Source organism: Uloborus diversus, chromosome 8 (assembly GCF_026930045.1).
Source record: "Uloborus diversus isolate 005 chromosome 8, Udiv.v.3.1, whole genome shotgun sequence".
In the NCBI taxonomy this organism is placed as follows: Eukaryota; Metazoa; Arthropoda; class Arachnida; order Araneae; family Uloboridae; genus Uloborus; species Uloborus diversus.
Genome location: NC_072738.1, coordinates 87,776,494 through 87,920,672, shown reverse-complemented (window position 1 = coordinate 87,920,672; position 144,179 = coordinate 87,776,494). Strand labels below are relative to the sequence as shown.

Genomic DNA, 144,179 nt, shown 5'->3' with positions numbered 1-144,179 from the left:
ACATGAGGTGAAATGATTTTGAAAATAGTAAGATATTAATAGACAATGGACATGAACATTATGATTGTATTACACTACTGCTTTAATGATGACTGTGTTGATACTTATGGATCTGTTTAATGTTTCAATTAGAGACGTACCGAGTAGCACTTTGGCCGAGTACCGAGTTCCAATTATGTTTTAAGAAGAACCACCGACACACAAGTGACAAATTTTGAACTCATTGGAATAGTAGTATAGACCTCCATATCCAAATAATGGTTTTTAAAACAAAAATCCAGCTGAAATTTAATTACGTATTATTGAAAAGATTTTGTTTGTGTCAATAATTTTACAAATAAGTTATTTTTTAAATTAAAAATAAACAAATGCATAAAAGGTAGGATTAATCAAGTTGGAATTATAACAAATTTTATCAATCTATACTTCTAGTCCACCAAACGTAAATAATTTTTAAAAGCAAATGGAACAATTTTAATAGCACAAATGTGCAGGAGAACCGCAGACACGTGTTTCTTTTTCAGTGCATAAAATGTAAGCTAATGAATGTAAAAAAAAATCCAACTTTTGTCGGATATCTTTAAAGCTATAAGCTCACGTTTTGTGCGCTGAAAAAAAAAACATTCCTTGTAATGCCAAAACACGTGTCTGCAGTGTTCCTGCACATTTATGCTTTAATGTTGTTTTATATTTCAAGAAAAGGTATTTTTATGCTTCAAAAATCCATTTAATATAAAAATTTCATATTTTCTGTACTTACCTTTTTTGCCCCATTTTTAATAAATAAGTTGTATTAACTTAGGGGCATTAAAATATAAGATTTACTCTATTGAAGCATAATAAACATCATTATTCTAAATATTTGAGTTTGACTTTTAATTTGAATTGTAAATTATTGCAGTATATTATATGCTTGCACTTTTTTATTAATTGTAAAATCTGCTTTGAACAATTTTCAGTTTTTTACAACTACTCGGTATTGGCCGAGTACCTGATCAAAATTTGGCCGAGTACCAAGTAGTTACCGAATACTCGGTACGTCTCTAGTTTCAATTATTGACAACTGTGTTCAACATCATTTTAAAAATCCTGCATGAAAGTTTTAATTTAATCATACGCACCTTTTTGCCAATTATTTTCGTTCTTAAAACAAATCTTTTGGAAAAGGTTTTTTTTTTTTTCATTACGTAAAAAAAAAAGTCTTTAAATGTTTTGAATCCTTGTACATTTAACCCTAGAGAAGTCGCGTTTCCTTTTGTTATGCTAGTGCTCGCGCTTCGGTCTTTTCCCTGCCGTAGCGATCCGTGAGACGAAAGCAGAAGAAAGGAAGTGGGGGGGAGAAAATGACACCTGACTAGGATGGTGGGCTATTGGTCTAAATAACCAACATACATTTCCAAAAGCTATGCAACCTTGAAATACCGAAGAAAATTCTCAGAACTAAGTGTGTGGGCTGGGGAGAGTCTGATCTTCAGCTACACAGATGGACCCTATTATTAGAATAGGGGTGGTCGGATAGAGCAAAATATCTGACAACGGGCGGGGAATCGACCAAAGTGGGACTTGTGAGATGTACTAAATCACAGAATTTTGACCAATACTAGCCTTCTTTTGAATGTCTTGTCCAAAAATAGTACGTCCATTACCATTCACAAAAATGTATGATTCTCAGATTTATTTTATGTATGAGAATGAAAACTTGTACAAGGTGAAAGGAAATGTTAGGCTATATCTGAACATGACAAAATTTTAACCAGCAAATCGAGAAATGAGCTATAAAGTGTTATGAATCATTGTATTTTCCTTCCAAATGGTACGTCCGTTATTTTGATTTTGCCCTACACTAAGTTAGCTTGCACACATGTTTTTAAAAATTAGGTTTCATTGACTTAAAAATGCTTCTAATTTCTATTTTAATTAATTTAGAAGTTTTGATATAGTTCACAAACTTCAACTGGGGCTATATAGACGAAATAGAAGTTATTTTTTGCATAGAAACGGCAACTTTTTGGCTCTATAATAAAATTCTAATTGTTTGGAAGTTTTTTTTTTTGCAAAACAAAACACGATCCTCTCTGGATACCAAAATACCTGAGCACAAATCCGATATAACTAATGGATTTGCTTGAGAAACATAAATATATGCAATTTAATTTTCCTGAATTTTCTTTTTCAAACACGTTTTAGTTACTAGAAGCAAGCTGAAATACCAGAATAATATAATAATACACCAATATAATCTCACCAGAAACAACATGAACTAGTTTAGTAGGAACTTTGTGCAGTTTATTCAAAACGAAAAATAAAGAATGTGCTTTCGAAGATATAGGTATTTGACTTGACTACCCGAAAATTAAACTACAATACTCGAAACAAAAATGTTTTACACCACACAATATACCTTGATTTAAACAAGTAAATAGGTATACCTACTTTTTTACTCCACTATCTGTTTTTAATTTCAATCGCGATTTGGTTACAGCCTCATATTCAGACATTTTTAGAACAAAAGAACTAAAACAAGATTTTATCAAAATGTAAAGTTTCACAAAGTTGAATTTTTCGATGATAGTAATCCTTTAAACTCTATATTATTAATTTTTTTAGCGCTGACAGATGACGAAACAAATTAAGTCCTACTAAATCCTTAGATTTCACTAGTCAATGCGCATGCGCTTTAGCGCGTGCTTGGCGAACAAAGCAGCGATAAACATACGAAATGTCACCGTAATTAAACACATTAAACGACGTTATAGATCACAATACTGCAAAACAGATATCTGTTGTATTGCCGTAGCCTACGAGGATGCAACGTTTCTCTGAGGAGCCTGTCATTTTCGACCGATTTCCGAAGCTGAAAGGGACATGACACATAGTTCAGTTTGAGCCGACAGATGGAGCTTTTAGCGTTGCCAACAAACCGCACGATTGCATATGTTTGCGTGCTAAAAAGCGGTTTTGCTTTCGCTTTGAATAGCAAATTCAGGGGCGGATTGGCCATGTGGAAGATGTGGAAAATTCCACATGGGCCGCATCTAACTCGGGCCGTTTTCTTTTTTCAAAGTCAGTTTTTTTTTTGGAAAAAAAAAATTAGCTAGGCCGGCCGTTCTCGTGTTTGTCTTAGACCATTGAAAGAACTGCAGAAGATGATGATTTTCCTCTTTCAGTGGTCACTTTTTTCTTGTCGAACTATTGCCGTGTCTTGTTACAAAGTGAGAACACAATGACTTCGTGGGGTAGTCCTTCGCCCAAAGTGAAGCCTTAAGGGCAGGTGGTGTCTCTTGCTATCTCTGTTGGGAATTGATGTTTCCTGGAATTTTGGTATAAGGAGCGGTATATTGGGGGTGGGGATGTTTTTTATGGCCATATAAAGCTGTCTGGGAAAGATTACATTGATCCCTTTCCTTCATAAGAAAAAGACTCCATCCGAAGAATAGGATGTATACCGGTTCTGGTTAACATGCAAACGCCTGCTAAGAAAGCTTTTTTTTTTCCTCTCTCTCTTTTCCCTTCGTGTTTACTATTAATTTTCCCGCCACTTTCTATATAATTGACGGAGCGTGTTTTTTTCACTCAATTAGATAATATCTCTCTTCGAAATTTCGTCTCAGAGAAAAATAACGAGTCATTTGTTACACAGCGTGGAATTACATCTGTTTTGAACCAACACACACAATGACAACAACTGTTTATATATTTACAGAACAGTTTAATATCTTTAATCATCATGTGTTTGCTAAAATTTTGCTGTTAATACAAACTACAATACTTTAAATAAAAGAATATGAATTTAAAATAACGATTACTTTAAATTAATTTGTTTTCGTTTATTAAAGTTCTAATCTAGAGTCCTTGAAAATAACTAGATTAGTCTTTGAAACTCCTAAGCAAAGTGTGCTTCATTTTATTTCTTACTAGCAGTACCCTCACAGCGATGCCTGTGCTAAAAGTTTAAAGAAAATCCGTTGAATTAAAGAAAAACAAATTACATCAAAATTACATTTGCAGTAGCTTTCTAATGTAAAAAACTCCATAATTCATCGCCAAATTCACCAAGCGACTCTCTAATTAAAAAGAAAATCAATTAACATACGCACAATGAATTTAAAATGAAGTAATAATAGTAAAATATTCATAAGCAACAAAGGCAACTTCCTTCAAAATGTTTAAAAAGAAAATAATTGAAAAAAATTTCGTGAAAATGGACCTAATGTTATAGTTGAAAATTGTCTGGAAAGTGGATCTAGTGTTATAGCAATTTCTCGAAAGAGAAGCCTTGAAAATTGGTTCAATTAGAATCGCTTATACCTCATATTCTAATTATTTAAGAAAAATGGAACAAACATCATCTTGTTTGGGAAGGAAAACCCTTTCCAACGAAATATAATGTTTGGGTTATTTTTTACCCCCTAATTAGCCGAAATTTAGCTTAATTAGTTTATTAGAAAAAATAATTAGAAATTTTGAATTTCGGCTTCGAGGTGCAGACTCCCGGGGTACGTTCGAATTTTGTGCCAAGTTTCAGAGCCGTAGGTGCTATGGAGGCTTCTTGCCATTGGGTACAAACAAGAAAAAAAGAAACACCGTCACCTTTGTTTCACACTCCTGTTTGTGAAAAGTGCAACACCACTAAGGACTTACGCGAGTGAGCTGAAAATTGCAGGAAATGTAAAGTAGGACATGATATGCAAATGATTAGAATTGCAGACCGGTAGCGCATGCGTATGCTGAGTAGCGCCTTCTGAACGGCGAATCGAACAGAATATAAATACACGGCTGTAGACCTTGAAAATATGTATGATTATCGGTGGTTATATGCTAGAGTACACGTTAACTGAATCTTTTTACTGGCTTCTTTTCTTACATGGCGGATTATTTTACATTTTAACTGCTTATATTAATTATTTGGCGAATTATTTTTCATTTTAATGGAACTTTTTATCTTGTTTAATACCTTGTTTTGGGGATATTTCGATAATTGGGAATCTGGCGATCTTTCTTCATTGATGTCAATTTTTGGCTCCAGCACCTACGCGAGAGGTTTTTTTGTTGCAAAGCTAAACAAAAAGAACGGAAACATCTATTTACATAGGGTTACTATAAATCAGCAGGGTTACCAAACTAAAGTAGCCAAAATAGACGCCAAAAATGAGACTGAAAAACGCCAATTATCGAAATGTCCGCCTTCTTTTGTTTAAAAGTTCATTAAAAAGACGAAATAATGTATGGTATCGCCAAAAAAAAAATCCCTAAGCCATTAAATATATTAAACTTAGATGCGTCACAAGATATTCGCAACTCCAGAGCTCAAATACGCTCCCTTGTGGTGATTAACAATACTAAAGAAAGAGGTAAAACATTCCATTTCACGTGTTTTCTTTGAACTAAATTATAGGCTTCAGACAGTTTGTGATGTAATGTAATTCCAAAAGAATAGAAACGAAAGCTTCCCACAAACACAATGAAAAATTACTGTCATTCACTAAGCGTCAAAGCAAGTTATAAGTTACAGCATTTGTTTGTTTTACGACCTTTTTCATCTGCCATTAGACAGTGGCTGCAGCTCCCCCTACAGTTTATTGGAGTTGCGAATTGCAACTGTTGGATCTCTTTCAGTCTTGATTGTCCATTTTCTAAGACAACTTTTGAATAACTGTTAGATATATTTCAGCCTTGCAATTTCAGTCGGAGATGAACAAACCCTACGAGCTGTAAGTAAGTAAAAAGAATTTAGGGGAAATTAGTGATTTTCAAATTTTAATTACTCCGGCCCATGATGCCCCCGGGGATTGAATTTTTGTATATGGTCTCAATGACCCCTCAAGAATACTTATACAAAAAATCATTAACAAGTATCCCCGGGGGCTGCTACAGACCCCCGGGAAGGTATGATTTGGGGGATGGAAACGAGGGGGAAGGGGGTCAAATGGCACAAAAGACACATCAGTAGGGCACAAGAAATTATGTGTGCGAAATTTAAGCTTGATCCTTTTTTTTTCGTCTGGGCTGTAGCGTTGTCAAAGAACACGAAAAGGTTTTTGAATAGCGATTTTCTAACTTAAATTAATCCCCCAGGACCATTTAACCCTGATGGTCCTGGGGATTGTATTTTGAAATACTTCGTCAGGGCCACAAGAGATGGACTATACCAAAAATCAACTCCGGAAGTATTCATGGGGCTAAGATGTAGGACTCGACCGATGCATCGGCCTGGCCGATGCATCGGCGCCGATGGTTCAACAATTTAGCCATCGGCATCGGCATCGGCGGCCGATGCTAACTTGCAGGAAACATCGGCCCATCGGCCTTAAGCGCTTATCACACGATCCAACATGAGACAAGTCCAAGCAACGCTGAAGTTCGAGCTATCCTCTATACCAGCCAACACTGGCAGAGCTCAGACTTGTTTCTAAACCATGACGTCATCGTTACTATTGTGGGTTGCCGTAGAAGTTCGGATCGTCTGCTCTCAAAACAAATACTTGGTTTGCTAAAATAAGTTTTTATCTCTTCATGCGGGCTTTTTTTTACTTGTTTCATCGCCGATAGTTTTAGTAAATAATGTTTGAAAAAAGGACTTTATTTTGATACATTTTTTTTTGTTCCGTATGCTATTTTTTTACTTCCTTCCTTTTTTCAATAAAAATCTTTTTATTGTTCACTTTCAAGTAAAAAAAGGTGCTAAATTTTAACTGCATAAAAATTGTCTTTTTTGTCTTCATTTGTTTGGTTATTAATTTTTCCCTATGCAGATTCAAAATAATGCCTTATGAAAAATGGCTTTTATAATTTAGTTCCATGATTTTTTTTCATCTCGTTTGTGCGCAGAAATGCAGAAGAAATTTATTGAATTTAAAATTTTCCTAAAAAAGTGCTATTAATGTAGGTTTAACTAACTAAAGACTAACAGCTGAAGTAAATTAATTTTATATCAATTTTATAATAACAAAAAGGCTTTTTTTCCCACAGAATAAATTTAGAAATCTGCTGCCCCCCCTCCCCCCCCCACACACATAACTTTTGAGTGAATAGTCAGATTTGAACAAACTTTCTGTTTGAAAAATTTCAGCGAGCACACCTCATTTCCAAATTTTACTTTTTGATTTGAAATATATTTTGTTCCATTTTTTAAGCATCAAAGGAATGTAACATTAGCCTCTAAGGGAAAATTTAAGGCAAAGATAAATCCCTAACTTAAAGGTGAATTTGCTTCAAACAAACAGTTGGAAAAAATTCTTGGTGGTGAACATGTATATAGAAAAGGTATTTGTCAATTTAACTATTTTAAAAGTATTTTTTGAACAACTGAAAATTTTTTAACATTCAGAATGACAGAAAACATTATTTTTTATCACCTAAAAAAAAATTAAGGGGGGGGGGGATTTGTGCAGATTTTGAATACATTCTCAATTTTTGGTATCAAGGAATAGATAAAAAAGCTATCACTAAAATTGAAATGCTACATCTCGTAGACCTGAATATTGACCTAAGAGATAAACATGACTGAACCAAAATGAAAGGAATATGAAATGCAAATGGTTTTACTAATGCTGCGGAATTGAAGGGAAATTCCTACCTACCAATTCTGACTCCTGTACCATACAATTAGTCGTAATCCGACTCCCCAGCTGTGGCAGAAATTCATTACTTCCATCTTTTTTTTTTTTTTGTTTCGTTTTACTTCATAAGTTAATTTATTATATTTTCCCTATTCAGATTAAAAATGTACATTATGAAAAATTGTTTGAATAATTTAGTTTTATGATTTTCTTTCTCCATGCATGTACAAAGAAATGCTAGAGAAAATTTTAGGGCCTCCAACTCCGACTCCTGCACCCCCAAAATTAGTCGTACTTCCATTCTGCAGCTTCGGCAGAAATTCCTTATTTTCATCCCTTTTGTCTTACTTTATTGAGCACCGGTACTGGCACGGCTTTGTCAGTAGTAGAAAAATAAAAGGTGGTTTGGTTTCCTGTATATTTACAAATAATATGTGATGAATTTCTTGCCAATTTGATGTGTTCATTTGCTCTCAAATGTTACGGTTCCATGTTATGATAAATTGGAAATTTATTTGTCCAGGTTATGATAATTTCCTAGGTAAAATATTCTTAACATTGGAATAGTAAAAGAACAAAATGGAATTTTCGAAAAATTTCTTCGAGGTGCTCACCCCTATGCTACAAACTGCGCCAAATTTCATAAAAATCAGCCGAGCGGTCTAGGCGCTATGCGCGTAACAGACGTACAGAGATCCAGAGACAGACTTTCATCTTTATTATTAGTAAAAGATTATTTTTTCCCTATTCAGGTCAAAAATTTTACAAAATGAAAAAGTTTAAATTACTAATTCAATGATTTTCTTTCTCCATGCTTGTACACAGAATTTTTTGAAAACATTTTTGGTCCTCTGACTCCTGTATCCCAAAACTAGTTGTACTCCGACACACACCAGTACGTAGTGTTTTCAATTCTAATACTACCCTAATATTAATATCTGTACCTCAGGTCAGAACAACGTAAGTCATATAATTGTAACTTTAGAGGCGAGAGGAAAAACTTTTGTCTGCCGCATGCAAAAGATTGAACATGCGCTCAACACAGACACAAATGCCTACATACATACACACGAACTCCTACACACACAGCACTGCATACACAACACGCACACACATGCATACATACACATATACACGGACCCACATACATGTGCCTACACAAACACACACGCGCATTCATACACACACACGCTCGTGATTGCGAAAAACATAATTTGAATTCAAGATGCCAAAAATTCAAATTAATATAATTTTTTTTTAGAATTGCATTCACATGGCTCAATGCGGAATGAATAGGATTCTACGTACAATATAATAATGAACGAATCGAAAATCACAATTTTTGGACTTACATCAGTCTGGCTCTGAGGTACAGGTATTATGGAAGAGGTATGGAAAGTGTTCACATATGCAGGAAGATGTTATATTCACAAGTAACCCCATCTTATCTACCTTACAGCTGACTTTCAAAAGAAGTTGATTCAATTTAAAAAGTTATGTCATAAATTCACTTGCATGTTCATATAATGGTTTGCAACAGCTAAGTTTAGCTCCATAATTAGTTTAAAATATGTTTTTACAAGGAAAGGACATATTGGTAAAATTATATACAACAACCGCTAAAACAAAGATTATGTCACCAAGAGGTAGGACTGGTACTGTCATATTTTGAGAATTTTAAATATTTTTTGCTTGAGGTTATCTTACTAAAACATGCCATGTACACATGTGACCCATGTTCAAATATGCCCCTTTTTTCCCCTACATAGTCATAAAAAATGCAAATTAACATCTAAAATACATCATTAAGAGTTGTGCTAAAAATGTTTATTTTTTAAAAAAGAAATTAATAAACTCATAATTAAAAAATCAACTTTAAGAAATCTTACTGTGTTCAAAAAATTCAGGTAGAGTCTTAAAAAATGCAAATTATTATCTTAACTACTAAAGGCAAAACTTGATGAAGGAAACATGAAAAGTTATTACATCATCCCATTTAATTGAAAATTTTCCATCAAACCCCAATTCATACCGGATAATCCCCACATATATACCGGATAACCCCCATATCAATATCAGATTAACTACTGGATAGCCTGCAAAAATCTGTCAGATATCCCGTACGGTGTGGGCTGGCTGGATCAGATACCGGATTGTTAAAAAAAAATAGCCGGAAACCGAATAGTTCCCAAATAATTGGTGCAACATTGTTAACATATTCGCAAAGTAATGACATGAACAGCAAGTACACCAAATTGAATAACAATGTTTATTTTAAATATAAAAACTATAGCAAATGTTCTAATCATGCTTTACTCAGGTAAAGATCTATTCGTTAAAAAAATAGCATAAACTATAATAAAAGAACAGAATAAAAAAAATACTATGAAATCGTAATAAAAATTGGTAGAGGGAATACATTTCTAGGTTTTTCAAAGTAATGATGCTTGGGTTCAAATCTTCATTTCTTCTTGGTTAAATGCAATGAATTCTCTTCAAATGGGAAAAACTTGGTTTTTTTTTCTTGAATTAAAACATAGCCATCACCAACTGAACTATTACAATTGTAAATGCCTCAGTGACTTGTGGTTTTCTTCAATTACTTTGGCACCGGAACTCAAAGGATGAAAAGATTAACCAGCAAGTTAACCAATATGACAGATAATTTAATTTATTTAACCTGTCAATATCGACAAACCAGCTAGCGTTTAATAGTAAGATTTCACTAAACGGTCTTTCTCATATCCTTCTTCATTCATTTGCACAAATGAATGGCTGAAAGGGATCCTTGTAACTGAGAAGCAAAAATTATGTACAGCTCTCTTACAAAATGATTCAGAAACTCACTTTTAAATCATGATAAAGCAATAACATAGATTAATTTTAATTTTTTTTAACACTAAAAGCAAGACAAAATGATAATTATTTGCAAGCAGGATTAATACTGATTTATTAGCACTGCAAAATGAAAAGTTGTTTTTGAATCTTATGAAATTAAGAATTTCTCACTATTCTAGAACACCTCAAAAACTATTTTACAAAGATTTAATATAAAAATTATGTATCAAGCATCAGCCTACTTTTTATATGATACTGTTTTATGTAAACAGTTTTACATTTCGCACATACACACTATGAGAAATAATACGGCAAATAATCAAATTAAGATTGTTATTTTTTCCAGTAATTTGACAAGGATTCAGTAAAATGTAAACAATCATTTGGCGTCGATATGTACCGGTACTGTCGCCAATGTACCTTTAACCAAAACTACGAATTAATATAAGAATTAGCCAAATTTACAGGCGAAATTTCAGCACGAACAACAATAAAATTAAAGGTATCACAGCATTTAAGATTTTTCTTTCACGCACTATATCAAGCAAATAAATAAACATCGAAAAGGATATCTTTACCGTATGTAAGGAGTATGCATGCTTTCGGTAATCGCTGATTAATCAATTCCTTGAAAATACTCCCTCATTAACCATATCCTATAAATCTTCATGCAGTACAAGGGACTTTTAACATCTCATAGACATTTTTTCTCGCTAATAAAGTCCATTATTTAATAAATTTCTTAGTCTTCTACTTCGGATTCAAGCAGTCAGCCATGTTGGATTTGCCCGTGCACTCAGATGCTTTCCTATTGGTCGAAAGGCCAACTCTACCCAACTTTATTGCTCGGAAGCTATAATCTTGGACTAAACTCGCGTACGGGGGAACAATAGAAATGATGACGTCGATCTTGGCCGAAGCACCTGAGGTATATTGGACTAGTCCGGTATTGGATGGAATAGGGTGAAAAGTTGCATCGTGTGATAAGCGCTTTAAAAACATCGAAAAGCCGATGGAATTGGCCGATGTTTTTTAAAAAAAAGGACCTTTGTTGTTTTACTTTTTAATACAAAGTAAAAGGAGTTATTGTTTTCATACAAAATTGTTTACTTAAATTTCAGTATCAATTTCTATTTTAGTCACCACTAAAAGAGATTTTAATACTGCATTCAGGTGCCAAACAAGTTAATTATTGCGTTGTTTCTTGCGGCTGGATGTACGTATCTCTCATAAGTCATAACTCAAAAATAGTAAGCTGTAGAAGGCTAAATTTTTGCATGTTGGATGTGCGCACGCTCCACTTGTGCATTTTCCTTTTTGTTTTCAGTCGGGTGTTCTAAAAAGCCTATTAACTGATTTTTTGTGGCTATTAATTACTTATTTCAATGCAAAACTAACATAGCGTCTCAGACTGACGATCATTTGGTGATGTATTGCAGAAATGGAGACTATGGAAACATATGAGATGGCGAAACTGGTTTTATTTCATTTTGTTAGATTCCCGTTGAACCGATGATAATTTTTAACATTTCGATATTTGTAATATGAACCACAGTAATGCAGTCTTTTCTGTATCGCTTCGGCGGAGTTACAAGTTTGGGGCCCATCGAAATACATTTTGGGGCCCTATTTCTCTATCACAGAAGTTGTAAGCATTTACCATAAGCATTTATTTGTAACTCCCGCGGTGCTCCTATGGTTATGGGGCCTCTCGCGCAATTGCAACTTATGCTATATTTTAAATCCGCCACTGCACGTCAAAACAAACTCGGGTGCAAGTTTTAAAAGGGTTTTTCTGCTGAATGTTTATGATTATTTTGAACTCTTTTTTTTACGACTATTTTTTGTATTTCCGAGAACACTTGCGTGCCCCTCCTCCCACTCCCTCAATTTCTGAAATTAAACTCTAGTTGTACTTCTGAGTTGTTTAAAACTAACGCCATTCATAAAATTAGAGTTTTTTTTTCAAACTTTGTCTATTGTTTAGGAAGAATTTAGAGCATTAATGTAAGAAATTGATTAAAGACGTTTTGAATGGTGGCATAATTCGGAAAACAAAGGGAGTTTTGAATTTTTTTCTTCGGAAGTGCTGAAGTAGATTCGGAAACTCTTTCGAGGCGTTGGTGGTAGCGGTTCTGTACTAAAAAAATTAAGCCGAAGTTGGGGCCGAAGTTTAACGTTGTGAATTACTCCAAAATCAGAGGTTGGCCCCCCTAACCCACCCTCGTCGTTTCAAGCATTTCTTAAATATTTAGCGATTCTTTAGTTTGGTCAAGAAATGTCATTTTGCGTATTTTTTATACTTGTTTCACCTATATTTTGTAATGCGTTATCTTTTTTGCATCATTAATAGCGATTGATTTTTTTTTCTGTTGTAAGTAACTATTTTTATGTATTTATTTAAAATCAATGAATAAGTTATTTTCGTTTTCATCATATGTTTAATAATATGTTATAGAAAAGTTTCAAGGATTTTCTATTATGCAATTTTTTAAATTTCAGAAAATTATTGTTAAATTGAAAGACTTAATTTGAACTTGTTTGTAGTGCTTCATAAAGGATTAAACAATCAAATTGTTCAATATTACGTGTGCAAACATCAGATCAAGTAGTATATGTATTCAGTTATTAACTTGGTGGTGTAAATATTGAGTTTGTTTATTGTAGCTGCGTTTTAAGAATCTCGCTGTTTTCATGGCTATTTCTTTTTCCGCAAAATTTATGTCACTGTTATACATTTTATGAAAAATGCAAACTTTTCTACTCATAAATTTTAAATAAGTATAAAAATATTCCTATTATGATTTAATATTGTACTTTATCTGTTACCTTTTTTGTTTAATAACTATGTTTAGTTTATCTAAATCCATACATTATTACAATATTACTGAAATCTTAGTTATATGTTCAATTAAAAAAATCAATTGTTTATTAAGCAGTCTCTTTGTTTTTCTTCCTTTTTTTTGGCTGTTGTTCTTTGTCTTCCATCATACAGCAGTCAAAAAAGGAGAATGATAACTACACCGTGCAGTGGCGTAGCTAAGGGGGGCGGAGGGGCGGTTCGCCCCGGGCGGCACTTTTCTAGGGGCGGCAAATTGGCCCTTTTGATGTGGAGAAATTAAATGTATTTTACAAATAAGGAAATTATGGTTTTAATCTATTACTGCAGGCAAGAAAATCTCTTCTTAAAGCACTCAAAAGGACAAAATAACTTTTCTGGGGCATAATGGACAGTTTAAGTATTCCTGTAGTTTTCAATTATTCCAAGAAAGTGACACCACAAACGATGAAAAGAGCGGCTCAAGTCATTTCAAACCAAGAACTTTCCCGGAAAATTATGCGTGTTTCAACACTCAAATTTGTGATTGGAAGCTCGATAATAATAAGAAATTCTATACCTAACTTGAGCCGCTGTTTTCTTTGTTTGCGGTGTCATTTTATTGGAATAATCGAAAACTAAAGTAATACTTAAATCTTCCATTCTGATCCAGAAAAGTTATTTTCTCTTTTTTAGTGCATTATGAAAAGTTTTTTTTTTTTTTTTAATCTGTTATTTAGACTGTGTAGAGGTTAACTTTCGGAAGACGAAAACAATGAACTTTTCCAATTTTTTTTTTAAGAAAAAGCTAATACAGAATTTTAGTTTAGAGTTTCTTGAAAGCCTACTCGTGAAACAAAAATTTCCTTTTGATTTCCCACTCTTTACAAGAGTTCTCTTCTTTAAACGAAGTTTAAGGGATTTCCGTTTCCTCGCTTTTGAGAGTAGATAATCTATCCGACAATTTTAGATCACATGTTAATCTGTTCCTTATGGAAGGTAAGCGAATTTCATTTTTCAACATTTGGGTTGGACCCTCAACTTATCCAAACATAGTCTAAAATGCGTTTTAAAGTATTCAGTTTCAAATAATTCCGCTTGGGAACATCTCCCACCCCCAATCTGTAGTCGAACAGTGCGAAAATGTTTTTAGGTAGGGGAGCGCTTTAATATCTTATCCCTTTTCTTGATATCACCAAAGGTAGTTTAGAAATACGTTTTTAGACTTCAATGTTCAAAAATTTCTAGGCAGAGTGCCTAACCCTACCGTTTTCTCTAACGTAGCAAACACAACCAAAAAGTACATATTTAAGCATTTAATTCTGAAAGCTTTCCAGGAGAAAACTCCCACCTTCTCTTCTAAAGTCTCAACATCTAGCTTAAAATTACGTTTTTAAAGCTTGGATACTTCAATATCAATTTGTGAAAACAGGATTTGAACCCTGACTGTCCTTGATCTCCCAAAGTGATCAAATATAGCCTATAATAAGTTTTTAGGACTTCAATTTTGGAATTTTTCCAAGACAGATATCTTAGTCGCCCTCCCCTCTCACCTAACGTCTCCAAAGATTAAAACTGTGTTTTTAAAACTTCAATTTTGAAAAATTTCCGAGGAAAGAATACTTCACCCTTTTTCCTTACGTCCCTAAGATAGCCCAAAAAAATTTTCTTAGAAATTTGCGTGAGTAGGAGAGCTTGCTAACCCTTCCTTCTGACTGATAGTGTAAAATATTATTCAGCTTTAAGAATGATTTTTAGAGGGAAACCTCTCTCTGTCCCCTCTTCCTCCTAACATTATAAAACAAAGCCCAAAGTCGGACGTCATTTTACAGGAGAGAACTGCTTGGCTTCGCAACATTTTTTAAGCCATTAGGGAACTTTTCAACGTCACCAAAGACAGCCTAGAATTCTGTTTTTGAGACTTCGGTGCCGAAAAATTTCCAAAGAAAGAACCCGAACCTTCCCCTTTCAACCAAACCACCAAAGATACCCTTAAAATTGATTTCAATTTAAAAAACATTTCAGTAAGAAATCTCAGCTCTACTCTCCCCCCTTAACGCCTACAATTGCGTAAGTATACGCATGCAATTGCGTTGTCGAAGATAGCCTAAAATTGCATATTGCAGAGCTTAAATTTTTCGCATTGAGTATTCGACCATTCCCGATTTCCTTGACTTCTTCTACGTAGCCTAAGCTGCATTTTAGAATGTCGTAAAATTTCCTTTCGTTGCCCACCGATCCCCTAACGTCAACAAAGAAACACTAAAAGAGACTAATTTTGAAAAAAATCGGGAGCAAACTCAATGCGCTCTTTCTAATAACTTTACTAAAATTTCGGCTTTTGACTTAAATTTAGCAATTTTCTCCAAGTTTTCTCCCTTTAAAAGAATAATAAGGTCTTATTTTTTCTTCAATTAAATTTCTAGTTTAAATTTAAACATGTTTGACAATTTTGTGTATTAGCTACTTCACAACGAAAGGGCGGCAAATTGAAGATCAAATTGAAGTTTAAATTGGGTGATAGTAAAATAAAAATTTAGGTCGAAATCTGATTTTTTTTTGGGGGGGGGGGGGGGGGGGATTACAATTCCTTATTCGTTGAAAGGAAGTAAAGTGAAATTAATCAATAATCCTTTAAATCCCTGAAAATCTTATCAATTTTTTTCTGTTAGATTTTTTTTTTTTGCCATCGGCCAACAGCATCGGCCATCGGCCATCGGCAATCGGCCATTTGGAGGAAAACAATCGGCCATCGGCCATCGGCCACCTTTGAACAATCGGCCAACAATCGGCATCGGCCCATCGGCCAAAAAATGCCATCGGTCGAGCCCTACTAAGATGCAGAGGGGTGAAAACGCCAACTTGTTATGTCGTGTAAACTGTCCTTAGCCGCATGTTTAATTTCTTTATCTTTCTTGGCGGTAGGCATTTGGTTTTCTTGGCGGCCGGGACACTACCGTGTCTTGTGATGAAGCTTAATTCAAGTAAGAAAGAAATCCCAACTTGAATTGAGGCAGTGAAAAGTAAAGAGATGTAAGTGGACATTTTCAAGTTTTGAGTAAAATGCGTTTAAAGATGACGTTCTAGGTAGGCTTTCATTGATTTTTTTTTTTATTAATCCCACTGTACAACATTACCTACCAGGACTACTAGTTTTATCTCTTGCCCCAAAACAGATGAGAGGTTCCCCTTCTATTTGTACTAGTTATCTCCAAATTTTTAATTTTGCCACTTTCATCCCTTTGCTTCTCACTACCTCAATTAGTTTTATGAAAAGAAACTTAATGAGGTCACAGGTATCTGTAAAGATACAAACGTCTACATTAAGTATTTTATGAGATAAAAGATGACAGCGCAAACGTTCAGTTCAAGTTGTTATATTTGGTAATATAAAATGTTTTTCGACAAAAAAGCGATAAATGGCTATCTAACTATTTTTAGCTATAAAACCAATAAATTTATAAATCACTGAGTTATTATTAATGTAAAAACCTACTAGTGGAATGTTATAGGTCCTCCCTTGGACCGATTTTTCCTTACATCCAAATGCAGAACAATGAAAGACCATTTTGTTTTAAAACAACAGCTCTCCCTTGTAGAAACACATGCTACGCTACTCCGCGGTGGGTGCTTATCACGGAGTGAAAACCACTTTCGTGAAGGCGTGAGAAAGGGTTGCCACATACTCTCTCTACCCATCTTCACTCTGATTGCTGGACCCATTGGCTCCCTGATATAGAGGTATCCCCATTATTGAAGCTCTGCGCATCTTTATGTTTTGCAGACATTAGTGATACGCCAGAGTGTTAAAACTGTACATCTGATGCATATACGAATCATTATCTAGTGCCTAAATCCGCGAAAATAGATACAGACTTCAACTTTTTCACCCAATTCAATTCCCATTTAGCAAAAACATTCTCGAGAATGATTGATTCTGAAAAAAATCCCCACTAAGATTAGGGGAGTCGGGGGGGGGGGGGAATGAGACAGCCCTTCATTAATGCTGAAATAAAATGCGAAATTTTTCCTAAAATCTTGTTCAGTAGATAAAGTAGCAAGAGTCGAAAGCTGCTACATCTCAGGACAAGGTAGAAATTATTTTTTCACATTTTATTTTGGCATACAAGCAGCGCCATCCCATTTCTCCTGACTCTCCCCTACTGTTGAAATTACACATCTCAGAACATTTTTATATAAAGAAAACAGAGAATTTCGACAAAAATTTTTGAAAAATGCTAAAAAAGGTTGTAATAAAGAACAATACAAACTTCAATAGTGTTTACTAGACTTTTGAAAAATTCCTTGAAGGAGTACTCCCCAACATTAAAGCTCATCTAAAACTTTTTTGTTTTTTGCAATTTCTGAAAATTTTCCCGGGGAGACTCTTAGAACCCAAGCAAAGTTTCCCGAGTTTTATACATAAATCCCCATAACTTTCTTCACTCAATGTTCCCAACTATGAAACACAAACAAAGCACTTATTTTCTGTCCAGTCTAATAACATCATGATTAGAGCTCTTCTTTTAGGTTTCTTAAATCATATGAGGCAATGAGATCGAGAAGCAAAGGGATGTAAATGGAATTTTTAAAGTTTTGAGTAAAATGCATTTAAAGTTCCAGTCCTAGGTAGACTCTCATTGAAAATATTTTCATTTTTCAAAATTATGCTATATAGCAGCACCTAGCAAGACCACTAGAACTATCTCTTCCCAATGTAAAGGACAGGTGCTGGTTATCTCCAAATTTTTAATTTTGTCACTTACAGCCCTTTGCTTCTCACTGCCTCAAATGATTTGCATGCTTTACACTTGATCTCTGGAGATCCTTGTAACAAATGGCCAACAATATACAATAAATTTTACTAAAAGTAACACAAAAAAAACGGGACTAGAGAATGAAATGTTAAAAGGAAAAAAAAATTAAGCCTATTTAATAAAAGCTGATAAGAGTGCATATCATAATAACTGTTCAATTGAACTATAGTATTGTTCGCACCATACTAAACTAACGAATGTGAAAATTTTCATTGTTTTCAGGAGAGCCATAAAACACTGAATATAATTTTTGTCCACCTGATGCATTTAATTATTTTCAGCGTTTTAATTTTCATCGATAACTTTAAGAGTAAAAAAAACTATTGCTTTCAGCAGTTATAACCAGTAGCCCTTTTTGAGTAAAACGGCAAACATCAAATTTGAAAAACGTGACTTTTCACATTTGTTAGTTTAGCATGGTGACCAGGGGTCTTCACAAGCTTCAAGAAGTGACACATGTTAGCCCAGGCCTAAAGAGGACCCAAAAAATTTTTAATGAGGGGTGAAATATATGGGGGCCCGTAGAAATCATTTTTAATGGGCCCCAAATTTTCTGTGCACGTCCCTGATGGTGACGATGATATGAGCAAATACAGGCAGTTTTTCTTCACAATTTAAAATTTATGATCAGTTTTGAAAAGGAAAATTGACAAACTGGGGAGGAGGGAATACTTTTCTTTAAATATATTTAATAAATATCAACTTAAAAAAATCATTTCAAAATGTATCATTACCCTGTAATGACATGTGCAGCAGTGAGAAGCAAAGGGATGTAAGTGCCAAAATTAAAAAAAATGGAGGTAACCATTACAAAAGGTAGGTGAACCTCTCCTCTGTCTTGGGGCAAGTGATAGTACTAGTAGCCCTGGTAGATTCTGTTATACAGTATGATTTAGAAAAAAAATCAATGAAAGCCTACCTAGGACCTTATCTTTGAACGTGTTTTACTAAAAACTCGAAAATATCCACTTACATCCCTTTGCTTCTCACTGCCTCATATGACTATGCATACATTCGTAACAAATTTTATATCAATATATTTTACCCCTATCCACACTATAAGAAATTCTTGGTCAAATCTGATCAAATTTTACACAAAAGAGAGACATTGTAGAATAAAAATTGTGTGAGTAATGAGCAAAATATGAAAAATTAGGAGTTCAAAATCATTGTTTCAGATAAAGGTTTGCTGCATCCTGCAACAGCCAGTTTATCCGCCTCGTCATTTCCAGGGTTATTGTCATGGCCTTTAACATACCGCCAGTCTACATTTAAACCTTCGCGAGCTTTATCCAAGGCTATAAAATCGTCTTTATTGATGACAGTCTTCCCACTTGCATTTTTCCAATCCTTTGCTTTCCATGTAACGATCCAGGAAGTTATGCCTTTGATGACAAACTGACTGTCAGTATAAAGCCTGACATTTTTAATTCCTAGTCTTTTTGCCTGATTGAGAGCATGAACTGCAGCATATATTTCTGCACGATTATTTGTCTGTCTCCCAGGAAGTCTCATGCTGGTATTCAGGGCATTCCCAGGTCCCCAATAGACTCCTATACCTGCAGTGCAACCTTCTTTCCCGTTTGACGAAGCAGCACCATCAGTAAATACAGTGACATATTCATCGTCAGCAATTTCTGGAATTTTAAGTTCTTTTTTAGGAATCTTTCCAGTCTTGACGAATTCCTCCGCTTCTTCTTTGGTATCGAATTTTCGAAATGATGGGTTCCGAAAGTCTTTAATTTGTTTCTCACATTCAACCCAGGTTGAGTAAACACCTGTTTTTTCTCCCCTATGCACAGCATAAAATGGTCTCTTTTCTGCAGTATCATCAGGAAGGACTAGAGGCAAAATCTCTTGGGTTGAGTTCAAGGCATTTACGACTAAGAAAGGATCATCTGTATCCCAGTCATCCCAATCATCAGCCATATCATCAGGAACCAATGCTTGAAAATTGCAACTTGTTGTGGGGTCAAGCATTTTCCTAGCTCCAGCCACAGCCAATTTATCGGCTTCCTCGTTCCCATGATTTCTTGCATGTGCCTTGACATAAACCCAATCCACTTTGAGGTCTTTGCAAGCAGAGTTAAGCGCTATGAAATCATCCTTATTTACAACCTTTTCCCCTGTAGTTAAAGTCCAACCATTAGCCATCCACTTTTTTATCCAGTCAGTGATAGCATGAATGAGAAATTGACTATCGGTATAAAGTTTTACCTTCTTTGCACCAATCTGCTTGGCTTGGCGCAATGCATGGATTGCAGCCCAAATTTCAGCTCGATTGTTAGTTTGTCGCCCTGATATACGCATACTAGTGTTTAGTGGATGATTGGGACCCCAATATACTCCAATTCCAGCACGAGAGCGCTTTTTGCCATTCTCTGTACTCGCTCCATCTGTAAACACAACCACTTCCTCATCAGGATCAGCAAGAACATACTTGTCTTCTTCACTGTCATTGAATTTCCTTTTTTTAACAACACGATTTTCATAATTCAAATTTCTAATTTCTCTTTTACTAGCTTTGACTATGCCTCCCGTATTCATATATTCAACAGCATCTGCCTCATTATCAAATTTACGATATGAAACATTTTTCAGATCTTTAATTTGAGCCTCACACTCAGTCCAAGTTCTGTACACTCCAGGTGTTCTTCCTTTGTGTACAGCATAATAGCTCGCTTTCGAGTGGTTTACGCTGTACGTTATTTTTGGATTCTCTGCTATTATATCAGAAGTAGAAGTTATAACTGAAGTACAAGCTGCATAAGAACCCCGATTAGTTCTAATTAGCAAGGAATGAATGTTTCTGTCCTGAGCAGAATCGACAGTCTGCTTTCGTGTTCCACTGGGATTTAGGGTAATAAATTCCTTTGCTAATTCGGGTGTTAAAAATTTTTTATAGGAAGCATTAGGAAATCCTTTAACTTGAGCTTCACATTCAGCCCATGTAGTATAAACACCAGGCTTTCTCCCTACTTTAACGGCGTAAAACCCAGGTTTTGGCATTTCTATTCTTACGTACGTCCTAATGAAAATGTTTTGAAATTTAAAGCTAGTTTTCAAAAAAATATAGTGTCGATGCCAGAGGTATGGGTGAAAATTGGCTAGCATGAAATGCGTCAGTTTTTTTTTTTTTTTCAAATTATAATCCACATCAATAACTACAAGAAAAAGAAATTTTAGTAACCCATCCACAAACGACATGTGCAATTTTGGACACTTCGACAAAAAAGCAAAATGTAAATATTTTGAAAACGGTCTGTTACGCTACGGTTACAATCGCATTAGAGAACTCAGCTGAAGAAAAAAGGGTATGTTCGAATGGAGTAATTGGTTAACCAGTGACTAACCAGGCGCTTTGCCGTGTGCAGATCAGCCTCCCTGGTGCAGATAAAGGGCAGTAACTGCAAATTTTTAATTTTTTTTTGCATTTTTGTCATCGGTGGCACCAAAAATCAGTTGATTGCGTTTCCGAACGCTTGCATGGCACCGGTGCGACCACTCCTGCGAGTTTCCGAGCTTACCCCATTCGAATACGATACCTTGCGGTGATTTACAAAACTGCAAATGAAACTAAAACATTGCCACGTTGCGTTCCACGTGTGTCTGTTGACGTAAACACAGGCAGTTTGTTCTGAGTATTTATTAACGCAATCGATGTATCTTAGTTTGCTTTGAGCTACAGAAATTAATTCGTCCCTTAGTAGTATTCTCGAGCTTCTCAAAATAATGTTAGTTTTCATTATTTCCTTAATAATTGGTGAAAGCGAAAATACTGCATTAACAAACTTGGATAACGTTATACAAGGTAAAAAATTTTATTGTTTTGTATGAATTTGTAAGAATATGGGGTTTTTTTTAATCTTAAATTAATTAAACTTACCATATTTTACAGCCGCATTTAGTTGGAATGGACAGTATGCGAAATATTTTCTTGAATACATTATCGTAGAACAAAATAAATAACCGAGAAAGAATTTACTTTATTCCTTTTATTCTCAGCTGAAAGGTTTCGCCAAATTTGTTTAGGGTTATAGTTTTAGTATAGTGCGAGCAAAGTAGCCTTGGCGAGATTTCGCGTTTTTAGTTTAACCATTTTTAATTTTTATCATGAGTGGAATAAAATGGTAGTAAGATTACAGAATTCGATAAGTGAAAAGGAATTCGCAACTCCAACGAACTGTAGGGGGCACTAAAGTCACTGTCTAATGGCGGAATTGAAAACTAAAACAAACGCACATGGTAACGAAGAAAATGCTAAAAGTGTTGTGATTTTTGTTCGTACGTATGATTTTTTCGCTTTATTCTTTTTAAATTAATTTTCAAAGTCTTGTGGATATTCTGGCCCACGTAGAAAGAAATGAGAATTCAAGAAGCATTACTAAACGTCAAAGATTAATGCAAACTACGTAGTTCGTAGTTCTAAGCAGCTATTTCCATGATGTTTAATTCGATATTTATCAATTCTTGATAAAACTAAATAATAATTGTGGCCTGAGGAGAACAACAATTAATGCTAGAAAATTCAATATGACATTACAAATTATTATCGAAAGAAGATGATACTTCTTTGCCTTGCTTGGCTAGCGCTTATTTTTTTTCCATTTGTAGCTGAGTTATTTCTCTCGAATTCCCGAATCGGTTCATTTAAAAATTTTCTGTTTCGATTTTTCTAATTTCTGAGTTACGATTTAATTGTGTCATGTTATGCAAATCATCAACAAAATTCTCACGGATATATGGTGGTAGTTTTCTTTTCAGTTGATTGACCATTATTTCTTTTCACTTATCGAATTCTGTAATCTTACTACCATTTTATTCCACTCATGATAAAAATTAAAAATGGTTTAACTAAAAACGCGAAATCTCGCCAAGGCTACTTTGCTCGCACAGTACCAAAATTATAACCCTAAACAAATTTGGCGAAACCTTTCAGCTGAGAATAAAAGGAATAAAGTAAATTCTTTCTAGGTTAAACATTTTTCATTTTGTTCTACGATAATAAATCCAAGAAAATATTTTGCATACTGTCCATTCCAACTAAATGCTGCTGTAAAATATGATTAGTTAAATTAATTTAAGATTAAAAAAAACTCATATTCTTACAAATTCATACAATAAAAAATTTTACCTGGTATAACGTTATCCAATTTTGTTAATCCAGAGTTTTCTTGTTTACGCGTCCACCATTTAATACTTTTTTGAAAGAAATAAGGAAAACTAACATTATTTTGAGAAGCTCGAGAATACTCTTAGGGGACGAATTAATTTTTGTAGCTGAAAGCAAACTAAGACACATCGATTGCGTTAATAAATACTCAGAACAAACTGCCTGTGTTTACGTCAACAGACACACATGGAACTAAAACGTGGCAATGTTTTAGTTCCATCGGCAGTTTTGTAAATCACCGCAAGGTAGCGTATTCGAGCGCTGGAGTTCCGAATAATGGTCAATCAACTGAAAAGAAAACTACCACCATATATCCGTGAGAATTTTGTTGATGTTTGCATAACATGATACAATTAAATCGTAACTCAGAAATGAGAAAAATCGAAACAGAAAATTTTTAAATGAACCGATTCGGGAATTCGAGAGAAATAACTATAGAAAACAATAAGCGCTAGCCAAGCAAGGCAAAAAAGTATCATCTTCTTTCGATAACAATTTGTAATGTCATATTGAATTTTCTAGCATTAATTGTTATTCTTGTCAGGCCACAATTATTTTTTAGTTTTATCAAGACTTGATAAATATCGAATTCAACATCGTGGAAATAGCTGCTTAGAACTACGAACTACGTAGTTTGCATTAATCTTTGACGTTTAGTAATGCTTCTTGAATTCTCATTTCTTTCTACGTGGGCCAGAATATCCACAAGACTTTGAAAATTAATTTAAAAAGAATAAAGCGAAAAAGTCATACGTATGAACAAAAATCACAACACTTTTAGCATTTTCTTCGTTACCATGTGCGTTTGTTTTAGTTTTCAAGTCCGCCATTAGACAGTGACTTCAGTGCCCCCTATAGTTCGTTGGAGTTGCGAATTGGTACTGAATCCATCACACATTTATTCAAATATCTCAAAAAAGAAAAAAAAAGCTTTTTGTTTTATTGTCCCGCTTTGTCGAAAAAGTGCCGCTTTTTTGTTTAAATTCCGTCACACAATATAACATACAACAATCTAGATTTTTTAAACGCTTTTTAGATTTTTTGCTGTCAGTAATCGTAAGAATGCCATGTAAAATATTATTCTTTAATGTTTAATACGCTACCATGATTTGGATTGAAGAGGAGGAGCTGTTAAGCGTCAGGTGTTGGCCGCGAAAGGGGGAAAATAAATTATTTTCATTCATTGTGATAAACGTTGTATGATTATCATAATTTTACGAGATGGGTAAACGTAAATGCGTTTTGAATGACAACTTGAAAAATAAATTGACTCGCACTCGGGCGATTGAAGTCAACTGTTTGACAAAGATTGTTAAATTTGGTTTCAGTTTGCCAGGCACAACAGCAGTTGTTGAAAGAACCTTTTCCTTGGTGAATAAAATTTGGACATCTGAAAAAACGCAATTATCAGTCGCCACTTTAAAAAGTCTTTTTTTAACTAAAATTAAATTTTCTTATTCATGCAAGGAGTTCCTGGATTTTCTGAAAGGCAACAAGAATTTGCTTCTTAAAATTGCTTCTAACAGCAAGCCCCCCCCCCCCCCCGTCATGTGTCCTGATTTTTAGCTTAAAAAATCTGGTCACATTACCCTAATAGCAGTTGCTAAAAATGTCTAATGGCGGATGAAAAAGGTAAAACAAACGAATGCTATATCTCATAACTTGCTTTGAAGCGTAATGAATGACATTGCACCACAAACTGTCTGAAGCCTGTAAATTACCCCAAAGAAAACACGGAATGGATGGAACGGAATGTTTTACCTTTTTCAGTAGTATTGTTAATAACCGCAAGGTAGCGCATTCGAACTCTGGAGTTGTGAATATAGCGACTCTAATGAAACTCGCTCCACCGCATGATAATTTGATAATTGACATGCAGGGAAATGCTTTATTTTGACAGGGCTTTCAAAAAGGAAAAAAAAATTAAAGTAATAAGCTCAATAAAATAAATACATCATATCAAGAAAAAAAATCGTTTGTGTTTCCCTTGTTGCCTAAAAATAATTTTTAAAATGAATTAATGTAATTTCAAAAATAAAAAACACAATAAAATGTCAACTGAAGAAATAATTTTCATTGTCGAAAAAAAAATTGTGTGTGCATTCTTTCCAGTAGAATCATAAAGGACTCCGAATTTCTCCTCCAAAAACTGAATACATAAATTAAAACTTTAGAGTGAAAATAAAAACAAATCATAAACTATTATTTCACAGTAAATACCATGGTTGCGGAGTCGGAGTCAATCTCATTTTGGGAAAAAAAAGAGTCGGATTCGGGAGCCGAAAGTATTGAATTCTAAGACTTGAAGTTGAAATCAGTCATTTACCTTAGAGTTCACAACTCTGCCAATGTTTGCGGAGTCGGAGTTGGACTTATTTTAGGATAAAGGAGTCGGAGTCAAATATCCAAGAGTCAGAGTCCGTCATTTTTCCTCCGTGTATAAATTTTTGCCAAAGTTACAAAGTCAGAGTCGAAGTCACAGGTGCCCCCAAAGTCTCGGATTCTGAGTCGGAAGTTTGTCGCTAAAAGCTATTTCCAACAAAGTTTGTTTGAAGCATGGGTGCAAGACCTTCCGTCTCAGGACGGATTTCCGTCTTGACAAAATTTCCGAGACGGAGGTCGGGATGGAAAGAAATTCAGTGACTTTCTTTTAATTTTTAATGAAAAAAGAAAAATTGAGTGTTTGAAAAATATGCTTTAATATTACTGGACCGTTCCATAACCACGAATTTACATCAACATTCTCTCGGTTTTCCGCCATGTGCTTGTTTTGTTTGCAACGTGCTTTTGGAGGAGTGGCTTTTCGGCTCGCGCCGTTTGACTTTTTTTAGGTATAGCTTTGTTATTTCCAACTCACTGCATTGCAAACCGAGGAGTTGCTTGCTATTCTCCCTGATTTTTCGAAGCAATCGGCTCTAATTGAAAATTTAGCCTTTTCTCATGCTACTTTCGATCATCCTTTCGTTTTTTTCCCCCCATTTGTGTTTTTTTTTTTTTTTTTTGCAAACTTTACACGCATAAATGAAAATTATGCACGCTCTTAAAATGTCTTAAAAGTTGAATCTGCATCACCGATTGAAAGTGATTGCTGACAAGATGAAATATTTTCGCCACAGCAAAGGAGTCCACATACCAGGTAAAACAGAAACTATCAAGGATTTTGAAGATTTTAATGAAAATGGGAATTTTGGAAATAATCGGGGGGGGGGGGGGGGATTTCAAGCTGGTTGGAAACACCGATGGGCAAACCGTTCCTGCATTTTTGACAGACTTGAGGAATCACTAAATTCTAATGTCATTGAATCGAACACTCGTTAGAATGGAAATACGGGTGGGGGAAGGGGGGGGGGGGAGAAAGGAAAGGAGAAAAATAACGGCAGCACGAGTTTGCGAAAAAAACGCTGCTCTTGCAAAGAGGGTAATCTGTCCGCAAATTAACCCACCATACTGAGGTCTTAAAACGTCGATATCTTGGACTAAGGGTGGGGGGGGTACTCACGGGTTACAGTATAAAATATCGAAAAACTGAATTTAAAATATTTTTGAAGCTAGGAGTGGTTCGATATTTCTCCACTGCAAACTCTTAAAAATTTAAAAGTCAAAAAGTTTTAGGCTGTCTCTGATGATGTAAAAGTGGGTTTTAAAAAAGAATCGAAGATTGGAGTTTTAAAAACATTAATTTAGGCAATCTTTGGTGAATTTATGAGAGATGGTTTTGGTGTTTTAACATGAAAATGTTTTGTAGCTGATGTATTAAAAACTATTTGAGGCTATACTTAAATGACTTAAGTTAAAGGGCATTTGCGACCCTCTCCCGAAAAGTTTGTAATTGAAGTCTTAAATCTTTTAGGCTGTCTTTGGCAATGTCAAGAGGGAGGCCTCTCTTTAGGCGAAATTCCGAAACTGGAGTCTTAAAAGCGCAACTCTGGACCGTCTTGGGGTTCGGAGTTCTCCTTTCCCAAAAAATATTGAAAGCTGAAGTATTCAGAACTCGGCTTTAGGTAATCTTTGGAAGACTTAAGAAGAGGGAATTCGAAGGTTTTCTCTCAATACGTTTTAGAATTTAAATTCTAAAATCTTCGGTGATGAAAAGGAAAAACCGCAAATTTAAGTAAAATTTAGTGAACTTAGAGGAAAGAGTTCGGGGGGGGGATCTCTCCCCCCGAAGTATTGAAATGCTATTTTGGCTATTTTTGAGCGAGTTAAGAGTTAGAGAATTCTGGGGTCTTTCTCGAAACATTTTCGAAATTGAAGTGTTAAAACTTTGGGTTGTCTTTGGCGATGTGTGGAAGGGAGTTACTCTCTCAATAGAAAAATAAATCTTAAACAAAAATTTACACTGCGTTTAGTAAACACAATGAGAGGGGGGGGGGTATTCCACACCCCTAGCCCGAAATATTTTAGTTTCTGAAATTTTAAGAGCTTTGGTTTGGGCTATCTTTGGATGACTTAAGGGGGAAGGGTGTAGGAAGATTTTTTCAAAAAGTTTCCAAAATTAAAGTATTAAAATTTTTAGGCCATAAATCATGTTTATAGGTAAGAGGGGTACTATTCCTACAAAACAATTTAGAAACTGAAGCCTTAAAAATTGAAATTTAGGACATTTGTGGTGAACTCAGAGGAAGGGGTTCGGGAGTTCTCTTCCGAAAAATCTTTGATGCTGAAATATTTAAAGCGCCACTTTAGGCTATATTTGAGTGCCTTAAGAGGGATGTGATTCGGGAACCCTGCCTGGAGTTAGGATTCAGTTCCCCTATTTCTTTTTTTAATTAATGAATGTTGGAAAGGGTACCTTGTTTAAAAAATTCATCTACTTCACTGAAGTGATTTTTTATTGCTAATTTCACCACCTGTTATCCTATAAAACAATTCTTTTTCAAATGAAGACTGTGGGGGAATGATGACAGTTTATTATCATTAGTCGGTCTTACCCTTCCCCCACCTTTCCTTCTTTTCTAGTTTGTTGGCGCTACCTTGGGTAGACTTTCGAATCAGAACTGATTTATGATGCAAAAGTGAAAATCTTATGTCCTAAGCGATTTTATTGTTACAAAAAAAATGTTTAAGATCGGCAAAAAACTAATGGTGGAGTGCTGAAAACGCTTTTATCCCTTACATTATCCAACATCGTCTAAAATTGCGTTTTTGAAACTTCAATTTCGAAATATTGCCGAAGGAGGGTTGCTGAACTACATCCCTTCAATAGTGCATTCAAAGGGTATAAACGTTATGAAATTTAAATTACAATTTTGTTTTTAAATCTTCGATTTCGGGAAAGCCCATAGCGTCTCCCCCCCCCTCTTTCTTTAATATTTTTTGAAGGTTGCCCAATATTGTGATTTTGGGACTATCAGTTTGAAATAATTGATGTAAGAGTCCCTGAATCCCTTCTTTCCCTGAACTTTACCAAAATGGCCTACCACAGCGTTTTTTGGACTTCAATTTGAAAAAATTTCTGGGGGAGAGCCCCCCAGACCCCCCCCCCCCTTTATTGCCGGATTTTAGATTTTTTAGAATTATGATGTCAAAACACTTAAATATTACAATTTTAAGGCTTAAAATTTAAATCAAAACAGATTCCAAAACTGGCATTGTTAAGATCTGCAACATTTATACATACAAATTTTTCCTTAAGCCCGCATGCGGGCGGGGGGGGGGGGGGGGGGCTGAAAATATTTTCCGTCTTGAATACATCACCAAACTTGCACCCATGGTTTGAAGTAAATCCGCCTTAAAGTGCGGAATCTACATTGACTTTCAGTTTCCCGTAGGCGCTAATGTCAAGAGATTTGAACTGTGCGAAATTGAACGGAAAATTGTTCAAATCAAAAAAGATATTTTACATACATGTTTTTCATAAAAAGCTTCTTCCTACAAAGTTTGTTTGAAGCAAATTCGCCTCTAAAAGTTCGGAATTGCCTTGAATTTCCCCGTAGGCACTAATGTTAAGTTTTTTTGAACTGTTCAAAACTGAACGAAAAATAGTTCAAATTAAGTGAAATATAGGAATGATGTGTCCTCGCCAAGATCTTTCGAACGAAAAAAATTGTTTGAATTGACTATTTACTCATAAGTTATCAGAAGGTGGCAGACACACAGACATTTTCTCCCATTTCAATACCCCTACTTTCCAATTTTTAAATATTAATTTTTTTTTTTTTTAACTTTTTTTTTGCGATATTTTAGAGATTCATTTTTAAGCCTTCTTTCATGTTTTTTTTTTCCTTTCTCCGACTTCTGTCAATACTATCAGTTTTCGATCTATCATAATTTTGAGCATAGAAATGTGGAGGAGCAATGAATGCCCCTTTACTTTTGAAAGAATGAAGTGGGGGCTAGTACGGGGCTGGGGGAGGACTCCATACGAGCCGCGAAATAAATTTATTTGTTATCTTATAGAACTTTTTTGTCTTTTCAAAGGACTGGGTCACTGGGTTCGAAGAATGTTGGTCATTAGATGGTTGGAAAAATGGTAAAATCCTGTTACACCGAACTTCAAGGGAAGGCAAATTTTGTTATTTGAAACCGTAATTTCGATGTTATAATTGAGTTCAAGTTATGTGATGGCAATGAAATTGGGACTGAAAATGTATTTTGTTGCATCGATATTTGCTGTAACGGAATTTCACATTAATTCATAAAGCAGCTAAACGTTTGTAAGAAAAATTAAAAACATGCTTCAAAAATTGAATGCCTTTTGAAAACAAGGTGTGGCTTGGAATGACAGTAAGAATAATTTTTGTCTTATTAATGCTAATTTTATGTAGGGTATAATTTAGTAATAGGTGTAATTACTGATTTTTGTCGTAGTTTATGTTAGAATTAGTTTTAAATTGTTATAAGTATTTTTAATCGGAAAATTTCATGACACGTTCTCAAATTACCTTGGGATTTACCTTAAACAAGTAAGGCCTTTTTAAATTAGATAACGGAATGTCAGGGTAGCAATTTGCTTAAGAATTTTTTTTTTTTTTTTGGGGGGGGGGGGGGAAGGGTGGTAAAAGGAATGTGTAAGATGAAATTAAAAACTTACCTGCAGTTAGTCTGCGAGACACAGAACTTTAAAATCAAAAATATGAAAAAACCTTGTAGACCAGTGCCAATAGCTTTGAAAATGGTAAAAAGTCGAAAAAAATTTAGAACAGGATAAAAACAGTTAGAAAGGTAAGAAAATCTAATAACATTAATAGGAAAAATAAATTACGGGCGAGCTGAGTTCGGGGAAGGGGGGTTTTAGGGGGGGGGGAAACGGTTTATCACGATTTCCGGAAAAACTAAGAGTCCTATCGAAAAAAACTAAATTGCAAAGTTGTTGGTAATAAAAAGATCTACAACTTTTGCAGTTGCACTTTTTTTTCCATAACCTCAAAATATTTGCGAAAAATTAAAAAAAACCGACTTTTTGGTTTTTTATTTTTATCTCCCACAAAAAAAAAATTTTTTTTTCACTAAATTTATGAAAAGTTACCTTATTATGTCCCAAATACACTGTAATTTTTTGGATTTAAAGTATTTATTTTTTCTCCTTATTTTGATTCAGTAGTAAAAAATCATCAGAATTTTCAATCAAAAAATCTCACGCAAAGTATCTGATTTTTTTAAAAAATCGGAGCAAGTTTTTTTCGTTGGAATCTCTACTTTTTGATGGTATAAAAAACAATATACAATACTATAGAAATTTTTCGCAAAAAATGAAGAAAATAAAAAAAAAACTCGAATTTGAAAAAAAAAAAAAAAAAAAGTCATAACTATGTAAAAATTTTAAGCTCCTTATTAAAATGTACACTTTATTTACTCGAAAAATGAAATTTTCCATGTTACATTGTCACAAGCTAAAAATATATTAAAATAATTAAAAATCAAGCTACCGCATGCATTTGTTTTATACCCTTCTCATCCACCATTAGATGGTGACTGCAGTGCCCCCTATAGTTTTTTGGAGTTACGAATAGCAAGCTACACTGTAGGATGGGATAAATGAGTAATTTCCGCAATTTCGAACTGTGTAACCTTGAATATTATGAAAAATAATCAGTTTTCCAATTGTGTTTGCTGTTAATTTAATAAATAGCTTAAAATTTTACATAGTGATGATTTTTTTTTTCAAATTCGAGTTTTTTTTTATTTTCTTCATTTTTTTGCAAAAAGTTTCCATAGTATTGTATACTGCTTTTTATACAATCAAAAAGTAGAGATTTCAACGAAAAAAACTTGCTCCGATTTTTAAAAAAAAAAACAGATATTTTGACGTGAGAATTTTTGATTGAAAATTCTGATGCTTTTTTACTACTGAACCAAAATAAGGAAAAAAATAAATATTTTAAATCCAAAAAAATTACAGTGTATTTGGGACATAATAAAGTAACTTTTCATTTAATTTAGTGAAAAAAAATTTTTTTTGTGGGAGATAAAAATAAAAAACCAAAAAGTCGGTTTTTTTTAATTTTTCGCATATATTTTGAGGTTATAGAAAAAAAGTGCAAATGCAAAAGTTGTAGATCTTTTTATTACCAACAACTTTGCAATTTAGTTTTTTTTCGATAGGACTCTTAGTTTTTCCGGAAATCGTGATAAACCGTTTCCCCCCCCCCTTAAACCCCCCTTCCCGAACTCAGCTCGCCCGTAATTTATTTTTCCTATTAATGTTCTTAGATTTTCTTACCTTTCGAACTGGTTTTATCCTGTTCTAAATTTTTTTGGTCTTAAACATTATTGGCACTGGCCTATTGATGGAGGATGAGAATTTTAAATCATTTCAATGAAGATAAGTTAGACCATTTCACGTAGTCTGCTGTGTGATTTATAAGTTTTTTGAACAAAAGCATGTTCTTCGCAGACAGTTGACCCAGATTATTTCCTAGATTTAAAAATTTTTACAGACAATAAAACAAATGCTACAACTTAAAACCCATGCATTTTATACCAAGGACAACAGAAGGGTCTGCTCAACGTTCTTTTTGACAGGTTTAGAACAATTATTTCTTTTATTTTAACTGATACAAAAAATGCATTTAAGAACTTTATTTGGGCCAATTGTACTGAAAATTTTACGTGGCAGTCATTTTGAAGATTAGAAATGTAGTCTTAAGTACAGTTTTCATGAGTGATTTCTATTAAATGTTCATGTCAAGACCCCCCCCCCCCCCCAAATTTCCCCAGACACCATACTGCCCAAAAGTAACATTTATGATCCCCCCCCCCCTGCAAAATCAGAAGATGGATCTGCCATTGTAACAAGTTGATTATTAACTCACTGAATGACATCAATTTAAGTTCATTAGCATGAGAGTGAATTGCGTACAGTTGAAGCAAATTTAACCTAGCAGTATGGCGAAGGCTCCGCTAATCCTAATCGCAGCATTATGACGCTTGTCAGGTTAGGTTTACCTGAACTTTAGTTGGGAATGTCGTAAAAATGGAGGGATGCTTACTCTTCTAATGGTTAGTTTTCAGCGAATGCCTCAAAAAATTTAAAAGAAACTAATGATTGAGTAATAAACCACACATTAAGACATAGTGTTTGGGAACAAGATTTTATTCTTCAATCATGCATGCAACATCATCGAACCTCGCCAAGAGGTGGCAGTAAAAGCACACTTCTGCTGTTACAGTATTGAAAGTCAATATTTGAAATCTGAGACAACTAAATGACAGATGTATTTTACAACAATACGCGATGATGATACCTTATCAATTGATAGAAAATTAATTTTAAGAAATGATAGATTAAGTAAATCACTGAATTCTTTTCATCGACTTGAGTCTAAAACTGAAATGCAATACACTGAAATACTAAATTTGATGATTCTTCTTCCTCCATAAAAAATGAGAGCTTGGTTCTCAAACTTCATTTTGAAACACCATTCATAAAATTTCTTGCACAGAATAAACATTTACACAGAAATATATATATATATATTTCTCAAAATAGTAAAAATCACAAATGAAAATTGAACAAGACAATTAACAAGGATGAAAAATAATGTACATACAATGCATATATGTATACATACACAACCTCGATATAATGACACATGGATGACCAATATAAAAAAAGCACTTGCAGTCCCAAGTGATAGCAAAATAAGTTAAGCCACTATGCATTTATTCTTTAATTATGTAATACGTTTAAATTAAGGGCAAAAGGTTAAATACTGTACACAAAATAATCAAGTGGGAGACCATTTCTTTTATTATTTTCATTTGTCTCTACCATTTTGATATTTTTACTTCATTCTCTACATCATTTACTGTAAAAAATTACTCTCATCATTTTGCAACATTTGCATAATCAAAAAACCTATAGAATATTGCTCAAACGTCTATGGAATATCAACATGTCTGAAAAACTTTTAATGGACAACATGACTGCCTGAAGAAAGGTTATATCGAGATTGGAATGCCAAAATGAATAAGCATAAAATCCCCATTGGAAGTTTGTCAAATAACAGTTTCAGATTAAATAATGCAATAATGGTGAAAGCTTCAAATATTTATGTTAAAATATAGTAAAAGAAAATTAATAATCCCTAGACACTTATATTTTGTTGAGAAATATATCCGAGGTTAAACTAGTTAGTAAAGTCTAGTTACTCAAAAATGTTTTGTAAGAGATTAAAAATCTTTATAAAATCACCTAAAAATATATTTCATTGCGACTTCAATGGCACTTTCGTGGCTGAGGCATTTAACATTAGTGCATTGAAAACTATTCTAAGCAAAATTTAAAAATACTTTAGCTTTACCTCAAAAGTAAATTGTCTTTTATTATGATGAACATTTATTTAAGCTAATTCAAGCAAAACATTTATTGTGATGAAATCCAAAGCGGTGGGCTTTAAAGCCATGGATTACCTAATCATCTCTTATTCCTAATCGCAACAAATCTTACTACTCATAAGCGTTTGTGGTCAAACACACTAACAACCGAATTGATTTTGTAATCAAAATGAAAAAATATGCAATGATGGATGATGATTGTAATAAAAAAATAAATTCAGTTTTACTCACTAAATGTTTTCGTGAATTTAAATTTGTCAGAATTTAAAATTAATAACTAATCGTTCTTCCACAATAGGGATTTTATGAGTATATTCATACACACACACATACATAATGAAATAAAATGCAGAACAAGAGGGGGGAACAGATCAATGGAATGACTCGTCAAACACTGAGAGAGGAATGGTATAATCTCGAATGTTACTTTCAAACCATGAAAGCACAATGTTGGAAATGTCGTTGTTTTGCTCTGATGATTTCCAAAGATCTCTTGGAATGCAGAAAAAAAGCAGATGGACACAGACACACACATACACACGAGGGAGAAACGATACACTGCAGAATCAGTCTTTTAATAAGAGAGAAAGTTCAGTCTGTTCCTAATGAGATTGCTTGCCTCCATAAGCATAGAAAATCAGATCACAGGGCACATTTGAGAAATCTTCAAGGCATTTCTTCAGCACGTCGTTGGAAGATTCAACAATACATTGTCTCTTGCCATTTTGGAGGATAAAAACAATTTAATGCATTTTCATTTTTTTTTTCAATTTTAAGCATAAATTTGCATTTTCGAATCATTTTCAAAGAGCTGATAATAAATGAGTTTTTTAATACAATGGAATACTAATACATTTAATATTTAATACACACACTTGAAATTTTTTTATAAATTAACACTGCTCAAACCGAGTTTATTTTGGAAATGTTAAATAAACTTACTTTCAGCTCTGAGCTTACTTCTCTTTCCCATCTTTCCACTTTAATATTTTTTTGGAATATAGGTGAGCCTTTCAATTGTCAGTTAAGGAACCAAGTAAGCACAAAACTACTTAATTAATCTTAAGCACCAAGGAACACATATTGAAATTTAACGAAATTTTATAACTGTATTTGTGAACTCGCAGCCTAGAAGATTTATCGAATATATCCATTAGTGGGTTACTAAAGTCTTATTTTTTTTTCTTTCTGAGACTTATAGTATATTTTATACGCTGTGTTTATCATATCTTGATCATTTAACCAAAAAACAATTTTTTGTCAATAAAATTATTTGGTAGAAATTTAAAACTACCAATAATAACCAGCTGTGCATGCTCATTAAAAAAGGCATAGTTTATTATTCAGAGCACTTTTTTCAATCACAATGTGCGTTTGCAGTTTCTTTACAATGTATATTTTTCAGAAGAATTTTTAAAAAATATTATGTGGTCAAATAAACAAGATGCTGTTGCATAAATACTTACACAGTGAAAGAGTAACTTGAATTTTTTTTCAATGATAAAACTAAATGAATGCAAATTATTCTTCTTATTTTTTTTTTTTTTTTTTTTTCAGAAAAGGGAATGTATATTTGAAACAAAAGAAGTGATCCATCTTAAATATTCAAGAAAATACATTTTTAAAAGGTATAAAATTGTGTTAACAATGATTTTGTTTTTCCTGAGAAGCATAATAAAGTAGTTTTGCTTGCATATAAATAAAAAACCTATAATTAAAATGTGCCTTTAACAATTTTATAATTTAGTTAAACTAACTAACATATTTTTTAGATTCAGATCAACAAGAAGTTTTCAATAGCATACAATTGAAAAATTTCAGAACGTATTTTCTCCTCTTTTTATTTTTTTTAAGCTCCATTAAGAACTAAAAATATGTGCTTCACTTTTGACAAAAAGCAAACATGTTGCAATAGAAATGTATCACACATAAAATCAAAAGATTACCTGTAAAATACCTGTAAAAGAGATTTGACATTAAAGAGAATGGAAGGAATGCAAAATCAGAGTTTCACTGCATAAGTATACACACAAATTTGATCGCTCATTTGAAGCGTCATGTCAAGTTGACACTTTATTACTTTTATACAGACATACTGCAAGGGAAAAGAAAAAACCAATTTTCATGCTGCAAGTGGAACTGCATAAATAGCTGCCAGATAGCACTAGTGTAACTTTGAATGGTATAGCAAATATCATTAGGTTTGCTTAATTCAAGTGCTTCTCTTTGAAAATATTTCTGAAAGCAGTCTTTTGTGCCAAGTTACTTTTTTCCAAATGAGTAATAAATGTACATGTAATTTGTACATCCAGTGGTACCTCTTTCTAAGGGACCACGGACCGAGAGCGGTCATCTCGAATTTCGTGATAGCTCGAGAAAAATAATTTGCTGTAATGGAGAGATCCATCAAAAGAGGTCCCACTGTGTGCTTACGTAAATACAGCTGCAGTCATTGTATGTATATACAAACAGTACACAGGCAAATGAGACAAAACTGCGAAAATCAGTCTCTTGAACACTTCAGTTTTCCCCAAATAAGATTTCTCCTCCCTCATGATGGTGTCCACCCCAAAGTGGGGCAGACGGATGTGACGGTAAACCGTCCTGATATCCTTTGTCTGGTGTGACTACACCAGGCTGTCTTTGGCAACGCTTGATTGAGAACCTTTCAAATCTTTAGTGTCATCGATAGTGCCTTTCCCATCTTTGGCACTAGATTGAGGGAAGAAAAAAAGTTTATGAGTACATCTTCTTTATTATGAGTAGTGAACTCTCATTCACATGAACACTTGTAGGGAGAAAAGCAAAACATATCTATCTGTAAATGAAGAATTTACGAACTGGTGATAAGTTTCGTTTAAAAATATTTAGCAGACATTTCCATTTCACTTTATTATTATTGTTGTTCTATAATTACGTATATCGTTAAGTACTACAATTATGTCTAAAAATAAATTGTTGCTTTATTTAAGATGCATGCACATATGGATATAATTTAGTATTCATAAGTTTAAAATTTATTTTTAAAAAAAGGAGCAACATTTTCAAAAAGCATTTTTCTACTAGCTTGTTCAAGTCAATGAGATTCCACTGTTAATTAATTTTTATCTGAAATTTAAAATACATGCATTACATTTAACATGCTGTACTTGCAACATTTACATTTTAACTTCATTTTCAAGGTAAAAAATTATGGTTTTAATACATGTTCATTCAAACTGAATCAAATGAAAATGAGTCAGCATATGTATGTATTGTATTAAGATTTTTTAGACTAATGAATGGAATTAATTTTATTGAGGGTTCATGTTTGTAATTGGGACTCACGTGATGGCATCCGATTGTGTTTGCTATTCAAGATTCTTCGAACCCTCTTCACTAAGTTATTCTTTTTTATTTCACTTCCGACATATAACTGATACAAAATACATTGACAAATATATTTTTTTCAAGTATAATTAAGATTAAAGTTTTGAATAAACCTGTGTTGTTGAGAAAGAAAGAGTTTTAAATTGTGTAATGCTGGGAGAAAAATCAATATGAGAACTTTTATATGAAAAAGAACACAAAAGCTTTAATGTTTGTGCATGTGAATTGGTTTAACATCATGTTTATATTAGTTTGTGTATTGTGCATTTGAAGTTAGTAAAATATTTTCATACTTCTGGAACATAAAATATGTAATAGAAAAACACAAGAAAATTGCACTACTAAAGACCATCTACTTCCCGCATTCAAAAGCTAAAAGAAAATTTAAAAAAAAAAAAAAAAAAAATCACCACCTCCATTTCGGGGGAAAAAATATTATTGGGAAAAAAAAACATTTTTGAATGAGTAAATAGCAGCAGAACACCTTGTAACTGCGTAACAAAAAACCTGTGTACATTGCAGCAAGCATCTCAACAACCCTGTTAGTAGAAAAATCTATTCATACTCATTTCTATCTTGTATTCTATATCACTTCAATGAGACTTTTGAAGTAAAGAAAGTGTAACATGACACAAGGTTTCAATCCTTAGAGAGTGGACAGAAAGGTTTTAGTTGGCATCTAAAATTGATGCTCAGTTCCACAGCTTTGAATGAATTTTTAAAAGATTTATGAATTAGAGAAGCATTTGAATTTGAAAATTATATATTTGTTGATGCCAATGTTATCACTTTTAAGCTATACTTCTGAGGATATTGTAACTCAAAATAAAGCTAATACAGATGGAATTATGAAAGCATCCACAATAAAAGCAAATGCGAAGCTTAATGATCCTCAACATACTCGATGACTAATAATTGCGAAAAACTTGTTTTCAAAACCAGGAAATTAGGGTGTTTTTTGAACTACAAGTATTCCTCAAAACAGTAACACAAGAGATAAACAATAAGGCACTTCAAAACAAATTAACCAACTTCTTTAGTTCTGTATAGAAATTTAAAAATAATAATAATAAATAAAAATCAAGTACATATGTATGACTTTTTATGATTTTTTGAGCTAACTAATTTTTTACAAGCACTCAGTTTATAATGTGTAAATATTGCGGGCCCTTCAGATTCCACTTGTTTCAAGAGAGTTTGATCGTAGTAGTGATAAATAAGTAGCTGAATTCAAACATAGGAAATAATAAACTCCTATATTTTTAATGAAGTAATTAATATAGTATACATGCCACATAATGTTAAATTGAAACTAGTGGCACAATGTAAGGGATCATTTAATCTTTCAATCATAAAATTCATTTTTTTAATTTATAAAGCTGCATGTATCGAAACAAGATTTAAATCTTTTACATAATGGAGGTGGTTATGTAAAATTAAATTTCCAATATAAAAACCATATTTAAAAAATAATAATAAAATTTAAAAAAATAATAAAAAAAAAAACATTTATATGCTGGTAAAACAAACAAAAAAAAAAATCTACTAAAACTTCCCCAAAACCATGTTACAAGTACATTTCACACATCACAAATTACTATATTTTAATGTTATGTAACAAATAACTAATGAGTCAGTTGTTAGTCATATGAGCAAGCATTTAGTGCAGTGCAATATAGTGTTAGTATAAAGCAAAAAGATATATTAAGGACAAACAATGTTAGTAACAATTAGTCAAGTGCACATAAATAAAATAGTCACACACTGAACACTTTTAAAACAGAATCAAACAAAAGAAAGAACATTTCATTATTGCATGTGGTTTAGCGTGTGATTTTCAACCATGTAAGATTTACATTAATACTTTGAGCCAATATAGCTTGAGAAACATAATGAGAAATTTTCATTTACTAATAATAAAACATACATGTTCTACTGTTCATAAAATTAATTTTCCTCTGCAATATATCAAAAGGAAACACTCATTGCATAATTAATCAAAACTGTCAAAAATGGCTAGATTTCTTCCAAAAACGTAAATGGCCGATTATAATGACTTTTGATTCTAGTGTGTAGAAATAACATCAATATTGTACTCTGATCTTAATGCCACATAGGCGCATAGGCAGTTATGCATACAAGAGGACGACATATTCCTGTCAGAAATGATAATTAAATATCAAAATCAAGAAATAAAATAAATTATCCCTTCTTGATTATTTTAAGCAATGTTGATTCTTTAAATAATTAAATTTAAAAATTTCAATGCATAGGATAATGAAATGTTCTTTAAAATAATAACTTCAAAAAAATCTAGCATTTCTGCTAGCAAAGTGTAGAGAAACTTAAGTGACCACATGAGATATCGACTACATCATTCACTTGGCAAAAACATAGCATTCACTTATGAATATTTAGAAGGCTTCACTGAAGAAAAAGTGCATTCAAGAATGGGAAAATCAAAGCCAAAACTGAACAAAGGGAATTTGGGGTAGAAGAGAATGTAAGCGAGCAATTTTCCGAGCAAGGTCTTTTTTGTTTGTTTGTTTGCGTATGTGGGAGCTCACCAGATCATGGGAGTGTCTTCGCTCACCACTTCTTCAGCATCTGTTCTCGCCTTCAGTGGTTCCTTCTCTTGGCTAGAATGGGGGAGGGTGATATGCCTCAGATTATAATGAACATGGATGTGGCAAAGCACTGTCAGAGAGACTCCTTCAAACCATACCAACTTAAGATTTACAGGATTGAAAATGGCCATAGGATTGTATATTGGAAACAGTAAACTAACTTACTTTGGAGCATACATAATATAATGTCACCAAAATAAAAATTTTAATACCCATGCCGTAGGATAACTATCTACTTATTTTGCCCTTCACTTTAGGAGAGGGAGGGGTTAAGAAAAATTATAAAAGAAATAAAACTAGAACCCCTTAAATTTCTCACATACACTACCTTTTTCTGTATAGCCCTTCATTTCTCTCCCTCTAAAAAAATACAGCATCAGTTAAAAAAAAAGTAAAGGCAGATAATCCATTTTTTTTTTACTTAAAAAAATGAAAACAAATCAGAACTGTTCTAAATTCTTGATGAACTTAACACTGCATACTCTCTCTTACATACATAGTAATTTAACTAATTACAAAACCAAAAATATTATGAATCATGTTTGCTGAATTTTGTAATTGATTTTTTAACATGAATGAGCTTGTTCTAACATTAAATATCAAAATGTATCTTTTTTTTTTTTTTTTTTTTTGCCTCTTACCTCATTGCATGTTAAAATTTGTGCTTTTTGACATTGTTATTTCTTATTTTACTTTCAGTTATTTTCCATCTTTTGTTTTCCTAAGCTTAGTGAGAACAGTTGCAGGCATTGTTCATTAGATGTGAGCAGAAATATATTTACTAAGGTAACCAAACTAGTCCAATTTCAAGTTAAGTTGTTTCACCATGCCATTCTTAATCAGTTTTGAAAGGGAAATAGAGAAAGTAAGTAAATTTTTTTTCTCAAAAACATTTCAACACTTCCTATCAAGAAAAGAAAAAGTAATAAATGCTTAGTGGCATTTATTTAGACAAAAAGGAAAGAAAAAGCAATAAATCCCCATCTCCTCTCCTTCTTTTCCCACCCAAAAAAACTGATAATTTAGTATTTGTGGCATAGAAAATAACTGTATTACAAAATCTCTTTTTATGAGTAACACAATATAAATTAAGAATTATTCTACATCATAGAGAGAATGAATAAATTGACTAATTTAAAAAGAATGGTTTGCATAAAAATGTTCATATGACGTTCTTAGAAAATCAACTTTTAGTTTAAATCAAAAACTAAAAACTATCTTTTAATGTACATAAAAAATAGCATTTTTTATGCACATAAATGTGAATAAAATCTAATTAATTATATTAATGGTGTATAGTGCTTGTACACACACATACAGTACATACATAAAAATATCTAAAAGAAAACTACCAATTTCAGCAATTAGCTCTGTGACATTCCCTAAATCATGGTACAAATGTCAACTAATTTTAACCTAATGGGAGCACACCAAACCCCATCAAAAATAACTGGAATCTTGAAGTCCAAGCATACTATTAAAGCACAAATTATCTTTTTAAAAACTTTTGAAGCAAACTGAGGAAAATTTTAACAAATTAAATGTTAATACAGGGGTAGTACATGCCAAGGATAAAAATTTCATGACAAAAACTATTTTTAACATAAGTTATTTTTGGACTGTTTCATGATGGTCACTGTGAATGCTTGGAATTAATATTGGGAACAGTTAAAATAAAAATAAAATAATAACAGAGATAACACTAATAATATTCAGTTTTTAAATAAGAATATCTAACATAAGTTCACCGAACAATTTCTTGAAATGTACTTTGTTAAATGCTTGTATAAATAATTGTTAAATAAGAATACAATTTTGAATCTTAAAACCTGCTACCACAGGAGAAATAAAACCATAAAATTTATCTGCAGCTATCCATTTTTTTAAAAATCTAATCAGTTGTTTTACAACTTAATCAATTTAACAGCAGGTAAATGAAAACTATCAAATTAATTTTGACAGTTATATAATAAGACAAAATGCATTTCATAGACATTTGAGTCACTTCGTTTCTATTGAATTTTATATAGCATTTATCATCATAGTCAACTGCCGATAACTATCTCCAGGATAAAAGTGAATCTGAAGCTCTAGAGAAAAGTGTTTCACTCACAAATATTAAATATTTAAAAACAGTAAAAACTGCATATTCTATTAAAAAAAAAAAAAAAATAAGATGAAATATAGAATAGAAATAAGGGGGAATTTTTTAAATTTCAAGTTTTTTTTTTTTTAATTTATTTCTTTATTTTTTTTAACAATGGGAAATATTATAATATCATATGCAAAATGCAAAGCTTAATAAACTGAGAGAAAAAATATAAGTAAAAAAAAGGATTCATCATTTATTTTTATGCCATTTGAAGGTTTGCACTTTTAAACATTTCTACAATTTTTTTTTTAGAAATTTTTCAAATGAATATTCAAATAAAAAAATATTAAAGAAAAATAATAATAATAACAATAATTTTCCTTACAACAAAGCGTAATTAACACTTAAAAGAAAAGTAGATGCATGGATAGTAGAACTCTACAGCATATGCAAAAAAAAAAAAAAAATGTATCACTTATCAGGCATTAAATATATTTTAAAAAACTAATTAAAATAATTTCAAGATATGCCTTTTAAAAAGACTACAAAGAACAGTATTGCAGTTGTTATAGTGTAATGTTTATATAGTGCTTATACTTTAAATTAAGCTTAAAACAATGAAAGAGCTTTTCTTTTAGGGGGAGGAGGGGTGTTTAATTTCCAGATTTTTCCAACACTTGAGCTCTCTGACTATTCCATAATTTTCCAGCTCAGCTGTCACTCCATAAATGCTAAAATCTAAAGATAAATTTAAAAAAAAAAAAAGAAAAACCGTACACACACACACACACACACACACACACACAACTCCTGAAATAAGAAATTTAAGGAAAAATTACCGTATCTCAAGATATTTCAGAACATGTACAACCCCTGTTAAATAAAATGACTTCAAATGATTCATGTACAATTATATAATTGGAAACAAAATCCTCCTAGATCCCTGGGGCAACTATTAGATTAGGATTCTCTTAATATTTTTCAACTTACAGCACAAGTTATAATTCAAAAGGGAAAAAAACAATCAAATCAAAGCAATTGGACCCCCCTGACCCATTTGTCAATGGCATAGCTATGAGTACATGGAAATCATAACAAACCACTTCAAAGCGATGTATTTTCCCTCACTTCATTCCACAGTAGCATGACTATGGATCCTCCATTGAAATGAAATATTACAAAACTACTATAGCTTAAATAAATAAAGGCAGTGTTTTTTATCTTTGAATTTTTAAACAGAAAAAAAAATTCCACCCTTTCCTCAGAAATCAAAAATTTCCTCGACTTTTCCAGGTTTTCCAACTGAGTAGACACACTATAATATCTAAGTGCAAAAAGAAAGGAGTAAAATGTTCACTTTTATGGAAAATGAATTATAAATCTAGTTAGGTCTATATATTTACTAAAATAAAAAGTAATGTAACACATGCATGACAATTACGGAATTCCTTATCACACAACAAATCACAAGCAAGCAATATTTCATTAATAAACTAAAAATAACATAAATAAATAAAATCATAAAAATAACAAAATAAATAAAATACAGCTTCAACTTTATTGTCTACATTTTAAGTGTGTGCATGCAATATATTTTTTAAGAAGGTATGTCTGTGTCATAAAATATTTGTAATGGGTTTCTTTGAATAATATGATTTTCAGAATTGTTTCACAAAATGAACTAATAAGTTCAAAAACCTTATGATATTTTGAAAAAATTGATTATAATGTTTTCAAAGAAATTGTTGGACTTTATAGCTATATTTTCAGAACATGCGTAATAGAAAGCAATGCTCCATAAATATATGAAGCTTGCCCTAATTCCAAGCAAAAGAAGTCTGAATGCACTATATCTTTCAGTGAAATGTATGATTATAGTAGACAAAATATTTGCCCTAGTGTAGGTTTTAAAAGGCACTCACTCGAAAGCAGGGTTGTCGACTTCTGTTCGAGTCTTCTTTTCAAAGTTGTCTACTTTCCTGTGAGAGAACGGAAGTGAGGAAAGGCACAAAACCAAATTGAAAGCAAAAAAAAATCTCACACAGCAAACGGGACGTCTAAGAGCATTTGAACGGAGTAACATGCATTATGATTGAAAAGTCAAAGAATAAACTATTAAAACTAAGTTTATCTTCAATACATAAATGAAAAAATTAAAATCATAATCACAATTGCATTTCTCAACTTGAAAAATGCATTTAGCATTGCATAAAAGAAAAGAACTATCTACAAAAAATTCATGCAGGTATGCATGTATGTGTGTGTCACTTATACATTTAAAAAAATAAACATTTTTATGCACTCAAAAGACTGGAATTTAAAGAACACACCTTGCAAATTGATTTCGAATAAGACTCAAGGACAATATGAAGTAAAATATATTCCATTCAGCAGAATATTCATTTGAAAAGGACATCATACATTTGATATATTGTAGCAAATAATTCAATGAATAAGGATAAAGAGTCACACAATAAGAGTTTTTAAAACTTCAAGTATAAGCAGCTAGTGAAGATCAGTGAATGAACTATCAAGTACAACACTGAAAATCTTTTTTAACCATTAAAGCAAAATTAGGTTCAAAAAATGAGTAATTAAAGAAATAATTTAAAAAAACTTCGTAAATATATTAATGCAATCGGTAATGTTTCTTGAAGGACAAACATAACCGAATGGCTATGGGTGACCAAAATTGCATTCACTCAATGTTTCGCAAAAACACTCATTCAATTAGCAAAAACCCCAAACAGCACAATTAATTTCTTTTAATGGAAAAATAAATATCTCTAATATCAGACTAAAAGTTAGCTTAGTAGCAGTTAAAAATTAGGCAACTACATGTTTTTCTGTGATTGAACCAAAATAATAATAATAATAATTACTGCTGTTTCAAGCAGAACAATTTTAATGTTTTATTACAAGCTGTAAAAAAATTTTTTTATAATAAGGGAAAAGTAAATAACAAGGGCACCTACATGCAAAGTTTTAAGGGGGGGGGCTCAGACATTTTCCCCATGGTTTAGCAGGATATTTCCCCCCATAGAAACCAATTTCAGTACAGATTAGAGTTATTAAAATATGACATTTTAAACAACCTATTCATTAATTGCTGGAGAAGAAATGTTTTACATTTTTGCAAAGAAAAAAGTACTAAAATCAAGGAAGTTCTAATTTCAAAAGGGAGGGGGGCCTCCCTCCAATATGGGTGCCCTTGGTAAATAAATCAGTTTCTTGAAGGATAAATGATATTGAAATAGCTATGAGCGACCAAAAGTGCATTTATTTAATACTTTACAAAAACAATCATTCTTTCAGCTAAAAAAATCTGATTCCCACAATTAACTTCCAACAATTGAACATGGCCAAATAAGAGAAAATATTTAAAACATCAGAAATTTTTTTAGTGGTGTTTAAGATTTTTTACTTTTATTACAAGCTGAAGACTCTTCTATACAGGGTTAAATGAAAACATTAATCAAACTGGTAAATCCCTTAACCTGGAAATTTTCAAAAAAAAAAAAAACAAAATCTGCACTTATCTTTTTATGGAAATTATAAATAAAGAAGCTCTTCAGTTGTGGCAAAATTTTTGAATACAGCTCAACAAATCAGATAAGGCAAGACTAACTATGCCAATGAGTTATAGACACACACATTCTGTAACAGGAGATAAAACCAAAAACCTTAGGATGAGTTGAAAATTTCTGAACTCAAATTTTCAATTAAGTGTTGGTTTTCTTTTTTTCTTTTTTGAAAATTAATTCTGAACTGAGAGACATTCCTCACAGAAAATGCATTCAGAAATGAACCTTTTAATACAAGGGAAGAATTGTTACAAACATGTTGCACTCATGCATAAAAATTTGCCTGATAAGATTTATATTGAAACAATTAGGTATTTATAATGATCAGGTATAAGAATGCAATAAGTACAAAAAGTAAAAATACACATCAAACTTAAAACATTGAAGAAAAAAAGGGCATGAAAAAGGGGTTTGCGCAAAAAAATCTATTTAAATATAATTCTTTAAAAAAATAAAACAAAGGATGCAGGTTATTTTGGAAGGCGTACACAAACATTTATTAAAATAGCTTTATTACAACAAATTCTTGATCGCCTTTCATCAATGCAACTAAGCAGTAGCACACTGAAGATTCTTTTTAAAAAAACGACAACACAAGACTAATAAAAATTAGAATACAAAGTTGGCTAAGCTTACTGTACTTGGTGTGGTTCCAGTTTAAAAAAAAGAAAATGGGCAATAGTCGGAATTTTTTAAATGATAAAAAATCTAAGATTTGCTCAAAAAAAAAAAGTTTGAAGAATCTCATCCCAGAATAATTAAAGGTTACCCAAATCTAAATTCCAATAAGAATCCATTACTTACCCTTTCGATGCATCTTCAAATGCAGCTTCTTTTGCTTTTTCATCAGAGGCTCCAGTTGGTTTTGCACAGACTCTGCTTCTGAGGAAATGAACAACACCCCACTCCCATCGCACGTAACAGACAACATCAATGACAATGAGAATGACAAGGAGAATTGCAACAACTATAGCCAGAACTGCGCCGGTAGAGAGGGATGAACCACCATCCGCTGCATATCCATGATGACTGCCACTTGAAGGATCTAAATCTGAGCCTGCATTGATCAAATATTTAAAACTTGTAGCAAAAAAAAAATAACTTTTCAATGTGTTGGAGACAAAATTATGCAATTAACAACAAAATAGCATGAGGGAAAAGATCCTGAAATAGGTTGTAGCTGTATTTATATACTTTGAAATTAAAATTCTAGTTCATTTCTTTCTTTTTTTAATTACTACAAATGATAGCTTAAAATCAAAATTTTTAAAAGTCACACAATGTTTTCAAATTTCCAATATCAGTTTCAGATGCTGGATGACAATTTCTAATTTAAGATCTAGGTAGAGGAACATGGGGCAAAGTGAAATGGTGAAATATTTACTCTGCTTTTAGTTTAGCTCCACCTGTATTATTTTAACTATGTAGTACCATATGTACTATATTCCAGACAGAAAAAAAATACCGCCGAAGATTAAGGCATAAGATGAAGGCATTCGGTAATACAGGCATTTTTTAAAAAATGATACTCATATTGTAATATTTTGTTGTAACCCTAAAATTATTTTTGTTGGGGCATTCCAAGGTATTTTTGACATTTATGTAGAGTCCGTAACGTAACCTTTTTTGCCATAACTTTTTAGTTTACTGTTTGATTAGCATATTATTTTATTTTGATCTTTTCCTACCAACACACCAGCTCAAATTAAAATTATTTGCAAATCAAACGGTAAATAAAAAGTTATGGCAAAAAAAGGTCACGTTACGGACTCTACATAATTTTAAAAATACCTTGGAATGTCCCTGTTACTATAAAATGAGAGTTCTTGTTCTTAACATTTTAAATATTAATTGAGATCTCCTAATGTTTAATGCAGTAAAAATTTAGATGATATTGAGCTTATTTGTATTTTAAATAACTTGTACAATTAGCCAAGTACATATGGGGCAAAGCAAAATAGTTTGTTTCATTTACTCACTCAATCATTTAATATAAATCACTTACGTTTTCATTTATTACCTAATTCATTTACATTCCTACAGTTAATAATTCACTTATTTATTCATTCATTCACTTATTATCTAATAAATTCATTCTTTTACTTGTTCATTTATTTTTCTTATATTAATTGATTTATTCATTTAATTATTCATTTATATATTGTTTCATTATCTTTTATTTATTCAGCATTTTATTTACTGATTCTTTTGATCAAAAATATGTTTTACAATTGAATAGAAAGTATTTCATTGGGAAAATATTTTATTTTTCACTTTGCCCTGTGAAAAAAACTGAAAAGTTTCTACTTTTTTTTTTTTTTTGAAGACTCAAATTTACTGCCAAAAATAAAAAACACTGTTTCAACGCAAGTTTTATTATAAAATATGTTCTTTCCTTATGTACTGTAATTTTCAAAACAAATTTCCGATTTGTTCATTTTGAAAAAACTCAGTCATCTTAACCATTTCACTTTGCCACACTTTCCCCTATATCAGGGCTTCGCAACCGGTGTGCCGCGGCACACTGGTGCGTCGCAACAAGGAACCCGGTGTGCTGCAGTATTTTCGTAGTTATATAAAAAGAAAGAGCCTTGAAGCATTTTATTTTAAAGTTACAACCGAATAGCGTTTCTATCATTCTGTAACTTCTCAATTCACCCTGTCGATCATCTGCAATAAGACATACCCAATAAGAGGAGAGGCGTAATTTGCTGCCCCACCTCTTTTAAACTTTTTGTGATCCCATTACTTTCACTTTTTGAAAACAGATTCTAATTTCCATGAAATAAACTCATTGTACAGATTTTTTTCTAAATCTTTCGCAAACGGGAGTATCGCCCCCTCCCCCAGGCACGGATCGTACTCTCCTGCCCAGAATTTTAGCCCCAGCTTTCTTTAACTTTTGTTTTCCTCTTTTCCAGTTCCGATACTAATTTCCTTTTATCGTAGTTTCTCAAAGCTCAGTTCTGAGACTTAGCAAACTAGAAATTAAAACCATACACTGTTTCCTCCACCATGAAGTTCTCATGGCAAAGAACTTACCAGATGAGTTGAAGTCATGAATTTCATAAAATGCTCGCCTTTTCTCCATATAATTTATGAAGAACTGGGGACAGATCACCACTCCTTACTTCTTCATATAGATGTTCGCTGGCTTTCATGTGGTAAGGTACTATGAATAATTTTCGAATTGAGGGACGAAGTACGACAGTTTTTGATTTTAAAAAACAAAATGCAGTACGCCAGTTTGTTGCAAGACAAATATTGTCTTGCAAAACTAGCTTACATGGCTGACATTTTTGAACACCTTAACGAACTGGATCAGAAAATGCAAGGACATGAAGAGAATTTGGGTTACGTGTACGGACAAACTAAGCTGGTTCAAATAAAAAATTCAGCTGTTGAGAGAAGAAATAGAGCATGGCTCATTGGACATGTTCAAACGGACCGTCAACATGGTATATGTAAAGGAAATGGCATGGAAGAAAAACTGCTGAATGTGGTGGCAGAACATTTAATTATACTTCAGGACAAGTTTAAGCACTTTTTAAGAATGTTAACATGGAACAGTATGACTGGATTCGCGTTCCATTCTCTTCATCTGCGGATGTATCAGTTAAAAACCTTTCTTTGAAGGCTCGTGAAGAATTTATGGACCTCAAGAGCGACCGTACTTCTTGAGGTGCTTCTGGACGAATTTTGGTTGCTGGTTAAAATGAGCATCCTACCATCTCTTGTCTTGCTATTGATGTTCTGCTACAATTTTCAACTACATATCTTTGCGAACTCAACTTCTGAATCCTCACACTTATAAAAAACAGCAAGAGATCATCTCTAAAGAGCCTGATCAAGAACTTCGTGTCCAGCATAGAGCCAAATATCAAACGGCTTTGATCCTCAAAGCAGGCTCAAGTGTCTCATTAGTGTCAAACGGAAGTTAGGTTTAATTTCTTGCTAACTTTCTTGCTTGGTTTTGATTTCTTGCTAACTTCTGTCTTGAAACATTTTTGGATAAATCGTTTAACTGCACTGTGCACTTTAAAAACATTGACAGGAATGCTTTGAAACATATCAAGTAAAATTTTCTGTAAAGTCTGATATAGGTAGTTTTGTTGTTAATTATCAACTTCAATACATTCCAAATATTTCTACTTTCTAAATAAATTCAAACACACCACGTTAGTTACATTGTCATGAAAAAGCCCCCCCCCCCCTCCCGTCTTTTTACCAGTGAATGATAAAAACATTTCTATATTACCATTGCGAAATTAAGTTTAGTGTGCCCTGTTGATCTAGAAATTTCTTAAGTGTGCTGCAAAATAAAAAAGGTTGAGAAGCACTGCCCTATATCACAGCTGAATCATGCAAAAAATTATAAAACTTATGCATTTTTTAAAAACAAAAAGAAATTCATTAACATATTCTTAAATATTTAAATTCATGTCATTCTTTCATGTTTAATTACAATATCTTCTTGCAATGAAAGGGGATTTCTGATGACCAAGAAACATGTGTGATTTTTTTTTCTGCAAATTTGCTTTTTTAAGGTTGTTATTAACATTTCCATTGCTGGATTAACTTCTTTCCATTGACACAGACCTTTCTTTGCAACATTCAAATATTAGTAGCTTTTATTTATGATTCCTTTACACTGCATAATTTGCTCAACACAACATGATTACATTTAGTTTTACTAAACAGAAATCAAATATTATGACGACAAAAAAAAAAAAAAAAAAGTGCAATATTTTAAATTTTATGTGCATTGTTTTCTAATTTTTGATTTGAAAGTGTGTTTTGTTTGAATTTATTTACACATTTATGTTCCCAATCGAAAAAATTGTTTATATTGAGTAGCTATACTAAACACAATATTAAATTTAATTTTTTTAAATTAAAATTTTAAATTGATAAATTGAGAGCAAGGAATAGCTTTGAAACAGGAACAGAAAAAAGGTACAAGAAAAATTTTACATCAAAACTTTGAACTTGGGTACTAGTTCTCATTGTTGTAAGAAAGAAAACATTTTGCTCATTAGAAGAAAAAAAATCTTCTTAGCAAGAACAGAGTTTTAGAAATGGTTTTCATTTGATATGCACTGGTTAGCGAATATTGTGTGTGTGTGTGTGATTCACACAAGCTTTATGTATAATATTTTAAATTAATTTGGTTATTCCACATAACTAAATAAAGTTTTTGTTAAAATAGTTCATATTTTAAGTGTTTTTATTTTTATTATTTTTTATTTTATACCACTCCTCATCTTGAGAGTTATTCAATTCATTCACATTATAATAATCAAACCTTTTAAAACATTAAAAGGTCTTTGATAATTTGTAGTACTGAATTATCATTCATTTCTAATTCTGTGTTCAAATTTAATCAGTTACATTTTCACAGAACTGCTGTAACTTATTGCATGAAGAACAACTCCTAATTGTCAGGGGTGACCCCCCCCCCCCAAAAAAAAACAAGCAAACTCCTTCAAAAAAAAAGAGAAAAATACCCCTTAAATCCGTTCCCCCCGAAAAATTTCAATGGTGCACCCTAGGTGGGCAGCCCTGTAACTGCACAAGGTCCTGTTAGAAAAATTATTTAAAAAAATGCACACGCTCGCACGCACACACACATACATATATAAAACACACAGTTATTGAAAAGGACAAGTAAGCTTTAGTGAGAAAATGGTTGTTCAAATTATAAATATATGGTAAGAGGTAGTTGATATGGTACTTTACATTATTATACCTTAGCTCCTTAAAATTTTATGAAATAGAAACTTTAGGGGATGACATCTTGCATAAGTCTTAACAATAATATAAAACGTTACTGTCTTATCACGCAACAAAAAGCGATAAATATAACTACATAAAATATGTTTGCTTAAGAAAATAGTATTTATAAAGTGCAGAAAAATACATGCATGAGGACTGTTAATCTATTTAATTATACATTTTATATTACACATTATTTATGGCAAGAATACTGCAAAAAACATTGCCTTGGCATAGCAATATGGTTTCTTTTGCGCTCTAGTTAAAATACATTATTATGATCACATTCTATTAATTTTCAAGGAAATATTGATGTTAAAAATTAGGAAATACCAGAGAATCTTACTTTGTGATAGTTTGGCTGATAAGAATGCAAATGCATTATTCACCTTTTTCCCCTTAAATACTTTTCCTATGTTCCATATGAACCATATGTGACAAACTTAATGCAACTACTCTCGGATGTTGAGCTATAAAAGCTAATACATTCATTTTATTTAAGTATTTGAATATTTTAAAAACAAACCTAAAATAAGTTGGCAGTCAATTTTTTTTTATATTCTGCAAAAAAAGTTGGCTAGACAAATGAATGATTTTCAAAGAATGTACTTAAAGAAATTACTCAAAGTGATACACAACTATAACTATATTTATAAATTGGAGTATTTGTATATGGATGCCTCACTTGCCAAATCGATTAACTCCATATAACAAAAAGTCTAGAAAAGTTATGAATAAGATAGTGTTATCCCTAGGAGTGAATAGGCCCTCGTATTACATTTTCTGCCATCACATGGTCAGAAATGTACTGAACTAAAACTTTAATATAAATTCATATGCTAATCATTGATAAAACACTATTAAAGCAGAAACAAGGATTTTTTTTTTAAGTGGAGTAAATGGATTTGGCACTTGAGGCATCCATATGTATCTATCTAAAAAAAATCTACTACTCAGCAGAATATACAGATGACATTTGTAGCAGGGGCGATAGTGAACTCAAGTAAAATTTTCTGAAAGCAGTAATATTTTCAAAAACTATGAGAAAGATCGACAATCCCCACCCCCCAAATATGCGTACAAAAATCACTGATTTAAAAAAAAAGCATTTAATTAATTTTTTTCCCATAACTTTTTAGTTTTAGAATATGTGGTCAGCCCAAAATTTTAGGATCACAAACACCCTTGGTTTGTTGTTTACATATAAATTCGTTATGTTTAGATAGGAAATATAGTGGTACGTTTTTATTTATTGCAGCAAGTAACTTAAATAACACATAAACCTAAAATAAAAAAGGTAAAGTGCAAACCTAATGTGATCAATCTTAGGGCACAATTATAAATGCAAACAGGGTAGAAGCAGATCATCTTATTATGCCTATGGTTCAACTTAGGTTGAAATTTTACTTTTAGCCCCCTAAGATCCTAGTTACTACTATGTCCTAGAATAGCCCCCCCCCCCCATCTTTTAAACTTCACAATTTCCTGAACAGGAAAAGAATATCATTGGTGTAGAAAAAGTCGTATTTAGGCCTGACCTTTTCTTTTCTACTTTTGACCAAATACTTGAGGATAAAGAGTGAAAAATTAATTTACATCACAATGGAACATGTAAAAACATTGTCATGAGTAAAATCAAAATTAATACAGAGGTTCCCAAAAGTGTTCGTACACCCACGCCTTTGATGAAATAGGACCTTATCCATTGGTTAGAATTTTTATTTTGTAATAGGTATTTAATTATAAGATCTATGATCAATTTTCAACAAAACTACATGAAAATGTTTTTAAAAATATTAAAACTTAATTTTTTTTAAAATCAAAAACCAAAAAGTGCCGGATATGTTATCTCACAAAAGTCTTTGTACACTTTAAAAAATGTCTATTTCTTATTGAATAATCTAACCCTTTATTAAGTTATTATTTAGTAGAATATAAAACAGTATCAAAAACACCTTTTAAACGTATGGGAATAGATTTTATTCTTTTTTCTTACTTTTTTTTTTTTTTTTTTTTTGCGTAATTTCTAGTGTTCAACCACACTTCAAGTCTTACTGTTTCTTGCTCTATTTTCGATTCAAAGCCTTATTTTCATAAACTAGCCTCCAGATATCTCTAAACATGTTTCATTAAGTTCAAATCTGGAGATTGAAGGGGTATTTTCTCAATTTTAGAACAATTTTTGAGGCACTAGATGCAAACGTTGATAACCATATGCTTCTTAGTGTTATTTTGATTAAAAAAAAAAGTTGTTTCCGATAACCAAATTTTTGGCTACGAGTTTAAAATTGGTTTTTAAAATATTTAAATGAACAGCATAATTAATTTTTTCATCAAAAAATTCCAAACTACTAAGTCCTGATGCTGATACGCACCCTCACACAAGAACACCTTCACAATCCTGATTAACTGGTCCAAGTACGTTTTTAAGATTAAGTTCCTAATTTTTTCTTCTATTTACAATTATACAACAATTTAACCAAAAATGTTGAATTCATTTTTATCTGTAAGTAAGACATAATTCCAAAACGTTTTGAGTTTATTTATCATTGATTTTGCGACGAAAAGCGTAAGCTTTCTGTTTTTCGTACGGCCAAGAAAATTTCTGCAGAAAGAGGTCCCATTTAATCCAGCTTATCAGAGAACTTGGTGAACAATTTTGGGTAAAAATAAAATGTAAAAATTTTCATTTAACTCTGCAGAAATTTTTACAGTACTCAAATGTGTATTTTTCATAAATTTTTTAACTGTAAATCTCCAATCACGCTTTGTCAACTTTGTCGGTTGACCTTTTCTTACCTTGTTTTTGGTCTGATTATTTTCTTTAAAGCATTTTATCAAGCACTTTACTATAGAATGGAATAAATTAACTAATTTAGAGACCTTTCAAACCAATTTACCGCTACTGTGAGGAAAAGATTCAAATTTCGATTGGTGTTAGCGTTTTTTTACGAACCAGCCATTTTAAAGTAATAAGCACAATATTAAGGAATAAATGAATACAAAACTAAAGCCAAATGACTTTTAAGGGTCAACACAATGCAAAAATAATAAAAATCCACTTATGATAATTTTAATCATGAATTTATTTGAAAATATTTGAGTGTACAGTGACTTTTGTGGTGTATTATTTCTCCGACTTTTCGATTTTTGACCCATTTCAAAAAGATCCGTCAATATTTTGAAAAAACTACAGGGTTTTATTTAGAATGATATACGAATGATGTGAAAAAATATTGGACTTCATATTCGAATTCAGTTTTGTGTTATTTTGGTTTTACTAAAAAATTTCCAAGTGTACGAACACTTTTGGGAGACACTGTGCTTACATAACAAAAGTTATGTTTTATAACATCAGCCAAACTATACACAATTGTTCATACATTATACCAGGGGTGGCCAACCTTCTAGGGAAAAGTACCACTAACTAAGAACATGCATGCCACTTTAAATTTTTCTCACCTACTGGAAAATTTTCAAAGGTTGTAAAACATTATTTATAGGATGATTCATGTGAGCTTTACTCAAGATTTAAATATGAGTAGTGAAGATTTAAAAATAACAAAACAAATGTAAAAACGTGGGAGCGTCATTCCATTTTAAATCAACAAATGGGGTGTGCATCACCATTTTTGATCTTGATGAAAATTTGCATGTGCATTCCTTTTATTTTCTAGACCTCAAAAAAATAAATATTTTGTCTTTAAAAAATTTACCCTTTGATATATAGGCCATTTTTGTTGTTGGCAACAGCAAAAATAGGGCGTTTTGATGCTTTGTCTCATGGACAATTAACTTTTTTCTATCAAAGCTTTTGAGCTCAAACATAACTCATTGGAAAGCTAAGAAAAAGATCTTTTCATACATGATATCAATAAATTTCAGATTTTAAAAAAATACCAATTTTTTCAAGGTCAAAGTTTGCGATGAAAAACTATTTTTTTACCACTTTTGAAAATTAAAAATCCCATGAAGGGTTTATAATAACAAGCCCTATTTTTCATCATATATTTATATTCATGGTCACTTATTGTATAAAAAAAATTGGCTTGTTACTCCGCCCACTTTATGAGATATGCTCCCCCAAAGTTGCAAATTTTCAAAAAAATCTGGTTTTCAACGCTAAAAAAATGCATGTGGGGGGGCAAGATAAAAAAATTTTTATTTGTGGTATTTTAAGTACTTGTTACCAGCTTTCTAACAAAATAAAAGTTGCTCTGTTATTCAAAGGTGTTTGGTAAATATAAGGGTCTGAGTTTTCAAATAATTGCACTGAAATAACACAATTTTTTTTCACTTTTTAATCTTACTTTTTTATTGAAATATGAGCTCCCCTTGCAAGAATTATAGTTTAAGTGTTGTAAAAAACTTGGAACACCTGAAGAGCCACAATTTCATTACCAGTAAGCAAGCAGAGTTTTAAAATCAAAAAAAGACGCTCTGGATAAGGGCATGGGTGCCTATAGGCAAAATTTTAAAGGGGGGGGGGGCTCAGATATTTTCCTCATGAGTTAGCAGGATATTTTCTCTGTAGAAACCGATTTCAGTACCAATTAGAGTTTATAAAATTTAATTTTAAAAAATAACTTATTTGTTAATGGCAAAAGAAGAAATGTTTTTACATTTTTGCAAAGAAAAAAGTACTAAAAGCAAGGAAGTTCTAATTTCTAAGGGGGAGGTTGAGCCCCTAATTGCCCCTCCCCCTCATCTCATATGGGCCCTTTTGGATAAGGTAGAAGTATTGGTACTTGGGGACTTATCAGAAAATTTGTCTTGTGTTTTCCAAGATGAGATCCAGACCTATCACTGGTTAGGTGTTCAATGCACACTTCATCCTTTTGTTGTATACTGGCAAAAAAATGGAAATGTTCAAGCTGAAAGTTTTTGCTTTGTAAGTGATTACCTGGAACCCCTTATCCCTACCGCAAGTATCCTTGTTGAAAAAATTAAGGTGGACCACTCTTCAGTTTCAAAATTAACTTACTTTTCAGAAGGGTCTGCTGCACAATATAAAAACAGAAAGAACTTCATTAACCTCAGCCACCATAAAGAGGACATTGGTATAAAACATAGTGGCATTTTTTTGCTATGTCCCATGGGAAAGGCCCATGCGATGGGATTGGTGGAACAATAAAGAGGTTAGTTCGAAAGGCTAGTTTACAGCACCCAATTAATAATCAAATCTTAAATCCATTAGACGTACATGATTATTGCACCAAACATATTAATAGTTTAACATTTTTCTATGTTTCCTGTGATGATGTTAAGATATTAGCAAAGGATCTTGAAAAAAGATAGAAAGCATCATTGCCATTACCCCCAAACTCAGTCTTTTCACAGCTACATCCCTATCAACAGACATAACATTCATGTGAGACACGCGTCTGTTCCTTCAGATTTTACAATTTTTCAGGTCATGAAAGACGAACCTGCCAAACGAAAAGCAAGAATCCGAAATAAATTATCAGATTATGTTTGCTGTGTGTATGATAGTGACTGGTGGCTAGGAGGTGTTGGAAGTAAAAGTATTCAAAGAAGAATACAGGATCCACTTGTTCATCCTAAAGGGCCTGGAACATCATTTAAAAAATCAAGTGATAATGACCAAACTTGGGTTCAGTTGCAAGACATTTTTAAAATCTTGATTGCATCAGAACTATGGTCTGAACAAGGAAGAGGTCACAATATCACACCTATGATGAGTGATTATTTATCAACGCTTCTCCGCGAGAGAAAATACTAAAGAAAATAACATTGAAAGATTTATGACCCTTACTTTTAAAAATGATAAATTGTCTTTTTAAAGTTCAAATGCAATATGTCATAACTCATCTTAATCTTTTTTTTAACCATTTAAAGCAAAGAATAAGGTATATAAATACATTTCAATAAAAAACTAAGATTAAAAAGTGGGGGGGGGGGGGGGGAAACTGCGTTGTTTCAACGCAATTATTTGAAAATTCAGAACATTATATCTGCCAAACACCTTTGAATAACAAAACAATTTTTATTTTGTTAGAAAGCTGGTAAAAAGTACTTAAAATGCCACAAATAAAAAAAATTTTTATCTAGCACCCCACATGCATTTTTTTAGCATTGAAAACTGGATTTTTTTTTGAAAATTTTCAACTTTGAGGGAGCATATCTCATAAAGGGGGCAGAGTAACAAGCCAATTTTTTTTTATACAATAAGTAACCATGCATATAAATATATGATGAAAAATAGGGCTTGTTATTCTAAACCCTTCATGGGGTTTTTAATTTTCAAAAGTGGTAAAAAAATAGTTTTTCATCGCGAGTTTGACCTTGAAAAAATTGGTATTTTTTTAAAAGCTGAAATTTATTGATATCATGTTTGAAAAGATCTTTTTCTTAGCTTTCCAATGAGCTATGTTTGAGCTCAAAAGCTTTGATAGAAAAAAAGTTATTGTCCATAAGACAAAGCATCAAAATGCTCAATTTTTGCTGTTGCCAACAACAAAAATGGCCTATATATCAAAGGGTAAATTTTTTAAAAATAAAAAAAAAAATTAAATAAAATGAAAGGAATGCACATGCAAATTTTCATCAAAATCAAAAATGGTGATGCAACAACTTTTTTGAAAATTTGTTGATTTAAAATGGAATGACCCGGGACTTATTATTAATAAACATTTTTTAAATAATAATTTTAATTTTCAGTTAAGATCTGTGTAATAACTTGGAACAACTAATTATTCATGATAATTATAAAAAGTTTGTACTTATTGATAATGTGTATTTTGACTTTGCAGCTTTTGTACCTAGTGTAACATTTGTTTAGAAACACATGCTGACACAAATATACAATATCAGAACAGCAAAATCATATAAATGAGGAAAATTGCTTGCAGGTAAATTCCCAAAGTTCAAAACAATCTGGATTACTAGCAGTGTAAATAAGTTCCTTATTAATTTTTAAGTGTAGTATGGTTTTATATGTCAGTAATTTTGATTTGGATTCAGGAGGTGCATAGCTAGAAACCTCTTGAAGAAAAATTGAAAAAGGATTAGTGAAACTGAAAGTATTATATTCCATTTTGAAAATCATTACTAGCACTGAAAAAATCCTGTAATAAGGGTAATATTTTTATAGCCATCGTAGTTCGGAATATCATCATTTTTAGTGGATAGTTCTTGCATTCATGTGAGATGTGTTAATAATCTTCTTGCTCCAAAGTCGAAACAAAAAAGCAAAAGCATCTACACAAAAGAAGATTGATTGCTTATTTTTTAAGAACTTTTGTGCTGTGATCTATCTATTACATAATTGTAATTAAATACAAATCTATCAAAAGTAAGATTTTAAACTGTGTAAGTGTTTGTTTTTTCTTTTCCTTTTTCCAGTATGAGTAGGGTTTTAAAAATTTTTGAAAGTTTCGGAAGACAACATAATTATTTTGTAGATTCAAAAAAAAATTTCATTATTTTTTCTCATGCCACTGTTATAACTCTGCTATGCCCCGCTGTGGCACGGGTTGGCCATCCCCGTATCATACTACTTTTAGCTCTTATTTTAAAAATTAGTTGCAAATGAAAAAAAGGAAGAAAAGGAAAAAAGAGGAAAGGGTGACCATGCAGTGAGTTAAGAGGAGAAGTGTGTACCGTGCGTGTGCAGGTGGCCTTGAGAACCTTTGCTCGGATCTAGAAAAGAGAAAGATACCAGAGATAGGAAAAAAGTGGCAGAGACAAGCCCAGACATGCAGGTGCATAACAAATCCAATTAACATCATACAACAATGGCACATCTTTTAATATATTTCATAATTTCTGCAGAGATTCTCGACAGGTGTAATTTTAACAAGTTCAGGTGTTATAATTAATAACAAATGAAGCAGTTGTAAGTAGATTCAGATCAAAAATTCAAATCAACTAAACATCACTCATTCAGAACACAATCAATTTATCTTACAAAAATGAAATTACTACAGCGTCAATAAGGTCAACAAAATAAGAGAAATGAATTGAGAAACCCAAAATAAGAAATAACGAAATTTATTTACATTATGATAACTCTGAATACTATTTGCAAATACATAAAAAAAATCACAGGAAAAAATTCAGGTAAGCATCTCCCATAAATATGACAATAATTTGTATACATACCATCATATGATTTACTTTTTTGAACATAAAATAAGCTTTGATTTCTTGCTAACTCATATGATTATGCATGTTATTTTTTGAAAAATCTGACAAGATTCAATCTTACATAAAAAGGAGGGGGCGGGGGGCTCTAGTTGTTATAAAAAGTTGCTTTTGAAAAATCCTCTAATTTCTCGTCTATTATTGGCATTTACTCAATAATTTAAAGTTTTTTGAAGCCATGAAAACATTTCTCAAACGGCCCATTAGCAGCATAAAATCGACAGTTAAAAGTCATAAATTTCAAGTAGGGTGTAAAGACCATAGAAATAAATATTTTGCAGCTTAATCAGTTTGAAAAGATTAATTTAAGCTACAAATGTTGTAAGCAACTGTGAAGTTAAGAACTTATGGAGATTTAAATAGTAAAACAAAACAACCATGTTAAGAAATTCTACCAAATGGAAAGTTACCTAATAAACAAATACTAATGATTCTAAAATGGGAAAGAAAAAAAAAGAACTAGAACAACATATATTTTAGAACATAAGCTGATTTGTGGAAAAGTCAAGAGCAGGAATTTTCTTCAAAAAAAATTTCAAAAATTAAAAATCAGTATATAAGTAAGTAGAAACAAAGATTTTTTTTTTTTAAATGCTTTTAATGTTCAAACATCTTGCTATAAGAGTGATTTTTTAAATAAAACCAATTAAACTATTTTTCCATGATTTTTTTCAACCATTCAAGTGAGGCACATGCAGTAAATATTTAAAATTTGCTAGCTGATTTTTGAAATAGCTTTATGCAGTCACAAGGTGCATCAAGAAAAGAGGTGCAGCACATCAAAAGAACAATTAAAATAAACTACACACGTACATTCCTTCAGAAATGTAATATGGTAGAGCTTCAATATTTTAAGGTGAGTGGGACACAACCTTGAATTATCCTTTAACCTTTACCTTTTATCCTTTAGCTTTTTATCTTGCTTGTAAATCTCATAAAATTTTAAACTTTTTAAAAATTTCTAAGGGCAAGGCAAAGTACATTTAGAAGCTCAAAAAAGAACAAAACATGACATAGGTCGTTGCTTAATATGTTGTCTGGCACACCAATAACGGACGGATAAAATTTTTAAAACCAAACAAAAGGAAATTAAGCAATGTTTACAGAAAAATGTACTTACTTATTACTGCTTATAACGACAGGTTAGTTAAAATAACTGTCAGTTTGCTTTTGTTTTACGCATTGTTTCAATTGAGAGTTATTGTGTGATAATATCACACCATCAAAATTTGTTAACATCTTTTTTTGGAACATGCATTTTTACAATACTTTTACCACTACTGTTCCCCAAACAGCTAATGAAAATTAATCAAAACCATTTCTCTAGTTGTTATTAAAATAATTAAAGAAACATTTTGAGTTTTTCTCATTTGACCTCATAAAATTGTTGTGAAAATATTATTTTTGTTATAACAACTTCCTTGCTATGTACAATTATTTTATACATTTTGAGAATCATTAAAATACTAGATCAATTGAGGTAGTGAGAAAAGCAAAGGGATACAAGTGGCAAAATTTAAAATTTGGAGATAACCAGTACAAATAGAAGGGGAACCTCTCGTCTGTTTTGGGGCAAGAGAGTACTAGTAGTCCTGGTAAGTAATGCTGTATAGCATGATTTAAAAAGAAAATTCAATGAAAGCCTACCTAGGACATAATCTTTATACAGTGCAGAACCTTTTATCCGGGAACCAAAAAACCGGGAAAAGAGAAAACCGGCAACTTTTTCCCCTGATTTTCCCGCCATTTTGACAATTTTTGAAAAATCAAGCATTTTTTCTGAAATACCAGAAGAATATGAAAGATTTCTTAATAAACACTGTATTACTCACGGAAACTCGGGAAAATGTTTGCAAACACTAACTTCAAATTATCCTTTATGCAGGGCAAAATTTAAGAAGTACATTCGTAAGTCTGAATTTTTCGTATTTTATTCCAACTGAAAGCCAAGGAAATTAATATTGTCGCATTCTAATGCAGTATTTTATTGAATGGCCTCTAATTAAAGGCATTTGGTGTAAGTAACGTAGCAAAAGTGTGGGAAACGCCGAAAACCAGATTGCGAATTTTCCGGATAGTTAGTTGATCGTGAAATCTAGAAATCAATTAAACGCAAGACTATTAACGCTGCAAGAACTCATAAATCAAATTTCTGTTGATATTAACGAAGTACAAAAGCATTAGTTATCAATAGCTACCGTAATCACAAACACAAAACCTTTACAAAAAATTTTAAAAAATTTAAAAAAAAAGTGATTATGAAAGCTTCTTTTCTTTTTTCTTCTGAAGTGAATTCTTTTATACACTATAGTAGGAAATTCGCACATTTAGGTTCAAAAACTCCATTTTTGCCCTTTCCTTCATTTGCTTTCGTTTAAAAGTATCGAAAAGTGATGGATTTTTCTTTCTTTTCCAAACAGAATGTGAGGGTCTCAGGTATTATGAGTTAGACATTATGAGAGATTAGTAGTGTTTTGGTGTTTAAATTATTCTCTCTATTTACTATTAGTTTTTAACATTTCGATATTTATAAGCATTTCTGAACTGTTTTCTGAACTGTTCAGGAGTATTTTAATATGCATAACTATTTATTATAGTAATTTAAGTTTTACAAACAATCAGCCAATAGCGCTTTTTAGCGATCCAGAAAACCGAGAAATTCAGATATCCGGGATAGCGACGGTCTTGAACTTCCCGTATAATTGGTTCTCTACTGTACTGCCACTTACATCCCTTTGCTTCTCACTACCTCAATTTCTTTCCGACTTTTTACGATAATCAACCGAGTTTTTTTTTTTTAAGTTGCCAATGCACACTTAGCGATAAAATTATGATAAATTATTACTTTTAGTGTATGAGCAGTTAAAAGCTTATTCCTTTAAAGGCTCATATTGCATCAAGTATTAAGGAGAGAGAGTATTATTTTAAATTTCAGTAGAATATTTTTTTTGCTATGTAGTCAAGTTTTCTGTAGGTTTGTTGAAATTTCGTACAAAAAAAATTGGATTTTTTGTATGTAGTGTATATATTTGCACAAATATAAATACTATTTTGTAAGAAAATTTATTTGTAAAATAATTGTACAAAGCATATAAACTACAATATGTAAAATTTATAACTGAGTGTTATTTCTAACTTTAATATACAACAGGATGACTGTTTTTTTCTTTTTAGATCATTGTTCATCCTCTGAAACTCCACGACTGAATTTACAGAACATAATTGTAACGTAATTACAGTTGGACCCCGGTTTAACGAACCTCTATTTAATGAATTTCGCGATTTAAGAGTATTTTTATTTCTTCCCAACTAAAATAAAGGTAAAAATCCCCATTTACCGAATAATAAGCCCCAAATTAAAAAATTATTTTAACCGGAAAGTTTTTTTTTTTTTGTCAATTTAAACTAGAAAATATTGGATTCTTTTCCAAAAGATACACCCATCTTGTCCGAAGCAGAAAAAGATGTTTCTTGGAATCAGCAATTTTTGATGGGCGAGAGGGCAACCAATAGATAATGATTCTGATGCAAATGCTTTACACTGCCTGGAAACTGTAAAAACATTTTACACTGCAGGGTGTAAATGACACATTTTTTTCTCTCTATAAAGTTGATAGAACTATTTCCAGTCAAGTATCAATTAAATTGTCAAACATCTATTACTCAGTACTTTAAAATTTCAAATTAACTATTGTATAATAAGTCGCAGAAAGTGTACACTGTCTAATTATGAATATTTTTGTGCAGTTACTTATTAGGGCTTTTAGATAAGGTAAGTTCTTTTTCTCCTCATCCCAATATAACCCCAATTGAGCGTCTAAAAGTTTTGGCCCCGATGAATTCGTTAAATCGGGGTTCGTCTGTATTTCTCTAGAATTCATAAAAGTCTGACACTGAAAAGGTTCAATGATTTTCAGGAATAGCGTATATTTGACCTTGAAAGTAATCCTTGATGAACTTGCTTTGAAATGTAATTGAATGGTGTAAAAATATTCCTGGATTTTCATGACCCCATGCATGTGCACATGTGAACTAATGAGCAAGACAGGTTAGATTAGTGATCTGGAACATGGTGTAATAAATGAATGCTATTGTTGCGAAAAGAACATCAATATTCGTATTATGATAATAGTTCCAAAGGGTGGAATAGATTGTAAACCACATCAGGCAGATAAATTTTAAATAAATATAGATTCTGAGATGTAATCATAGTTTTTAAAGTTTTAGATATGAAAATATCATATTTAAATGTAAAAGAAAATGGTTGACATAGAATCAAATGAAAAAAAAAAAGAAGAAAAAAGTAGTAAATATGGTAGCAGAAATGTTATTTTCATCACGCAGTAAAAATTTTTTAAATTGCATTCAGATAAAAATTATGCTTAAAGAAATTCTACCTGAGGCAGTCTGGAAGACCATAGTCGCATCCTGACTGAATCCAATATCATTGTGCGCTCGTACTTCCACTTTGTAGAAGGAATTTCCTTTTAATCCTGTCATTTCATAGGAGGGTCTATCCATATCATAAATTTTTTGAGAAACAACTTCACCTATTCGCCGCCAAGGCTGTTCTTTTCTTTTTTCAGCCTGAAAACAAGAAATGTAGGATAGTAACATGCCCACCAAATGGTCATTGTTTATGCAGAATATATGATGGTGAAGTAAAATAACTAGCATGTCCTTAAAAGAATCATTAAGTAGATTACCAGAGTATTTGTTTTTTAATAGAAACAAAGTAAGTGATGTAAGTTTTCAAAATTCAAATGTATGCTAATGGAATGAAGAAAAAAAAAAACATTGTGCAATGTTAATGAAAAAACAATAATCAAGAGGATTCTGCCTGAATAACAATTTAGTAAAATTCAAAATTCAACTTAATATAATATTAAAATATTGATAATAATAATAATAGAACTAATTAATTAGGGACCAGATAGCAAAATAAATTTAAATTTAAAACTTTTTAATTGCCAAGTGGACATTACTTCAGTTTGCATTGAAATTAACATTGATTTACCACAATAAATAAATAAATAAATAAAAATAAAAAAGGTCCTTTTGCAGGATCTGATTGAAAGAAGAAAAGGAAGGTGCACTACTTGACTATAAAAAACCCTATGTGTGAAATTTCAATCTTCTACATCTTATCTTTTTTAAGTTATGCAAGATAAGACAAATATTTAGACTGACCATCAATAATATGAAAAGGCAAACATTGGGTTTATAGGCAGAAATAGACATATCTATTAGTTCACAAGGGTGGTAGTTAGTTCGTTACAAATAGGTGCTTTTGCCTCTTAAATTATTTAGACGCAGTTTTGTACAAAAGACAATTTGTTCACGCCAATATTTTTAAAAATCTAAACGATACTCAATGTATATTATCACCACAAAAATTAATTGATATATTTTACAACATAGCTTTGAGCTTACCATTTTGCTTTTACATTTCCGGACGAAATGAAAAAAAATTTATTTTATTTTTGTTGTTCCCATAGAAACTCTGTTTGTTTCCCCTCATTTTCAACTCAAGGAATACAATAAACTATTAAGGCCCTAGTGACATTATAAAACAAAAGCATCAGTATCCCATTGCTATTTTCCCTTCTCACTAACTAGATTCATTCAGATGAAATCATCTTAACTTGGCTGATTGTCCATTACATACATTTTGTGGTCAGACTGTACATACATGTGGACACTACAAAAAAAAAAAACTTGATATAAAATAACTCAGAGGATGGATACATTGGTTATCCATACAACGTGCGTGGTGCATTTAAAATCTGTTGATTTTTGTCTAATATTATTTTAATTCCCTATTGTGTAACCAAGACTGAATAACATATTAAATGTTTCTGGACTTTTGAGTGTTGCATCAACAACATACTATCCCCCTGATAACAGCTCTGATAAGGAATGGGAAGGATTTAATTAGTTTTAAGTTTAAACACAAAGTTTTCAATTCAATCAGTTCTTAAAAAGAAACACTAGAAAAATATTCAAGAATGTTAAGAGAGAGAGAGAGATTTACTTTTAAAAATAAATCATCAAATTTAATTACGTCATTTTGGATTAGATAAAAAAAAAAGAGAAAGAAAGAAATCTAACTATGGCATTAATTAAGAGTTCAATCAATGTTACAAAATTGTAAAGAGTTTAGTTTAAACATCTGGTAAATGCAGCCAAATAGTTATACTAAACTTTTGTGCAGACATCTTTTACACAAATATGACAATAATTAAATCTCTTTACTATCTGAATCTAAAATTATGTTGAAGAATAATTAAATGCAAACTTACTTCAAAATATCTCAGTTCAAAGTAATCAATTTTCCTTCCATTATCCAAAGGAACAGTCCACCTCACTACAAATTTATCAGGATAGGCACTAACATTCGCTCCACCAGGAGTGATAAATTTGGGTGCCTCCGGAGCAGATTCTGCTCGCGTTGAAAGACGACGCTCATCATTCCATTCCCCAACTCCTGCCTGATTTCGTGCTGCAAACTGGAACAGGTAAGTTGTGCTAGGTCGCAGATTTGACAATACGTAAGGAGAACCTGCAAATGAACAAAAATTAGAGCAAAACTTGGTTAACTGCAATTAATCAATTTGTTTATCAAAGGTCTTAGGTTAAGAAACGTTTAAATTTTAGCAAATTAAGTTTACCAGAAAACACTGGATTTCCGGTATTTTCGAAGATGAATACAGTGAAATCTTGTTACAACAAATACCAATACAACCAAATATTCATTACAATGAAATGAATTTGCAGTCCTAATTTAGTTTCTAATACATTGCATGAATACCATTACAAAAACTTTCTTGTTGCTTTCCTTCGCTATAGCGAACAAAATTTGAGGACCCCTGAAGTTCGCTGTGATGGGATTTTACTATACAGGAAATTTGGTAAAATACCGGAACACCATCATCCCTAGTAACAATTTTATCAAGGAATATGCACCTTCACTCCAGTCAGATACAACTGCTTCTTCATACGGTTCATTTTCAGCATGATATTTGACAACATATCCCAAAATAGGCAAGCCTCCATCATTAGCCGGTGGATCAAAATTGAAGGTCATAGTTGTTGCGGTTTCTTTAACTACTTGAACTCCACGTACATCTGTTGGTTTTCCTGCAGGGGAGAAAAACACAGCAAAATTATTTGCTATAGAAATACATTTTTTCATAATATGCAGCAGACTTTCTCCAAGTCAGTTTTTAGATTATCAAAGAAAAATTGTATTTTACACATATTGGTAAAAGCGCAGGGCACTTTCCGAGTTCAAAGTAACACAAATATTCTGCTATCATTTAGTATTTGGTTTGTTTAATCCTATAGCCGAATATTCCACTTGGCTGATACTGATGATTCAGTTCAATATTTTTGTGAATGATTTTTTAAAATCTTTTGCAATATATTACAAATATGTAAAAATAAATATTAATATTATAATTTTAATGACTTAGTGTTTATTAATTCGGGTTGCAAAAAATTTACAATGTTCACAGTACAGGGTTCATACTCTATTTGGATGAAAAAATTCCATGACTTTTCCAAGACTTTTTCATGACTTCATAAACATTTTCATGACCTAGTTACACAAAGAGAATAGTACAACATAATATAAAACTTGCCAATTTTTTTCGGAAATGAGCATTAACCAGGGGTGCCCCCATCAATATCGCGCGGACCCCCCTTCCACCAAAGTCAGAGCCCTCCCAAAGATGAGAAAAATACCCCTTAAAATACCCCCCTAAAAATTTTAATGGCGTAGTCTGCGCCATGACCCCCCTCCCCCACAGGTGGGCATCCCTGCATTAGCAAAACTTCTACGTGAATACCGCTACCTCATCGAAGCACTTACTTGTCATTGAAAATATATCAGTGTAAACCTAAAAACCTAAAGTATTGTCTTCTTCGTATAAATTTAAGCAAAGTAAAAATACAGTGAATGTAATATAATGATGGTTAAATGTCTAATAGTTTTTTTTTTATATACAGGCAGAATGATAATGAACGAGACAAAGTTTGAATGAATCATCACTAAGTTTTTATAATATTTGCTTCAAAAGTTGTTTTTTAGTATCAACTGTGCATTTAATCATCCACATAACTTGACAGTATTTTGAATCCTTAAAGTAAAGCCACTCTTTAGTAAATTCATGTTTCTGAGCCAGATATTTATTTAAAAAATAACATTCCGCAGTAAATAAATCTTTTGAGTCAAATCCACCTTTTCAAATACAGTAAAACCCCAGCTAACAGACACCCCTCAAAGGTGGACACCCATCCTATGCGGACAATTTTTAATTCCCCAGTTCCAATGCAAATAACATTATTAAACCCCTGTCCTGCGGACACCTCTCTATTGCGGACAAAAAAATTTGTCCCGTTAATGTCCACATTAGAGGGATTTTACTATATATATATAAATTAATAGAATTAGAAATTCCAGAACAAGTGTTTTATTCCTGACATTGAAAGTAGCAGAGTGGGTCACATGGATTCGTTTTGCTGGCCGTACGTTGGGCACTACTGTTTTAGAGTGGGTATTAGAATTCCCCATTTCTGTATTCTATCGACTGACTAAAGATCTTTATTTTCCAAAACCTTCAACAAAGTAAGATAAACTCTTATAAATTTAATAATGAAGTTTTTACGAGTGATGGAAATAAACTAGGATGCAGTTGAATTGCATTATTTTGACTGGGCGTCGCAAAATCAAGAATGTGCAAGTTCGCTACTACAAAATGTAAAATTTAAAAAGTGTTGAAAATATAATGGTAAATTCAAAATGAGTGATATCTAAGCAATAAAAACATATTGCAAAAAAAGAAGAGCGGCTGCTACAGAAGTGGATGCAATTAGATTTCAAAATTCAGTTTGTTCAATTTTCCAGTTTTTATAGCTTTATGTGTATTAAATCGCTCAAAATTTCTAATGCTCTTTGAGCTACTGTTGTTTTTTCTTTGCCCACGACATTTTCCCATGACTTTAAATAAAATTTCATGACTTTTATTGAAAATTTCAATTTTCCATGACTTTTCCAGGTCTGAAATTGGCTTAAATTTTTTCCATGACTTTCCAGGATTTCCATGACCCCTACGAGCCCTGACAGTACAACTGCTTTGCAAATTCATTATTCCTAATACAAATTCTTAATTGAGCTATTTAATAGTTTAAATACATTGTTTTAAGTTTTTCTAGAAATATTTTTAATCTGTTAAACTAAAGTTATCTTTCACTGCTATTGCATTGTTACACAAAACAAAAACAGTTATGCAAGAGAAACTTTCTCGCTTATTTTTTAATTTTTAAATGTAATATACATAGAAATATTTAAATATTTTTCTACAAAAACATTAAACAGCATTTTTAAACATAAATTACAACGCAAAAATATCCATCTTCTTATATCTTTTTCGTAATTTTTGACAAAATTATATAACACATTGCAGAATAATTTCAAAACATTCCCAAAATGTAATAAAAATAGTTTAAATGATTCATTTTAACTGTTTAAAATGTTTTTTTATAAAATAACTTTCAATAAAAGTGTACTTTGAAAATAATTGATACTTGGTTCAAGATACCAGATTAATATTTACCTTTGGCCTAAAAGAAATGGCAGAATATTAAGTAATTAACTAGATCAGTATTCACTTATGTGATTTACAAAAAGAGTACAGTGCATTTTTAAACATAATTCAAACAGACAAAGAAAAAAAAGAACACACACATACACACGTACCTATGTTCTATAACCAGGTTCAGGGTTATTAAAGCATAAAGAAGGCGCATTGCTCAAATTAGTGTGTGTATGCTTCAAGTCTGCTAAACAGCACATGTTCATTTGAAACAAGACATGACTTTTTCATATATGTTCAAAGTTCAAAGAAGAGTTCAGCAAAATATTCTATATAAACAATCATAACATCACATATAGCATATATTGCATAGCTTTGAGGAAAAACCCAGTTTCAGTTGCTTACATGACAAGTTGTTCTTTCAAAATAGCAAAACTTTTTTTTAACAAATGCAAAAAGCTTAAACAGCATTCTATGCATGGCAAAATTGGTTCATTTTTTTTTTTTTTTGAAAGATTGAAAATTTTGAGATAACCATTACACATGGTAGGTGAACCTCTCCTCTGTCTTGGGGCAAGAGATGGTACTAGTAGCCCTGGTAGTTGTTGCTATACAGCATGGTTTAGAAAAGAATTTCAATGAAAGCCTATCTAGGATGGTATCTTTAAATGTGGTTTACTCAAAACTTGAAAATGTCCACATCACTTTGCTTCTCGTTGGCTCAATTGAGTATTGAAAGAATACAAAATTAAATAAAACAAAATTTGCTTTTGTAAATATTTGCAAGAACTCACGGGCTTCCTGTAATTCAATATGGGTGTACTGAGTTCCATGAGGGTTTTCCGCTTGACATTTGTATGTTCCATATACATTTTGGCCACCTCGGCCTCCACCTTCAGCATTGGGCCGCACCTGGAACAGAATAACATTTATTTCTGAATAAAAAGACAGAGAGCCTCTGAAGAAGGTGAGAGGAAGCAATTACAAAAAGATTTTTAAAATGTTTCTAGGTTACAAAGAAATCCTTAATCAGGGTGACTATCCTAGATCAGCTTAACACTTCCTCGACTTTCCCATACTAAAAAATACAAAATTTTCTTATATGTTGTAACATTTATCATTAATTTATATCTTATAACATTCATATAAATTTACTACCAAATTCTATTTACTGTATTATTGTATTTTGTATTTAAAATTTCTATTTTTCTTATTTATAGTATTTAATTACAACAGTCACCAGAAAAATAAAAGGAATTATAAAAGGGTATAAAATTTCAATATTAGAAGTTTGACAAAGAAACTAATTTTAACACAATCCATGAAGACAGATCATAACTTAACAGAGTGCTTAGAAAAATATTTAATATATTAAAATAAAAATGAAAACAAATGCATATACAGGGTGCGGCAGCTATTTGAGGACACACATTATAGGAGCCACATTTTTCTGTGCTTTACAGAAACATAAGATTTTTTCTTTACAAGAAACATATGATTTTTTTCGCTGGAGATAGACATGGCAGACTCTATTCTTACACAAGAAAAGAAGAGGCATGCCGTTATTATCTCCTTTGCTACCGGGCAGACCAATTCAGAAAGTGCTGCACTCTTGAAATGATGGTTCATGAGGACCTCCATTACAAATCATACGTCAGAGGAGAGGACAATTTATGTCTGGCAGGACCAAGGTAGAGCTAAGAGCCTTCTGAACAAGCTTCAACATTCCGAGGAGCCAGGACTGCTCTGGTTTTTCTCAGATGAGAAGAATTTTTGTTCAGGGACAAAAGGTGAACCGCAAAAATAATCATCGGCTGTGTAAAAGCCCCGATGAGATACCAACAGTTATGCATACCAAATTTTCAGCTTCAGTGACAGTTCTTGGTGTTGTTAGTAGTGAAGGAAATGTGATGCTTTCACATTTTTTTTTTTTTTTTTTGTTCAAGGTGCCAGAATTAATGCTGTTGCTTACATCAAGGTATTAGAGAGTTGTCAAGCACTGGATCACTACTGTAGCACATAGGAGGCCATATGTTTTCCAACAAGACTCGCCGCCATCCCTAACAATCGGAACAACCCAGGATGGGATATGCAAAAATTTTCACGATTTTGTCACACTTAACTTTTGATCCCCGAGCTCCTCAGATCTCAATGCAATTGACTGCTATGTGTGGGGCATAGTTGAGAAGGACTCCAGTAGTCTCTCCCACAACACTGTTGCAGCTTTCAGAGCTGTTATTGTGGAAATAATGTCAAAAATTCCAAAGACTCATCTTATTACTGCCTGCAGTTGGTTTCGAAAACATATAGAAGCTGTTATTGTCACTGACAATGGGTTTATTGAATGATGTTGTCCTTTATGTATCTGACCACCTGTACGAAAACTTTGATATGTAATAAATGATCTTCTCCCTCAGTTTGTTCCCTTTTTTTATGAACATCAATTTATTCTCAAATACCTGCCACACCCTGTAAATATTTTACCAAAGGAAAAAAGAAACTTCACTATCTAATTTGTATTTTGTATATTTTTTCAAGATGAAAAAAAAATTCTTTCCGTAAAAATATAACTTTCCCTGACTTTTCTACAGGGTTAATATTTTTTTTCCAGAAATAACTATTATGTTGTGGCCATCAGGAAACTTTCTTCAACATCTATCTTATGAATAAACATCTACATCTTTCTTCAACATCTATCTTATGAATGGCGCAGAAAGTACCTGTTTTTCAAACTCTTATTTTAAGAGTGATAGGCAAAGGGAGTTGTCCTCCAAAGATATATTGCAACAGGCCCCCAAACCTGTAAATATGCTACTGAGTTTTAAAACTGAAATAGAAAGAGTTTTGAAAAAATCTGCAGCAAAATGTAGGGGTTTAAAGGGCCCTTCAAAAAAACTTTCCTAAATGAAAGAGTATTGGAGAAGCTTTGAAGGAGCATATGAGCCGTTTCTAGGTAATCCAGGTGAGCAGAATGACAACTGACATAGACAAAATTTCACTATGGTAATAAGGGCAAAATTTATTGAAACTTACAAGCAAATTACTGTGAGCTGTTCTACCATAGATTGTGTAAGTATCACCTTCTATAATTTTCTGTTCCTGGAAAGACCAGGATATGGTAGCATTGGGAATAGCTTCAGCAATGCAGCTCAAGTTCACAGGATTACCCTCCCATGTTTTCACTGAATATTTAGGAGTAGATGACATATCAGGAGAAACTGTAGAAAAAAAAGGTTAATTATGTCATCAAAAATGCTTTCTTAAATAAATACTTTATTTTCATATTGAGCAATATATGTTTGTAACCTTTTCAACCTGTTTAAAAATCATGTAAGGTAGCTTAAACATCACAATGTTAGTAATAATTCAATATCAATTTTGTATTCACATAGCAGTTTTGTATTTATGGGATATGGCTGATATTTTTAAACTAGTAGTGGCAGTTACAAGGCACATATGATAGATAAAATTGACACCCCAGGAAAAAATTCTGTCTCTTCCATTCCCTCTGTCCCCTCAAAAAATAATGAATAAATAAAACAATGGGTAAAACAATGTTCTATGTCGCAAAAAAATATTGTTGAGATTTTAGGTGCTTTCATATGCTGGGAACAGATTAGCCAAGAAAGTCTCATAAGCGTGCAATCAACAACATTCCAAATAGCACGTCTTTCAAGTAACATAAGTTAAAAACCAACTATCAGCTGAAAAATGCATAAGAATTTGATCATCAAGGTTCAAATGCTCTATAAGAATAGTATATTTCAAATACAATTACTAAAGCTTAATTATTGTTTTTTCTTCTTTTTTTACATTGAATAACTACTGTATATCAGTGTGATTTATTATACAGCAGAACCTCGTTTATTCTGTAAACCTATATCTGGACCTCCAGTTTATGTGGATCAAATTTGTTGAGTTAAAATATATTTACTTAAATAATGATTTAAAATTATGATAGCAAAAATGGAACTATAAAGAGCCAAATAGTCAGTTATATTTTGATTAAGCGTACAACTTTTGCATAGAATGTACAATAAACTATAGAACTAATCTAACAAATATCATGGTGTACTTGTAGCATAAATTAGACACCACTGCAGTTTAACTATGAATAATCAAACTATAAATGATCGAAGTATTTGCGAGAAACGGCACTTGTAACAAAGCATTGTTTATTGCTCTGATAACAGTATAAGTTAAGAGTATAATAATAATAATATCAATATTTTTTAAGTAAAACAGCAGTTTAACTTACACTCAACAGTTATGTGGCCTACTCTTTCAACATGTGCTCCTCTATTCTCTGCAGTACAATAATATAGTCCATCATGTTCTCGTGTTGCCTCAGCAATGGTGAAAACCAAAACAGCTTCACCAGCTTCCTGTCGTCGACTTAACTGCACTCCATCATCCTGAAATATGTATGAAAGTAATAAACATGTTTTTCACTTGATATTATTATAACATAAAAATATTTATAAAAAAAATTTAATAATGCAAGGTAATTTTACAATACAGTTTCATGGTTTTAAATGACAGAATTTTTAACATTTACTTTTTTGAGAGATCCTAAAGCATTTGCATTAATGAACAGCTTTTAGTACAGGCACAACATTAGTCAACAGATATTATATGACTAAAAATATAAGATTATAAAGTAGTTTGAGGATATTTTTTGAGTGTTTCTGCAAGTAAAATACAAATGAAAAATTAAATTACTAGATTTTAATATAAGCAGTTATCCAAAAACCAGACCCAATTCATTGACTTATGTATTCAAAACTGGCTGATATTTGCAAATGATGCTTTTCTTTTACCAATGTTAATTCTCTACAACATGAAGATCAGCTTTCTAAAATTGCACTATCAAATATATTAGTTTTTACCTAAGAGCTTAAGTTTCTAAGACATAAAATTTGTCACATGTGTGATACGGGTTCAAAACACAAAAATGTGGAATTTTTATTTGAATTACGTCATACAAACATTTGCAGCCCGATTACCTAACAGAACAATTAAGCCGGGGTCTTGGCATTTAACTTTTAAGGGTCCCAAAATGAGTAAAGTTATTCTAGTTTAGTATGTAAGAAAAGGAAGGGAAATAAAAAGTTTTTTCCTTCATTTATTTACTTTTCTTAAGATGTGAGATGCCCCGACCCCAACAGGTATTTTGAATATGTGGTTAAGCACCTCAACAACCCTGAAAATGCCACTCCTGGTTCCCTGTGAACATTTATATTTATAAGGTTTGACTACAAAGAACCCCGAAAAAACGTATGACCTAGGGTCCCCCAATAACATGACCAGGCCAGTAAATATTATATACAAAAGCCACTCAACATCCCATATACAGGGTTCATACACTTTTGTTTTAAAAAAGTTCCCTGACTTTTCCAGGTTTTCCAGGTTGTTTTTTAGAAAATTCCAGGTTACTCGCTTCATTCAAAATTTAAGTTTAAATAGTAATATTTTCAAAATAATTAAAATTGTTTAAAGTAGCGATGCAGAAGAACTGAAACTTCTCCCCTTAGATTAAAAAAAAAAAAAAACTTGTTTTTTTTTTTCGTTTGTTTTCTCTGTCAAAATTTTAAGTTTTTTTTAAACATTTTGTTCAAAATTGTCTTAATTTGTTTACTACTTGTTGAAAACAGAGTACTTTCAACTTATTTTAGCGTTTCTTTGATGTCACGTGTAATATTATAGCGTTTTGCTGTAGTCCTGCAGCAACCTTTTAGCATCCGCTTTTTGTTTACAATACTTTTTATTTTCTTATAAGTAGGTTACACGAAACATATTGAGCAAAATGCAATGCTAAATTTCAGTATAAATATGATTAACTTGTTGCATCAATTGGCATACCATGTAATTCATAGTAACAAAAATCAACATCCGCCAATCATAGGCCAATGCCAATAATCTTTTTTTTTTCACATATTAAAGGACGCTTACATTAAAATTTCAAACTTTCTTTTCCAGAAAGTAATAGTTAATTTTCAAAAATTCATAACTTTTCGCACATTTAATGTTAGTTTCAATATTACACATTGATATAAACGTCCAATTCTGTTTCTGGAAGTTTAAGTCTACTTCCATTGTGCAAACGATCAAATATGGCAACAAAGTGAAAAATTTAAAATAATAAGTAGATTTTGGGATTTGTAGTATAAAAGTAGTAATAAATAATTAATAATCCTTAAAACACTACAATAAAAGAAAAATAGTCAGTATTTAGCACATAAGAGTCTAAATCAATTAAAACAAAAAAAAGTCATGAATTTTGCATTTTTCCAGAAAATAATTACAAATTATCCGGAAAAAAAGGGCACAATTTGTGTTGTTTTCAATAGTTTGCATTGCAATTAACACCCAATGCCGTTTTCGGGAACTTAGGCACTTGAAAAAGTCTTGTGTACTTCCATCTTGGGAATGACCAAATATGGCGGCTATGCCCAAAAATAAGAAATAACTTTTTTTTAAATTTGTTGCATGAAGACAATTAAAAAATAATAAATCTTCATGATACTACAATTCATTGAAAAGTTTTTATCACATTTGCGTCCGAGGCAGTGAGGATAAGATTAAGTTTTAAGAACAAAATTTTTCATTTCTCAAGAAAATTATTTCAAATAATAATAGAAAAACAATTTGCAGACCATTTTTTGTTGTTTTCATCAGTTTTCAATTAAAGAAAACATCCAATTCTGCTTTGTTTTTAGAAACTTAGGCATTTTTGGATCGTATCTACTTCCATCTTGTGAATGACCAAAGATGGCGACTACGTTTCACACGTAGCTGAAATGATTTTCCGATCAAAAAAAAAAAAAAAACATTTTCCCCGATCGACCCTCCCATCTACAGGTTGTGCTTCCGAAGCAGTAAATTGTCTTCTCTCCTGTTGAGTTTGTGCATAATTTCTGTTCACCTGATTTTTTTTCCCTTGGGAACTACTGAGAGCCAAAAATGGCGGCTGCTGAAGATTTTTTGGGTCGCCACTTTTTTCATTGCTTTAAAATTGTTACAATTTTTTTTAAATACATCGATAAAAATGAAGATTAGATCTTATAAAACGAAATTCCCTGGGAAAAAATTGGGAAAAGAAAAATTTTGGGGACACATTTGGAAAATTCCTTGACATTTTTGACTAAGTCATTTTCCCTGATAATTCCAAGTTTTCCCGGAGCGTACGAACCCTGAACCGAACAGAATGTTGTGGCAACCCATCTAAAACTTTAGGCAGTAGAAAGAAATGCGTTCCCCTCACTGACTCCATGCAAGAAAATCTTCGCTCTTTTGGCGCATTTTTCGTTGTGAAAAAAAAAAACGTTCACTTTTCGATTGCAGTTTTTAAGTGCCAGCGTCGGTTTAGATAAAAATTTACAATTTTTTTCGTGAAATCACAATAAAAACGAAGACTAGATCTTATAGTACTTAATTCCTTGGGGAAAAAATGGAAAAAAAATTTTTGGAGGACAAAATTTGAAAACTCCCTGACTTTTCCCTGACATTTTTGACAGTGTCATTTTCCCTGACAATTCCCGGTTTTCCCGGAATTCCCGGAGCGTACGAACCCTGCATATACCACGGGATGTAAACACAAGCAATGCAAAAACTCACTAATTAACATTAACGAGTTGAAACATTGTTACTAAACTTGCAAGATGTTTATTCTATCCAGTGAATTTTCTTTCCAAGTAAATAGACTGCAGACTGATAATAGTGTGAATATACCTAAAGCAATACTATTTTTAGAAGTCTAATGCATGCTTTATATAAGAGCCCAAAATGTAGTAAAAACTGCCCATTTTGGGTTTAACAGCAGCACTGATATAAGAAGCAAATAATGGAGAGTAAATCATTTTGATCAAAAGAGCTGAAAGATATAATTTGTTTAAGTCTCAGTAAAAGAACAAACCCTCTGCTGACATCCTCAAGCTTTAGAAGAAAAGAAAGGAGGTAATGCTACCCTACAGTTTATTCTTGAGGATAAACAAACATACATGAAAAAAATTTACCTATATATTAGAATCTCCAGGGATTATGTTATGTATTGCAATACAAAGCAATAAGACATGCACAAAAATTCAACGAGGCAAAAAAAATTTATGGGAGTATCAAACAATGCAACGAGTTGTGTCATCAAAAGCTGTATTGACCTGTTTTGTACCTGCTCAATTTTTTTGTTGCACATATTAGTGACGTTAAAATGAAGCGCATTTATGAACACAAAACTAGTGAATAGTCAAAAGAATAGCCTTTTTGACTAGCTGCAAGAAGAAAAATGAAATGCCAAGGCAAGTTGACTGATTTTGATTTTCCTTGACTGATTAAATATTGTTGTCTTGCAGGCAAACTGAAAACATAAGGATTTCAACTAATCCAGTCCTCTACATACCAGACCTAGCCTCTTCTGGCTTTCTTTCAGCCAGAAAGGGCATCAGTTTAGAGCTATTTCTGATAGCAAGCTGAGAGTCAAAACTAAAGAATTTTATAGTCCAGAATGGATTGGAAAAACTGCAACAATACAATCAAAAGTCTGAGCAACTCAAGAACTTCTCAGTACCCCTTCATAAATACGAGTTTTTGATGTCTAGTTTGTTATTCAAGCTCTAATTTGAAAGAAAAAAAAAGTGTAAGGTGTTGAATAGACCACCAATTTGAAAAACGTTTGCCAGTTTAAGTGGAAAAAAATTACCCCAGGTCATATTATTTAATTAGGATTAAACTTTCACAGAAAAAATCAACTGTACTTAGAAATAAAATTTCTTATTTCATTTATCCATTTGAGTATTTTAAAACACTTTTTTCCATCATGATTTCATGATAGCATAATGGTGGCTTTAAAGATTAAAGATTACAAATGCAAAAGTAAATAATAAAAATCACACACCTCATCATCAAAAGGCCTGTCTCTGCCTTGTTTACGAATGCTGAGTTCAGGTAGAGGATCACCAGCAGCACGGCACTCAAGCGTAACAGGCTGATCTTTTACTGTAGTTTTATTCTCAAAAGATTTTACTTCAGGTTTTACTAGAAGAAAAGAGGTACCTTGTCAATAAATTATACTTTTCAAAATTCTTAAAAAATGAAATTACTAAACTATGAGATGCGTTAAAAATCACTCAAAAACAAAGCAATAACTTGCTAATAAGCAACTTTTTTAGGATACCAGAGAATCATAACTCTCTGCCTCCCGCAATTTTAGCGAGATATCAAATCTATTCACTACAAGAGCATGTATGACAATTAAAGGCAAACATTTTTATCCTTTGATTAAAATATAAATCAATCCCTATTTTGTTCAGACATGCAAAAAAAAGGGGGGTAGTTATCATTATTTAGTGAACTAGAATGCATTATAAAGTTCATTTAGCTGAAAGTGATTCATATAAAAACTATCAATTGTGAGGGGCATATTTCTCACTCTACATTTATTTGTTCTTCTTATGCATGCTTTTCAGCTTTACATGAAAAAATTCTCCAATAGATTATGATTTGTCAAGTAACAGTGGCGACATTTCTGAGATTAATATGAGAAAATATTGCTATAATAAATAAAATGATCAAGATTTTAAATAATTGCATGGATCATGCAATTCAAGAAACTAACTCAGGAGCAGCTCAGGAAACTAACTTGCTTTGGAATAAGAATTGGGTCATGGAAAAGAGCATATGCCATTCAAACAAATATGATAAGTTCAACCATTAAAAATAAAAGAAAACTGCCTTACCTATAACCGACAGATCAAGACCTCTTTTTGCTTCTCCTGCTGGATTTTTCGCAAGACAAGTGTATGTTCCCTTTTGATCACGTTTTACTTGACTGATGACTAGTGTTCCAGTATCTGCATCTACAATATGTCCTTCCACAGTACTCACATTTCGCTCCTTCTGCATTGCACATGAAGAGAAATAAAGTTTTGTATTGATTATAAATGCTGCATATGAACTTAAAAAATAAATGAAACAAACACAAATTCTTTATGTTTTGTGAGAAAAGGGCTGATAATTAGGGATATTAGACTGATAATTGGGGATAAATAGGGGTGATAATTAGGGAAAATCAAAGGGTACCATAAAAAAAACCTTGATAATTATAAATGTTTTTTATGGTACCTAGTACCCTCCACACCTAGTCCTAAAACTGATCCTTTACTGATATAAGTATAACAAAAATGCATTTGGAGAATTCAACACAAAGATTGCAATCATAAAAAAAGATTTTTCGCGATCACAAAAATGAAAGCTTTTCGAAATTATCAGCAGTTTTCTAAAATAGAAGCAATCCTCTTAACTGCCTAAGTTTCCTCATTACTATAAGTTCTTACTAATTTGAGCTGTGCCAACTCAAAGGTAGAGTAATTAATGTACTTTATTGCCCCTCTCACAAGCACTAAAAAATTTATAACTGATCTTTTGTTCCTCGAAACTTTTGCTTTTCTTCTCCACATGCCATTCTGGTTTGAATTAATTCATTTTGCTTTGGAGAGGTGCTACTGAAAATATTTTTTTCCAATATGTATATGCAAATCTGTGATATTGTTTTTTCATTTTATTTATTTTTTCGATTTAATAACTCTATCCTTCATCTGTATACAGAGCATGAACTTTTAGCTTCAATATTATTATGTAGCCTACGTAATCAGGTTTTCAGAAATCCAAATTAGTGACAGTCCTGATCAACTCAGTTTAGGAGCTCTCAATAAATGATGTCACATTTTTTCCGTCTTATTTGACCCCTTGTCACGCTATATTACACATATTGTTGTTGAAACAATGTATGATGTCACTCTGGTAACCCCCTACATCATCCTTGTCATAAACTCACAAATTCACCAATCCTCTCCTCTCTCAAAGCCTCATTTGTGGAGAACCCTTTATAAAGATTTGACTGCATGTCGTTTTTTGTTTGGTAAAAGGGTATTAGTGCTAATACTTTATAAAGAATAACTTTTTTTCTTTTTTTTTTCAGAATTCTAAGTTTTTTAAATGACGAATGCTTAAATAGCCTAAAATACTTGTTAAATTATTTTTTAAACAGTAAAAAATGAGGAGGAAAAACATCTTACAGGATCAAACCAAGAATATGTGGGTCTTGGGAACCCTTGAGCTTGACATCTTAAAGTCGCTTCTTCACCTTCAGTAGCTTCCATTTTTTCTTCCAGTTCAATAATCTCTGGAGGTTCTATAAAACAGGATAATAGAATAAGAGAAATCAGACTAAATGGAATACAAGAGCAAACATAAGTTTCATAAGAATATTCCTCCCTTCAACAGATGATGAACAGAAATGAGAAATTAAAAAACTTAAAATTTTTGAACAGTTTAATATAATATTGCCTCATAAAACCATTTTGTGAGATATTAATTTTAGTGAAAAGCAGATAAAAAAATGTAAATTGATCCATACCTCAATAATACACATATCTAAATATCATCCTTATAGTAGCGCTGACTAACACAATTTTCTTTTATTTAAAAATTGGATTTAAATATATAAAGCGAAAAAAATATCTATTATAAGTCAAGAGGTAAAGATATACATTTATTTTTAGTTATAAAAATCTTGCTATAAAAATTATGAAAATTCAATTATTTTTAAGAGTTAAAATAAACTGCCAAAAAATATTGGTCAATTTCTTAAACTCATAAACAGTAAGATTTAAAACAAAGTTGAACGCAAGCAGTTATTTTACAATTAAAAGCTATTAGGAAGATCTGGCAAGTGCATTACCAACATAAAATTGACATGAAAATTTGTTGTATGGCTTGAAAGTTGCATCATGTCAGGCATAAATCGGGGGGGGGGGGGATGCCTCCCCCCCCCCCCGATTGTTGGTACCTATGTTTTGGGGATCTATATTTTTAAAAAATTGCGCCAGATTCCTTCCAAAACCAAAAGGCTAGATCCACTCCTGCTTAAGTTATCTAAAAGAATAAAAGTTTTGATAAAAAGTTTGTTTTGAAGTAGTAAATTTAATTTTAGTGGGCCTTCGGATGTTATGATGTGTCTCCACAACTAACATTTGCTCCGAAAGTATGATTTGGATTAGAAGGGGAACAATTAAACTTCTTACAATAACACAATGCGACTCACCATGAACTTCCACTTTGATGCGCCTGTTTAGAAATCTTCCAGTCTGGGACACCATGGCACGTACAACAAACTGACCTTTGTCTTCTTGGGTTACAGCCGAAACACGTACTCCATCACTCTCAACAATATGTCGGTCATCTCCCAGGGGGTGGTTATCCTTGCTCCAGGTTACTGTGGCTGGCGGGTTTGCAGAGACCCTGCACCGCACTTTGCCGTTAGTGTTAATGACAAGGGCTTGTTTTTCCTCACAATCCTCCCACGTAATATCCTCTGCGGTAGAAAATAGCAATTAGAATGAATGCCTTGAACAAAAATTTAACTAAACACTATTGAAATTCAAATTTAAAAACATTTTGTTCTGACCTGCTTCAAAATTACACTACCTAGCTTCTCTAAAATGAAATTCATTGGACTGTTTACTTGTTTATATAGCATACTTTCATCCTCAGGCAACAAAGAAAAAAGACACTTATAAAGGCCCTTACCAATTCATACATTACATGAATAGATCATTTCTAAAAACTCAACACAAAAACGTGAGGAAAAAAGCCAAAAAAAAATTGAGGTACAACCTCAAAATTTCAGGCCATGACTTTTTTTTTTGTGATACAATGGCCCCTCATCATATAGCATTTTTTCAAAACAACAGAAAAGAATAACCAAGGTCATGATAAATACCTATTCATTTAACATACAAATTAATTTATATAATTTTGTTTGTTATCACATTAGAGAAGAGCCATTGTAAAAAGAAAAATATTTTCCTATATCTGCACTAATTTTGTGAAGCATCAAAAGAAAACACACAAAGGTTTTTTCAAAAAAAAAAAAAAAAAAAGAAAAGATGGATGGCTTATAGTTTATACAAGTAATAAAAACTTACGATAAAAAGTGATCTGTACAGAAGCATCATGCTTGTCAATGTTGTCGTACACTGCGCTGCAATTGTAAGTTCCAGTGTCTTCTAATGTGGGATTTTTGAACATTAATAACAGAGCTTGTCCCACTTTTGAGACTTCAATAGGTCCAGTCATTCTGAAAAAATAAAAAAAGAAATAAAGCAATGGTATATTTTACTAGTAAATACAGAAATGCATTTAAAGTTGCATCAGGGAGAGATGGTGGATGAACTGACAGCAGAACCAGAACATTTCATCTTGTAGTAGGTAGGATCAGTGAAAATGCTTTATTGCTTATATGCTCTTGCTAATTCCTACCAATTACAAAATGGAGTGTCCTGTTTCTACTCCCAGTTCATCTGCCATCTCTCTGTGGCACAACTATGATCCTCTTAAAAGGTTTAAACTATTTACAATCAGGGTTCACATTAGGGGGGGAAATTTAAGATAAGATATCTCATCAAACTAAAATGTTAAGTGGGACTTATATGAGAACTGTGTGCAAATGGACTTTTGCTGAGTGGGATTTTGGAAAATATTGCAAGAATCACACATTTGCACATCATAGCGTGGTGAACCCTGATACAATCGAACTGTTTCAAAATGAAGCATTGGTTGTAGGGTTTCCAATCCCGAAATCCCGATCCCCACAAGATATTTAGCGGCATTGATCCCACGGGATTTTGCTCTCAATTCCGCACTTTTTTCCCATTTAAGGGTTTTCCAGTTTTTGCCGCTCGTAAAACGACTATTTTCACAAGCATCATTTGAAGTTAGAATCTTTTTCTGCGTCTGCAGAAGAAAAATCAGCAAGAAGAGCAAGAAAAACTGTCTCATGAAGAATGAATTGGTCCTTTCATTCGAGGTTTCAGTTTTCATACTTTTAGCAACTGAGAAAATGCGTAAAACTTATTAGCATTTTTGAAAAGCACAACTAAAATTTAAAATCCAGTAAATTACACTTTAGAAAAAATAGAGAAACTGTATTACATGTTCCAGAACCCATTGGAGTAGCCGGAATGCAATGTTGGAGTACTTCTGTAAGTTTTAGTAATGCCCTCAAAGCCTTCAAGTGCACTCCAAAGTGCACTGCAAAGAAGAAAGCAATGAAAAATCTGACATTATTTATGTATTTGCCACAAATTTAATAGGGGACACAAAAACTTATATGAAACACAGGATGACTTGCACAACAGTGCATTACGTTAACAGGGTGGCGACAGGAACTGTGAAAAAAAGTTCCCTGACTCTTCCCTGATTTCCCTGATTAAGTTCACCAAATTTCCCTGATTTACGTTACCAATGATAATGGTTTTCTTTCTTTGCCCTACTTGAAATCCATAGTATGTTTGTATAAAATGCAGTATTTTAAACGTTTTAAGTTGTGTAAAGTTGTTGAACTAAAGGTATATTTTTAAAAAATGCTACTTTTTTAATAAAATGGTTAAAAAAAACATATCAAGTCATTTTTTGGGGGAAAAAAAACCTACAAAATAGTATATTAAATTTTTCGACAATGGAAAGATTATAGAGAATTAAAAAAAAAAAATACTTTACTTCCAGAAACCACTTAGCATAAGAATTTTAAGAAACTATTAAAATCACTCTTAAAAACATATGTGTATTTATGATAGAACTAAAAAGTAATTGAAATTATTTTGAACTAAATTTTCAAACAGTACAATAATTGTTGCAAGAATAACAAGCAAAAGTGAAATAATAGAAGTAATGTAGTTATTCTTATATAACTAATTGACATATTTATGCAAAACAGATGAAACCATTTGACATCCATTCATATGGAGCTTTTCACTAATCAAGAACATAGATTTTAATGAATGAATACAGCATTTTAACAATAAAAAATAAAGGTATTTACTTAAGTTACTTAGTTAACTCTATTTCAAATGATTTCAGTATGTAATGAAAAAAAAATCTTACATCGCTTTCGTAACAAACTTTGAAACGCAAGGGGGGGAAAAAAGAAATAAAAAAGCAATTAGTTAATTTCAAAATATATAAAAGAAGAATACAACTTGGTTATAAAATAAAAGAATCACTGAAGTCCGAAGAAAAGAAAACCTTTATAATTGCGGTGATAACAAATAATATAACGGCAAAAAACAAAGTTTTTTTTTTATTGAAAGTTCAATTTTATCAATCAAATTAAAAACAGAAAGAAGTAATAATTTTTAAGCTTTTATAGTATTAATTCAAAAACCAAAGATTTCTTCTTGAAATTCTGATTACAGTATGCTAATTACTTCGAGACAATGGAATAAAGGCAAAGGAGCTAAGGCATTAATGAAGGCTTCCTCTTTGCCTGTATGGTTGTTTATTTTACGTAGCATTGAAAGCGTAAAAGGAAATTTTAAGCTAGGTAAAATAAACAAACCTAACAGACACAGAAACAATCTTAGGAAGTTTATCCTGTGAGGAATAAGTAAGATTCAATACTTTGACGTTGAAGAAAAAAAATGCACAAATATGCGGCAGTGCATAATCACACCTCATTAATTTTACTTTTTTTTGAGCAGATAATTGGCGAAAAATGCGTAGGGAATTAAAATACTTAATTTTGTAAAGCAAAAAAATTTTTTTTTCCTTCATAAAATCAATTTTCCCTGATTTTTTGTTATTTTTTCAAAATTCCCTGATATTTCCCTGACTTTTCCCTGATTAATAAAGTTCCCTGACTTTTCCCTGATCTCCCTGATTTCCCTGATCTGTCGCCACCCTGGTTAAGCTGCTCAAGTTTTTTATTGTGTCTTTAAAATGAGAGGCACAATTAGCGAAGTTATCCAAATACTTTTACTGAGACTGGGACTTGGTGAATTCAGGCTGTATTCACACCTTGCTGTAATGAGTCAAATTCACTGATACAATGACCAACATTAATGAAGCAACAAGGGGGTATTATCGATGCAAATTAAATTAAATACAGCAAAACACATATCCAACAGACATCGTTTTTGCTCGAAAGCAGTTATTGAGAAAAAACCCAGGAAAGAATAATAAAAATCTATTACAAAAGGTGATAAAGTTAGTTCGGATTTTTCATCTGAATGTCCACAATTATTTAATTTTAATAAAACCAACTGCAAAACACAGCACATGTTTTCATCAAGTGCATTCTTTTTAGAGCAAAAATCCTTTACGATCCTATACGAACAGCACACTTTCGCTTACCAAACGATAATTGCTAATTAGGCTCTGACTTTGTCAGGGCTTGATTAAACAAAAGTGAGGCCCTAGGCCTACAATAATTTGGAGGCCCCTGAAGATACTATAGCAGAATACAGTGGTTGATTTACAGGCTTGGGGCCCCACGGAAATGCATTTTTGGGGGACCTCTTTTTCTATCACAGAACTATGTAAATCATATACCATAAGCATTTATGAATCCTTTTCGGGGCCCCTCATAATCGTGACATGGTAAATTCGCTACTGACAGAATTTATAAAAGTTCTCATTTAATGAAGTTTTTTTTTTCAAAATTAACAAATCATTATTTTAAAAATAACTTGTATTTTTTGTATAGTTGTAATGCTATGCATAATTCTTTAAGTAATTTGGGGCCCAGGCCCAGGCGGACTGTGCCATAATCAGGCCCTGGACTTTGTAGTGCTTTACAATTGCTGTATGGAATTTAAGAAGACTATTAACTCAAGTAACAAAAGCAGTACTTCCTGAAAAAAACACAATTTTTTCTATTTGACATTTAAAAAAAAAATATTTTATAGAAGAATAAAGTCAATCCCGCGAGATTGACTCCTCACAATCCTGAAATCCCGCAGGATTGAATTCGGCGTGGGATTGGAAACTCTAATTGGTTATAATCAGCACTTGCAATACTGGACCAAAAATGCAATAGAGTGAAACCTGTGTAAGTTAACAGCTTGTGGTGCACTACTTTAGTGTTCAAGTGAAACAGATGGTAAACTTATAGAGGTTGAATTATATGATATACATCTAATTCTGTGCCTGAAAATAGCGGTCAACTTAGACAGGTGGTAAACTTTACAGGTTTTACTGTACTGGTATTTGTTATTTTTAAAATCTGATACTGAAATACTGGTATCAATATGGGTATTATGGGTTCTAGAAATTTCTCAAAAAAAAAAAAAACTTGATTTGTTGCCATATTTTATAATTTTATGCAAAAAATGCATTAATTTTGAAAATTTATTGTGAATATAAATAAAGTTGAAACAAATGTTACAATACAAAAATCAATAATAGTAAGAAACATAATGCATCCATTGAGTTGTCACAAGCCTGGAGCTTGTTTTAGTGCAAAAATTTTCTGCAGATGAAAATACTCTTTCTGAATGCATGTTAGTTGGTGGTACAGTGAAACCTGTGTAAGTTGACCACTTGCGGTGCAGTACTTAAAAGGTCAACTTACAAAGGGTTTGTTATATGATTTTCAGCCAAATTTGGTGTATACATGTGGTCAACATAGACAGGTAATCAACTTACAAGGGTGGTCAACTTTACAGGTTTTACTGTACTGTTAATAATGTGACACACATTCCTTCTAATAGCCTCAAAGTCCTTTATTTTCAAATAATTTGGTTGTTTGCTGGTTGGATTTGGATTCATCATCTTTTGTATTGGTGTATATGTACAATTTTTTTTGGAGCAAGTTGTTATCTCTTTGAGAAACAATTGCGTACCAGTCATCTTCTTGTACCTTGTTGAGGAAAGTAGGTGACATTCTACAGCTAAATGCCACATAGTATTTTCTGTCATGCATTGCATAACAAGAAATTATTTCATGGAAGGGGGGGGGGTACACTAAAAGAACATATATAACTGTATACATAAATATACAATATACTACTGCTCCTTCAAACATATAATGAGAAGGGTCCTAAGCGTTAGCTAAGTGGTATGAGACCAATTCAAAGAATAACATATTTTAGACAAATTTCAAAAATGGGTTTAAAGTGTCAAAAGCACAGTCAAATACTCAAAAACATGTTCATGCTGAGAAAGCAAATCTTATATGTAGTTTTTCAGCATACTTTAAATTCAAAATAGACATAGAAAGGTAAAAACTGTTTTTCCTCATCATCTCTAAAATTTATTTGAACTTTTTAAAATGAACCTCTATTTAAAGTATAAAATTCACTGTCATATATTTGTACACTGCAATTAGTAAAAACAACTTCCTCAATAGCAAAGTGTTTCTAAATATTAAAATGTGTTGTGAGATTTTTTTAGAATTGATAAACTTTAATATGCTTCTCAATTTTCATTTTCATTTTATACTGAAAATGCAATATATAGTGGCTCCCAAAAGTGTTTGTACACCTACGACTTTCAATGAAATAGGCCCTTATCCATTGATTAGAATTAATATTTCGGAATAGGTATTTTATTATAAGATCTATGATCTATTTTTAACAAACCTGCATGAAAATTTTTAATAAAACAATAAAACTTAATTTTTTAAAAATCAAAAACCAAAAAGTGCCAGAAATTTTTTTATCTCACAAATGTTTTCGTACAGTTTGAAAAAATGTCAAAAAATTGGTAAATAATCTAACTTTTTACTAAGTTATTATTTAGTGGAATATCATGCAGTAACAACAACAGTTTTTAAACGTCTGGGAATAGATTTCATTTTTTCTTTTTGTGCAATTTCTGGGTAAGAGTTCAGCCGCACTACAAGTCTTACTGTTTCTAGTTCGCTTTTTGTTTCAATGGTGTATTTTCGTAATCTAGCCACCAGATACCTCCAAATATGTTCCATTACATTTAAATCTGGCGATTGAGGAGATATTTCTAAGCTTAAGGACAAATTTTAAGGCACCAAACGCGAACGTGTGCTTCTTATCATTATCTTGATAAAAAACAAAGTTGTTTCCGATTACCAAATTTTAGGCTAATAGTTTGAAATTGTTTTTTAAAATATTTAAATAAACAGCATAATTCATTATTTCACCAAAAATTCCAAATTTCCAAGTCCTGATGCTGAGATGCACCCTCACACAAGAACACCTTCACCGTCCTGATTAACTGATCCAACTAAGTTCTTAAGATTAAATTCCTCATTTTTTTCTTTCATTTACAATTATACAACAATTTAACCCAAAATCTTGAATTTATTTTCATCTTTGATGTTGTTCCAAAACGTTTTGAGCTTATTTATCATTGATTTTATGATGGAAAGCGTAAGCTTACTGTTTTTCGCACGAACAAGAAAATTTCTGCGGGAAGAGGTCCCATCTAATCCAGCTAATCAGAGAACTTGGCGAACAATTTTAGGTAAAAATTAAACATAAAATGTTACATTCAATTCTGCAGAAACTTTTTCAATTCTGAAATGTGTCTGTTTTTCAAGTTTTTTTTTTAACTAAACCTCCGATCACGCTTTGTTAACTTTGCCAGTTGACCTTTTCTTACCCTGTTTTCGATTCGATTCTTGTCTTTAAAGCATTTTATCAAGCACTTCACTATAGAATGGTATAAATTAACCAATTTAGAGACATTTCAAACCAATTTACGGCTACTGTGAGGAAAAAAAATCAAATTTCAAATCGTGTTTGTTGTTTTGCCATTTTAAAATAATAAGCAGAATATTAGGGAATAAATACACAAAAATTTAAAGGCAAATGACTTTTCAGTATCATTACAATGTAAAAATAATAAAAAATCCACATAGATGATAATTCTAATTATGAATTTATTTGAAAATATTTCAGTGTACGATGACTTTTGTGGCGTATCTTTTCTCTGTCTCTTCGTTTTTTAACAAATTTCAAAAATAAAATTAAGCAAAATTTTGAATAAAAACTTCTGGGTTTTATTCAGAATGGCATAGGAATGGTGTGAAAAAAAAAATTGGACTTGATATTCGAATTCAGTTTTGTGTTATTTTGATTTTACTACAAAATTGCAAGGTGTACGAACACTTTTGGGAGCCACTGTAGGTGGTCAAACAAAAAGGTTAGTAAATTGATGCAATACATGTATAAGTAATAAATAATTGACGTAAAAGTAGTAATAAGCAGTCTTGCATAATATAGACGAACCCGCCAACGGCATTCGCAGAAAATTTTTGGCTCTACAGAGTTTATTTCTGTTCAAGCCTTTCTCCAAAATGCTTTTAAAGCACATAAGTAAAAAAAATAATGTTTTTGGCAGTTTTCTTCAGTTGGTGAAAAATAAGAGAACTATATGTTATTGTAAAAAAATTAAATGATTTAAAGCACTTTTTTTTTTGTCTCTTTCATATTTGAAAATGAATTTAATTTTTTATTCAAGGGTGAGTTAGGCAAAATAATTATTTGCAAAAAATTTTCCAGTTAGGATTCATGTTTGCAGAAAGCTTTTCATTTTATCTAAGTCTGGTAATAAGTTAAGCTGATATTTTACAGATCAAGTTCTGTCAGCAATGGGAAAAATTAGTACAGTCCCCATATTTTTATACAGACAAATAATTTTGAACCTCAGAAGCAGATTAACGCAAGTCCAAAAATTGCTATTTTCTGTTTATTAGTGCATAGTCTGCTGAGTTCTATAGCGCACCAAGTCATATGAAAGTAATCCTAAAAAAAGAAAAAAAAACCTTTGTAAACATTTATGGGTGTTAAAAGAGCGAGAGTTCAATCCTTTTTATGCACCAAGCGAACGTTTTTCCTCTCTCCCATAAAGTAGCAATTATGCGATTTTAGTCCAGCTCTGAGATACAGAATTCAGTCCTATGCCCAGTGTTATTTGAAGAAAAACTGTATTAATATTTAATTGTATTCTTGTATCAATCACCTCAGAAGTCTTGTATCAGCTCAGAAACTAATTATGCTATTACAATACTTGTAAAATTTGAGGTTTTTGAAATGGGGTTTTTGATAAAGAGTTTCAAAATAATCATGTTTAAACCAAGGTTAAAACTGTCAAAAACCGTAATGCATCAAATCAAAAATGTGCCAACCCTGACAGAAACATTAAAACAAATAAATACACTAACCCTTCCATCAATTCGCCTTTAGGACCCATCCATTTCATCCTTGTAAAGAGTTCTGCATTCTCTCCGTGCCCTTCGCATGTGAGCCCGAACCCTGGACCAGCAGGTTGACTTTGCGTTGGGCCAGAAGGATTGATCACCAGATTGGCACCCAGACATAGTTGAATCAAAGATACTATAAAATAGAAGAGGAAAACATATAAACAAAATGACACCTTGAAAAAGTAGTCTGGCATATGTTATTTAAACTAAACAAATTTATAATGAAGACTAATTGAAGAAATACAGATGCTTGGGGAGGAGCATCTTTATTTCATCAATTATCCCCCCCCCCAAAAAAATAGAGAAAAATACCCCTAACACTTAAATAGAGCTATCGGTGCCATGCCCCCCCCCCCTTCCCTTGGCCACCCCTGAAAGAAAACGCCAACAATCAACTGTATTTCTGCGACAAATACAGGAAGCAAAAAAACTTACAAGAGCAAAAAACACCTTTCCACCAATCAGCCTGCAGTTGGAAAAAAATCATTCAAGTTAACATTATTTTATAACATGCCAATAGTTGCTACTTAAATAACATAATTACCTTTGTAAAATTAATAGATTAATTATTGTACTGTATTGCAGTTACTAACACGTAACTTAAAATAAACACACATGAACAGGGGAGGGGGAATCAAGAAACTCCTTTTTAGTGCAAAGGATTTTATACTGTAAATGAAAAACATTGATTACACAAAAGGTAATGAAAAAATAATTTATGTTACAACTTGGGAATTTATTTTAAGAGGAAAATATATTAAAGTATCCCTAACCTGTAAGAACACGTGACGGCGTACTGAGTACGCCACTCAGCGAGAAAGTAGCTGTAAATTTTAGAATACTCACTTGACCAACATCTAAACCATTATTTTCCAAGGTCCGTTCAGTGATGTACTTGTGTTTAAAGTCGAAAATTGCCTTTTTGTCTTGTTCTTCTGTAATATTTTTCATAGACCCCACTTGTGAATGTCCCAACTTTGTATGCAAAAAGCATATACAGATATCAAAATATAATTGTGAGCACTGCAACAATTGTTCAACAAATGTCAACGAGTTGTCTCAATGACAAAAATATCATTTTTATGTATACATATTTCATTTATTTTTTTATTTTTTTTTTATATTCGTGAAATTTGCAAATTAAACATCATTATTTTTTACTATATTATGATCGTATTCATTTTAATTGTATTCATCTGTTCATTCAATTAGATCTTTGTAATTCAATAACATTACTAAACATTGTAGTAAATAGGAAAATCTTTTAAAATTGATAGTTAAACTTTAAAAAATGCTGGTGTATGGAGTACACCACCCTTGTTCTTATGTTACTTCAAACTGTCCCTGTTCTTAAAGGTTAATATTCAAAAGCACGACCCCCCCCCCCTACACATATCAATAAAAATGTTTTTAAGTCATGTACTAACCCAGTAGCAGAAACTTTCTAGACAGTCTGTGGCACTATTCTGAGCAGTTGAAAATAATCTGCAGCATTACTATTAGTTTTATTTTAAGTTTTCATAAAATACACAAGTCTTTTGTAAAGGTCAAGACTCAGAAATTTTCCAAATGGCCAGTGGCCACTAGACTCGAAAAACTTAGTGGCCACCACTGTCATCGAGAGTTTTAAAGTATAAAGGGGGGGGGGGCAGGTCAGTTTCCATTACTTTCATAAAAATAAATAGAACTCTGAGCACTATGGAAAATAATTTTCTATACATAGGTACTTATTTAAATATGGAAAGTTGGCAGGAAACTGCAGTTTAGATGAAAGTTTTAGTTTATTACAAAGCTTCCAAAGGAATGAGGATCAAATACAAGTGTGCAGATAATTCTCATTTTTAATATAAATAATTTTAAAAAAGACATGATTTATTGTACATTTTATGTTATCTTCAATAGTTTGTATTGAGGTAAATATTAAATTCTGTTTTTTGAAACTTAGGCAAGGCAAATAATAGTCTCTTTCCATCTCGCGAATGACCAAACATGGCGTCTACAAGAAAAATTCATGATTATAAATAGATTTTTGAATTTGTTACATAAAAGTAGAAATAAATTCAAAATCCTTAAAGAACTGTAATTTAGAAGAAATGTTTTTAGTAATTAGCCTCTAAAGCAATGAAGATAAGGTAGTAATCTAAAGATAAATTTTTGCATTTTTCAAGACAATAATTAAGAACTATCTGAAAAAAAAAGGCTCATTTTGCATAATATCCAACAGTTTGCATTGCAATAAACATCCAATCCCGTTCATGAAAACGTAGGCACTTATAGTCTTGCGTACCAACATCTTGGGAATGACCAAACATGATGACTACGCCAAAATTAAGATTAATTAAAATTTCTGAATTTGCTGCAAAAAAGTAATTTAACAAGAAGTTCTGTCTAGAACTAGACGAGCCTACTTTCCCTTATACCCATACTACTTTCTAGTACCTGATCAATATTCTCAAAAATAGCTAAAGTCGCAAATTTTTTCAAACATATTTTTAAAATACTTTAAGCTGATTTCTAGGAATAAAATATTCCTCACTCATCTAAAAAAATTAGATGTGTAAAAAAAAAAAGAAAAAAAAATAGCAGTCACTTTTAAACAAAGCAGCTAATACACTTTTTTCCATTAAAAAAAATCTTTAACAGCTTTCAAAACGAAAAAATAATAATTAAAATTAATAAGCTCATTAAAATAAATACATCATATTAAAAAAAACATCTTTTTCCCCTGTTGCCAAAAACATTTTTTTAAATGAATTAATGCACTTACCAAAACAAAACAAAACAAAAACAATAAAATGTCAACTTAAAAAAATAATTTTCACTGTCAAAAAAAAAAAAAATCGTCTGCGCGAATCTTTATGTAGAAACATAAATGACTTCGAGTTTATTCGCCAAAAACTGAGTACCTAAATTGAAACTTCAGCGTAAAAATAAAAGCATGTCATATCAACAATGATTATTTCACAGTTAAAACCATAGCTGCGGAGTCGGAGTCGAAGTCAATCTCATTTTGAGATAAAGGAGTCGGAGTCGAATATTTAAGAATCGGAGTCGGTCATTTGTCCTCCGCGCATAAATTTTTGCCAAAGCTACGAAGTCAGAGTCGAAGTCAGGGAGTCGGAGTCCGATTAATTGTCGGGCACAGGAGTCGCAGTCGGAGTCAAGTGCCCCTAAATTCTCGGAGTCGAACTCTGGAGTTTGGCGTCAAGAGTTATTTCCAACAAAATTTGTTTGAAGTAAATCCGCCTTCAAGTACAGAATCTACATTGACTTTCAGTTTCCCCGTAGGCGCTCTTGTTAAGGGATTTGAACTGTTCAAAATTGAACGGAAAACTGTTCAAATCAAAAAGATATTTTACATATAAGTTTTTCATCAAAAGCTTTTTCCTACAAAGTTTGTTTGAAGCAAATTCGCCTCACAGTTCGGAATTGCCTTGAATTTCCCCGCAGATGCTAAAGTTAAGTTTTTTTGAACTGTTCAAAATTGAACAAAATATAGCTCAAATCAAAAAGTAAAATATGGGAATGAGCTGTCCTCGCCGAGATCTTTTGAACAAAAAAAAAGTTTTTTCGAATTGGACTATTCATTCAAAAGTTCTTAGGGGGGGGGGGGGGGACAGACAGACATTTTTCCCCATCTCAATGCCCTACTTTCCAATTTTTAATTTTTCAATATTTATTTAATTATTTTAATTATTTTTGACATTTTTTTGTTTTTCGCGATATTTTTAAGATGCATTGAGCCTTCTTTCATGCGTTTTTCTTCTTTTTCTGACTTTTACTCGGAAATTAGGCTAAAAATAAAAATTCTCATGAGAGTACACTTTAGTTGAAAAGTTTTTTAGCGCTTTTGTGTCCAAAGCAATGAGGATCGCAATCACGAGAGTGTGTATGTAGGCGAGTGTGTGTTTGTGTCTGTGAGCTGGCATAAGTGTGTGGGTAGTTGTGTGTATGAATGTGTGTGTGTGCAGTTGTGTATGTATGCGCGTGTGTGTAGGACATGGATGCAACCTGGAGACGGCTTTCGCTATAGGAGCAGCATCGTGAGGAGCCGGTCGACGGTGATGGTGCGGAGGGTGGCGGTGGGAAAATAAAATGATAGGACGCCAAAAAAGAAACAGTCAAGTAAGAACGATAAGCAATCGTAATTGCTCAAAAAACGATTTTCTGCATATTTTAAGTTATTTTGATTAGTTTGCAGAAAAAAAAACCAAATTTTGCTTAATTTTTGAAAACTTTGGCACTGAAGTATCGCATCTACTTTGATCTTGTGAATGACCAAATATGGCGATCATGTTTCTAGCTGAAATGCTGAAAAATCCATCGACTTTCCGGACAAAAAACGATCTCCGAACAATCCTAGCCAAGTTGTATTCCTTTTTTTCTTTTATTTATTTATTATTATTTTTTTTTCTTTTCGTTCTTTGGTAAAATTATCTGCAAGCCGCTGAAAAATCTGCGACGCACGTCTCGCAGTTTCTGCTACCGGGTGTACTAAATGCTACAGTTTCTATAATGATGTTATGAACTTCTAAAAATAAAATTATGCTTTTGTTTTTCGAACCATTGCTTGAACTAGGTGGACTTTCTACTTGAATTCATTTGTTTAGCTACTAATGGTATGGAAGTAAAAACAAATCCTCCAGTTAGGTTATGTTTGTGAATGGATCTTGCTTGAAACTTTCTCTTCAAACGCACTCACCTGGCCTGAACGAGAGAGAAAGAGAGGGGGAGTCATTTTTAGTATAAGTATTAAAATAAATTGTATAATTTCAATGATTTATCTAAAAAAAAACAAAAAGTTACTTTTCAAGTTTTGCATACAATCTATTTAACTGCTCTAGAGGACAGATCCAGGGTGCTTGCCCTCTTTCGCCCTCCAAGATTCGACAGTGGATCGTTGTATGATCAAGAAATTGTGTTGTCCTTATCCCATCAACTTAATCTACCAAAATTAGACCAGGCCCATGAGTCCAAAAATATTCAAGAACTCCAGATAAGTGCGGATTATCAAGTTGCAAGAGGTTTTTTGACATTAGTAAATTTAGTTTTCATTTTCAGAATATTGGTCTTTTTATGCTGCATTCATATGCTTTTGAGCAGAAATCACAAAAAACAAAAATCTTTAGAGCCAGAAAACGTTCAAAGACGCCAGACAAGATTTCGGATAATAGGGAAACACAACAAATAGGGTTTCAGGAAGATAATTGTTCTGCAAGAACTAGTCGCCCTTTTTCTTTTTTTTTTTTTTTTTGAAACAACCTGGCGCCTGGTATTGAATCTTGCTTATTAGCATCTTTTGAGGAAAACAATCAGGGCCTGACTACTAAATAATACTAAGCTAACTAGGCTAATCCTAGGGACCTCCCCCCCCCCCCCCCGCTGATTTTCAAAGACCCCTAAATAACTAAAATTTGTTTTAGCGAATGGCAAAAATTGTAAGGTTTGACAAGAGGAGGCCTTCGAAAATGTGTTTGGCCTAAAGCTCCAAAATACCTTAATCGGGCCCTGGAAACAATGCCTTGAGATTCTTGTTTTATGGTGGCTGGTCAATGTACATTTCTCTACTCCAACGAATGGGAACAAAATGGCGAATCAGGTGCAAGAGCACAAGCAAACTCGCCGAAACTGCGATTTCATCAGCATTCCACCCTTAAACATGGAAGAGTACTTAAAAAGGAACAAAAATTGCTCAATATAATTCCACCCTAACTCAGTCCCAATCAAGTTTCGAACGTCATCAATCAAAAGATGCCTTCAGCAATCGTTCGATGAGTTACCGATGCAGAGGCCACTTTAGAAAGAAGGCATTGTTTTCCGCTAATTGAAGGACGCGAATTAAAAAACTCATCTGTAGCGAAAGCAATCACAGAGGGAGGGGATGTGACGTCCATTCCCATTCGTCGGGTCACGTGATTGAACCCTCGATCATTAAAGGAATCTCTTCTTCTGTTTGTTTGCCCACTTAGTGCAAACCCAAATGCACTCAATACAATGCAAATAGGAGCTCCGATTTTAAGCACTCTTCAAAACTGAACGGCACTTCACTAACATTGCATTTCTCGGATTAAAAATATTATTCAAAGACTTCTAAAAACGTAATTAATATTTATGTTGAATCTTTTTGAAACACTCCTCCTCCCCCTCCTCCACTCTCTCTATCTATCAATCTATCTGGTACCATCTCTTTATATCTACATTTTTTCCAACAATGAGCTCTAATTTAATTATTCTTAAATGTTCTGTGGATCATCAAGTGGCACATAATTTCATTCAGGTAAATAATACGTCGATTGTGTAATTAATATCTTTTTGTTTGTTGAACTGATAAGTTTTTCGATCGCAAAGCTTTTTTTTTAATCACATCTTTTCAAATATTTTTAAAACGCAAATATCCAGGTAGAGTGGTCACTGGTCAATCTATATGAGCATTGATATTAATGCAAAAATGTGTAATTATATGCGAAAAAAGAAAGGATTAAAGCTGATTTTTAATGAGGCAAACTAACGTCTTTTTCCTCAAATGCAAACATAAGTCCTCCTATCCAACGGTAGCGTCAAATCTTAATGAGGGAGCGGCACACTTCAAATGATGAGGATCTAAATCAGCGATGCTTTTTATTTCAATTTTTTCTGAATGCTTGGCATCCAAGATCGTTTTTTAAACCTAAGTTATTAAATTTCTGCGGCGTTTTCATTCCTAATTTATTTTTACCAATGACTAATTTATACTCATTCAGCTTATGCTTTCAAAGCGTTCACTACCCGATTCATTTTTTACAATGATTTATTTAGACTCATTCCCTTGAACAGATTGCCTAAAATAAAGTTACGTCTGACGCTTTTAAAATCACCATTCTACTACCTCCAAAGGCTTAACACGATGGGTTCCAAATAAATTAGACGCTATCTTGACAGTGAACGATTTTTTCATATAAGACATCAAAAAATCTATGTCTATACGTTGTAAATCACTTTGCTTTCTTTCCTCATTAGAAATAATAATAATAAACACAAAATATATTCTCCAGTTCTGCATGATAATGGTAAAATTACTTAGAGACTCTCGGCAACAGTAGCAGGAACAGAATCCCCCCCCCCTTCCCAAAGGAAGCATATCAGTTCAATATCGCACAAAGATTGAAAGTTTGCTTTAAAACCGAGTGTTTCTGCGACAGGGGGAGGGGGCCTCTGGGAAGATATGTGAGGTCACTGTAACCTCCCAAAAAATTACTTATTAGGCAAATTTTGCCACATTATTGCGAAGTTGCAATAAAAGAAAAGAAAAAAAAAATTGTTATTCTCTAACGATGTCCTTTTCGTTAGATGTAATTAAGGTACAGTTTGCTCACGAGCTATACGGAATTGGCAAAAATCCAGTTAAGACGAGTCTATCTGAATGAGTGGGGAAAGGTGAAAATTAGATGCTCGTGTTCCGCTCATTTGAATGTGTCTCAGCTTAATTTAGAGGCTAACATACATCTGCAAACACTGGGGGAAAAAATAGATGCGTCCATTTCCGCCTGTAAACCGGATGTTTACCTTTCCATCTAATCGGTGGTCAGACTGTATAGAATGTATGAATGCTTGTACTCGGTGAGTTCGAAATTTCATTTGGCAAATTAAGAATTTCCCACCTCACAAAAATTTTAAGTTCTGAGCGTCCCTGTCTAAGGGGGTTATCCTCCCTTCTAAACTATACCCCTATCGGGTAAAAATCCACCGTGACAAATTTTTAGCAAAAATATTTCCACCGAGTGCCTAACCAAAGAGCATGGGCGGATCCAGAAGCTCCTCAAGAAGGGGGCAGTTGATTTTTTTTTCTACTACGTATCTTATTTACACATGTGGGGGGGGGGGCATTTTTTGTCTGATTCAACTAAAATATAGAGATTTATCCAATCCAAGGAGGTCCCTCAACCTATTCCTTTCCCTTTCCGTTGAAATAGTTATTCTAAAATTGAGTTTTAGAACCTTAATTTCGGATGGGAAATGTTTCGATACCCCCTCCCCCTTACATGATTAAAAGCCGTCTAAAATAGCGGACTGAACCCATTTACACTACATGGAATGTCTACAATCGTGTCATTAAGCCTAAAATTTTGAACAATACCCGGGGGAAGGCCTCCAAACTCGTCATCTTAACATCACTAAAGATAATCTGAAACAGCCGTTTTGAAATTTCAAATCCAAAAAGTTACCATGAGGAAGATTCGAACTGCATTCCTTTAATAAATGTCGACAAAGGGAGGGGCGAGGCGATCGCACCCATCGCCCCTCCCTTGTATCTTGTATCCGTCCTTGCCAAAGAGCCAACTTATGTCCGCAACATGTCCATTACAAATAGCGATAAGGTGGCTCTTTCGTTAGACACTTTTGCTTTTACAATCAAACAATTTTGCGTTTATAATTCCGCCACCATGAAACAATAATTCTGTACCAGCGAGCAGTTTCATTTCCTTGCGGGAATAGCAGGAAAGAGCTTAATTTTCCCCGATATCAAAGAGACTGGCTCAGTAAACACGTAATTGCTCTGCAATCCGGCGCTCATCCTATCTGTATTTCCATAACTTGATCTTTTAGCCAAATTTAAAATAGCTTCTTTTTTCATCGGCGACACGCTTCATAGCCACGAGGATAATATCCCCGTGGCCTTGTCTGAAAAACGCATCCATTCAGACGCATGACAGCAGATTAATGTCTTGACAAACACAGGAGTTTTCCTTGATGGCTGTTTATTCTTGAAGACAGGATTTTGTTTTTCTCTACAAAGAAAAACCGGATAAGCAAACTCATTTTTTTCAGCTAAGAAGACGACGATTATGTTCACCTGATTGTTTGTTTGCGAAAAACTGGAAGTCGTAAACATATCGACTAACAATACACGAGAAAAAAAGAAAAAAAGAAATTAGTAGATAGAAGGTTAACCTGACAAAAAGAATATTTAATGTAAACATCTGAGCAATGACATGCTTCACGTCTAAATAAAAAATATATGTCTTTGCATGCAAAAAATATATAAAGATTCTTCGCGTTAATTTTCTATGCGTACTCATTTAAATTTCAATCTAGTTCACTTTAGCCATGAAAAAATACATCTTTTTTTTACTTAATATTATTATCAAAATTACTAAAAATTTATTTTGTACGTTGTATTTTAGTATTTTAGAGATGCTCAGTCGCTCTCCAAAACCCAGTTGAAAACATCCATCAAAATATAATGTAAGTCATTTTGTGATTCACTATTATTTTGAAACATTTTAACTCTTTCTTATTTTTGTATAAGATCTTTCGTGATAATTTATTAAAATTTTCTGTGTATGATTTGTTCAATCTTTTGGTTTGTGAGCAACGTCCGATTCGAATTTCTTCAGCTTTTCGCATTGTCGTGTCGACTTCAAGTTCAACAGTGGTCGATGAAAGTTACAAAAATGGCTGTGATGATTGATAACGAGTAAGTCCGTAATAAAAAACAAGAATCATTAGTTTAGTGTTTCAGCTATCGAACTGGGCTTGGGGACAACCTTGCATACAACAACAAATGAACATGGCTTAAATAACGCAAGTACAGTGAGTGATATGCTCAAGCATATAATTTTTGAAATCTCACCGACTATTGGTAAAGGAAAAACACTTCAGAATAATGTCCGTTCACTAAAAAAAATACAACAGAGAGGGGAGGATGCGTAGTTCAAAAGGGGGGAAAATCATATAGCATAAGAAGAAAAAATCAGAAAATGTTTGTTTTCCAATCCAAAAATATACATAAATCATTTAAGTGGCCTGATGAAGTCAACTCACGGTTTTATACTGTGATCATGCCAAGCGAAACCGAGCTTCTCGAATTTTAAAAAAAGGGGCGAATTAACAGCATTTTGAGCCGATTGTAAATAACATAACTTTATTATAAAAATATATAATCACTCTGTCGGTGCAATCAAAAACTTGATGGCAATACCGAGAAATTGCGCATTTTCATAGAGCGTATCATAGGAAGGGGATTTCTCTAGTCTTGTATTGGCAAAAATAAAAACAGCGCCTCGTGAGCGGTAGACAAAACAAGGCACGGTCGTGTTGCATTTTTGTCGCAGTGATAGGCAGGCACGAACTGAAAATATGTAAGTTCACCTTTTTTCTTCTTTTTTTTTTTAACATCACTTCTTATTAAGAACCAAAGACACAACCTTGCAAAAGAACTTGCAGGTGTTTCAATTTGTTTTGTTTTTTTCCCTTAATTTCGGAGAACTTGATTTACCCCATAACTGGCAAAATATAAAAAAAGGAACAGAAGTATTTTCCGAAAAGCAGTTTTGCTTGAGAACGTTTTGAAGGTGTGGGGAGAATAGAACGGCTCAGACAAGATGAGGTCTGACCTTGAGATAGGTTACTTCTTTTGGGAAAGAAATATGAAACAATTTGGTGTAAAAATAAAGACATGAATGAATTCACAAAACATTACAAATTTTTCAAGGCAAATTTGTCTGGTAGGAAGTGAAGTACATAAAAATGAGAAATAAATACATTTGGTTCCAGATTTATTTATTTATTTTTTTTTTTTTTGTGCACCTTTATTGACAAAAGAGGTCTAATTTTCGTAGTAGGGTCATTTCGCAGTATTTTGGACAATTATGTGGAGTCCATTTATTACATCATTTCAATTTCAGTTTGTGTGGTGGTAGGAAAAACTCAAAATAAAATAATGTGCTAATCAAACTTATTGAATAGTTATCACAAAAAAGTGTCATGTTACGGACTCTACAATTGTCCAAAATACAGTGAAATGGTGCAGAAACTAATTTTTTTAAATCTACTTATATGTTAAGTACATATTATTTTGAGGACAATTTCATAAAAAATGTAAAAATACATATCTTTTAATGCAAGTAAACACGATAAAATAAAAACTGAGCGGCAACATTCACGACCAAAGTTTTACGTAACTATGAAATAGCAAAATTAACACGAATTTTGAACCCTTAAAGGATTTCTGTTCACCCAACAATATCGTTTAAATGGTTGAAACTATTATTTCCAATTGAACAAGAAGTTCCGTCTAGAACTAGACGAGCCTACTTTTCCGTATACCCATACTACTTTCTAGTACCTGATCAATATTCTCAAAAATAGCTAAAATCGCAAATTGTTTCAAACATATTTCTTTTAATATTTTAAGCTGATTTCTAGGAATAAAATATTCCTTACTTTTCTTCAAAAAAACGAACAAATAAAATAGCAGCACCTTTTAGACAAAGCAGCTAATACACTTCTTTCCATTAAAATTTTTTTTTAACAGCTTTCAAAACGAAAAAATAATAATAAGTTCATTAAAATAAATACATCATATAGCAAAAAATCGTTTCTTTTTCCCCTGTTGCCGAAAATAATTTTTTAAACGAATTAATGCACTTACCAAAATAAAAAAAAAAACAATAAAATGTCAACTTAAAGAAATAATTTTCATTGTCAAAAAAAAAAAAAAATCGTCTGCGCATATTTTTCGAGTTTATTCACCGAAAACTAAATACCTAAATTAAAACTTTAGCGTGAAAATAAAAACAAAGCATATCAACAATAATTATTTCACAGTTAAAACCACAGCAGCGGAGTCGGAGTCGGAGTCAATCTCATTTTGGGATAAAAGAATCGGAGTCGAATATCCAAGAATCGGAGTCAGTCATTTGTCCTCCGTGTATAAATGTTTGCCAAAGCTACGAAGACAGAGTCGAAGTCGGGGAGTCGGAGTCCGATTAATTGTCGGGAACAGGAGTCAGAGTCGGTGTCAGGTCCCCCTAAATTCTCGGAGTCGGAGTCTGGAGTTCGGCGTCAAGAGCTATTTCCAACAGAATTTGTTTGAAGTAAATCCGCCTTCAAGTACGGAATCTACATTGACTTTCAGTTTCCCCGTAGGCGCTAATGTTAAGGGATTTGAACTGTTCAAAATTGAACGGAAAATTGTTCAAATCAAAAATATATCTTATATACAAGTTTTTTATCAAAAGCTTTTTCCTACAAAGTTTGTTTGAAGCAAATTCGCCTCACAGTTCGGAATTGCTTTGAATTTCCCTGTAGGCGCTAATGTTAAGTTTTTTTGAACTGTTCAAAATTGAACAAAAAATAGTTCAAATCAAAAAGTGAAATATGGGAATGAGGTGTCCTCGCCGAGATCTTTCGAACAAAAAAAAGTTTGTTCGAATCGGACTATTCATTCAAAAGTTATTAGGGGGGGACAGACAGACAGACCGACAGACAGACCGACAGACAGACCGACAGACATTTTTCCCCATCTCAATACCCTACTTTCCAATTTTTAATTTTTCAATATTTATTTAATTATTTTATTTATTTTTGACTTTTTTTTGTTTTTCACGATATTTTTAAGATGCATTAAGCCTTCTTTCATGCTTTTTTCTTCTTTTTCTGACTTTTACTGGGAAAGTAGGCTAAAAAGTCCACAAGAGTATTCATTTAATATGTCACTGAATATGCGGCCAAAGCGTTTCTATCGAATTTGCCTTTTCATCCAACTAACTTGCAAAGTGAACGACGCATTTTTCTTCCTTTCCGTTCAAAGAGCTCTTTTCTAACAATGGAACTGCTGACATTTATTAAAATCTCCTTTTCATTATTATCCATGGAGACGGGATGCTTTGACATCATAACTATGGATGAAAAAGAATGTTAAAAAATTGTTACAGCAATTCTAACGCGGAAGACATTTAGTCTTTTGCGCTCAGGCTAAACTTTCCCTTCGAGTACCGTGGAGAAAATACTGAAATAGAATAATTTTAGCGTGTAACGGATTACTGGATCGGGAATGATAAAGGAAAGACGGTGCATATGCCTTGGTGACATTTTCGATTACATTTTCACAAAACATTTGCCTACACACCCAAACATGTTTTTATGCGGTGGATAGGGACCGCATGAAAAAAGTCTCACATAGAAAATAACGCAAAAACTTACAAAATTGTAATATTTAAACGAAATCAAAATAAACCAACAAGTGATAATTTCTGGCGAGTACTCGGACAAAATCTCTCGAATAAGGAAATTTTTGGGAAATCACAGTGATTTCCCATCGAGGTGCCTATGTCGTCACTTGGAAGATACTACCTCGCACTCATTTAAAAAAAAAAAAAAATCGCCAATTGAATCCTAATCTGACTGAAATTTTAATATACCGCAAAAAAAAAGGCAGAAAAACAGGTTTGGGTGTAATTTAAGAAAAAAAAAAAAGCCCGGAACAATTATTTTTTTTTATGGATATGACCCACAAAGCATTCCCTCACAAAATATCAAAGTTTTATTTTTTGCATTATAAAATGAAAATAACGATTTATTAACGGGAATGAGGATGACATGACTGAGAGTTTTCGAACAAAAAAGTTTGTATTTGCTCAAAAGTAATAAGGGGAGAGCAGATAGACAGACCAGCAAGACATAATTTCCCATCTCAAAGCTCACTCCTCCCTTCTCCTCTCCTCTGAATACTTATTTAAATTATTTGATTCTTTATTAGGGAGAAGTTTAAGAATGTGTTGTCAACCCAAAATTTTCAGATCACAAACACCCCTGATTTAGGAGAACTCAATAAAAGAAAAGGTAGTTTGAAACCAATTTACAGTACATTGCATTATTTGTATAGTAAAAAACCAAAAACATATTTCTGGGGACGCTCCCCCCCCCCCCCAGCTGCAGCACTGTCCATACCTCAAAGCATTTATTTGCTGTTTTTCCCCCTCCTCCCGATATTCATTGAAAGAATATGAAGCAAACAGACCAGCGTAATTCAGTAGTCAAAATAAATCATGATATTTATGCAATTTTTCACAAATACGCCATTTGGTGCAATGCATTCCGAAATTTAACGTATCATTTCAAAATGATAAACACAATATGAAAGTTTACAAAATAAACATTATTTTATTTTCAACAATTGCCGTTCAAATAACTATAACGAAGATTTTAATGTTGTTTTCGTCGAAACGTGGGTGCTTTTTCTCTATCAAAAGCCAAAAATAGAAAAAAATAGAATTCAGAAAGATGAATTATTATTATGCTATGTTTAGAGCCGAAAGCATTAACGATGAGTGCGATCTTTGAGATCCAGGTGGCAAAGTATACTAACGATAACCTAGGGAGATGATACATTTCCCAAATCGAAGAAAGTTTTCTCTTCGAATTCATCTTGAATAGTTAGAAGGTTACTTACCGAACGGTGACTATGATGAATGATGACATAACTACAAAAGATTAAGAAACAAACCACATTTAATTAGAAAATACACTCTGACTTATACTTCTTATTCTTACTATTTCCTCGTACGAAGTTCAGGAAATATTGTCACGAAACATTTTACACTCAAATTTTAACCACAATTTAGATTTTTTTATTTTGGGCTTCGGAACGGATTTATGTACATACGAACGTAGAGCAGACAAAAAAAGTCCGTCCATCCTCCGAGTTCTTCAGGCGATTTTTGTAGTGACCTGACGTATGACGAGTTTTAGTATGTACGTGCGTATGCGTTTCGTATAACTCAAAAACGGTTAACCTTAGAAGGTTGAAATTTTATATGTAGGACGTATAGGTACAACGTCGAATTGGTCACCTCTCTTTTTGATTGCAATCGGGCGTCCTTCCGAACACACGTCATGTACTCGTGCATTTATCTCGTATAATTCAAAAACTGTTAGTAGTAGATGGCAAAAGTTTAGTACGCAGGACTCGTACAGCGCCTAGTTATGCAGCATCAACTTTTCACAGTGAGCGGATAACTTTTTGAAAATGGATGCGGAGAGAGTTCCATGAGAAATTTCTGATTCAGTCTCTTATCGCGAAAAAACTAGACAAACCAAAGAAAAGACAGACTTCATGTACAATAAAATTCAGAAAAGTAATATTCATGGTTGTACAGGAGTGCCCACCTTGAGGAGAGGGAGGGGTACGGAGCAGATTGCGCCCATTGAAATTTTTAGGGGGGTGTTTTGAGAGGTATTTTTCATTTGGAGGGGCTCTTGCTTTTGGGGAGTTCTTCGCGATATTTAGTGGGAGTGCACCCTTGCTTTTTGAGGGGGTCGGCAAGCACCCCTGTAGTTGTAGGATGGTCTAGGAGGGAAGGCTTTTACGAGGCCAAGAAAGAGTTGTGCCAAACAAGAGATTACGATGAAAATTATTTAAATGAATGAATTCAATAAGTTCGAGTTCGTCAGGGAATGGTTTCTATGAAAGAGAAGTAAATAGTTATGAGACTGTGATTTTTGTTACGAATCTGTTTTTGCCCTATCGATCTTTTTGTGAATGGATCGTTTTTGCTACTGCCAATTTTGTTAACGATTTGTTTTAAACCACAAATAAGGTCCTATATAAAGCTGGATTGAGAGAAAAGAAGCCTTTCTTATACCTTTTCAACCGATAAAAGAAGAATTTAAATTTATTTAGATATTTTTGACTAAACATGTTGAATGAAAGCAAAAATTCCACGAACTGATAAACAGGCAATGCGGTCAGCAACTTTTATTATAGATGTTTTATCTTAAGATAGGTGAGATAAGTAGTATGTTAGATAGGGTAGGTAAGTTGAGTAGGAGATAAGGAGTAGAACTTATTTGATCATAATGTTTTAAGTACCAAAAATTCATCAATAAAATTCATTTTATGTAAGTTGACGATGAAACCACGTACTAATGGCAAAAGTAATTTTCTGAACAATTTTCGTTTCACAAGAAAAATAACGATTGCGTATTTGACTTCATTATATCTCCCAAAATCGCCTTTATGTCTAATTGCTAGCACTGAAAAATAGCGTAGGAAAAAAAAGGAAGTTTGGATCACGGAGGGAATTATTGATTTATAAAAGCACGTGGACCACAGGAATAGAATCAGAGAAAAAGGTCGAAAGAGCAATCCGAACATGGGAGCATGAGGTCATGAGAGGCAGCTTCATGGTTTGTTACACGATGATTCAAGATTGGGGCTCTATGAGAAAATAGCCCAGCCCCATGTAACAACGGGTTCCAGTTTTTTGCGCGCTTCTGAGTCAGCATCCCAACAAAAGAAGACTCTCCGTTCCAGAACATCGACTTCTGGCGAGACCGGGGGCGAAGACATTATGGACTTTCTGAAAAAGACAGGAGACAGAAGTCACTGATTCGTCAGAGACGACATAACTTGAATGGGGCCGACATAAAACAGCTTCTGTAACGTTCGGCGAACACACCCTAGTGATGTAAGAATCCTAAAGCCGTGACGTATGTTGTCCAGAAGAGAAACAACGAGAAATTTACAGACGAAAATATATTTAAATATATTTGTAACCCTTGTAAGTTGACCACCTCTCTAAGTTGACTGCTTTTCTCAGGCACGAAATTAGCCCTTATCATATAAATCAACCTCAGTATGTTGACCACCTGTTTAAGTTGACCACTAAAGTAGTTTACCGCCAAGTGGTCAACTTACACAGGTTTCCCTGTACCAACATTCCGAACTTAGAATAAGAATACATATAGGAGCGGGGGAGGGGCGGAAATTTACCGGATGGAATTTCATATTTTGTCGAATTATGATAATTTTGCCGAATGGAACTCCAAATTTCGCCGAATCGTCTAATAAAATTTGAAAATAATAAGGAATTTTTTGGGAGGTCATAGTGACCTCCCATCGGGGGCGCAGTTGAATTCATAACGGAGAGCAAAATCGTGGGGTGGGAGTGCGCAAGTCGGAAACCTTGCCGGCCAAAAGCTTGGCGATATATCGCCAAGTGTTTGAGAAATTATAACTCCACTTGAGTTAGCATTGAAATTAACAAAGATTCCCCCCAAAAAAAGGTGTAAAAGATCCCCTTAGGAACATCCAAAAGGGAAGGTGCACAAACTAGACTCCACTGGGAGTCTACGTACCAAATTTCACCTTTCTAGGGCATACCGTTTTTGAGTTATGCGAGATACATACACACATACGCACGTACTATATACATACATACACTGTAAAAAAAATCCGGAAACGTTTCTGAGTATATCGTGCAGCTGTGGTTCATGAAAGTTTCAAAAACGTTTCTGAGTATTTCGGAATCCTCTTTCTGTAATGTCCAGAAACGTGTCTGAGTATTTCGGAATCCTCTTTCTGTAATGTCCAGAAACGTGTCTGAGTATTTCGGAATCCTCTTTCTGTAATTTTCAGAAACGTTTCTGAGTATTTCGGAATCCTCTTTCCGTAATTTCCAGAAATGTTTCTGAGTATTCTGTGCAGCTGTGGTTCATGAAAGTTTCGAAAACGTTTCCGAGTATTTCGGAATTCTCCAAACAATTTTCAAAAACCGTTTCCGAGAATTTCGGAATCCTTTTTCCGTGATTTTTTCTAAAACATAATTCTTTATTATAGTATTGCATACCATATCAGTTTCAATTCTTTCATATCTAAGAGCAATAATACAAGCAATTTTAGAATTATTCGTGGATTTTTTTTTTTTTTTTGGAATTTCTAAAGACAAATAGCATGGTTAACAGCATACATATGCACAGTTATAAATTTTCGAAAAATTATGAAATAATCTAGTAGTTTCATTCCTAATCACAAAATCGTCGGGGAATTGGAGTGGGGTACCTTCTGAAAAGTGGGGATTGTTTGTTAAACAATCTTAAACTTCAGTTTTTCTCTCAATATTTTCAAGACAGAACTATCAACATATTTTATTTTTAATGCAGAACTTAAAAACATATCTTGTATCAAACTTGATAGCTTTTATCTACGGATAAAATTTGACAGGACTTACATACCCTTCGCGTTCCGGAATTCGTTCACCTCAAGTCAATTTCTCTGGACGAACAAAGTGTACCGAAAAGTACCAACAGAGAAATTGATGAATTTAAATATGACACCAAGTCCCCCTGCTGGAACCATTCGGGTTGATTCTTCTGTTCTTGCCCTTTTCCAGCTCATCACAAATATAAATACTTATTCAAATAGGTTACTGATTTTATTTTATTGTGTGCGCAAAATGCATTATATATTTTATTTATTAAAACATTGAACTCTATTACATGATTATTCCATTTCATATTACGAGAATAACCCCTCCCCCACCATAAAAGTGATGGTGCACCCATAAAATGCTATGAAGCGCCCACCCCCCCCCCCCCTTGAAACGCAACATCATATACATTATAAATCAAAGTATCACATACATTATAAATCAAAGTATCATATAAATTATAAGTCAAATACTTTAATATGGTGTAAAAATACAAATTTATTTTATTAAGTCTTTTTTTTCTTTTTTTTTTTTTTTTTTTTTTGCTTTTGGTAAAATTGAGGCTCGTAAAACGAAAAAATGAAGACACTTTTAAATACATATATGTATCTATTTGTTAAATAAATTAATACACATTTAACTAATTTAAAGCGTTTCGCTAATGCAAATATTTAAAGAGATATCGTCATTTAGATAATACTGAAGCACTATGTTCCTAATTACAAGGGATAGTTTTTTTTTTTTTTTACTTCATACAATCTAGCTACACTGTTTACAAGAGAATGAAAACATGCAACCTTAAAGACGAACATATCAAACCTGACAATCTGCATATTATAACATTTAATTCATAATGCTTGATACATAGCCAAATATTAACTGAGATTGACACATAAAACAAAGTACACAATAACACATATTTAAATTTTTTTATAATCTTCAATTCATAAATTTTACAGAATAAAACTAGACACACTTGCACTTAAATATGTGTTCTATGTAATGTAAAATATTTTCAAATTGCAATAGTTCACAACGAAAAAATAATACTGAAGAAAATAGTTTTTTTTTAACGAGATTTATATGAACTAAATCTCTTTAAAGTAATAGAGTTGCAAAGCGACTTACCTATTCGTCGGTGGTGGTCTTTTGCAGGCTTTGGTCACCAAAAAGGTGATTTTTATGACAGAATAAAATTCTGCCAACAAAAATTACCCATTTGGTAGAAAGAAGAAAAGTATCCAAGAAAAAGTAAATTACCTACACAAGTTATGCGACGCAATGAATTTACATGGCGTCCTCTCGGTAGTTATTTGGTTTTCAATTTCAGTTTGTATTCCTTCCGCGAGCATGCGTCGAGAATTTGCACTTCGTACTTAAAAATAAGTGACATAGCTTCAAATTCAATCTTATGACGATACATATGCAAGAAAATATAAGACTTTAGAATTATCTTCAGTGAATTCATGCGAGAACAAAACTTCTACTAATCCCCTTGATGAGTGTTACTTCGCATACATGAGTCAGCACTTGTTTTCATTGCGTGCTTTCGAAAGTTTCAGTTTAGATTTTCTGCTGGACTATAAAATTGTGAGCTGCGCATAGCGTCGACTCTTACTTTCTGCTATACGGGAAACGTTTTGATTATTTCAGAAAACTGCGGAGGGCGTACGAATCTGTGTATTACGGAAAACTTTTTATATATTCAGAGAGTTTTCCGAGATTTTTTACAGTGTACGAACGTCACGAGAAAACTCGTTGTAATAAACTGGGGGATCGTCAAAATGGATATTTCGGGTGTCTGTACGTTCCTAGGCATGTATCCACGTGTGGTCGAGTCAAAAAAAAATCTCAACATTCATTCGGGGGGGGGGGGGGGGGGAGCAAAATGGAAATTTAGGCCGAATTTTGAGTGAAAATTTTTTCGCTAATACAATATTTCCTTTTTTGTAAAAGGAAGTAAACAGTTGAGGTCCGTATCCGTATTCACGGATCTAAACATGAATGAACCGTATCCGCGGATGTACACTAGGATTTCCAACCCCAAAATCCCGATCCCGAATGCCGCGGGATCCCGCATGAATATTTAGTAGGATTGAGAGGAAAATCCCGCGGGATTTCCAATCTCACAAATGTTTTCCATTCAAAACGTTTTCCAACTTTTTGCCGCTCATGAAGCGACTATTTTCACAAGCATCATCTAAAGTTTGAATCACCTTCCTCGTATATCTTGAAGAAGAGCAAGAAAAACTCTGTCTCATAACGACGAACTGTGGATTTACCATTTAAGAACGCAACACAAATAGAGTATATTTTTTAAAAAATGAATTGGCATTCTCGTTCGAGGTTTCAGTTTTCATATGTTCAAGCAATTGAAAAAATGCGTATAATTTAAAAATGTTTTTGAAAACCATCACTAAAGTTGAAATCCAAAAAATTACGCTTTAAAAAAAAAGTAGGGAAAGTATTGAAGATTGCAAAACCCGCTGGAGTTACCTGAGAAGAAAGCAACGAGAAATCTGACTCATTTATATATTCGGCACGAAAGGCAACCGAAACTTGTATGAAACGCAGGATGACTCGCAATTCGTTAAGCGGCCCAAGTTTTTAAATGCATTTTTAAATTGAGAGGTAAAATTAGAGAAATTATACATAAAACTTTTACTGAAACTGCGACATGGTGAAAATAAGCATCCCTCACTCCTTGCTGTAATGATTCAAATGCATTGATACAATGACAAATACTTCTGAAGCCACAAGGGCATTTTCAATGCAAGTTAAATTATATACAGCAAAACAGATATCAAATAGACATCGTTTTTGTCCGAAATTTGCAGCCTGTTAAGCAAAAACCAAGCGTGAAAAAAGAAAAATCTACTTTAGAGGGTGATGAAGAAAAAAGGAATATTTTGCTAAATGTCCTCAATTATTTATTTGGTTAGTAAAACCAACAGCATTACAGCCACATCACCTGTTTTCATCAAACGCATTATCTTTTAAGTAAAAATCCTTTCTCATTCATATGAGCAATGCTTTGTTTAAGACGTGTTTGACTTTTTAGGGCACACTTTTGCGTACCAAACGATAATTGCTAATTGGGATCTGACTTAGTAGTGCTCATTTGACGTTAAAATTAAATTTTTAGAATTATAAAATCAATTACCCGGAATCCCGGGATGCAGCGGGATTAACTCCTCACAATCCCGAAATCCCGCGGGACTGAAAACCCTTATGTACACACACTATAACGATCTGCCACATCACTAGTTTCAATTTCTATATGCTCGAAAGGCGAAAATCATAGAGCGTCTTCAAATAAATAAGCCAATTTAAATCTATTTTATTTTACTCCATTTTTGAAAAAAGCAAAAAAAAAAAAAAAAAAAAAGAGCAGAAATCTAAGAACCTCTGAGCACCGGTCAAATTTTTCCGCGAGTATGTGTCCTCCCGACAAGTGGTTGAAAATCTTAGGTCCATTTGTATTGCAGTTGCGATCCATCTCATTTAAAATGTCGCAATATCTTTTACATTCAGCTTGTCATTTAATAGAGCAATATTAACAGAATCCGCACAAACCGAATATTTCTTTGGTGTAGCAATTATTGCCTTGAGTTGAAGAAACTCTTCCTTTCAAACACTGGAAAATGATAGCTGATTTTTTATATTAACACTTAATAACAAGACAAAATAAGCTTGAGTGCAAAAAAAAAAATCAATTCCAACAGTTGGGGGGGGGGGGGGAGATACAGTTAGATGTAAATATGATTAATGACAGCTGTAAAAACAACGAAAAAAAGTTGCATCTTGGTTTTCTTTTTCTCTCTCTTCTTTTCTTAATACAATTCATAGATGTGCGTATGTGTACAGTGAAAGATATGGAAGGCGAAGTTAGGCGTTATTTTCGGTTTTAGACGAGCATTGCAGTAACGCGCAGAAAAATCAGAAAATGTCAGGACTAAAATCAATGTTTTTAAATTTAGTTCCCAATTCTAATAGAGGCGTAGCCAAGAGGTGGGGGCGGGGGAGCTAAGATGGCAATTTTTAGTTAAACCTTTTAGGCACATTAACAATCAAATAATAAACAACTAAATGTGAAATGTAAATGTTAATCAAGTCTGAAGATTTAACGATAAAACGATGTTTATTTTTTCCTTTTTTTTGGGGGGGGGGAAGGAAAGAGAGCAATAAGGACTTAAAAAAAGTTTAAACAATTAAAGTTCTGGAAATGTAACCAACTTTTACATGAAACGAAAACAATACCAACTTAAGCTTGACCACGGAGAGATGGCGGATTACCTTGAAGCGGAAACATCATTTGTAATAGGTGGAACTTAGCCAGAAAGCACCAAGTAGTAAGAGTAGTTCTCGCAGATCTCAACCTATTACAAATGATACAAAAGATGTTTCCGCTTGAAGGTCATCCGCCATCTCTCCGTGGTCAAGCTTTACTGTTGCTAGATTTCAGCATTTATAATATAAAGTGGCAATACAATTACAGAGTCTGCAGGGCACGCGACCGGCACTTCGGGGGAACCAGCCGAAATTAGAGCAATATTTTTGAAGAGGGCCCTTCAAACATTTCGATACAAAGCGCATTGTTTGCGCTTCCACCGTTATTCTCTTTGATTGGAACTATTCGTAAATTTGTTACAGGAATAAAATTACCACCTTCCAAATCTGGGCACAAGGCAACCAAGCACTTAATTACTTTGAGTTTACAAAGACACATACGGGATGCTCGTGCAATCTGCTTTTCGAGTGAAAGCGAACGTCGCTCGGCACGGTAAAACGCGGGCCCGCGTTCAGAGTCCCCGACTGACCTTGGATGACGTAGGCAAGGGAGTATCGATTGAAAAGGACATGACGGCCTGCTGCAGTTCGATCGCCACACTTTTTAGAATGGAACCTTTTCCAATGAAAAGCGACGTTCTTCGAGATCGGTAGAATGAGGCATTGCATTTCAATCCTCCCTGCAATTATCTGTAAGCTCTAGAAAATTATGGCGCATTCTTTTGTGACAAAGCCGCCGTTGGGGATCCAGAAACCGCAGCAGTTCTTCATAAAGATAATGCAGGCCCTGGAGATAATGTACGGTTGCTAAATTTATGAAATCCGCAAATCAGTCGACAATTTAATTTACCCAACAACAACGTAGCCGAAATTACAAGGAATGATGCCTGTTAAACAATTCAAAAGACAAATACATGCGTTTAATGTACTGGTAATTTTGCGTTGAAAAAAATCCATTACAAACAAGTAAATCATAGCAACATTTCGTTCTGGAAATAAAGTGAAAGATTTGTACTTTTAAGAAATCTAAAATCGACTTTGAAGTAAAAATGAATTTTACACAAAAAAAAGTGACTAAAGGGAAGGATTTTAAAATCGAGTAGAATAAACTTAATAACTAAGGCCTGAACCAGAGGCACAATTTCCCGAACAGCTTTCCGCGGAACATTATTAAGGTTCGGCGGGGATTATTATTAAGGGTTCCACAAGGATAGTCTATCATTTTTTGATTCCATAAATGATTGTCAGTAAAAAATGAAAAAATACTGTTAAACGCATGGGCGCCCATATGCAAAATTTTTAGGGGGGGGGGGGGGGGGGGGGGGGGCTAGATATCTTCCCGATGGTTTAGCAGAGTATTTTCCCCATGGAAACCAATTTCAGTACAGATTAGAGTTGTTAAAATTTGACATCTTTAATAACTTATTCATCAATGGCTGGAGAAGAAATGTTTTTACATTTTTGCAAAGAAATGACCCAAAAGCAAGGACGTTCTAATTTCTAGGAGGGGGGGAGGATTGAGCCCCTACTTGCACCCCCCCCCCCCCATATGGGCGCCCTTGAAAGCGTGAAGGTGAAACGAATTAGCTGTTCTAAGAGCAGAAAACAAAACTTACTGAAGAGGGAGGAGCGGAGTTTTCCAGAAGAATTGGTTAAACTTTTTGTCAACATGTCCTTCTCAGAACAATATAAAACATAATTGTACTCCTATCGACGCCAACAGTAAGATGAGAACTTGAAACAATGATAAAACAATGCACTGTCACACTTTTTAGCACAAGAAATCAGGCGTTAACCACAGTTCAACGTTCAAGCAACCAGCTTGCAATGCATTTCATGCATGCTTAGCGCTATGAAATGTCATTTGTCGCTCAACACCATTTCCAATTGAAAGTGACTCCGCTTGCCCCTTTCATTGTTCGTGAGACGTAATTGTTTCGCCATCTTTGAGATGATATCCTTCCGCATTCGCTCCGGAAATGGAGAATGACACGGTGCAGGATGTGTGTCAGTGGTGACTCCAAGAGCAAATAAATGGAATTTCTGTCATTAATGAGATACCGGATTAAAGCGAAACCGACAGAATTAAGGAAACGCAATTCGGTTCTGAAAAACATTCCCCGTTTGTCCATTTATGTATTCGTCATCGGTCGTGTGTGAATGGAATGGTGCCGTCAAATGTCTTGCCATAGACTGATTTCTCAGGAGGGAGTACGTAACAATCAAACTAAACCGCAGTTACTAAAACAAAACCAGAATTAGCGTGACATGCTTCTTAAGAGCGTGTACAGAAATTTTGAGGCTCGTCACAAATGACTTTTCCGGCTCTCACCCCCTAAGTTGCTTACCCCTATATTTCACCCCTAGTTTTAAAAATATTGGGCCCCCTTCAGGCCCGGGCCCGTGCCAACAGGTGTCCCCCCCCCCCCGTGCACGCCCCTGATGCTTATATAGTTTACAGAGACTTAAGGTAGCTAAATTTTACTAGCACAAAAAGCATTTATTATAATGAAAAATATTATACTATTAAGCAGTGGCGTCTCTATCGAGGAGGAGGGGGGATACGGTCCCACCATTTGGAGAATAACACCTAAAGTGAAATTGCAAGTTTTTGAAAAATATTAAGCTAAAATGCATTCTTAAAAGTACGAATTTGAAATTTTTCCAGGGGAACCCCCCCCCTCCCACTCTACATGAGAAGGAGTGAATACAATACTCCGAATTAGGTTCATAATACTTAGACCTAGTAGTGACTTCCCCTTACACCAAAAAACTGAACCTCATTATCTTTACCTGTGTTTGAGATACATTTGAAATAATTAAGTGGACATCAATTTCATGCACCCCCTTACCTTTTTGACTTTTCGACGCCAACACACATGCGTCTAGGACAAGTTATATAAAAAGCGTTCATAATTTTTAATTTGTTTTTTGTACATTAGCCGACTGAAAATTTCGTAAAAAACACAAATGTAGTTTTTTCTGAAAATTGTTTGAATTTCATATTCCTATGTTTACATAGTAAAATAAAACTTTTGCATGTGTTTGTGTCAGTGTGTGTATTTGTAGGGGAGGGGGGTGTGACATCACAAATTACCGCCCCGGGTGTCACCCATTCTAGGTACGCCACTGTATAAAGCAAATTTTGAGATGGAAACTGAGGGGACATCATAAAGTTGCTTTGTGCATTTGTAGTCCAAAACGGATCATTCGCAAACTCCGTCGCAGCAGAAAGATACATTGAAAGGCAAAACTTGATCTCAAAATACAGAATTATTTAAAAAAAAAAAAAAAAAAACTCGATCGCAAGACCAGATTCTACACGAAAAATCTCAATCGTTACAACAAGAGTTTTAAAAAAAAATCCAAACAATAAAATTTCGAATACAAAACTCAACAGTTTTTTAAAAGCTACGAGTGGAATTTTACCACATAAGACTGCTTTGTGTGTGTTCCAAAACGGACCTTTCACAAAATCAGCTGCTACAGAAAGCGCCCTTGAAAGACAAAACTCGATATGAAAAAATACAGAATTTAGTACGGAAAAATCACGTGTCTGAGCAATATTCAAAAAGTCATAATAAAATACATACAGGGTTCATACTCTATTTCGATGAAAAAATTCCATGACTTTTCCAAGACTTCAATGAAAATTTTCATGACCTCGTTACACGAAGAGAATAGCACTATTTAATCTCAAACTTGGTAATATTTGGAAATGAACATTAGCAAAACGTCTATATGAATGCCACAGCCTCATTGAAGCACTTACTTGTAATGGAAAAAATATAAGTGCACAATCAAAAAACTAAACTATTCTTATTTGTCTTCATCATATAAATTTAAGTAAAGTAAAAATGCAGTGAAGCGAGTATGATGATGCTTAAAAGTCTGATTTTTTTTATAAAAACAGACAGAATGATATTGAATGGGACAAAGGTTGAATGAGTCATCACTAAATTTGCTTCAAAAGTTACCTTTTAGTGTCAACAGTGCCTTTAACCATCCACGTACCTTGACAGTATTTTGGTTCTTTGAAGTAAAGCCACATTAGTTTTGTTCTTTTTATGTTTCTAAACCAGATCTTTTTCGAAAAAACCATTCAGTAATGAATCAATCTCCTGATTCAAAAGTATATTTGTTTTGTTTACAAATTTGCATAATTTCAAATGCATATAAATTAATAGGTTCAGAAATTCCAGAACACGTTTAATTCCCGACACTAAAGTGGGTCGAATGGATTAGTTTTGCGTGCCGCATGTTGGGCACTACTGTCTTAGAGCATTAGAGAATTCCTCTTTTTCTGTATTCTATCGCGTCTGATTTAAGATCTTTATTCTCTAAAACATTCAACAAACTAAGATAAACTCTGATAAATTTAATAATAAAGTCCTTATGAGTGATGGAATCGAACTCGCATGCAATTGAATTGCTTTTTTTTTTTTTTTGAGCGGGCGTGGCAAAACTAAGAACGTGAAATTTTGCTACTACAGAATATGAAACATAAGAAGTGTTCAAAATAACAGAAAATACAAAATAAGTGATGTCCAGGCAGTAAAATCACATCGCAAAAAATGGCAAGCGGCTGCGACAGAAGTGGATGCAATGAGATTTCAAAATTCAGATTTGATTTTTGGATCGTTCAATTTTCCACATTTAATAGCTTTTATTTTCTATAGTGTTAAATCACACAAGATTTCTAATGTTCCTTTAGCAACTGTTCCTTTCCCTTTGTCCAGGAAAATTTTTCCATGACTTTCAATGAAAATTTCAATTTTCCATGACTTTTCCAGGTCTGAAATTCTGTTATTTTTTTCCCATGACTTTCCAGGATTTCCATGACCCGTACGAACCCTGTACATAGAATCTCCATGCGTTGCTTGCAGGGTTCGTTGATTTAATTCAGCTTGATTTAAATCGTGATTAAATCATGATTTAAATCAAGTGATTTTTTTTAAAAAAAAAATCATTGATTAGAATCAATCAATTTGTTCAACAAAATCGTTAATTAAAACCAGTTGATTTTATTTTGATGCATTAATTTTTTAGCATTTTTAGAAAGTGTTGCTCTAAATTTTACTACATTGTGTTGTACACTCTTAACTTCAACAGGCAAAACTACATAGATTTCCTCTTTCTGTGTGCGTAACAGACAGATTTTCATTCTTGAAATATTGCTTTTACTCCAAAATTACAGTTCAGAACAAAAGAAAGATTTGCAGTTTTTCTTATACACCGTGACCAATACAGTTAAGAAAAGTAACTATTCAACGTATTGTTTTACATTAAAAACGCGCATGATGATGGAAACCTTATCTTTAAGCAAAGCATAAAACAAAATCACGTCTTATCTAAGCATTACAACATATGTATTAATAAATCTTAAAACTTTATTGTATAGTTAGAGAACTTATCTTAATTTTAAAAGTTAGCTGAATAGATTCATCTATTGCATGAAATATATTATGTTCATAAATGTAAAGTAATTAATATCTACACATTTTTGAAGGTTTTAAAAAAATCAAAACATCTCATTCAAATGTACAAAAAAAATGCGATTTAAATTAAAAAAGTCAGACTTTTTTCTTTTTTCGCCTACTTTCCCAGTAAAAGTCAGAAAAAGAAGAAAAAAGCATGAAAGAAGGCTTAATGCATCTTAAAAATATCGCAAAAAACAAAAAAGTCAAAAATAAATAAAATAATTAAATAAATATTGAAAAATTAAAAATTGGAAAGTAGGGTATTGAGATGGGGGAAAATGTCTGTCGGTCCGTCGGTCTGTCTGCCCCCCCCCCCCTAATAACTTTTGAATGAATAGTCCGATTCGAACAAACTTTTTTTTGTTCGAAAGATCTCGGCAAGGACACTTCATTCCCATTTTCACTTTTTGATTTGAACTACTTTTTGTTCAATTTTGAACAGTTCAAAAAAGCTTAACATTAGCGCCTACGGGGAAATTCAAGGCAATTCCGAGCTGTGAGGCGAATTTGCTTCAAACAAACTTTGTAGGAAAAAGCTTTTGATGAAAAATTTGTATATAAAATATCTTTTTGATTTGAACAATTTTCTGTTCAATTTTGAACAGTTCAAATCCCTTAACATTAGCGCCTACGGGGAAACTGAAAGTCAATGTAGATTCCGTACTTGAAGGCGAATTTTTTTCAAACAAATTTTGCTGGAAATAGCTCTTGACGTCAAAGTTCAGACTTCGACTCCGAGAATTTAGGGGCACTTGACTCCGACTCCTATGCCCGACAATTAATCGGACTCCGACTCTCGACTTCGACTCTGATTTCGTAGCTTTGGCAAAAATTTATGCACGGAGGACAAATGACTGACTCCGATTCTCAGATATTCGACTCCGACTCCTTTACCCCAAAATGAGATTGACTCCGACTCCGAAGCTATGGTTTTGACTGTGAAATAATTATTGTTGATTTGACTTGTTATTATTTTTACGCTAAAGTTTTAATTTAGGTATTCAGTTTTCGGCGAATAAACTCGAAGTCATTCATGTTTCTACATAAAGATATGCGCAGACGATGTTTTTTTTTTTTTTTTGACAATGAAAATTATTTTTTTAAGTTGACATTTTATTGTTTTTATTTATTTTGGTAAGCGCATTAATTCATTTAAAAAGTTGTTTTTGGCCACAGGGGAAAAAGAAACGATTTTTTTTTTGATATGATGTATATATTTTAATGAGCTTATTAATTTTAATTATTATTTTTTCGTTTTGAAAGCTGTAAAAGATTTTTTTAATGGAAAAAGTGTATTAGCTGCTTTGTTTAAAAGTTGCTGCTATTTTTTTTTTTTTTTTTTACGCATTCAATTTTTTTTTAAATGAGTGAGGAATATTTTATTCCTAAAAATCAGCTTAAAGTATTTTAAAAATATGTTTGAAAAAATTTGCGATTTTAGCTATTTTTGAGAATATTGATCAGGTACTAGAAAGTAGTATGTGTATACGGGAAAGTAGGCTCGTCTAGTTCTAGACAGAACTTCTTGTTTTTTAAATCACGAACCCTGGTTGCTGGCCAATGAAGAGAACGAAAGCCATTCAAAGTACGTCGTTAATAGCAAACACGTACATCAATTATTGATCCCAATAAGTCGGGAAAAGCCGTTCAACTACTTTCGAATAACAAACAATGATACAAACTAATCTTTTTATAGATTATGGTTTTAACTTAAACTAAGGCCTAATTGACGTAATAAATAAAACTTTTACTGATCTTAAGAGAAACTCAAGAGTCACCGAGATAAATAAAAGGAATCTATCACTGTCAGTATTTCCCAATTTCTTTACGGATGGATTAATTCCAGCAGCTCTCAAACTCCCGATACCAATGATCCACAGGAAATACCCTGCAGCAAGAAATCACATCACTGCCAAAGCAAGAAAAATGATCTTTTCCAGCAGGAAATATCGATTTTACCAATCGATTCCTCCGATAACTCAATTTCGACATCGGAGACTTACTTTTCCATTTTTAGTTTTCATATCAACTCGAGGTAACTACCTTCATTCAAAAGTTAAAAGAACTTAAGACTTAATGGATGCACGCAGATTTTCCGAATTTAAAAGAAATTACATAGCATCCAAAATACACTGATGTGAGGGGGGGGGGGAGTTTTAAATCAGCAATAAGATAACGCCAGACGTTGGTGCCAAAGGCGCATTATGGTGATGAATGTCAGACTTGCGGCATGGATGAAACACAGTTAGTTAGCACCCCTATTCAGGTGTGTATAGTATTTTTTTGCTACAACCAGTTTTTGAGAATTTCTGATTGCTTTTGTGAATAAAATAATAAATAAATGAAGCAAATTCTGATTTCGTTTCAATAAATCACACGTGCACTTTAGTTTAAGAGCAGGGAATCCATAAGTCCACACTTATACAAAGCGCACCTAGTACACATCCGCTTATACAATAGTCATCTAGAACAGCGTTTCTTGGGGTGTGACGTAGCAGGTCTCCTCGTGGTGCATTCTGAGTAACGCTAAATCTGCTACAGCGTCTGCCACTCTCCTTGTGATTCGCTTCAAAATGCAATCAAATTCTTGTGGCTGCTGAGTGTAAATCCTAGAGAAAACTGCGAGACATCCATTGTATCCCGAACTCTCCTCGAGCTGCACCTGTGGCTGTTTTCAGACTTATAACAGGACACGATTGTCTCAATAATACCCATCGGTACCGTTTTCAACTGACGGATTCTGCGACATGTACTTGATGTAACTCTGGACACATGGACGCTGCTCATCTGGACGATTGCTCCGCACTAGTTTTAATTGTGTTGTTGGGAAATATTGGAGAGCCTATGGTTTAATGACCTAATGGCCAATTGACCCAGTATTTGCGAAATAAAATAACAGTACAAGGGCGGATTAAGCTTCTGATTTGTGAAGGGGATATTTCTGAGAGGAAGAGTCATTTTTGATCATAAATTCGAAGCTTGAGTCGAATTTTTCCCAATGCAAGTCCGCAAAACGCAGCTTAAGGTTATCTTTAGTGGCCTGGGGGGGGGGGGAGATCATGACCTACATACACTCTTAGAATCCGCGCTTGACACAGAACAGGTAAAGCTCGCTCCGTCTACCTGCATTGAAAGAAGATGGATTAGATATAAAAAAAATACGTAATTTGGCGACATAAAACACGTGCTTGGCATGGATAATCATAAAAAGTCAACGCCAAGCAGACGGTGAATATTGATTTTTTTTTTTTTTTTTTTTTTTTGCACAGAAAATCTTTAAGAGTGGCTACCTTTCTGTCAACTCTTTTGTTTACTTTCGGTATAGCTTTTCGCAGAACAGAGTATAGAATCTCAAAGTTCAACTTTCATACTTTTCTCCACCCTACTCCATCTTTTAGCGATACGCCTTAGAGATTACACATACAATGTCATCATAGTTAAAATATTTTACTTCGCTACTTCCAAAGTTAAAATTCTGCTGCGCATAGTAAAGCATTTGGTGTGAAACTCGGATGTTCGCTCATTTTGTCAGGGATGGTACAAGATTCTATTGAACAAAAATCGTAATGGATTTTATGCAAGTCATTGAGAGTAAGAAGCAAAAAAAAAAAAAGAGTCACACAGAAGTTTCAAATTATTGTAGTCACGGCCGCCATTTAGGGCTGTCAAGAGGGGACAATCACCCCCCTTCGCCCTTCTCCTTGCTTTGAGAAATCAATGTATCCCACACATATGTGGGAGACCACAGTGGGAGATCAACAAGCACACGTAGAAAGCAATGCTTTACTTTTTTCTTTAACTTTGTAAATCACCGCAAGGTAGCGTACTCGAGCACTGGAGTTGCGATTTGATAAATATAAAATGTGAAACACGGCAGATGAGAAGAGAGAAAAAGTCATGGAAAAGTATTCCCAAAAAACCTTGGAGCAAGCAATCCACTATTACAGAATTTTTTTCAAAAAGTATTGTACTGAAATAAATAATTTCATGACTCGAGTTGAAAGAAACTTTTTATAATTTTCATACGTACTATAATATAAGAATAAATTAGTAAACTATTTTGTTGTTTACTTAGCTTATTTCTAAAATTGTTTACAAATAACATTAGTTATTTCCTTTATATAGCTATTGATTTATAATTATTATGTTTTAAGCCAAATGTTGTCAATTTAGAAAGGTAACGAAAATTTCCCCGCTTCATCAAATACCCCGCTTTTAATCGAATAATCTTTCTTGGAACCGATGATATTCGACTAAGAGGGGCCGACAGTACCAATAACCTAGGAGATAAATCCTGTTTTCTCCACAGCTAAAAGGCATTCTCCCATTAGGAGATGTGAATAAATGATGGCTTTTTTTTTCCAAAAAATTTGATTCCTTCCCCTTGTTACAATTCACATTTCCCCTCCACACTCCTTCTCACACGTCACATTGTTTTTAATTCGCATATTTTATTTTAAAAATGTGTTATGTCACACTTTTTGAACCTCTACTTCCATCTTGTCACAAATTGTTACAATGTCACTAACCCCCTGCCCCTCAAAGCGTGACATCATTTGTGGGTGACCCCTAACCTGCAACCTTGCATCAACACCAAACGGTTGCGTAGGTGTTATTTAAAGTTACTGCCAAGCAACATAGACATAGAGTAAACATCAAACTATTGTGTTGATTGAAACAGGTATGGTTTCACAATAGTACAATACGTTATCCACTCCACTATTAAACATCTAAATTACGAATTCAACGAAGATTAAATGTTAAATGCGTGCACGGGGGAGGAGGGAGAGAGAACACCTGTTGTCCCGGGTCCGCCTGAAGAGGTTCGAGATTTTTATAATGAGGGGTGAAATACATGTAGAGACGTAGGGGTAAACAATATGGAGGGGTCCCGTAAAAGTCATTTGTGACGAGCCCAAAATTTCTGTGCACGCCCCTGCTGATGTGCAAGGAAATAAAGAGTACAATTCATTTGAGTATGCCGGCTGTGATTGAGAAAAGTTAGCGTAGTAATTGATTAAATCATTCAAAAATAATGGTAAGAGTGAGGTAACCAATACAAAACATAGTTCTTTATCTCAGTTAGCTTTCAAAATTTCCTGTGCGTCAATCAGTCTGGAAGCGAGTTGCATCAATCAGTTTCCTCTCAAAACCGGTGACTCTTCATTTGCGGAAGCCGAAAATGACACTCATTGTTTTGATCGTCTGCCTATTTTGGCATGCAGGAACAATTTTACTCAGCATGGAGGAAGTTCCTCGATGAATACAAGGTCGATGCAATCATGGACCAAGATCGGCTTATTGAGAAATTTGTCAACATGGCACAACAAGACTTAGAAAACCTCTTGGAACATGTTTCTTAATATAACACCGAGAGGATTATATAACCGTACAATTGAACGAGGTAGATAATGCACTCCTCCAACAGAATTTCCAAGTAAGAGAATAAGTAGATATTGCGGGGAGGGGGGGGGAATCATCTACTGTAATAGCTGAGCTCGAAGGATAAGAGGTGTGGGAATAATAATAGAAATGTTGGACATGAGTGATTTTGACTGTTGTCTTTCGTTATACATTTTCTCCTTCGAAAAGAAAAAAAACTTTCTCATACACCAGAACAGGATACTTGTTTTGAAGAAGTTCCTTTAGACAAGTCAACGTCAAATTCATTATGACTGATTCTCCACTTTATTAACTACTGCGTGCTCTGCGTAAAATACTGTTTGAACATTGGGTGAATCAACAAATGACCTGCCGCAATAAAATAAAACGCTTTTAAGTTCAATCTGAATTTTTCACATCATAATGGGCCAGATAGCATAGCTGACCAATAGATTCTCTCGATAGCCTTTCCACGACTTTTATAGGCCTTCGTTCTCAGTATTTGCTGAAAAGTAATTGCTCCATCTAAACAGTTCATCTCAGTTGTAGTCGACTTACTTCACTTCGTAGCTTCAGTGGACTTAAATAGCATACTTTTTTTAACAGCAGTGAAAATTTTAAAATACATACAATAAATAAAAGAACCATACTTTGGATTAACTGAACGAAATGCATTGGCAAGAATTATCAATTCTTAAAGCAAAAAATTTGGAAAATCTTTAATGAGGTTCAAAAATGAATATTTCCATGATTTTAATCACCGTACGCACAAAGCAAAGACACTGCCGAGGCTCTTAAAGATTAATACATTTTCCCCATCGCGAGTTTTTACTAAGCTGCTATTGATCAGGAAATGTGACATGAGGATCAGTACAGTTATGAAAAACAAAATAAGATTAACAATAAAAGTAGTTATCTAAATTTGGGAAAAAAAACGAATATGAAAAGGAAGACATGAAAGAAAAAATCAACAACAAAGAAAAATCAAATGAACCGGAAACCAAAGGGATTTTTCTCCACTAAGAAAAGGTGTTGATGTCAAATAAAAAATGTTCAATAGTTTCACATCTGGTGCAAGAGGCCAGTAAACTTCAGAAACACTAAAAAACTTCAAAGAATATCTGAAATTCTGATACTGATATGCTTTTCCAAAATAAATATCATAACAGACAGGTAATAACTATTTTATAGAAATATTCCTGTGGACATCCCGAAAACAAAAATGAAAACAAGCAACAAATAGTTCCAAAAATATTTTTCGCACGTCTTCCAATGCTCAAAATCAGTATTTGACTGCCAAAACAAAGTTTTTTCTTTTTTCTTTTTTTTTTCTTTTTTACGAGACGTTGGCAAAATTCCAGAGTGAAGCACATTCAAAAATTTGACATTGTGCAGTTGCCAAAATAATATTTTCAAATTTGTAAAATCATAAGTATTTTCATTTGCGTTACCCTAAAACAAAGTAGACTTCTTTGTTACAATAGTAAGAGTAATAAATTCGATAAATTTCGTTTCGTTCGCAAAAGGAACAAAAATGAAACTCGAAAATCATTACTTGAGTTTTATAAGTACGAAATTTAGAGAAAAAAAAATGCACATATTAATAGAAAACGAGTATATACGCACATATTACCAGGGTTCGCCGATATATATCCGATATTTATTTTGAAAATATCATGATATTTTGATATTTATTTTTTTAACTACTGTATTTCTAATATAAAAATTATATTAACATAGTAATAAGTTATGTACTATATTTTTATGATGTATTAATACAGCATTAATATAACAAAGCAATATAATACTCCTTTTTTTATTTAACATTCATGAAATAATTAGTAATTTAACAATTTCAATTCATATTAAAAGTACATAATTAACATTTCTCTGACCATTAAACATTGGTCAGAGAAAAAGAAAATGACTTATGACTGTGCACCGACTAATGCGTATTTTTTTATTTCTGAGTCATTTAATTGTAAAAGTAGCTAACAGAAGAAAAACAGCAAATGCAAAATTAGCTTCATTAAAATTGATAAAAATGTAAAATGAAATATTAGACATAAATAAGGAAAGAAACCTTCATTTTAAGTCTTTGTATTGTAATAATAATATAAGGAAATAAAGAGTGATTTGAGGATGCATTTACTAATTTGAAGACTTTTGTGCTGATTGAAAATATCGGATATATATATCAAAATATCCTATATGTATCAAAATATCGGATATTTTCGGAAATATCATGATATTTTCGAACCCTGCATATAACAGAAGCTAAAATTCTGGGGTGGGCGGCATTTCCGCCGAAATTCTGATGTATTCGTGGAAAATAGTCCAGCGGGAGTCTGTCATTCGCTCAAGATTCGAAAAACTTCAAAGAAAATACAAAAAAAAAAAAAAGAATTTTTCCTCCCTAAATTAAGTTTTAAGTGTTACCGATGATAATCGAAGATGAGATTATGTATCTCAAAAATAGAGAAACAAGTTTCCGTGAAATAAGAATCCGTTCTAGGATTGAAAAAATATACTTCCCAGGAAAAGTAAACCGTAGTACCAGCAAATTTTTAATTTTTTTGAATTTTTGGTATCTATTTTACAAAACGGCACACATGTGTTTTAGGGTTACAAGGAACCCCTTTTTTAATGCAAAAAGAAGTTAACTTATGAAAATATATCTGAAATGAGGTTTAACAGCAAACAGCTTAAAAAGTTGAATTGAATTAGCTGATTGTTCGGTAAATTACTTTTTAAGCTGGGAGCTCGCTGACCTGCTTCGTTGCTTTTGTCGGATTTTTTCCCTCCTAAGCTCAGTTCCTTTGCATTGAAAAGGGGATTCCTTGCATCCTCCCCCCCCCCCAACACGTGTATGCAGTTCAACTGCAAAATTTGTGCATTTACACACTATGTTATATTTTTTCACAGCATCTGGGACCGTACAGTGTGCAATCTTTTTGTATTCTTAATCCGAATTAGAAATCTCAGTTTCAAAGCATTTAATAATCGCTAAAAATCGGATGAATATTTTCAATGTTGTTTTATCTTTGATTACTTAAAACGTAGAAACGAAATCGACAAACGTACTAGAACTACCAATTGAACACTATTTCACAAAGAATAGAATCTGTACCTGACTGCAATTTCAAATCTTTATTAAAATGTTTCCAAATTTAGCGAGATAAAAGAGGGATCATGTTAAGAATTTGCATTAAGTGGTGGAAAAATCAAACGCCATCGAACGTGAACTTCTATAATGTGGGAATGCGCATTAATTTGCATGGGAGCTCACACCTGTGCGTCCTTCCTATTTGGTTGAATTTTTGCAGATTGGACGGGATTTCACATTATTTAAGCATGAAATCAAGTTTTGAAGAATATAGGTCCCGCATATTTTGTCAGATATTAAGATAAGTATGTGTACTTTGTATATAACCAGTGGCATATCTAGCACGTTTGCCTTATAAAAGAGAATCGAAGAACTTCTTGAGTTTTCAGTTTTCAAAATCTCTAGCAATTTACTTTTCTCACAAATAAAACAAGTAGCATAATAAACCGAACTTTTAAAAAATACAACTAGCCAATTGGATGGCCAACCAGTTTCGAAAAGCGCTGCCGTGGATCGAGTGGATTAGAATGCACACAAGTTGCCAAAAAAAAAAAAAAGAGAGAGAGAGAGAGAGAGAGATAGTTGAAACCATGCGCAAAACATCAACCACGCAGCTCTAGCTGATGGATCGCTGTCATAAAGTATGAATTATTTCATTATTTAGAAGGTTTCAAGCGAAGATAAGAAGTAAATAATCCGACAATGGGAAAAGTTTCCAGTCTATGGATTTTTCGTTTCCTAAAAAGGGTGTGCTAACGAATATGAATGCAATGGTAGAAAAGAAACATTATTAATGCCCTTTACACAGTTGTATTAGTTTTCAATTACAATAAAAATTAAATAAAATATTTCTTTGAATGACGCCCATTATGTTGGTTAGATTACCTTAATTTCTAATACAATCTATACAAGAGCTGTACATTTAATAAAAATAAAAAGTTTATGTTTGGCGTGTTTTACGTTTTAACTGTCATAATTTAAAATTATTATCAATGTCAGCGGTGCTCAACCTTTTGTACCCGAGGGCCAGACTTCATATTGAAATGAGTCTTGCAGGCCAAAACATATATAAAATTTCAAAATATTTAAAAAAATTCTAAATAACATGGGAAAACATGGAAAAGGAAAAGAAAATAAAAACCAAGAATGGTTGTTATCATCAGTGATCTTCACATTTTAATGCATCTGTTTTTCAGAAACCAATTCCTTAACATTTCACTCCAAATTTGCAACAGTCATCAATCGTGTTTTTTGACTTGTAACATTAAACTAAACCAGAAGTTCCCAACCGGTGGTTCGCGAACCCCCAGGGGTTCGCGAGATGCAGGAAGGGGGTTCGCGAAAATTTCGGTGCAATGGCGGATTTTTCCTAGTTTGGTAAAAAATTTATAAAATATTCAATTTGCACACATAGTTACTAAATTTTTTTTTAATTTGAAAACGCGCCAGACTCTTGTATTAAGCTCAAAAAAAAAAAAAAAAAAATCTTTCAGCGATTTTATAATCTTGGTTAAAAAGAAATTTTCTCTTTTTTTTTTTTCGATAGACAACAAAAAGAGATATCCTTCCTTCTTTATTGCGAGGCGCCATGCAGAAACGTTGTATTAAGCTATGGCGGGGATCACGATGACCTTAAAAAGGCGCCATCGCGTGGAGTCAATCAAACAATATACATAATATACATATGTCGAAAAAAATAAAGAATTCTCAAACAATGCATCATAGGGGTATTATTTCTAATCTGGTTGAAATATAACTCGGGAATTTCCGTCGAATTCAGTCATCGAATAGCAGACATGACAGCAAAAGGCTCCAAACTTAAAATTTATTACTGGATTTTACCCATCTGTTCGTTTTCAAAAATATATAACATCAGCATGCTCATAGTTCTGGGGAAATAGTTGTTAATAGATGTATTTAGAGATACTTTAGAGATGCTTGAAAACAAGTGATTTTGTTTGCAATTGGTTTCCTACGTGAACTTGCTACTCTGTTTGTGAAGTTATAATCGTGTTGGTAATTTTTATGATTTAATAACTTTCTGCTGTTATGGATTGATGGTTGAAAACTGGTAATTTGGTTGAGCGACAAATGGACAAGCAGTCAATCGATCAACCCTCAACATCAGCAGTAACTTTCGAATCAACACAGGATATTGAAATAGATAGCTGTAATGAACTGCCGCCTCCCCCGACTAAACAGAAAAGTGAACTAGGGGAGAAAAAAGGAAAAAAGCGAAAATATGACAGTGACTATTTACAAATGGGCTTTTATTTTACTGGAGAAGAGTCTGAACCTAGACCGCTTTGTCTTCTCTGCAACGAAGTTCTAGCGAACGGCAGTTTGAAACCGTCACTTCTGAGAAGACCACCTCGAAACAAAGCATCCGACACACAAGGACAAACCTATCGAATATTTTAAAAGAAAATTGGAATATAATAAAAAGTGTAGCGTCTCTACGTTCCTGTTAGAATCCAACGAAGATAGTAAAATGGCCCTTGAAGCTTCATATCGAGTCAGTTATAGAATTGCAAGATCTGGACAGCCACATACAATTGCAGAAAATTTAATTGGACCGTGTGCTAAAGATATTGCTAAGTGTATGCTGGGAGAAAAGTCAGCAAAAAAAATTGACCTGGTTCCGCTATCAAACAACACAGTATCACGCAGAATTACTGATTTGGCAAGTAATGTGGAGAAAGAACTTGTGAATAGAATAAAAGAGAATAATTTTGCGATCCAGCTTGATGAGTCGACTGATGTAGCAAACGCTGCAATATTACTTGTCTATGTTAGGTATATTTTTAACGATACAATTAAAGAAGATGTACTATTTGCAAAACCTTTGAAAACCAACACAACTGGAGAAGCAATTTTCGAACTGGTCAACAGTTACTTTGAAGAAAATGGAATAGATTGGTCTTTGTGTGTGGGTGTGTGCACGGATGGTGCAAAATCAATGACAGGAAAATTTGTTGGCTTTGTGGTGCGAGTAAAGAAGATCAACGAGAAAATTGAATGGACTCATTGCTGCATTCATAGACAAGCATTTGCATGTAAGCGTATTCCCGCAGAATTATCCGCTACTTTGAATGATGCGGTAAAAATTAAATTTCATAAAATCACGTGCCACAAACTGCCGTCTATTTCACGCGCTTCGTGAGGAATTGAGAAGCCTTCATGTTACTTTACTTCTTCACACAGAAGTTAGATGGCTTTCCCGTGGCAAAATTTTGACACGCTTATTTGAATTGAAGTCAGAAGTCCAAGCATTTTTTGTTGATCATCCATTTCACTTGTCCACTTGCATATTCGATCCTCTTTGGATGCAAAGGCTTGCATATTTAGCTGACATCTTTTCAAAATTAAATGAATTAAATCTATCCTTGCAAGGTGCAGTTGTTAATATTTTCGTTGTTTGTTATAAAATTGAAGCTATGGTAAAAAAATTGAATTTCTGGATCCAATGCCTGGAAATGGGTGAGTTTTCTTGTTTCACTTCTCTTAGTAGTTTTTTATCAGAAAACTCAATGAAACTTGATGAAAGCGTTAAAAGAAATGTATGTGAACATCTGCAACATCTTGAACTAACTTTTGACGAGTATTTTCCTAATAGGCGTAACGTCCCTCTCTCAAACAACTGGATACGCAATCCTTTTGAAGGAAATCCATGCTTAGAGAACACCCTGACATTACCTGAAAAGGAAATGCTCATCGAGTTATCCTGTGATAATTCATTGAAAACTACCTTTAAAGAGCTCTCGTTAATTGACTTCTGGCTCAGTGTAAGAAATGACTATACCGTTTTGTCCAAAAAAGCAATTCGAATTTTATTACCATTTTAGGCAACATATCTGTGCGAGAAAGGATTTTCCTCCTATACGTATCTCAAAGATAAATACCGAAGCAGATTGAATGCAGAGCCTGATTTAAGACTCAAACTGTCAGACATCGAACCAAACTTTCAGTTTCTTTGTTCCGTCAAACAGCCACAAATATCGCATTAAGGATTTTTTCCCCAATTTAAAGTATGCTTAAAAAAATAGTTGGTTTATAAAACTTCTTGTTTATAATTTTCTTGTAGATGTAGTTTTAACGTTTTATTAATGTTTGCACTTAATGATATTTTACAATTATATTTTTGTTTATTGCAATCAAATGCTGCAAAAAATGGAATGCAAACATGCTGTTTTTTTATTGTTTCTTACATGTTACTAATTTCAACATCAGGGGGTTCGCGAACTTTTTTGCCTGTTCCAAGGGGTTCGCAAAGAGAAAAAGGTTGGGAACCGCTGAACTAAACAACGGGCCACACGGATCAGCTTCGTGAGTCAGATGTTGCCCGCGGGCCGTAGGTTAAGCACCACTGTCTACATGAATATAAAATTTAAGAAAGAGTCAAATCTGGTCAGTTTGGATCTGGATCAACACGAGGGAGGTTCTATTATATTAAACAAATTTTAACTTCTGTAATACTTTCATAAGATAGATTTGATAATAACCAGAAGTTTTTTTGAGCAATCACGATTGCTTATTGTTCTCATTTGACTGTTTTTGGCGTCCGTGCCTTTTTCAACTTGGACCAGCGAGCAACACCGCCCACCGTCCTCTGCAGGCGGCGCGGCGCGGCTGCTCCGATCCTGAGCTATCCGCTTCTCCTGCTCGGAGGCGTCATTGTCCTACACACACGCACGCTCACACACTCACACACATACACACACACGCCTACGTGCATACACACAGGTGTGCGCATACACACAAGCCTACACACTTACACACACAACTATGCACACGTAACCCCCCAGGAGGAGAGGTAGGCTTGGAGGGGGGAACAGGAGCTGTTTCTAGAAACAATAACTCCAATGAGTAGGGTCCTGTCTCAGTTCGTGATTGCGAAAAACATAATTTGAATTCAAAATTTCAGAATTCAAATTATTTTTTTTTTAAATGTCTCTGAAAAGGTAAGTTATACAATATTTTTAACATCTAAATTCTCTCCAACCCCAGGTCCATCATAGGGAAGTAGTACATGCTCAATGCATACATTTTTTGAGCAATCACGATTGCTTATTGCTTTCATTTGACTGTTTTTGATGTCCTATCATTTTTCCCACCGCCACCCTCCGCACCGTCACCGTCGACCGAGTCCTCCAGATGCTGCTCCTATAACGAAAACCGTCTCCAGGTTGCATCCATGTCCTACACACATGCGCATACATACACAACTACACACACACACACTAACGCACATACATCTACACACACATTCATGCCTGCACACATACTCAAACACATATGCCTACACACACATACACATACCCCCCCCCACACACACATTCATACACACAACTACCCACACACTTATGCCAGCACACAGTCACAAACACACATACCCCTATACACAAACACACATACCCCCCGCACACAAACACACACTCGTGATTGCGAAAAACATAATTTGAATTCAAGATGTCAAAATTCAAATTAAACGCCACACAACGAAATATACATTACACACGCATACATAAATAGGTTTTTTTGCTCAAAGCCACAAGGCACATCCATCACACTGAGACAAAGAGCATGTTCAAAAATGTAACGGAAAAATTTTAAAGCTGTGTGACATTTTAAAATGCAAAAATTCTGCAATTTCTCAATTAATTTTGAGTAATTTTGGAAGTAGGCTCAAGTAAAACTTCAATTAAGTTTGTATGTAAGCCTAGTACTTGTATGTATTTTATTTCACGTTTCACAGAGAAAATTTTTTTATTTTTAGCCTTACGATCCCCGTTCTTAATTTATAAGTTACGAACTACGACGAACTCACTCCCGTTAAATACACCGCCTTAAAAAAAAGAAGATGAAGGGGGAAAAGGGGAGGGTGTCTTAAACACTGTTCCAAAACATGTCAAACAATCTGTCAAACTCGTTTTCATAAAACTCAGACTTGCGGTTCGTATTTCCCTTCGACATCCGATCAAATTGCACACCTTCAGTCAATGTGGACTTAATAACTCATGACGCCCGATAGCGATGTTGAAAAAAAAAAAAATCAAAAGGGTGTGGGATGGAAAAAGAACAGAACGTATACACCGGTGTCCGCTTTCCCAGGCGGCCCCGCAGACAGAGAGGAGCCGATTTCAGGAGCGGACACTGTTGCATGATCCGTAACCATGGTAACTGGCGTTCGCGTGCAGTCTTCCTGGCAAGAAAAACATCGATTTTTCCGAAAACGACCCCTCAACCGGGGATATTATCGGCAAATGAAGTGGGATTTGCACCCTTTCAGGCCTCCTCAACTGAATATCGAATGATCGGGTTGCCATCAAAGCCATCGTCGTTTTCCCCATATTGAGAAACGCTATTTTCCGTTTAGTAATTTAACTTCTTCAAGTGTTACAAAATTAAGTGGAGGATTTTTTCCCCCTTTCTTCTCCCTTATCGCAACGAAATTTCGCGAAACTGAAAAGCTGGTGCGACGGAAAAGTTGACAATGCAAGCAAGCTTTAAAACTGAAAATTAACTTAATATCGTGTAGCGTTGGATTTCCAATTTTAGTTTCGAAAATGACCCCCCCCCCCCTCTAAAAAAGTGTGATTTCCGACTTTACGTCTTTAACTCAATCCTCGAAGAGGATAAAACGTATCCACCTTGTTTATTATTTAAAATGCCCCCCTTCCCTCTCTCTCTCTCTCTTTCAAAAAGACCGTTTGTTAGAATGGGAAAGTTTTGCATCAAGACAAACTAATTACAGTAAAACCCCTCCTTAGGCATACCCCTCTTATGCGGACAATTTTTAATTCCCCAGTTCCAATGCAAATAACATTATTAAACCCCTGTCCTGCGAACACCTTTCTATTGTGGACAAAAAAAAATGTCCCGTTAGTATCGCATTAGAGGGGATTTTACTGTAGTTATTTTCAAATATTTGCTCATTCTACTCATAAAATTAAATTTTTTTCAACAGAAATTTTTTTTCTAAACTATTCCTACTAAACTTAAGTTTTCAAAACTTAATTGTTCTAAGGAAAAACAATTATGGGAATGGGGGATATGATTAGTTTAATTTTCTATGGCCAAAAAAAATTTTGAAAAAAAAAAAAAAATAGAACCGACTTCAAATTTGCTCTAAAAAGTGAAAAATAATTTTATTCTTTAAACACCATCGATAATGCTTTTAAACATAATTTTTGAAGTTGGCGCAAAAACAAAACGTAAAATACAGTGTAACCATGCTTCGTTCATATTTTTTCAGAAAAGCATCCAAAGTTACGAACGAAACATTTATATCGTTATTCAAATATGTTGTCATCAATGCATACTTTATGTGATAGTGAAGAAACTGGGCCTGGTTAAATTTATAGTTGTAGTTGAGTTATGGCTGTGAATGATTTTATCTATCGTTTTTACGCCGACTTCAAAAATTATGTTTAAAAGCATTATCGATGGTGTTTAAAGAATAAAATTATTTTTCACTTTTTAGAGCAAATTTGAAGTCGGTTCTTTTTTTTTTTTTTTTTTCAAAATTTTTTTATTTTATTCTTTTTAGTGTAAATGTAGGTATTTCAGAAATAGTAAGAAGTTACCATCACGAAACTTCACCTTATTTTTTTCATAAAAATGCTCCATGCTAAAAAAAAAAAAAACTATAAACGCGTTAAACTTTAAGCGATTGGCACTAAAACCTTATCTTTGTTCCTATTTGGAATTCATGTGTAGTTAATTTAATTATAACCATTTAAGTATTACGTTTTTCCTAACTAATTTACAATTCACAGCATTTAAGTTGCTCATGATGCAATTCTGTATTTTCTTACTTAGCCCCCATCATTTGTTATTGGCACAGATGATAATGAAAAAAATACTACTGTAGTTGAGGCAAACCTAATGGCAGCATTGTGAAGGCTAAGCAGATCCTAATCACTGCATCACCTCGCTTCCAGGTTAGGTTTACCCCCACTGTGGAGCAATAGCACTGAAGAAGGGAGGATTTCGATAATTCACGTATTGTTACTATAAATCAGCAAGGTTACCAAAATAAAATTATTTACGCCAAAAAATGAGACAACAGCGTCAGATTCCCGATTATTATCGAAATATCCCCCTGAAGAAACTTGATGCTTGCTTTAGAGAAGCCTTCATTCAAAATTATCATTACATTTACTATTAATGTTACTGTCGTATAGCACCACACTTTCATAACAATGGGTTTTATATTTAATCATTTAATAGGGAAATGGCATGAAAGTTACTGTTTTTCGCCCATAATTTTTTTTTCTAAAGATCAAATATGGTCAAACAAAGTAATGGGACCTAAGTTGAGCCATCCGCTATCCATTAAAAAAAGAATCATCAAAATCGGTTCACTAGGTGAGACGCTGTGCGTGGACAAACAAACAAAAAAAAAAAAAACCTACATACGGTATGAACTGATAACCGCCTCCTCTTTGAAGTCGGTTAAAAAAGGAATACGAGTCTCTAAATACCTTCCTTATTCTGAACCTGGCGTTGAAATATGCAACATACGTTTTTAAGCTTCTATTTACTACCTGTTTTCGCTCCCTTGTGAATTTTTCCATAAAAATTTGCAAATTATGAACACTCAGGCAACAGACCAGGGTTGGCAAGGTTTCGGACATAACGGTAAAAACCACGGTAAATACCGTGGTTTTTACCGTCTTGCCAAAGTTTTCCTCTCACATTTGAACAGAATTGTTCTGCAGCTCAGGCATCTATTCTGCGACGTGCGTCGCAAATTTTGTAGTATTCTGCTTTGGGGTTGGGGATTTAACATCACAGAACCCTTGGCTTTAATACATGCAAATACCAGACAGCCTGGCCATCACATATAGACTACAGTTTCGTTCTTATTAGAACTCATCAGTTTGGAATAGTGAATAACCGAGCTAGTAGAAGCAGTCATTTCACTGAAGCAGAGAGCGCCAACGAACTGGTCGAGAAAGTAAATTTATCTCACCAGAGAGTGTCCGTAGCTAGTCCTAGCATAATTAATGTGTAACCATTTATAATCCACCCTTGTCTAAGCCCCATAAGAAAGTTCAGGTTCCGCCACTGATCTATTCCCTTTTATACCACGTAAAAGAGAAAGGTAAAAATTCAGGATTGATTAAAAAAAATTTACGTACAAAACTGTTAGACATGAGCGATTATAAAACATAGAAGGGAAAATGGGGTGAGTGAGAACGAGGTGAAGTAAGGATAACAGACGTAAATCTAAGCTTTTTTTCTTCCCATGTGATATAACGTCTTCCCACCCAGTAGCGTCACAAGAGGGTTGCGGAGGGCAGTGGCGTGCCCAGAAACAAAGGGGCCCATCACAAATGACTTTCAAGGGCCCCTTCCATATTATTGTTTAGCCCTACGTATATTTCATCCCTTATTTTAGAAAACGGGCCCCCTTCAGGCTCCTTCACTTATCCCCCCCCCCCCTACACACCTGACGCCTGGCAGAGGCTTAACCTGATAGTCAACACTCGATAACTCGAAGTCGCAAAGGATCGGCTACAACGTTCGAGTTATGGGAAGTTTCCACAACAATATCAAGAGTTTGGGACCCAAGGAAGACTGAAATAAAATGAATATTCGAGTTATCGAGATCCGATTGTATATCTTAAATTCTAATTTATTTCAATAAAAATGGAGCACAATATTGCGAGGAGGAGTCGGTAACATATGCGTCTATGGCTAACTTGGCATAAAATGCGTTCATCAGTTGCGCTTGTTCTTTGTAATAAGCTTTCGTTGTTCCACTATTTCTGAATGTTGTATGAATTTCATGATTTACGTTGACTTAAAACATTAAAAAATCTTATTTTGGAGGGGGAGGGTGACACCACAAATTACTACCCACTATGACACCCGTGCAAGGGAAGCCAAATGTTTTGGGCAATTGTGTTTAATTTTATTTATATATATATATATATATATATATATATATATATATATATATATATATATATATATATATATATATATATATATATATCTCCCAAACTGGGACTTAAATTGTAACATAAGATGTGTGGGAGCTTTAGAACTTATTTTAATGCGTAACTAAGTATGAAATCCGTCTAATTTGAAAAATCAATTGAAAAGAAGAGCAGAAGCTGATATGATTTATTTTGGACAAGCCCCATGTGCGATGTCAAATGAAAAAAAAAAAAAAAAAAATTAAATACGAACGAGGCAGTGAGAAGCAAAGGGATGAAACGAGCCATTCATTATGTAAGGATCCCGAGGGGGAGGGGGGTTGGAAAAATCTCTACATACCCTTACTTGAGGGGGGGGGGGGGTCAACCATATTCTTACGTAATATATTCCAAGTCGATCTTTTATATTAGAAATCGTGCGGTCTAGTGGTTTTGCAGGGGCCATATTTCATTTACGTCTGGAAGGTAAAAAAGTATTAAGATAAGCTGCTTTTTCTTTGTTTTACAGAGAATGATTAGTGTAAAATATAAGAAAAGAATCGCACTCTCATGTTTTAATCTTAATTAGTATCGCGTCATGTACAAAAAATGTCGAAAAAACATTCAGTCTAGATTCCAACGTTTAGTAAATATTTCTTTAGGCGAAAAGGCGTAATTTACTATTCCAGTGATGTAAGATTCGTTATTTTACTACTTAAAATATTTTGAAAAACAAAATAGAAATCTCAAGTAAAAATAAGGGGGTGGGGGGGTGAAAAATCTTACGTACCCTTACATGGGGGAGGGGGGGGGGGTCAAAAATTGCCAAAGTCATCCTTACGTAATTAATGAATGGCCACTAAGTGCACATTTTCAAGTTTTGAGTAAAAAACGTTTAAAAATAATGTCTTTGATAGGCTTTCATTGAACATTTTTCTAAATCATGCTGTCAGGGTTCGTACTCAATTTCAGAAATAAAATGAAGGAGTTTTAAAGGAGTAAAATGAGGTTTTGAAGGAGTACAAATGGGCTGTCATTAACATATGACGTCGGACTTTTTTTCCAACATATTTGACTTCTTTCCACATAATCACAAAGTGTCACACTTCACCTAACTACTCTTGTCACCATGTCATATTTTTTATAAACATATTGTTACAATAACTGTGATGTCACCCTCTCTCTTCCCTTTGTCACAATTTCATGAGCCGGTCTCATCCTCAAGGCATGACACAGGTGTGCCCACATGGGGGGGGGGGGGGTCATTGCGCAGACTGCGCCATTGAAATTTTAAGGGAGGGGGTGTTTTGAGGGGTATTTTTCTCATTTCTGGGGGGCTCTTGCTCTGGGGGTCTCTTTAATATTAACGGGGTGCGCCCTTGCCCTTAGGGGGGGTGGTCACCCCTGCAATATTTTAAGCACGTTTTACTTCGCTTATGAAATTTTTTAATCTTCTAATAAAATTTTCACCTTCAACTTTTATGACTTAGCTATGATCAATTTGTAAATCACATCTTCATGAAAAAAATAAATGCACGAAATTACTACATTAAAATCGCCCTTGTGACGAAGTTAGTTGTCAATCAAAGTATTATAACTTACTGTTATAGAGGAAGATTAGATTGAAGGGCCCTTCAAAAAAAATTTCCTAAATGAAGGAGTATTGGAGGGTTTTGAAGGAGCGTACAAACCCTGTGTATAACAGAACCTACCACGGCTACTATTACTATATCTTAACCCCCCCCCCCCCCCCAAAAAAAAGGAGAGGTTCACTTACCAGTTGTGCTAGTTATCTCCTTTTTTTTTTTTTTTTTTTGTCACTTTTATTTTGCTGTTAAAAATAACCAAAATTATTTCCATACTTGGCTAAAACTCATTTAGATTCAACATGAAAATAGATAATTTTGCGTTTTTATTAATCCTACTACGTCCTAAGTTTCAGGCAGTGAGAAGCAAAGGGATGTAAGTGCCAAAATTTAAAATGTCAAAATATCCTGTACAAATAAATGGTAGGAGTACCTTTAATCTGCGTTGCTACAAGAAATAGTTCTAGTAGCCCTGGCAAATCCTGCTATACAGCATGATTTAAAAAACAATTTGAATAAAAGCCTACCTAGGAGCTGAACTGCAAATGCGTTTTTCTCGAAACTTAAAAAAGTCTACTTACATCCCTTTTTTCTCACTGCCACATTTGTTTTAAATTATCTACACAAGGAACGGCAATCCGAAACATAACGAGACCACATAACTTCGGAAAAGTAACTCTGGGAAACCTAATAAAAAAAAAAAAAGAAGTGGACGGGGAGAAAAGGATAAACGAGAACACAATATCGTTTTGAAAATTTAATTGCCCGCGAACTGGTCAGCAAAGATCAAAAAAATAATATAGCCAAAGGCAACGAACGATACGTATGACTGAATTAGAATGTTGTGCACTGGTTAACATCGTAAAAATAAAAAAAAAATAAAAAATGCAGAATAGTGCCCTTTTTTTTTTCTATGAAAGCAAAACTGAATACAAAAAAGTTGTACGAAAATCTGTTTCTAAGACATTCTTTTAAAAACTATAATGAACAAATACTTTCTCTCCTCCTTTAAAATGGATGAGCATGGGAAAAAAACTAGTGATGTGCCGGATCGTTAAAAAAGTAGATCCACGGATACGGATCATTAGTGTCAAGATCCGCGGATACGGATCTCTTTTTTTTTTACCCAATTCAACTATTCAAGTGTAAAATTTGTTACGGAAGGTATTCCCATCAGAATAATGGCAGTTTCTTCAAAAAATGTCAACTGCGGCAAAAATATAATCAAGACTATGATTTCCTCTTTAAAGAAATCTCCGTTAAAATTGAGGGAGAGTTGGAAGGAATGGGTCAGCGCTGCATTAATGCTTAGATGGAATGTGAAAAATTATTTCTAGCTTACTCGGTAGATGTAGGATACAGGAGCAAGAGTGTAAAGCAGCTACTGGACAGGCTAGAAATAATTTTTCCTATTTTATTTCAGCATAAATGCAGCGCTGACACATTACACCGAACTTCTCCGACCAACGAAATACAGAGCCGGGAACACCTTTACAAACAGTAAATAGAGAATTTAGTCTCAATTTTTTTAAAGGATGCCGAGAAAAATAAAAATGAAGAATAACAGAAACCCTAAATCAATAACAGAAACTAATATTAAATTAAAAATAAAAAAAACAAAACATGTCCCAGACAGCCGACCTCATATTAAGATGAATTTCGCGAGTCAGAACACACATTTGTTAACAAATATGACTGAGAGCAGGAGCAGGTAAAAATTTTAAATCATCGAGCCTTTTCTCCTTATCTTCCAACGATGAAATCGGTACCAATTAAGCGTATAAAGGCTTAGAATTGCATTTAAAATTTACTTAACAAGATTATAGCTCCTACTGTATATAAGTTGGAAGTTTCAAATAAATATCAAACGGAGAAAATTTCGTTCTTTCAATTAGGGCCAACATTTTTAACGTACGGGTAAATTTTTACTACCATAATTGTGAAAAACGTTAAATCGGTTTTTAATTAATATCTCCGGTAGTTAAAGTTCTACAAAAACGGAGCCAAGCTAAGAACACTTTCGATCAAGTCACCTTTTGAACGAAAAATGAACTATCAAAATCGGTTCATCTGTTTAGGAGCTACGATGCCACAAAAAGACACACTGATTACATACTTTTAAAACTTATTTCCCCTCCCTTTTTGCAACGGGGGGCGGGGGGACAAATTGGCTTCTGAAATGATACCTTATAATTTAAATAGGTAATAAAACCTAATTTCAACGGAATTTAAGAGTCTTTTATTCAAATATTTAAAAAATCTTAGAATAGAAATGGATCCGTAAAAAAAAGTAATGGATACGGATACAGATCTTTATTTTCCTTCGGATATCCGCGGATACGGATATCCGGAACATCACTAAAACAAACGCCTTCCCTTAAATATAAACAACTTGCTCGAAACCAACAGGTGTTAACTATATTCAGTAAATTACCGCCCAATAGCCAGGGCAAAGCAGAAATACGTGAAATACACCGCCAGCTCAGTCATTTCCAGCCGAGGACTGTAGTTTCGTGCTTATTAGCACTCATCAGCACGGCATAGGAAAGTGATTGAGCTGGAGATGGAAAACACTTAAGGAAGCCAAGAGAGCGAAACAAACTGCTAGTCTGCTAATTCTATATTAGCTACCAGTTTGTTTCGCACTCTTGGCTTCCTTAAGAGGTTTTCCATCTCCAGCTCAGTCACTTTCCTATGCCGGGCTGATGAGTGCTAACAAGCACGAAACTGCAGTCCTCGACTGGAAATGACTGAGCTGGCGGTGTATTTCAGGTGTTAACTAGTTCTCAGCGGAAGTTCAGGGTACACCTGCTTCGTTTTCTAGGTTTAATTTTCATTTCTTTATTTTTTTTTTCCCTCTCTCTCTTAATTCATTTTAGTTTCACAGAAAGTAGAATTTTTGCCTTGATAATAAGAGTTGGCAAAAACCCGGGGTTTTTTTTTTTTTACCAAGTCCTCGGACCCAGGGTTTTTTTAAATAAAACCCCAAAAAAAAACAACCACAGCTGGGTTTTTTTTAAAATAAATGTGGGTTTTTTTGTCTTTTTTTTTAGGGAAAATGTGGGTACTTGTAGCATATTGTAGCTAAGTACATGGACAAAGCACAAAAATTGTCTTAGGGTAAAAAAAAAGCTGGAAAATTCAGCGTTTTCTGAAGAAAAGTATAAAAGACGATGAAACCCAAGAATGGTGAATTTTCAGATTTTTTAGTTTCCATGATTATCAACAGTTAAGGCAAAGTTACTTCTCGAGTGATAAAATCTATTGTTCGTTTGTTTGTTTTTAATTACTACATTTTTTTTAAATTTTACTTTATTGTATTTCATTTTGTTATGCAAAACTACGGTAGAACCTTAAGTAGTTTAAATCCCTTTTTTTCTGAATTCCAGCTTAATCAAGACATTTCTTTTATGTTGCCTGTTTTTCTATTTCTGTGTATTAAGAAATATTAAACTTTTTCGTAACTAAGGTAATGAAAATACTGTACATCATATTCTGTTTTATGTCCGACCGTTTGTAACACCTGTTAATTTCTAAAAAATATACCTTGTTTATTCGAGATTTGAGACCTGTTGGTTTGTAGAAAATAATTCAAATGAAAACCTTTTAGTTAGAGTAGTTTTCTCTGTACAATCTACAAATATTGAGAAAATCAGACGTGACAGGACTTAGTCAAGATAATTTGAGTTATTTATTGACCAGTTAAAGATAAATTTAAATACATTTATTTAAAGTCTTTGAAGTATTTTTTAAATGCCGTTAAGAGTTAATACTATTAAAGTTCAAAATTTATTTTTTATGTCCATTGTCTGGGGTGAAGAACAAATAAAAAAGAAGTTTAAATTGTGAAAGTATGTAAATTAATTTTTTTTAAAACTTCTCAGAAATTTTTTAAAACCCCAAAAGTGGGCTAAATAATGGGTTTTTTTAAATGGGTTTTTTCAAAAAAAAAACCATTGGGTCCAATCCGGCCAACCCTGTTGATAATGATAGAAAATATTCTGCATTGCTACATCATGACCTCAAAGAGCATTCGAGAGCATTTTTCTATTGAAAAACAAGCCCTCCCAACGCATGAATGTTGTGTTTCAAACACTTATTTTTCTGTAATGTTGTACGATTTGTAAAGGTAGTAAAAATATCAATCCTGATATTAAAGTATAAGAATAAGTGAATATGTTTTAGCGCATAAAAACTACTTTATAGAAAATAAGGTGTTTTTGAAACCTATCTGTTGTTCATCACGATTGCATTTAAATAGAAATTTATTTATAACATTAAAAATTAGATTATAACGAAAAATTTAAAGGGGTAGAACCAGGGGCGGCAAATAGGGGGGTCAAGAGGGGGCGGTCGCACCCCCAAATTTTTTGAGCAGAATGATAGAAAATGGGTGAATTCAATTTATGTAAGTCGGAAATCAATGTTCATTAAAAAAATCTCGCTGGTTCTCAGTAACTATTTGATGAAACTGGACACTTTCCCAGACAAGAAAAAGTGTTTTTCGTTATTTGGATGATGACTTGGAAATTCACGAAGTATTTTTCGGCCTTTTCACGACTAAATTTTTCATTTTTGTGTGCCCAGTGTAACGATGGTATGTCCAATATGAGAGGCTCGTGCAAAGTGATGTGGCTGCATGGTTTTCTCAAGAAAATTCATTGATATTTTACATTCACTTCTACGCTCATTTTTCAAGTGTATATTTATTTGAAGAGTGTTCATCGCTTTCTTTTGCTAGAAACACGTTTCAGTTGCTAAATGCATTATCTGCTTTCATAGAAACTTCTTAAAAATGCATGTGCTTATTGAATTAAAAAAAAACCATATCAACAAATACCTTTTATGGGGCTCTATAGTCATGCAATCTCGGAGTGACACAAGATGGTCTTCAAGAGTTAAAACCATAAAAATCTTTCTCTATAACTTCAAAGCAGTGATTTCACGACTGTGAGAATCATTGCAAAACTATTCTTTCAATGGTGAAAAAGCTCATGCTTTTCAGTATGTATGACTTCATTTGAATTTTTATTCAATTTGTTTGTATTGAGGAAAGTGTTTTAAAAATGCTTTACTCCATCAAAACATCTTCAATCGGCTACCCTTAATTTTCGGACTATTCAAGCCACAGTTCAATCTACAATTGATCTGTGCGTTCATACTACCATAGTTCAATCTGCAATTGAAAATGAAAATAGATTTTACATAGATGTATATTTCAATCAATCGTGAAACTTTTTCAAAAAAATTCTTCCTCCGAGCCAATTTTAAAAAGGCGCTGAAAAATAAAAAAATAAATAAATAAATAAATAAAAAATTCCACATGACGATGTGAAGTCAAACACTGATTTTTTAATACTTTGTATGAAGTAATAGATTGTTTTTCGAATAAAATTAACACAAGATTTGATGATAATTATTTTTCTGCATGGTTGGCTCTATATTATCTGGAATGGATTTTCTGAAAACGAAAAATAAAATGTTTCAATTATGAGTAAAGTTTTTAGCACTAGGCAAGAAAAATTACAAGCAATATACCGTCAGACCGGTTATCACATCCAAAGACTGCAGTTCCGTCCTTGTTTCTAAGCACTAATTTTTATTTATATTAAACCGATTTTATGACCACTTCCTGTCAGCTAGGCTTGCCAGACTTCTGAAATGTTCAACCGGGACACCAGGATGTATCCCCCCCCCCCACACAAACGTCGCTAGTGTTCAAAAGGTACCCACCTGTGGCTGATTTTTCGTGTTTTAAAGGGCATTTTATTTTTAATGTTCTGAATAAATGGTTACTAATTATAAACTTAAAACAGGAGTTATGAAAAATGACATAAGTGGATAAGATTTGAAAATTTCACTTTCTAAGACGCAAATATTTAATGTAAATATTTTTTTTAAACTGAAATAAGATGTAAATATTTACATTTTATTTCAGTTTAAAAACACTTTGAATGAGGAACAAAAAAAAGAACAATATTTAGATATACTTTCCATTTTATAGGGCTTTTTTAGTCTTTTCTGGTTTCAATCTTGTAAAAATCCTCACAAGCTAATCCGGAATCAATTTTCAAGTGACTGTTACAAATGATAAAGTAATTATCCTAAATATTCCTTCACAGTTAATTATTTTTAAAAATAAATTATAAAAATAAATTTTTTAAAAATTTGTCTTTTTACGGGACGTGAAGTAAACCGGTCAGGACGACGGAATTTTGTCTGAAAAACGGGACTATCCCGGTCAAACCGGGACGTCTGACCAGCCTACTGTTAGCTAATGTGTGTTTGTTACCGCACTGTGGTAATACATATTTAAGAAACTCGACCCCCCAAATGAAATGCTGAAATGCCGCCCCTGGGTAGAACAAGTCCTACATGAAAACAGGGGCACAATAGGCCCTTCATAAATGAAGATCAGGTGGTCAATTTCACCCCCTCCCGGACAAGGAC

The 144,179-nt window shown here is 33.2% G+C and overlaps 2 protein-coding genes across 5 annotated transcripts; both read right to left on the bottom strand.

Annotated features, from left to right (window-relative positions):
• Positions 1-18,601: 18,601 nt before the first annotated feature.
• LOC129228471 (uncharacterized) lies at positions 18,602-21,041 on the bottom strand. Its single transcript, XM_054863152.1, has one exon. The coding sequence runs from the start codon at positions 21,039-21,041 to the stop codon at positions 19,185-19,187; it is 1,857 nt and encodes a 618-aa protein (XP_054719127.1). The 3' UTR covers positions 18,602-19,184.
• Positions 21,042-32,724: 11,683 nt separating this feature from the next.
• On the bottom strand, positions 32,725-90,335 carry LOC129228153 (fasciclin-2-like). 4 transcript variants are annotated; one of them, XM_054862803.1, is made up of 16 exons: positions 90,168-90,335; positions 82,174-82,325; positions 81,291-81,560; positions 80,263-80,378; positions 78,925-79,084; positions 78,084-78,223; positions 73,452-73,608; positions 72,227-72,411; positions 69,988-70,105; positions 66,564-66,737; positions 65,900-66,159; positions 63,995-64,184; positions 46,461-46,713; positions 43,995-44,051; positions 39,921-39,992; positions 32,731-36,696 (listed from the first exon to the last, which is right to left on the bottom strand). In XM_054862803.1, exons 1-16 carry the CDS (start codon positions 90,203-90,205, stop codon positions 36,612-36,614), a joined length of 2,427 nt encoding a protein of 808 aa, XP_054718778.1. In that variant the 5' UTR covers positions 90,206-90,335; the 3' UTR covers positions 32,731-36,611. The 4 variants fall into 4 exon arrangements, with proteins under 4 accessions (XP_054718780.1, XP_054718778.1, XP_054718779.1 ...); XM_054862805.1 differs by lacking the exon at positions 39,921-39,992 and having other exon boundaries at positions 32,725-36,696; XM_054862804.1 differs by lacking the exon at positions 43,995-44,051.
• Between the last annotated feature and the right edge of the window lie 53,844 nt (positions 90,336-144,179).

Bases quoted from the DNA above. Each gene is read 5' to 3' on its own strand.
- LOC129228153 (XM_054862803.1), bottom strand. From the start codon at position 90,205: ATGAAATGGATGGGTCCTAAAGGCGAATTGATGGAAGG. The intron at 72,412-73,451 runs GTAAGTTAAACT...TTTTTTCTACAG, and splicing joins AGGCCACATAACTGTTGAGT to TTTCTCCTGATATGTCATCT. The intron at 70,106-72,226 runs GTAAGTTTCAAT...ATTCTGTTCCAG, and splicing joins CAGCTCACAGTAATTTGCTT to GTGCGGCCCAATGCTGAAGG.
- LOC129228471 (XM_054863152.1), bottom strand. From the start codon at position 21,041: ATGCCAAAACCTGGGTTTTACGCCGTTAAAGTAGGGAGAAAGCCTGGT.